Genomic DNA, 126081 nt, shown 5'->3' with positions numbered 1-126081 from the left:
ACATCATCATCATAAGGGACGTACCATCACTAGTTTTTTCCTACTGTGACCTTTTAGCCACATCTAACCTTTTGTTTTGCCTCGCCAGTACCTCCCTGCCCAGCCTCGCTCGACGCTTCCTCCACCTCTGGCTCCATTGGACCCAACCCTCGACACTCCATCTGCTCCTCGGCAAGTTGGCCATCCACTCGCTGCACAAACCACTTGCCCATGCCTTGATCATCCTGCTCACCACCTCAAATATACACACCTCAAACTTCCTCCAGACGCCATTTTGCTTTTGGGTCCTCTGTCATCATTTCCTCGTGTGAACCGCAACACAAGTGGGATGACGTGGAAAATGTATGGCTGCGATCACACTGGAAATTTTGCTAAAGGCAGTGTTCCCAAGTAATTTTACACATTCAACTTGCATTGTATCATTGTAAAATATTATTCCAATCAACCCATTAAAAAACAACAACACTTGTATACATTAATGTAGCTACTTTGTAGTCTGTGAGATGGCTCACACTGTAATTTCATGAAGACTCCCTCTAGCCGGAATTACTGCTCTCAAGCATTTATTTTTTTTCGCACAGTCTTTATTTTTCATGGTAAGAGAACAAGAAAATGGTCATAAATGTTCCATTGCCTTTTTGTGTTTTTGCGCCCTGTTAGACCCGCAGTATCATGTGAAGGTTACACCCCCCCCCCCCCCCTGTACCTGCCAGCCTGCCATTTAAAAGTAAAAAAGACAAGCATCAGCTGAGGGAATGACATAAACGCAGACAATCACTTATCTAAACCCTTTTTCAAAAACCTTTCGGACAAGAACACCCAATCCCCAAGTCTCCACTGTCCACCTCAGGGTCAAATTCTCCTGCCCTCCAGCTTCATTCAAGCAGGAAAATTGAGAATCACCACACATGCAGCTATAACCTAGCGTGCTTTACACACGAGGAGATTTAGAGACATGTTTTTCGTCCAGGCTCCATCACCATTCAGTTGTGCTGTCATGCGTCAGCGCAGGGATGACCTCTTAGCTCAACTGGGCCCGGGCCACATATCCCAAATGACGGGCACTTAAGCACTCAATGGTTGAGTTACTCTCCCCATATAAATATGTCCAGAAACAGATCTGTTACCAAAAAAGCCGACATCAGCTGTCAGCTGAAAATCAAAAAAGGCAACACATTGGAGAGGAGCTTGCCAGGAGGAGTAAAATGACTGTCAGACACAAATGTTTTGGCAGTGGATGATACCGATGAGTCACTCTTAGAGGTGACACCACCAGTGTTGAGGCTTTTACATAAGTGCAGATCGATGTAGGGCTGGGCGATTATGAAAAATAATAATAATCGTGATTATTTTTGAATGATATTGAAATCATGATTAATACACAAAATTATTCACTGATTTATTTTTTTACATTTATTCAATATTTATTCAACTACAACAATAACAACTATACTCAAGGATTTTTTTCTCTAGGGACTATAGAAATATTGAATACAAATAAAATAATTTATATATTTTTTTTTATCAAATAAAATGCTGGAGGATATTAACTGGGGCTACAAATTCCTCAATAGCCCTCATAACCCGGTGTTGCGCCATATCTGTCTAAACTTCATGCTAATTTTCTATTAGCATGTCAATGGGATTTTACATTGATTGCGAGCATTAGCAATGGCGATGATTCTTGTACAGCTTGTACATGTATTGTAAATATACAATATGTGTTATTCTTTTTTGTATGTTTAGTTTTACAGTAAACTCCAACTTGGGTGTCATTAAACAGCTTAAAGAGCGCTCAGAGAGGGAAGAATTGCATTCTTCACTTGCTGAGCAAGCAACGCGGTGCATTTAGGTTCAGGTAACGACCGTCACATGACCAAACCGCTGCCTTTCAGACCAATTAACATTTTGACCACTTTTCATTTTTTGGTGCATCCCTAACTAAAACAAACAATTTTGTATAGACATTTTTTTCTTCTCTCATCTGCCCATCTATCTAATTTAAAAATGAAATGTGGCCCTTGAGCGCAATATTTTGCCAACCTTTGTGCGAGATCTAGCAAATGGATTGTGTATTCACCAACAATATTGAAGGGGAATTTTAGAAAAGAAGGGTGTCGGTGATTTACTAAACCAATACTGCTCTAGATTAATCCTTCTTGGACAGTCTTAAAAGCATATCTGCATGACCTTTGGGGATCGCTATATTTTGCTGCAAGTGTTGCAGCTTTTAAGTGAAGCAAGATTAAACATGCATTGTCAAAAATGAAAAACGTGTTCTTGAGATTTATGTAAAAAATTGATCAATGGGTTACATTTAAAAAAAACAGTTAAATTGTGGAAATGAGTGAGTGTGTCACAATTTATGGGGGTTAGGGGTCACAGTCAAGGATGATAACATCGAATCGATTGGATCTGTGTCTCAATACTTTAACTCATTTACTGTCATTGATGACTATAGACGTCAAAAATTAATTTGAACTATTTTTATTAGTTTCAAATTTTTCCCACTTTTGTTAACAAGAGCATGAAAACCTAGAATTATTTTTATTGTATTTAGAACAGATATAATATATATTTTATTGTATTTAGAACAGATAGAAAATGTGTGATTAATAGTGAGTTAACTGGTGAAGTCATGTGATTAATTACAATTTTAAAAAAATATCGCCTGACGTCCCTAATTTTTAATAATCTTTTCTTTTTTCTTTTTTCTTTTTCTTTTTAAATTGTGTCAGGCGATTTACATTTTTTATAGTAATTAACTGCTTGACTTCAATAGTTAACTCACGATTAATCACAATTTTTATTTCTGTTGTAAATGTACAATAAAAACAATTCTAGGTTTTCATACTCTTGTTAACAAAAGTGGAAAAAAAATCATATGCCATAACCTACTCCCAAATGTGTGAGACTAAATTATGTCGTTTCAGAAAAAAAAATGCAGTAGTTTACTCTTATCTACTGTATTAAAAAAAGACTTTCAAAGTCCAGTAATGGAATGACAAATCCCCAAAGAAGATCAGTGCTGACTCACGCAGTCATCACAGATACTGTACCTGCTCTGTCTGGACTGCTGTGATTGTCACACAAATCATTGGCATGCAGCGCGCACGCACACATACACAAGCACACACACACATGCAGCCTGCAGCATCCATGTAGAAATTAGCCCTGCTTTTGAATTAGCTTTATGCAAGCTAATTCAAAAGTACTTAGCTCGTTATGACGCAGATTGTTTGAACGTACTGAAACCAACATAATTCAAGGCAAACATTTCACAGAAATGTTATGCGTTGTGATAAGGAAAGTGTTTCCTGATTGTGCCTTACAATGCCAACATACAAAATGTGTTTCCATTTTATTTAGTTAACGCGCTCTCGAGCTAGCTACCTATAGCTAGCTATGCATCTAGCCAGCTATCTAGCTAGCTAGCTGCCTAAACCTATAGGCCTATGACAAAATAAAGGTGAGAACATGGTGGACTGACCGTATCCAGGACCAAACCAAAACACAGCCACAACACACTCACATTGACCTCAATGGACAATTTTGAGTCTTCAAATCACCTAAAATGCATGTTTTTTGGAATGATAGCCCGGTAGAAAACACATGCAAGGACAGGGAGAACATGCAAACTCCACATAGACACACACACACACACACACACACACACACAAGACACATAAACTCCAACATGCTGACCACATTACTTATTTATCTGCCACTATACTAAAATTGGTTTGGTTCCAAAGCCCAAATAATTATGGATGAGTTACCGTTGGCCTTAAATATATGTATAAATAACAAATGTGTTTTTTCTTTACAAAGCGCACATCTATAGCTATGCAGATTTTTAAGGCTGGTGCATGGATTTCAGGGTTTACAGTGACTTGCAGTACAGTCACAATGACAATAATTTGTGCCAGTAAGTAATTAATGTCAGTAATAAAGAATTCCATTAGAAAAAAGGGTTTGGTTTTTAAAAAACACATTTAAAAGCATAGCATTACTTCTGATGGATTTCTTCTTGAAGCAATTATTTAAAAGCATGCTCTGATGGGCGGACTAAATGTATCCCTTAAAACAATGCATTTAAAATAAAAGTTCTGTTAAAAAGCTTTAAGTTTGGAGCTCTTTTCACTGGTATCCATATTATTACATTCAGAACCTTTCGTGCATCAGTAGAGAGGATGAAAAGTGCTTTAAATTGAATTTGCACTGTGGTGAAATTTAATATTATGACATGCAAGTATTTCATCCTCTTTTGTAAGCGTAGAAATTTAGAGGTTAATTTGGCCATGAGAGAAAACGTAAAGTGGGTAAAGGTGCTAAAATCAAGATGGCAGCATCCCTCTCCACTTTGGAGGACTCCATTAGTGGCCTGTCATCAGGCTGCCAGAGAAAGAGCAGGACAAGATGACTTCGCTGATTCGCTTGGCTGATTTCCCGCCGCCGTCACTGAAACAGGGATCACAGGGGAAGTGATGGTTCACAAACAAAGGTCATCAGTTGGCAAAAACGATGGGACTGATGGACATTTCAAAATGATATGTTTTCTTGTTTAGAAAAAAACGGGATTTGTTTACTGTAAACTCATAGATGGGATGGTGATACTTGTTTACACATCTTTTTTGTGTTATCCATAGCTCTTGCTCTCTCAATATAATGGAACCTCAATATACAAGCTTAATTGCATCCGTGAGCCTGTTTTGAACCTCAAACACTTGTAAGTTAAGGTAATGTTTCTAATTGAAATGAACGGGAATGGAATTAATCCGTTCCAGCCCCCAAACTAAGTTACCCTACTACGTGCTAAGTACCGTTTTAATTTTTTATCAAGTGTGTGGTTAGAAATAAACACAATACAATATAGAATTAAGTAAAAACACTATAAGACATTTGAATTAAACATAATAACTATTTATTGTTCATTAACTTTAACTAAGGAGCAGAAAAAGGTGATGAGGACAAACAGCTCTTCCAAATGAAAAATAGACTTGTTCTATAACAACGGTACCCTTGCCAGCAATCTGAATTCTTGGTACCCCTCCCACTGATATGTTTGCAACTGACCTTTTTTCAGTCGGAAAAATAAGGCGTTGTTTAGGGCGGGACAAAACCAAGAAGAGCCAATTGAGGTGGGGGGATGTTGGACAAACAAACCTAACAGACGAATAGACGGTGAAATTAATTCTCTTCTCGCAGAATTAACGGTACTCACCGTTTCTTTGGACCAGAAAAGAAGGAAAATAAATTAAAGCGAAGAGAGTGATAGAGAAAGTTTTCAGGTAAAAAAAAATACAGAAAAAACAAAAACAGCATGTAATAAATACAGCAAAAGTTTGTTTCCTTTAAATGTCCAATTTTGTTTGAACAAAGATCCTAGCTAGTGGGATTGCAACCTTGAGATGTCTACCCCTCGCCTGTCTGAAATTTTGCACCTGTTTTGATTCATCAGCAATCCATTTAATCAATTTGGTTGATTTTGTTCCTTTCTAGTGCTTTCTTCCTTACCCCCTCGCCCCGACTCCATTTTCCTCGCCGACCTTGAAATACTTGAAATCCTCACACTGCACCGCTGTCCCTAACACCACTCTGGCGCGCATGCTCGTGCACACTCACGAACACACGTACGGCATTTATTTATTTATTTAATATGCATTTGAGGAGAGCACATCCTGTTGAGGATCACGTGTGAGCTGGAGCGTGAGCTCAGCATGACCTCAGATTACACAATAGACGTTTTGCCGCCAAATGTCAAGATAATAAATGGTGCCCAATCAATAGCCCGTCTGCTGAAAACAAAACTGAGGAGAAGGCAATTTAGGGCAAAAAAAAAAATACTCTTATTGATCTTGCATAAAACATAAGACCAGGGTGAGAGATTTTACTATCGTCACACTGTACACAATGTGGGATTTTCTCAAATGTCAAATTATTGATTAAATAGCAGCCTAGAAGTCACTGCACAGCTGAAGGTGCTTGATAAAGACTTTAATCCTGACCATATATTGACATAATGTCTGCATGCTGAATGTCATATAGAAAGTATTATATTTGACTGATATTCAGTCTCAGATACTGCTGACACTTGCAAGTGTCAAGGTGATGCAATTTCAAAGCAATACTATTTCACTCCGCCTCTTTATGCGAGTGTGATTTTAATGTCTGAAATCAGACCTTATAGCGCACACTGTGACATACACACTTAATTATGGGATGGAACAAAATATCATTATTACTGTCAATACATTGACTTTGGATTGATATTGGTTCTGTCTGATGTCCAAATTTGTGGGCTAGTTTATGTGATGGCAACCTTGGTGTTTGACTTAATGTTCTGTTAACAATAAAATATTGCACTATGTATGCACTACTAAAACTCAGAAAGGAAGATGGTATTATGGGATATAAAATAAAATAAAATGAGAAAAGCAGGGGCAAACAGAAGAGAAGACAGAATAATATCAAGAAGAAGATTTGGACACACAGGACTGAACAGCACCTTGTTTGCACTCTTTAAGATAGGGAAGCATGAGAAGGGTAGCTGAAGCTGTGGGGAATTGAAAACCTGTGCATGTCTCTTTTGGGTGTGAAAGGTATGAGGCTGAAAATTGTGTTTATATCCTACAGTAAGTTATTGTTCTCTGTTCTCTTTGTACGTGTTTGTTTCTTCTTTTTTTTAAACACACACACAAGTCAACATATTGACACTCAGTTGCCTGGCAGGGTGCTTGTGATGGGCATGTGTATGTTTAAAAGAAACAATTTTTTATTATTATTATTATCATTATTATTATTCATTTATTTTTGCTATTCTCCCTGCACGATGAAATTAAATCTGGTTATTTCGTGAGGGGACAGCAGTTTCATAAAACGTTTAGCCATTTATGATAAGACTACCTATAATAAATAGTCAGCGACAACTTTACTTCATTAAATGTTATGGAATGTCAAATTTTTCAATTTGTCTGGGAGTGACTTTGTCCTTTGTTCAGCCATCCTGCCGCTAATTAATTGCCACAACATGTTAAAAGACCTCAGCCACAAAATGTCATTGTGAATATGAGCGCGAGTCCACATCGATCTAATCACATTTTCTGTGTCAGATGCTATTTGCTTCGAGTAATTATCTGAGGCTGGCGGGGCTGTATGTCCGCCTCCGTTTTTGAAAACCAGAAGAGCTGGTGACATTAGATAAATGTAATGATTTGAGCACAAGCAGGAATGAAATGATGTATCACAGTTTTAATGATAGAAGATCTTTTTTTATTCCCATATGTGAAAAACTGCTCTGATAATTTTTTTATGATTATGTATCATTGACTGAAATGAGTTGAATACTGTGTATACCAATGCCCACATCAGAAACATCCACCAATCTTATCATGCAGCGATGCATTTGCATTGGAACATTGTGTAGTTTCACAACTAATGGACTGTAAGTGCTGTAAAGGTGAAAACAAATCACCTTCTCTTTCAGTCGCGATTCCTTACAAAGGCATACTTATAACAAACAATAGTTCTCTTCTCTACTTTCTGTTTACATCTTCAACCTGCAAACCAAATTAGTAGAGAAGGAAAAGCTGGACTCTGATTGGCTGCTGTCGCACATATTTTCCACTGCGTCTGATTGCTCACAGCTCACAGTTGGTCACTGTAATGTCACAATTATTGATCATGTAATAACCAAACCCTATTTATAGCCTATTGGTAATCAACAGAGTAGGGGGGGGGTTCTTGGGATTGATGTACTTGCACTGCAAAAAAAGAAATGCGGTACCCTTCTGTCTCCCACTGTTTTAGAGTACGAATATGTGCCTGTTCCCACACAACTCTACAGGGTAAATCTGTGATCCTCTCAGCACAGCACGGAGACAAATAACTTGGGGGGAAAGATGCATATTTTATCTGAGTCTTGTTGATAGCTAGCAGCATGCGTCAAGATGACCTGATGAATGGATGGGAAAACTTAACAGCAGACATTTTAGCAAAGACAGCTCGAAGTTTCTCAATAACATTTCAACAAAGTCACCGGTGGAGCTGGAAGTACTTTTTGCCCACTAAAAGCCGGATTTATGAAGATTCAAAATGGTGAATGCTAAATTACAGTATATGAATTCACTGTATCAGGTTGCATGCAGTATTGGCAACAGGTGGAAAAAGTAGCTGAGATGGCCGTATTTAAAAGAGGGTTTTGCGCTTTTAGGTACCTGCATAAAAATAATGTTTTGTTTGAATTAACACATTGAACTGAAAAACTGCTGTTGGAGAAGCGGGCACCGGTTGTCACTGATATGTGTGATATGGCATGACTCCTTCTTGTGACCCTAAAATGACATTGCTGAACAGATGAAATGTTGTTCTAATTTTTGGTGGCACTTTGCATGTGCAAAGTTGAGCAAATCAGGCCTTTTGTGCATTGAGCCTGAGTCAGCTCGAAGGCGTGACAGAGTGTGGCGTACAGATATAGATCTGCCTAGTTGCTCAAATTGAGTTTGAATAGCAATCAAGCTCGGTGACACTTGCCATGCTAATTACTGTGTAAAAGGTAATTTCGCAGAATCTAAAGCTCATTCCGAAATGATGTGCAGGCAGGATGTTGTGAGATGAATCCCTAAATAGGTTACAAAATAAAACATGGCCAACAGCTCAAAGCCAGTTTGGTCAAGGGAAATAATAGCCATTGTAACCTTGGATTTGTAATGTTTGAGAAAGGGCGGTGAACGAAGCAACAGCAGTGTACATTACATAGAAAATCAATCCGTATAACATGATGTATCTGTTGGGCGAAACCGGTTTCCAAGAGTAAAGAAAAAAATAGTCTCTATAATCAGTGATATCACCCGTAGCATTTATTTTTCAGCACAGACAAGCAATTTCCTGCAAAAAGACATATTTTTCAGCTGAGCAGTATCTCTCTCCATTTTTTTTCTTCTGCAGTCTCATGACTTTGACAGTAAGAGGAATGTAATTCTTATTCCCCACACAGCAGTCACATATTCATACCAAGATGTGCTTAGAAATGATGCCAGGGCCATTTTGAATTTCATCCCCAATGGACAAATGGGATTCTTGACCTGATATGGCCACCTAAGTGATATTGTCCATTTTGTGCTTTGTTTGCTTTAGACTTACCGCAAACATCCTTTTGTATGAAGAAAGTAATTTAATTTTTTTGTTTGTTGTGATGCATTTTGGTATGACTGAATTTTTTGCCTTGTGAATACAAATCGAACCAGTGTTGGCCATTGTTGCTGTGGACAAAATGATTACAAAAAAAATATTGACCAGAGAAAGCAAACTATATGTGTAAAAGAACCCTAAGAATAAATGAACAATAATTAATTCCCAACAGTCTATTATATTCTCTTCATATCGTAGTGTGCTGCTCGGCTGTGGCCTTCACACGTTATTCCTTTTTTTTTTTAATTCATCCCATTTTTTGGCATCTATCTACTTCTACATAATTTATCTGATTCTCATCATTCCAATTTAAGCATATTCCAAATATTTAAGCCATTCTTGCTTCCATTTTTCTTGCTTCCAAATATTCACGCCTTACCCACAATTCTCGATTTTGTGCCCTCATTGTCCCCATTCATTCTTAAGGGCAGATTCAACATTACACATTGACATCATTTCAAAGTGATATTCAAATCATTTAACTCATTCATTTCACTTTAGGGATGATTATTGGTCCATTTCCTACTTGATTCTTAACATCTTACCCCTTTCTGGTTTTTCCACAACAATTTCTACATTTATTCACCGATTCAAACCATTCAAACTTTCAACTGTTCAGCTATTTACAGCTCATTGTATATCATTTCATGTCACTTATTATACTTCACATCATTACAGATCATTCTTGTTTTTCATTCAGCTTCACAGCCTTCACATGCAATTTCTTCAGAAATTGCACATTGTCTAGTTATTGTTAATATTTTGACCTTATGAAAAGGTGTTAAATAGGAAAATATAATTGCCAACCTTCTGCTTGACACTCTACTACACGTTTGACAATGTCGTCTGCGCTTGCAAATAAAGAAAAAGTAATTACTTTGCACGTTTTATCAGTATTAGAAAAAAAGTTTCCTCTCTCTCTCTTTCTCTCCCTCCCTCCCTCCCATTTTACTTCATTTTGCACTTCATTTTGCCTCAATTGTTCCAAGGCAATATTAAAATAAACTCAACACAATTTGCCAACTATTTAACGATCAATTGATGAGTTATTGTGTGCTACCAGATCAGTATCTTTCTTTTTATTTACTCTCTTTCTTTATTCGAATGTTTGTTGCGGTACCATAAAAAAAGTGTTTTGAGGATATCGATGTAAGTGCAACCCTTTTGTCAGTACTTGTGGCAGAGCTTTTAAATGATGTTGCTAGTTTCACAAAATTGTGTGACAGCCAGCAGCAGGCCCTCAAAAGCTGTAATCGCACATAATTGAGGGTGGATGAAGAATATGTGAACAAAATGGGGAAGCAGAGAAATAACAATAACGTTTTTATTTTTGTCAGCCTGTTATTGCTTGTTTCTTAAATTTAATTTATTATTTTTTTATGACTGAAGCCTTTTTTGTTATGTGTTTGTGTGAACGAGATAAAAGGAGAGTGTTCATGTGGTTGGTGGCTTCTCCAAAAATATGTGGGATAATAGCTGTCTTTTCTGTAACTCAATATGCGTGTTTCAATTTTTTATGGTGAAAACCATCAGAGCTACCTAAGGTGCCAAAACCCTTGGTTAAATACGGCGGTCACGTTAGCTCGCGTGAACACACAAGTTAGCGCTATGGCCTTGCATATGATGGAACGGCTTACTCGCCGTTGGGAGAAGTGAGGCCACTGGCGGCCATCTTACGGTGCCATTCACGCCATTTAAGGGAGGGACTTATTGTCTGGCAAAGCAAATTAAAATTTGAGTTTCTAGATGGCTTCCATTAAAAATGTTGAGCATCCTTCGACACAATCAGTCACTGACTTTCACCAAAAAAAAGGGTCACTTGGACAAAAACAGTTGTCGCATAGGAAAAAAACGTGTTTTTTTTCTCTCTCTAAGAAATAAGACAAAAACAAATTGTTGCAAACGTTTTTGGGTGAGTGCTTTTTTGTGATCGATTTTTTGTGTGCATGTGTCCGTGTGTGTCCGTGTGTGCGTGTGAGCTAAATGCTATTTTTAAGCTATACGGCGCCTCCTATAAACCTCCACCTCCCTTAGAGTGTTGTTCCCTCCAGATGAACAGAAGACCTTATTTCCCTGCCATCGACAAACTGGTTCCTAATGAGATTAGTGAACTTCAAACAATGTTCTGACTCAGCCTTGCTCCCACAAAGACCAAGGCTAATGCATAAAAGATGAAGGGAGCTGATCGTCCTTTACCTGTTATACCTCTGCACTTTCAGATGATTCAGCAGTGAACACCGACACGCACCTGACCCAGATATGCATTTGATTTATGGTGTGATTACATACAGACTATAAAATAACAACACCACAATGTTTAAACTTTAGTGTTCAGAGGTTAAAAGTTGACAAGTGTCATAGAACATATTGTAGAGAGCTTTCAAATTCCCACTATTTCATTAGTCGATACTTGAATTTGCCTTATTCCTGGTGCCTCTCTTTGTCTTTCATTTGCTATGTGTGGCAATGCAGCCCTTTGGAAAATAGCAAAGAAACAGCTGTCAATGTTTTATATGGCTTTGAGATATACAGTAATTCTGACTTGTGGCATTTTGTTGGGGAAATGTTGCACAACAGGAAAAAAAATCATCCAATTATGTTGACCTATGATAGCTAGCTTAAACAGCTAGCTAGGTAGCTAGCAGATATCATAGGCCTATGTCATTTATCAAGCTTTCCAATACTTCACTTGATTATTTGCTGTCTGTCTAGGTTAATAAAAGAGGAATTGGTAGTAACTGGATGTAAATCAGACAATGTATGATTCTACATTTCTCAGTAATGTGGTTGTAACGATGCTGTTTTCAACCAGGGCCCCATTTTGCCCCTAAAATTTGAGACAGCACAACTAAAATTTTCATCTAGTGAGTTTACAGATTAAAAAAATAAAATAATTGCTATTCTTCAATAATTTTTGTTGCTGTTATACATCTCCTTCACATCCGCCCACTTACCTGTAATATAGTAAAAATGAGTGGGATTAATATTTATTTTGCAAGTTAATTTATTGTGGGTGTTTCCAAAATGTTCTATGTATGCCCCTAAAATTTCAGGTAAGGGGCCACCGTAAAAAAAATTATTTTTTAGCCCTGCAACATCAAATAGCTAGTTATGCAGCAATTTAAAAAAATGCAACCACATCTGTTAGTGGAAGTGTAGTGTAGTGCATTTTGTGACATGGCAAACACATGATTTCCTGAGTTATTTCTTTTCATCACGCTTGGTAATGCGTATGTATAATCAAATTTCATTTTCAGTTACAACTTGGTCTGATCTAAAAGAGGAGGCATGTCTTTACTTTTCCATTTTATTGTTGCGATTCGTCTTTCTGTGTACCCACCTGTGTCACACTGAGAACCTAGTGGGATATAACAGAGTATCTGAGCCTGATAATGGAAGTCATGTATTTCACTGACAATGCTTTTTTGTCACAGTTTTCGCCTTAAATGTAGATTTCTGTACACAGTCCTCCACCTGACCTTTACCCACATTAAACCGAAGCTGGAAATCTGTCCCCGCGGTGAAGTGATGTTGACACAGACAGGATTGGATGGTATCTCTCTGTCACAGTCCTTTCACGCTCTTCTCTGGTTTCAACTCACCAAATGGCCGCATTTTCCACCCACGCGGGGGTCTCCGCATTGGGAATTGAAGCCAACGAATCCCCATCTCTCGTCGGCCTCACCGCTGTCATATCAAATTGCAGGCTGGTGTTCGTGGTGGCAGCATCATGCTTTGTTGGTGGAGGTTTGTATGGACAGTTTCTAAATATGAATCCGTGTTAGCACATTTTGTTGACATGATCTATCTTGGCATCATTTTTTGATACTACAAAATTTGCCATTTAAACAGGGGTGTGTAGACTTATTATATCTGCGGCATGTAACAAGACACCTGCTTGGCTGTGTGCCATCACTGAAGCACATGCAAGTAGCTACAGGGGTGGAAAAGAAATACAAAACATCCAAAAATATCTCATGTGAGAAGAGCAAACCAGTGGTGACAAACCTTTTAGGTGTCACACTGCGATGCGCTTAAGGACACAACACAAGTTTTAGTTTACACTTGTGACCTTTTGGCTCTCAGGCCATTTTTTTTTTTCACGTGATGTAATTATTACTGCAACAGAAAGACTGTAATTAACTAATGAAGTTCTATTTTAATTGTCATCTAAATCATGATCACCGTTTAACTTCTGTTTCAGGTCTATTTGTGTGATTTACTAACATTGTAGAATTGGACCATTGAGTGTGATTCAATGTTTATTCTCCCTGCCGTTGTAGGGCCACTTGGCATTTACCTTAGACCAGGTAAAATGGAACGGTGTGATCATTTTTGGAATATGCACGAATAATTTGCACTATTGATCTCCGATAATCACTCAAGGAAAGGCATTTGCAGTGTTGCTGTTTTTTTCCCCTCATTCTAGGCTTCCTGCGACTCAAATATTTGCATGCTGATCATCTGAAAACAGATTTGATTCCAAGCTTTTTAAGGAAAGAGAATCTGGGAATAATGCCAAGTGTAATGATGAATAATCACCCCACTGTGTGAATTTCTGTGAAATTTGAAATGAATGATAATGCAAATAAACAAGTTTTAAGATGAAAAATTACAATTAGAATCATCTTACGTTTCAAATATTGATGACGAGTTTCTCTTGAAAATCAAATCCCTCTATTTTTATGTACACATACGTACTTTGCATTGCAACAATTGAGATGTGCTGCATTTTGCATTCTCGCTAAATTAATTTGCACCACTGAATCCAAAATGACAAGTCAACAAATTTACACCTTTAGTCTCCCCTGTGGTGATGTGTGGTTATGCATAAAAAAATGTGTAATGAGTGAACAAGCCTGCAGACTTTTGCACAACTCCTGCAATATGCTCTGTGACGTGATACCAACAAAAGCAGAATGAAATGGAGATTGTGAATGCTGGTAGAATTACTTCAAATCTTTTGCTTTGTAGACATATTTTAAAAGCTGACAAAGTAAATAAACTGTCCAAAGCGTCTAAGTGTGCATTTTAATTTTAGAGTCGTGATGACAGTGATTTGCTCAGAGAATATTGACAGTCCAGTCAATCTGGAATTATCACATTCATTCATTGCAAATGTAGGGAAAATAATAAAATGAACGGATATTAATATTATAGTCAGTAGGTGTTAGAAATACTGTATTTTCATATGACATAGACATGTTGTCAATAAAGAATCGTCAATTCCTCAATTTGCATTCGATATTGAACATATGGGTTGCCGATATTTCGAAATTCTTTCAATGAACCTCTTTGCATTTTATTGCAAACCTGACTGCTAGTTACCGTCGTCCGACAGTGGATCTGTACCAAATTTCATCAGGGTCATTTTTTTCCATTTTAAATTATGCAAGTAATTAACAGATTAGAAAAAGAGGAGGATGAGCGTGTGCAGTGAATCAAAATATGTTGAAGACGTCCTCATAACATTAAATGTCAAAATAATTAACACATAATCGGTGCTCTTCAAATTAAAAAAAAATGTTGATAAAAAATATTTTTTTATTAAGCGATTTATCGTGATTAATCAAAATTCTAAGATGTGATTAATCTGATTTAAAAATGTAATCATTTGACAGCTCTAATATATATATATATGTATATATATATATATAATTCTGATTCAAATCAGCTTTTGTTACATCTCTACTTATAATGTCCAAAAACGGCATTCAATTTGCACCAAAATTTCAGTGGACTTCTCGACTTATGCCCACAACCTCTGAAAATATCGCGACAAGCCTCTCCAGGGCTCACTCGTAAGTGAGCTGCTTAACCTTCAGTTTCTCTCCTCATGACAGATCTGTTTTTCTTTGAAAACAATCATACATTTGATCTTTATAGAGTCTGTCAAGTTAATTACCCAAGGATTCTTAAGCAGACATCTATTGGCTGATTCACCACAATAACACGCCTGCTCAAGATGCCCTGAGCATCTTACACTTCCTGGCTGACAAGAACATGGCCATGCTGGCCTGTCTCCCGTGACCTTGCTCTGTGTGAATTTTTTTCCCCAAGCTCAAGGGGGTTGTCAAGGGGACCGTTTTAAAGAAGTTGATGACAGAAGATAGCGACTGCGGAGGATTTCTAAAGTCCTTCCTGAGTGTGCATGAAAGTGTGGCAGAAAAGAAAGCAGAAAACTTGCATTAGACTCCATTCGTGTACTTAGTAGTTTAGATTTGCTAACACACCTCAAACAGTAGAAAGTCGTCATATTCATATACATTGGGTATATGTTGGAAAAACTGACTGCACTTTCTATAGGCTTGTGTTCGTGCATTTCATTCAAAAATTCTGTCGCATACTTCGATGCTGCTTAATTACGTGTGGTATTCAAGAGGGATCTGCTATTTTGAATCAACCGGAGGGCACATGAAAATGAGGTCATGCGTAAATAACATCACAGCAGCAGGCTTACAACCTTTTGCCACGGTGGCCTTCCTCTGTGGAGAAAACGACACATCTGAAGAAAGGTCGTCTAAAATTACCGACATGTGACAAAGAGGTCCTTGCGGTGATCATTTAAAGCCTCGCCAATGTGAAACAGTGCCTCTGGAATGTGACTCTTTTTTTTTTTTTTTTGCATAGAACTCCCACACACTCAAACGGTTGATAAAATGCACAAGATCCTTTGGGTGTCACCTCTCGTATTAGTCAGCCGCTATTATGCAGGTTGCCATCTTGCAGCCTACCTGAAGATTTGCCACTGTATTGAAAATGTCTATATCGTAAGTCGCTCTTCCGTAAAGGCAGCGAGTTAATGTCGTGTGGGCGTGAAAATGGCCTGATGTAAAAGGAAACTCACACTCGCACATATATATATATATTATAGCCTACTATGTTACACATTACACCAAAATCGCAAACATCGCACCCGCTTTACCCAATAATGTCACAAAAAAATGCAGGAAGGGATGTGCACTAAATAGTCAATTGGCTTCAGTTTGTTAACACATTACATGAGGATTTATTCATGTATGTGAAAATGTTTTACCATCAAACAAACTTGCTTTCCATTCATCCATCCATTTTCTGTATATGGTTGAATGAATAATATCATCAGCAAAAGCACTCAAGCTGTACTTCAGTAAAAGTAGGCAACCAAAATATAGATCCTCAAATGTACTTAGGCCACAAAAGGAAATGTACTTAGGCCACAAAAGGAAATGTACCATTTCAGTGGGGGAGAAAAAACCTGCATACAAAATACTTTCCCTCTTTTATGAGCTTTCATTGTGCTTGTAATTAGATGGGAAACAAAAACGGCTTCATTTTCTAATGATGACTAATGAGGATTTCTCAATGCCAGAAATGTGCGATTTTCAGGTTGGAACCAGACACAACAAATTCGCCATAACATCAAACAGTTTTACATTAAGTCATGGATGAGGAATATTGTTTCTCCAACTCTGTTGCCTCATTATTGTTCCAACTCTCTATTGTTTATACTCCTTTTGTTTACATTCCTCCATGTTGGTGCTGTTGCTATTGTCTCCTTGTATGGTACGACCCGAAGATCTTAATCAATAAAAGGCCTCAACAGCGATTGACTCAATTTACGTCATCTGCAGAGGTTGAAAAAAATGAACTAAAAATAGAGACTTAGGCCTATAGTAACTGAAATATCAACACAAATACTGCATAGTTTTTTTAGTACCAGAAGTCATAAATGAACCTTTAATATCCTTAAAAAAGACAGAACGTTTAATACAACCGGTTTTATTGGATCTGCAAAAGTGTCCACAGATAAACAATCTTGAGTGAGAGATTTAAAAAGCATTTTCACTGTGGTCGGACGTGCAATATCACCAAAAGTGTGTCATGTGACAGTGGTACATTGACCCAGTTGCTGAGGAGGCGTGCCCACGTCTTGCGGGTTTGTTTGAATGAGCAGCCCGGCGCTGGGCTGTCATTGAGCGTCATGCGCCGGGCTGGACGCGCGCTCCAGCCGCACACCGAAGCCTCCACAATGCGCGAAACAACGCTTTCATCCCCGCAATGAATCCTTACAATGAAACAAGAGACGAGAAAAGCGCCGAACATTACCTGTTTGCTTTTGGCACCTACAAACTTCTCGCCGTCGCCATCGGAACCATCGGAGTGTTTGGCTTCTGCAACAACGTTCTTGTCATTCTACTTTACTGCAAATTCAAGAGACTTCGGACGCCGACCAATTTGTTACTCGTCAACATAAGTTTGAGTGACTTGCTGGTTTCCGTCGTCGGAATAAACTTTACGTTTGTTTCGTGCGTCAAAGGTGGGTGGATTTGGAGCCAAGCGACATGCGTGTGGGACGGCTTCAGTAACAGTTTGTTCGGTAAGAGACAGATCAATCGATCGAATGTATTATTTTTCAAAAAATCATTTTCTTCATAGTAGAGGTTGAAGCAATTGTATTTTTAATTAATAATTAATAAAAATAATAATAATGACAATAATAACGATGCTGACGATGACTATTATTATTATTATTATTATTATTATTATTATTGACAAAAACGATTTCCTGAACTATATTTCCTCTTTGGATTATTATTTCTCGAAACATTCTAGTCCAGTCATCTTAAAAAAATATAATAATAATAAAAAACATACAAACATAACTGCTGTATGATGCAAGTAGCATGTAATGAATAATCCATCCAAATGCACTAAATTAAAACCCTGGTTTTATGCTGTGTCCAGCAGTTCCGCACAATTGTGTTTTGTTTGATCAATAAAATAAAAAAGTCAGTTAATGGTGTGTCAAACTATTAACATGCTACTGTGTCTCAAAACTTGACATGTAATATTTATTGCTTATTTGTTTGTGCTGATCTGTAGGATCTCGTCCTTCACAAAATGTGTGTTGTGAATGGTGAGACTGAAAATGACCTTCAAGATCGTCTTAATAACTTATCATTAAAAACATGGAAGATTGGAGAAGATTCCATCTTAAGATTTCTCGACTAGAGAATGTTTTTTTCTGTGTTTGAATCAGACACTGTTATAATAAGTTATTATGCAGGAAATATTCATTCTATTGCTTCACGCATGCATGGGAATGCTTTTGACACATTCACCTTGCCCCGAGTGTGGCGGTGAAGTGTGAATGAATACACATGGGTAACCCTGACACATCCACCCAGACTCACTGAGAATTATAGTTCAAGAGGAGGACTGATGCGCGATGATTCACCCTTACCATGACTTATTTATTAGCAGAGTCATCATGCTACGCGCTGGTTGCTTCTTCCATACTTTAATTTACATTTTCTATTATCTACTGATGAGAAGGAAGCTGCGGTCCACTTGGCTTTCATAATTGGAAACACGGACTTGTGTGATTTGTATGATAAACACGGATACAGTTGAAAGTGGCGCTATAATTTACATTTGTCATCGAATGAATGGTCTTCAATGGAGTGGCATTTAAATGTCCTGTAGATGAGAGGACAAGTCTGTTTTTTAATAAGAGATTAGAGAGGGTAAACACACCTTTCCCAATTTCAGAGGTTTGCACTGGAAGAAGAAAAAAGATTGCCGCGTCCTTCTGAGTCCTCCAGAGCGAGGGGGGGAGTATTTTGTTGACTAATATGCCATATCCTTGCACGTCATCCGAAGTATTACTCAGTGGAGGTCAGGAGAGCTGCAAGCAATAATGGCTGTCATGTTCTGGCAAAACACATCCTGAAATTTGATATGGGAAGATGAACCCGGGCGACTCCCCGTGAAGCTTGTCTGTCCGTTTATTGACGTAGGTTCAGCGATTCATCCATTAACTCATTCACTGCCATTGACGGCAATAGACGTCAATAATTCATTTGAGCCATTTCCATTGACGGCTATGGACGTCAAAAATTAATTTGAACTATTTCCATTCGTTTCACATTTCCCCCCCACTTTTTTAGTGTAGAGTATGAAGACCTAGAATTTTTTTTTTTGTATATTTGGAACAGATTTAAAATTCGTGAGTGAAGTCACGTGATTGATTACAATAAAAAATTTGAGTCGCCCGATGCCCTTAATTAAAAAAAAAGAAAAGATTATTGAAAATTAGGGGCGTCAGACGATTAACATTTTTTATTGTAATTAATCGCATGACTTCAATAGTCACTCACGATTAATCACAAATTTGATATCTGTTCTAAATGTACAATAAAAAAAATCTAGGTTTTCATACTCTTGTTAACAAAAGTGGGGGGAAAAAGTGAAACTAATCAAAAGAGTTCAAATGAATTTTTGACGTCTATAGCCATCAATGGCAGTGAATGAGTTAATGAGCAGATTCATGAATCATGACAGCTTTGACAAGGGTATGAAGGCATGTAATTGGAGGGATGTATAGATTTTATATATATATATATATATATATATATACATGGTTGTGTGCGTGCGTGTAACCATGACAGACAGATAGATGATGATGATGGCACTCACTGAAAGTAGAAGCTGTACAAAGGAGATGTAGGTCTCAAATGTGCAAGGTTTCAATGATTTCCTAAGTTCTGCTCTGTCTCGCTCCCATCGCCAGGCATCGTATCCATCATGACCCTGTCAGCGTTGGCTTACGAGCGCTACATCCGGGTGGTCCACGCCCAGGTGGTGGACTTTCCCTGGGCGTGGCGGACCATTGGCCACATCTGGCTTTACTCCCTGGCTTGGACTGGGGCTCCTCTCCTGGGCTGGAACCGATACACGCTGGAGATCCATCAGCTGGGATGCTCCTTGGACTGGGCATCGAAGGACCCCAATGACGCTTCGTTCATTCTTCTCTTCCTCTTGGCTTGTTTCTTTGTACCTGTTGGCATCATGATCTACTGCTATGGAAACATTCTCTACGCAGTACAAATGGTGAGACATTCAAATATGTTTTGTTTTTTTAGAGATGGGCGAGTGCCAACATCAGGCATCAGTATCGGGCTGATACCAGGTATCTTATCGGTCCGATACTATGTCTTATTTGGAGTTATCGGTACTCATGGTTGTGATCAATACTAGTATCGGCCATTTTACGATCATTAAGTCGAAATTGTAAGAATAGAAAATTGACAATCAATTTTAAGGAAAAATGCTATCTTGTGATATATAGATTTTCCTTAAATTGAGCTATCATTGTTTTGGGGGGGAATGTTATGCATCAAAAGTACTAGTGGTATCGGTACTTGGTATCTGTAATATCTGAATCGATGACTACTCAAATGTTGAGTACTTGTGCTGGTATCGATCTGAAAAAAGTGGTATCGAACATTTGTTAAAGTCTGATTTGATACTATAACATGAATTATGAAGGAATCAGAATAATCAGTTCCAAAAAGTTGTGAATGGGAAGGACTCATTAAAATTCTTGTAAAGGGACCACAAAAATTAATTGTCTTTCTAAGGTGAAATGTAATTAGATGAAAGGAGCATCATAAGGACACGATTATATTTCTTATGAGTGGTCTATATTATCGTTAACGTGCCATATTTTTATGAATGCTTTCTTAAACATGTCCTACAAGGAGCTTTCACTACATTGCACTACATACTAGGGATGGGTGAGTAGTACTGATACAAGGTACCAGGCTTAATTTCAAGGTACCGGTACTCACAACGGAAGTTGATTGCATTCAATTTTAAGGGAAAATATTATACTGGGATATATAGGTAAGTCTTTCTTTAAAATGATCTTTAATACATTATTTTAAGTATTAAAAGTACTAGTAGTATTGATACTTGGTATCGGTCTAAAAAAAAGTGTTTATCGGACATCCCTACTACTTACCGTACTGCGTAAAAGTGCTATTCATGAAAAGTATACTAAACCCTGATTATGGAATTAGTGCCATAATTACCTACCTAATAATCTTGTGCAAACTTTACATGAAATGAAAAGGAGCTGCGACCGTCACTGCTGCCTTTAATTTCCAGCTCTATTATCATCATAAGAGCTTCTGGGTTTATTTCGTCTGTCGCCTGGTAATAAAAGGGACACATGCGTGGGCTGTGACGATTGCAACTGAATACAGTACTTGTGTTAAGCTCGATAACTTGGCAGATTTCTGATCGACTTGTCTGTTGTGTGGGTATCGAGCCAATCTGTGAATTCTGTCGGCTTGCGCAGCGCAAGCACGGAAACGGTGAAACATCGGTCACCTGCAGCGTAATGTAGGTGTAGGCTGATAACTAGCACAAAAAAAAATTGTGAGAGCTCCAACACCTCCCAGCCTGTCTGTTAAGTCCCCCGAAGCGCTCAGGCGCATGAGTGCATATCATTACACATCACAGCAATTGGGAGAAGCGTAGGAACATCTTCAAAAGCAAGTGCAAAGACTGTATTCTGAATCCAGAGTATTTTTGGTCTCACTACAGATGGGAAATATTTCAGTATCAACACACTGACACAGAGCATTCATTTAAAAAAAAATAATAATTAAAAAAAAAAACACAAAAAAAAAAACATAAAGAAGAAATCCAGCTTTTCGACATGGTGCTTTATTTATTTATTTATTTATTCCACCCTCAAAAACAGAACTACAAGTTGTCGCATTTGTACAAGAATGACGTTGACCTTATTATATATAAATATTATTGGTAATTTCATCAGCCCTTCAATAAAATATGTATTTATGTAATAATAAAATATAGTATGTATGTGCAAAAACAAAATTCCTTTAGAGAGAAGTGTTTTAATTCTTGATTAAATATAATTATCTCTTTAATGAGAACTTATTCAACTAAGCTAATTAGTTTTTGTGGTATATATATATATATATATGTATATATATATATATAGTAAATTTCAATGTAACATTTATTTTTTGTTTACTTTGACTCAAAAAGAAGACAATGCCTGGGAATCAAATGTTAAAATTAAGGAGGCAAAAGAAAAATGATTTTTTCATCATAACCAATTATGGTATTACAATACCTGGTACTGGTACAGATTTGTTTACAAGGGACTGATAGGGTTACTCCCTCCATACTTGAACGTTTATCTTCAGCGAAAGTCTGACGGACCTTACGCTCTCCGTTCTCAGAACATCTACTTACTTGACTGCCCCTACTGTCAGGACAGAGAAAGGAAAGATGGCTTTTCAGTATAGAGCACCAACAAGAATGGAATTCTTTACAAAAGACAATTCAACTTCCAGATCTCATAACTTTGTCTCAGTTTGATGACATTTTAAAGGAGCTGGAAATGAAGTCATTAACTTGTTGTTGTTTTTAATTTACTGTTTTAACTGTACGTAATGTTGTGTTGCGCCTCTTGGCCAGGACTCTCTTAAAGAAAGACATCTGCGGATCTCAATGGGATTTTCACGGTTAAATAATGTTGTTGTTGTTTTTTAAATGTTCTATTCTACTTTTGGAGACTCATCAACCCATATGAGTGGGAGGTTCTTATGGTATGACGAAAGGACTTGGGGGTACACAAGACAAAAAAAATAAACTGGGAGCCACTGCTTTAGAGGACTACAGTAATCCCCCAATTTATCGTAGTATAGTTGTTACTCATTTTTTCCTCAATATTTTTGTGTTATCTCGATATGTGTTTAAACGTGTTTTTATTTTTTTTCAAAGTGTGTTCAAAGCCCTTAAAATGAAATTTCTGTGTCAAAAATGCTATTTAAAAAAAACAAGCCTACGATGTATTATGTAGGCCTATTTCGCAACACGCAACACTTTTGTTTTTGCTCCATTTTTTTGTGAGATGAACTCAAACATCTAAAACTTGTTCCACATACACAATATCACCATTTCTCTGAAATATTGTTCATGAACCAGCCTAAATCTGTGATAGTGTGCACTTCTCCTTTGCCGAGATACTCCATCCCACCTCACGGGTGTGCCTGATTTTCTGAGTCAGTACTGACCCCAGAACCTCTACCCCCAAATAAAACAAAACTGCACCTTTCAGAGTGGCATTTTATTGTGGGCAGTCTAAGGCACACCTGTGCACTAATCATGGTATCTAATCTGCATCTTGATATGACACACCCGTGAGGTGGGATGGATTATCTCAGCAAAGGAGAAGTGCTCACTATCACAGATTTAGACTGGTTTGTAAACAATAGTTGAGAGAAATTGTGAAATTGTGTATGTGGTAGAAGTTTTAGATATTTGAGTTCATCTCATAAATGGGATCATCATAGTTCACCCATTAGGAGGGGAATTAGCCAATTCTACCCAGATATGAACTGACTCCTGCTTTTTGTTCCCTTTTCATTAGCTACGCTCCATCCAGGATCTTCAGACAGTCCAGATCATCAAGATCCTGAGATATGAGAAGAAGGTAGCTGCAATGTTTCTTCTCATGATCTCCTGCTTCCTGGTGTGCTGGACGCCCTACGCCGTGGTGTCGATGATGGTGGCGTTTGGCAGCAAGAGCATGATCTCACCCACTGTGGCTATCATCCCCTCCTTCTTTGCCAAGTCCAGCACAGCCTACAACCCCCTCATCTATGTATTCATGAGCATCAAGGTTGGTAATCATGTATCCATCCACTTTTGCAAATTGTCTCTGCATGTGGGAGCACATTTGTATTCTGGAAATAGAGTCGCCAAATGGTGAAGCCTCATCCGAATTTAAAACTTTTTTAGGCGTGTTTTGCATGAGATGTGCACTTCCTGATTATTTCCCCTTTCCAGCGACTTCTGAATTAAAAGTAGAACGAATCAGTGTCATTTCATCAAAAGGGGTATTTGTTCTGCACTTGTAAGTGAAGCAGAAAACAGAGCACACCAGATGTTTTAAGTAAACAGGCACAATGGAATGTGGGTGGGAAATTGTCACTTTCATTTGTTATCCGAAGAGACACGTCTGGTGTGCCTGGCATACAAATGAGGGGGTGAATGTCATTGTCACATTTAAGCACCAGACTCTCATCTCTTTCCTCCTACTTGCCTGACAGTTCCGCCGCTGTTTGCTGCAGCTGCTGTGCTCAAGATTGTCTTGGCTGCAGCACAGCTTCAAAGAGCGGCCCCTGGCTCCGGTCCAGCGCCCCATCAGGCCTATTGTCGTTTCAGGTTCATACGGCAGCAGGAAGAGACCCAAAAAGAGGGTGACCTTCAGCGCCTCCTCCATCGTCTTCATCATTACCAGTGACGATTTACGCCGCTTCGACGTGACGTCCCCTGCAGAGTCCTCTGCTAATGTCATTCAAGTGAGGCCACTGTGATTGCCCCAAGATGGGACTTCTCATCCTGTGCAGCAGAACGTCTTAGGACTTGGCATACAATTCCAAGCCAAAACTGACATGACCTCCAGTCGGGCTTTTTCAGCAACCTTCACCAGAGGTGGTCCAAAAAGTAAAAACCTTGCCATAGTTTGGCTTTAGTCCCTTAAAGCCAAACTCTGGCAGAGTTTTTACTTTCTGGACCTGGATTTGCCACCTCTGGTGCTAGCTCTGCTAGATAGCTCCCTAGCAGCTAGCTACCACCTGGGGCTAAAGCTAGCTAGCACCTGGGGCTAAAGCCAAACTGTGGCAGAGTTTTTACTTTCTGGACCTGGATTTGCCACCTCTGACCTTCACAATGTGAAAGTTCAGCATATCCCCATATCACATACTATACCTGGCAGGGATTAGAAATTAAAGTATAATATTATTTCTCTCCTCACATCTGATATATAGCTTATATGCTGTAAAAACATACATCTACATTTTCTTGCCATATTCATGTTAACTGTAGATCTTTGTCAAGTAGTGAGTTAATTAAATGATGGTTGGTATCCAAAAGCAGTTGGTTATAAATAAAATTGCTTTCAGCCATTCAGTAGCCGACAAAACTAAGACAACACTGTAGAACTGACACTTTGACACAATGAAAAGTAGTCATTGTAAATCTTATATATTTATGTACATTTATTGTTCCCTGAAAATAACTCAAAATACAGCCATTAATAGTTAAACCCTTGGCAACAAAAGTGAGTACACCCCTAAGTGGAAATGCTCAGTGTCAATATTTTTTTATGGCCGCCATTATTTTCCAGCAGCCTTAACTTTCTTCACTCCAAAAAGAGAATTGATAAACCAATTTAAGATTAAAAATTTAATTGTTGACCAACTTTGCTTCAAGTGTTGGTAACACACGATTGAATTTAATTAAGTCAGTCCAAAGTGAATATATTAAGTTTAAGTGATCATGAGTTGATTAAACTTGATATATTCACCTGAATTAAGTTCATCCAAATTGATTCTAAGTTTATTGAACTCATAATCACTTAAACTTATGAATATATTCACTTTGGACTAACTTAATTCAATCGTGTTTTACCACTTGAAGCGATTTTTTTTTTAAGTTAGTCAACAATTCAATTTGTAATCTTAAATTGGTTCAACAATTCTCTTTTTAGAGTGTTGGTCTCGGTGTTCACCAGAGCGTCACAGGAGGCCAATGGAATTCTTTGACTCTTCTATGATGACATCATGGAGCTGGCGGATATTCCAGATCTTACTTTCCTCAACCTTCATTTATCAAATTTTACACACCTGCTCATTATTCACACCTGAGACATTCTAACACTAACAAGTCACATGACCAACAAGTCCCTCCTCATGACACTTGTGAGGAAAAAGGACTAATTTGGACATTTTCACTTAGGGGTGTACTCACTTTTGTTGCCAGGGGTTTTAATGGATTAATGGCTGCATTTTTAGTTATTTTGAGGGAACAATAAATTACTTTTCTTTGTATCAAAGTGTCATTTCTTCACTTTTGTCCCATGAAAAGATATAATTAATCATATGCAGAAATGTGACAGGTGTACTCACTTTTGTGAGATACTGTACATGTTACATTGTGAAAATTTATTGAATAAAGAGATACTATTTTTGACTACCTGACTCCCATGCTTTCTGTATTTTCACACAAAATCTAAATTCAAACGCTTATGTGAGCTGAAGACATTAGTGGGGTTTCCATCCAATTGTTTAAGATTTTTTTAACGCATTTACTGAAAATGCGCAAAACGGACATGCGATTTATGCACGCTTCCATCTGTTCTTCTTTTAAGAATATTGAGAAGGATTCCGCTCCTGTAGGTGGCGATACACACCATGGAGATGTGATCCACCAGTAATTAAAAAAAAGAAGAACAACAGGAAGCGACTTTGCTGTGCAATGACATCGTATGAGTTTGCTTTTGTAATTCTTGATAAAACGTAGCGTTTCTTTGCTGTTTTCCATCTAAAATTGCATTAATGTTCGCTTCTTTAATTCATTCCAAAAAAAAATCTGTTTCGTCGTCCCCCCGAACATACCTTACTTTATCATCCGCCATTGCTTTGTGACTACAAACGTACATGTGACACAATATCTGGTCAAAACATGTGACGTGCATCCGGTCTTGTCAGCGTTTATTCGCAAAACGTGTTTCCATAGCCAAAATTCAAATTTTCCTTTTTTTTTTTGATACACTTCAAAATCCAACGGCAAGTGTAAAAACGTTTGTATGAATTTGGGCACCTTTTTTTGAATTTCTATCGTTTCTATTTAGTTTTATTTTTGCATTTCTTGAAAATGTGAATAAAAATGGGTGGATGGACACCCCACGATTGAGTCATTGCTCTAGCAGAAGAGTGCTCATATGTATGAATATTTGTATTTACCATTTACTTTTGTTTAACAATAATGACGGAATTTCAAATAAGTTGTACCAAATAACATCCTACAACTTGCACTGTTGCGTTTTAATCAATGCCATTTGCACATAATGAACCACAGTAATGACTTAAATTGAGCATGATTTATGACATTTTGTCTCCCTGAACGAGATTTAATTCAATTAATTTCATCCCTGCGAGAGTGGTTCTAATTGCTGCAGTTCGATGTGAGAAACGTTGCCAAGTATTTAGGAGGTCCCAATGCTGCCAGCGTGTTCCACATTTTCTCCGTGGGGATGCTGAGCTTGTTGATGGGTTGGGGGTTTTTAATGAGCAGGACAGAAACCCCCAAAATTGCTCCTGTGGCAGCAAATAACAGGCTACGATTTATCACCTGTGAAAGAAATACAATATTTATATTTTGAATCCCACTCTGTCAGTTAAATGAAAACGTGAACAGTGTGATACTCGAAGCTTCAGGCTAAGCTTTGTGCCTATAAGGCTGAATTTTTGATTCCAATACACACACATTCTTCCATAAGGGATGGAATAATACTGAATTTCCTGAAATAGTGCCAATGGGGAACACTACTGAAAACAAAAGCTTTGGCAGAGGGTGATGTTTGTTTTTCTTGTTTACAGACATCTCCACAGTCAACACACAACACTGCACTGTTTCGCAGTTTTGTGAATTCACTGGCGAGATGAATGCATTCATGCAGCTGCACATCCGAGAGAGGCAACATCTTTTAGTGTAACCACACACTTAAAGGGTGCAAGTTGAGCACGTATGAAATTTAGGAACTTACTTTGTCCTGCCAGTGCCAGTGATTCACAGCTTCATGGTATCGTATTCTTGTGAATGTCACCTGATTGGGGGTGGATACAAATAAAGAATATTGATTATTTGCTTTTGAAATGACTGTTGAATAATTAAATGATTAAAGTGCCACCTGATACTATTTTGTACTTGCCATCGTGTAAAGTGGGATTATTGTCTTTGGCATGAGAAGGTGGAGGATGTTATCAACATGCTTCCGGAAACGGAACCATTTGGTGTTAACATGCGCTCGCATCTGCAAAAGAAACAGGCGGTTGGATATTTAAATGAATGTACTACACTCTAAAAAGAGAAGAGTTGAACCAACTTAAGTCTAAAATGAGAATTGTTGACCAACTTAATTGAATGGCTTCAAATGGTAACACACAATTGAAATAAATGAATCCAACTTAATATATAAAGTTTATTAAATTATGAGGTCATTAAGTTTAATTGATTGAGTTCATTAAACTTAATATATTAATTTTAAATTAAATTTATTCAATTGTGTGTTAGAAGTTGAAGCAATTCGATTAAGTTGAGCAACAATTCACTTTTTAGAGTGTATAAGAAAAGTAATTAAATCTACTGATAACAGAAGCTGAGGCCTACGATTTATATTATGACTGCATAAACTCGACTGTATTATTGGAGTTGAGGCTATTTTGTCATGTATTATGTGCGCATCATTTTCACAATGTTCAAGTCTGTTGCTATTTACGTTCCTCATTTGAATATCACATCATTTCCACTCTGTCTACAAGATATGCATTGCATAAATTAGCATACAGAGTCATTTGATTCATTACAGTTAATCAGATCCACTTTGGCAACATCTGCCGTTTTTTCAGATGACAACAGTTTATTATATATAACGTATGTAATAAATTAAGTTACTTTGGATTCAATCTTTATCGTGGCTACTGTTTTCAATTTTGATACATACTGGAGTTGCACTCAAAGCGATGATCAAACATTTACAGCTTGAAAGTGCAATAAGCACAAGACAATAAGACTTGAATATGAAAAACTCAAATTGTAATTATTTTTCATGGCTTAATTAGTTCAGTTTTCATTTTAAGAAACCAGGGGGGGGGGCAATTTTGTATTTCAATGCAACACGCTGAGTTGTTGATTGCTATAATATTAAATAGTGCCAGCGGGGATATGCTCCACAGGCTGTCGGAGATCTTTCTCTGTATAAGTGTCTCAATATTCTCCCACCCGGGTCCACCCAGTCACGACCGCTGTTCACCATGTTTTACCATCTCTTTAGTTGCTTCTCTGTTGCATTCATCAAGTATGAGCTCATGGTGAACTCGTGAAATTAACATATCTTACTTCAACGTAGTTGTACATAGCCAGGTCTGCGATTGCATGGTTATCCGGAACCCGCACTCTGGTATACTCGGGCAGTACAGCACCTAAAATAGTAAAACTCTTGTTTGGAAGTGGTCACACGTCATTTGTCCATATCACACGCACTTACTGAAATCTTCATTGAACTGCTCCATTATTTCATCAAAGACAATGCAATCCTCAAACCCCTACAAAACATAAATGGATGAACAAATCGATATTTCTATTTGTTTATTAAAGTGAAAGTCAAACTTATTGACAATAATATGTTATATGTGACTTCAATAGTCTAAACATAACATTCTGATCAATATTACATTTGTGGAATAAGTTATGAAGCAAAATCCAGCCTTTTTTTTATCCATCTCAGGGGGCGGCCATTTTACCACATGCTGTCGACTGAAGATGACATCACAGTTGCGCCGGGCTCAGGCAACGACCAATCACAGCTCAACTGTTTTCTGAAGCTGAGCTGTGATTCGTTGCTACCTCAGACCCGAGCAACTGTGATGTCATCTTCAGTAGATAGCAAGTGGCAAAATGGCTGCCACCTGAGATGGATAAAAATGGCCAAATTTTGCTGCTTGGCTCATATTTTACAAACGTAATATTAACTAATTTACTGCCATTGACGGCTATAGACGTCAAAAATTAATTTTAAATTAAATTAAAATATTATTCCACTTTTGTTAACAAGAGTATGAAAACCTAGATTTTTTTTATTGTACATTTAGAACAGATATAAAATTTGTGATTAATCGTGAGTTAACTAGTGAAGTCATGCGATTCAATTACGATGACAAATTTTAATCGCCTGATGCCCCTAATTTTTAATCATATTTTCATTTTTTAAATCGCATCAGGCGAATACATTTTTTTATTGTAATTAATTGCATGACATAACTCACGATTAATCACAAATTTTATATCTGTTCTACATGTAGAATATTTTTTTCTAGGTTTTCATACTCTTGTTAAGAAAAGTGGGAAAAAATGTTAAACTAATAGAAATAGTTCAAATGAATTTTTGACGTCAATGGCAGTGAATGAGTTAACCAGAATGTCATATTTAGACCAGCGGGGCTGCATAGAACATATTATTGTAAAAAAATAAAAAAAATAAAATGTGGGTTGACTTGGCCCTTTAATTCCCTTGATGTTACTTACAGCATTCATTCCCTGCCCGTAGAAGGGCACCACTGCATGTGCCGCGTCGCCCATAAGGACACATTTGTCTCCAATGTGATATGGGGAGCACTTGATGGACACCATGGCCTGGGCAGGCAATCGAAAATAATCTCTTCTCAGAGCATCCCTGGGAGATATAAATGCAGGAGAAATATTATTGGACTCGTTTTGTTTGTTTGGAAAGCTACATTCTTGTAAACAGAGCACACATACTGCCGTCATCCAATCTGAGTAAGCCAACGCAACTGTTTGTGGAGCTAAAGAGCCAGAAAGAGGAACAAAATCACAGATTCAATTGTTTGCTCCAAATGAAGTCAGCGCTGAGAGAAAAAGCCTGCGGCGCTGGTATAGCTCAATGCTACGTGCGCTCTGTCCGTCAGCCACAACACACACTTCACCTTCAATTAAAAGCGGGTGGCTCACAGACATGTAAGAGTCAGACTTCAATTTTATTACACTTCACAGACTGAAGCTGATACTTGTCTGGATGGAGTTGATGAGACGGAAATATTCCGAAGATGGCGTGGCGTGGTTGGATGGGATAAATGGGATAGTCAGGGATGGAAGAGTGCGAGACAGGTGGAGGTGAGGAAGTGGCTTACACTCCTATCAATGGTATGGCGTCAGGAAAGTAGTTTTGGAAAAACGTAATGACTTCATCTCCTGTGGTGATCTTCTCAAACTCTTCAAAGGGCATGAAGAGAGTGCAGGTGAAAGTCTTGTCCTATAAAGAATAAAAGAGATTCACATGGATTTCACATCTTTTCATTCAGGGAGATGATTCTCTGTACTGACGGAACACTAAACTCTCTTTTATTCAGCATGGCTGCGTTTCGAAATGTCAAAAATCACGGAAAAATAACGGCCCAAGAGGCAACACATTGATATTTCGAAAGTAAACAATACAGATTAATTAGGGATGGGCGAGTACCGATACCCGGCCTTATTTCAAGGTATCGATACTTGTGATGGCAGCCGATGCTTGTGGCCGTTTTACGATCAGGAACTAGAAATTAGAAGAATAGAAAATTGTCTTTAATTGTATGCAATTTTAAAGAAAAATACTAAATTGGGATATATAAGTCTTGCTTGAAAGCTATGTCACTGATTTTTAGGGGGATTTTTTTAGGAATCAAAAGTACTAGTGGTATCGCTACTTGGTATCGGTATCAGCTACTACTCAAGAGTTGAGTACTTGTACTGGTATCTGTCTGAAAATAGATGGTATCGAACATCCCTAAGATAAATAATACAAATATTAGGTAGGGCTGGGTTAGAAAAAATCTAATAATCAATGGATGAAAAATGCTGACACAACTGCAGAAAACGCAACTGCAATCTTAAAAGACATATACATTCTGAAAATATTTTCACTTCACTTTGTTCAGAAAAAGAGAGTTACTTGCTTATAAATGTTTGTTCACTTTTGAATGATGGTTTTGGCATTACAAGAGGAACAGTCCGTTCTCCCTCTCCAACGTGGCTCCAATGAGTATTATTACGAAACAGGAGAACTTTTATATATCTGACTACTACTACTATTAACACTCAAGTTCATCTTCTGTCCTTTAGTTTAGGGGAAGGCATTTGCATAAATTCACACCACATCTCAAGTAGTTGTTTTTAAGGTTCAATACATGGCTTTGATCCATGCGTCGGCATCTGGCAAATGAATTAGTCATCTTGAATATGATAATCAATGGCTGCCATTATCATAGCATTGTTACAAAGTTCTCCCAGGAAGGACTCATTTTCACTGTCTCTCTCTAACCACAGCAGCACCACGTTTTTTTCTTACTCTAAAGACATTCGAGGTGCTAAGGACAGTGAGTGACAGCTGATGCACTTTTAAGCCTGCTGCTTTAACCTTGTCTTCCTTGAGACAAGGCGCAGTTGCTGACTCAGCCATGCTGAAAAATCATTTTGGGTTTAAGAAGGACAGGAGAGACAGAGAAAGGTTTTCATAGAAAAAAATAACACTTATGACATGAAGCATAACACTGTAGTGTAAAAAGTAGGTTAAACCCCAAGGTGCCAAGACATTTTGCAGTGTAATATTCCCTATTATTAAGTCTATAATGGTAAATAACGCTAAACCCGCCAAAGGCATCAGTGAGGGTAAATCATCACTTGAAAGTTACTGAACTGATTATGCTGATTATGCCAAGTGTATGCAAATAATGTCAGGCAATTACATTTTAAATCATACATCCACACCGAGGGAAAAAACATAAATCCCACTTACCAAGTTGGGAAGTGCAATCATCATGAACGTGTTCCGGGGCCAAATGTGGAGAAAATTGGGCTTCATGACAAACTGAGGATGGACACGCAGCTTTGCTGAAAACATTTGTGTCTACAAATGTGATTATTGCACTTGTCTCGAAGCAGAACTGACCTCTCCATTGACTGGCGGCATGGTGAGCTCCATGTAGCCGTGAGGGATATAAGTCTGACTGTAGTTAAAGCGGCTTTGACGAAGGAATTGCTTGCGAACCGCTGAAAAGGCACCATCACAACCCACGATGAGGTCTGCTTCGATCTGCTTTCTGGATCCATCCGGGCTGAAGAGCATGAGGAAACATGGAAGGCAAAAGGGGTTCTCAACATTTCTAAAATTACTGTGTATAAAATGTAAAATTTTATATTTAAAAATTTAAAAATTTAAAAATTTAAAAATTTAAAAATTTAAAAATTTAAAAATTTAAAAATTTAAAAATTTAAAAAATTTAAAAATTTAAAAATTTAAAAATTTAAAAATTTAAAAAAAAATTATTTTAAAGATTTTATAAATTTTTAATTTTAAAAATTTAAAAATTGAAAAATTGTAAAACTTTAAAACTTTAAAAATTGAAAAATTTTAAAATGTAAAAATTTAAAAATTTAAAAATTTAAAAATTTAAAAATTTAAAAATTTAAAAATTTAAAAATTTAAAAATTTAAAAATTTAAAAATTTACTAATTTACTAATTTTAACAATTTAAATATTGGAAAAAAATAAAACTTCAAAAATTAAAATAAATAAACTAATAATAATAATAATAATTTATTTCTAAATAAAGAGGATGAAGGTTAAGCCTATCAAAGTTGCCTTTGCTTTTCAACGATAAAACCAATTACAGTATATTGATCTTATGGTTGTATGTGTTCAGTCATTAAAGCCAAACGTATCATAATAAATACGAGACATTTTGAGCCCTCTATTCCATAAGTATAATATTTTCTTCCCCCATTAAAACCCTGACGTATATGATCTGACACATGCATTTCTCGGATGATCCTTCAGAGGGCAGTATCATCCAGCTGATGGCTTTTCCAGCGACCTTGCAAAATCGGTCCAATTGAGAAAGGAGAGACACCTATACTTATTAATAGTGGGAAATGTTCTTTCTGAGTAGGTTATTTTTTTCCCATGTTTACATCAACATAAAAAATCAGGTCATACAAAGTCCTCAATTTAGTTTCTGTGAAGTCAAATATTTTAGATGCAATATCTTTTTTTCTTTTCTTTTTTCAGTTTAAGCGGGGTTATAGTTTTTACAGTGTAAGGCATCACTCTTGCATATCCAAAAAGAAATCATATCTTGTTTCCTCTACTTCCATGATCCATTATCATATCCTATTATCCCATTATGGTGGGAAAGAGGCTCTTGTATGTGTAATTATACAAGGAGGCAACAAATTAGCCATTATTGGTGAGGATGCAAAAGTGAGCAAAAGTGTGGTCTGTGTCCTAGATGTGTGAGGTGAATGGTTTTATAGTGCATAGTGCATTTTACACATTCGCCTCAATGTAGAACCTGATGCAAATGCATTTGCGCTCGTGACTCATTCAACTGAGTAGATTATTGGCCACCAGACATTAAATTAACAAATGAAATAAATGAGCACACTACAGGATGTAAAAGGATGAATTAAATATGAAAAACTGTTTGATTCAATTAGATGTGTTGCCCTCGGTGTGCTGTGTTCCCTGCAATTCCCTTGAGTAAAATGACCTTGTTAGAGTGGTAATTAGGTTGGAAATGGTAAATGTTGCTTTTATCTCTAAAACAAGCAATTGGAAGGCTCACAAAAGTCACACGCTTCAAATGCCGCTGAATAATCACATACTATAGACACAGACAGCAAACATGTTCAAGGCCCATAAGCACTTGTATGCACTTATATGATCAATAAAACCAGTTAAAACAAATAATTCAAATAAGCAACACACTCTCCTATATTAGCCTCAATACTTGCTGCATTTGTTTATGCGCTAGCAGGATAGTGGCAGCAGGCGAAGGATTTTCATTGGAGAGCGGTGAAAAAAAATGTCATTCATCAGTTAGCATGCCATCGAAATTCACATCTCTTTTTGATTGATAGGACACAATGAGTCACATATGCAACACAATGCAGATCCCTAAGCACCAGGAAAGGAATGCTTTTTACAACAATCACAAAATTACACTACACTACTAGCCATTAATCCTGACTTCCTCATGTTGATTTAAAAAAAAAAACGTTTTGTAAAAAAAACAACATGTTTCGTTTTTACTTTGTAGGTTAAATTGTTTTAAATATTGTGGATTACTGTATATTTATTATTTATCGATTCTATGAATTTTTAATTTTCAGTATCGTATAGTTAAATTAGCCAGTCAAAAAATGTTTATAATTTAAATAGGGATTTAATATTTATTTAAATTTCAGGCAAATTGATGCACTTTACATCTTTTGTTACAGACTAAAAAACAATGTTATCTATATTTCTTTATTTTTTTTCTCATTTTCTTTAATGTTAATAAGGATACGATGCTATGCAAAGATGCACTTATAATAATGTTCTAGACAAATTATACTATATATAGTCTCGGTGGAAAAATGGGGGCGGGGCATGAAATTTTTTCTTCTTCCTGTACCCCACATGTGTTCACTGATATAGGCTATGTTCACGCTGCAGTTCTTAATGCTCAATTCCGATTTATTTGGGTAAAATCAGATTTTTTTGAGTAAGCGTTCACATTACCTATTAATTGCGACCTGATTCTGGTCTGCTGTGTGGACATAATGCGTCCCCAAAGTGACCCGCATGCGCAGAAGAAGATACAACGTCACTCACAACGCTGTGTTTCCGGAAGTGAATACAGCGTGTCAGGGCCACGGACTTTTATAAGTCTGTTGTCGGGGCTCATATTTTCCCCCATCTCATATCTACTGAGGATTGATGCAGGAGGAGGTAAAAATAATATTGTGTTCAAATGAGGTGAAACTGTTCGAGCGCCTTATCTCACGGATGACGTAACCATAAATATAATATTTACCTGATAAAGGTCATTAGCCCCGATTCAGCACTCCAGTCCTGTAGTTTGTGGTCAAAGTTCAACTTGTTGTTTGCATATGTCTCAGCCTCTGTTGGGAGTACAATTTTCTTTAAAAAAAATAATAATAATAATTTGCATAGCATAACAGAAGCAGTTGCACGTGACTATTATTTCCGTCCAACTATGGAAACATGTTCAATGCGAAGAAGAAGAAGAAAAAATAATTTCCCCCACACTGATTCATTTTAAGATTGTAAAAAAAAAAAAAAGCACACAGAAGCTTACTTCTAGTGTATCTAATGGCTTGGAAATGGTTTTATGCCTGTTTTTGTTGCAGGAGTCTTACTTGTCCTGATAAGATCAAGTTTAATTAAAATACAGCCCCATGCTGCCACACATTATTCTCGCAGTGGAAACTGAGCCACAACATTAATAACATGAATCTTCACTGATTAAAAAAATAATAATAAATAAAAAACATACACTTTAAAATTGAATTCAAAGAGCCATAAAATTAAGCGTTGAGTGCACTCAGGGATTTTGCTGTTATAGCCTGCATTGTAAACTTGCTAAAGTATACCTGTATATATTGGTAAACTATTTATCAATAAGTATTAGCAAACTAGCAAAACTAGCTAACCGCTGAAAAAGAGGTCATACCAAACCAAATCTCCTAAATGAAAAAGCTTCAATATTTTTAGGCACGATTCTGTACATTTTGTTGTATAGGTATGAATTGTTTTTCTGTAAAATATAGTATATTGAGCGGCACAGTGGACGACTGGCATGTTGGTCTCACATGAATGTTTGTCTACACTATATGTTCCCTGCGAAAGCTAGATAATGGTCTTACCTGTTAGCAGCTCTTTGTTCAGATTGGCTCGGTCTACTGACAGGATGTACTGAAGTGAAAACAATGTCTCATTATTGTGCAATTCTGCAGCTACAGCTCCACAAATAGACAGTATACTATTCACTGAAAATGAAAAACCAGATGCCTCCGGGCTTCACATGTTAATGAACATTTCAATTTCGGTGTCCTCTGCAACATACGATACAAACAATCCTTTTTCGACCGATAAATGTCATTTAATTATTTTCAATTATGAAAAAGAATAATTAGATAACTTTGACAAATCAGCTCTGTATGTGCATGTATGCAGTAATTTGGTTTTGAGGCGTCAATGTTTACCAATTAAACATGCGTATCTTGGTACGTGTCCAGTTGATTGAAAAGCAAAAATACATATTTAATCTTCAAACTGCCACAGTGCATAAGTTGTAATAATAAACAATGGATGCCAGCAAATGGTGTTTGTGTGATAACCCAGCAGTATTTGATTAATTGAATACACAAAATCCATATGCTAACATCAACATAATCAGTTTGATTATCATGTTGTTAATATAATAAATCATCGTTGTCTATGAAGCAGATCGCAAGATACAGCAATTTGAAAGAATAATTATTTGCCTCAATGCCCAGATCTTGTTGTGAAAAATGTAGATAGAGACACAAATGTGAAGGCTCACCTGGCCCTTTTTGCCATACGGAATTGGAGACTGCACACCATTTAGTGAATGAATCATTCTTGCATGCATGGGGATTCCCTGGGAGATGATCTAAAAGACCAAGCAACAAATTAGAGTAGAACGTCACATCAAATTGTACTCACCATATCACTATGCTATACATTTTTCTACACAATAATTAAGAAGCAAATACTGATTCCTTGCTTGATGGACTAGGGTTCTCCCATTTTTCCATACAACATGCATCTTAGCACAATAAACTTTCCATATAAGTATGAATGGTTGGTTGTCTACATGTTTAGTTAGTAACATTCATTTACGGTACTTATACAAATTATAATTTGTATAGCTGCTAACATGCCAATGTCCCTGCGTGTGAGATCGAGATGTCCTGTTACAGGAATCAATTATGTCAACAAACCTTCTCCTCTATTCCGATATGTTTGAGTGACTGGCGGCCCCTGTGAGATAAACTCAGGTTGATACTTCTCCCCTTCACGATTTTTGCTTGCCGGATATCTGGCCAGGAGGTTAGAAATGAATTTACTATCACAAATTTGTCACATTATCGGATAAAGTTTTGATCTATGTGTCAAGGGAGATTTGAATATCGATCATACCATCCCGAGATTCAAACAAATGCACATCAAAACCTCTTTTGGCGAAGAAGCAGGCATTCAGCGCACCAACCTAAAACAAAAGATGGGTGTGCTCGTCATTGCCAAAAATAAAACGACATGAACAATATTGAATTTTATACATATTATATAACTCTTATGTGCTTATTCAGCTCTCATTATACATTTGCGTCTCACACCAATAACGATCCTGGGTCATTTTAAACCAGGCCTTGTTTTTTAATTTACTTTATTTCATTGCAAACACATAAGATGAACAGTTGTCATTGCATAAGTTAATTACACTTAATCAGATGCTCCTACTACAGCACTTTTACTTAATAAAGTGGGTGAATTTGACCTACAATGCACCAAGTGAGTTAAATCACGTATGTGACTTTTAAAGGTTGCTCTGGTAATGTCAGTATGAAGCTCAAGAAAAACAACAAGTATTGACATCCACTTCGTCTTACCAGTCCACCTCCCACAACTGCCACAACTTGTTTCTTCTTTGAGCTGTCAGTTGATCTCTCCATTCCTGCTCAAGGTAGTCTCTCACTCAGTCAGGAGAGTTTGCGCACTGGCTGTTCGCTTCAGAGTGACAGAGGTCGGCTGAGGTAAAATTTTAAAAGAGGAGGAGCAAAGCAAATGGCAACAATATGAGTCTTTTCAACTTAAACACACAAGTTAACTCCGTTTGTTCTACATTATTTTGCTCTTTGTACTTTAAACTATCGGTATTTTAGGAAATGGTGCCAACGGGGAATGTGAGCATTTGATAAGAAGCCAAAAACAAAGAGTGCAGTTTGTGGGTTCAAAAAACAAGACTACACGTGTACTGTACCTGTATACTATCAGAATTAGTTTCTGGATTTGTTTCAGTAAAACAGTTTACAATTTGTCCGAGGGTGCCTCAGAGCAAGTATAGTTTCATTGAAGAAAAACTGATCTTGGCCTGTGCGAGTAAAGAAATGTGTCTCCATCTAGTGGTTGCGTGTGTTGACATCAAGTAAAATAACTGTTCTTAATCCATATAAAGACGTGCAGATCTTCAAATAAGCGTATACTGTAAAAAAAAAAAAATGTTTTATTTTATTGCGACAATTATATACTGTAGTTATTTTTTCATGAGGGGGAATTAAACATAAGAGATGCAATACAGCGTCGTTATGAACAGATATGCCTATACAGTACTTATTTTATTATGTTTCCTTTGTTGACTTTGTTTTTTACACCATGGTTTGGAGAGATTGGGAAGATTCATATTAAGATTTGCTAATTGTGCAAACCTGTTAGCAAAATGTAAAAAACAAAACAAAAAAACACGTTAAAAATATAGTGTTGTGCGCACCCTGCCTATTTAGATTCTGCTCTTTTTCATTCGATCCATGTCGCAACATAATACTTACGAAATTCATGACGACGTTATGTACAACATATTCAAGAAGTACGTGACTTTGTGTGCGCGCAGCTATTAAAATGCCAGTGAACGCGCAAGACAAGACAAAGCTTTGAAACCAGATCTGCCCATTACACTGTTCGTACATGCCTTGTAATCGATACACGCGTCAGTAACAATATTTTTTTTTGTCTCGTAATGTTTTGTGCATGTTAGGAACAAGTTTTAATGAGCTTCGGAGTTCTGCCTAATTGTTCACAAAATTAAACGTTGGGCGTTTTAACACGTTTCAGAAGTTCTCGTTTATGTCTGAGATCGACTGCTTTTGTCTGAATTAAGATGGCGTTGTGAAAGGCAAGGTTTGTTGTCCATGGGTGCTAAGTATGTTTAAGTGCATCAACCGAACGGCACAGTGCACGAGATATTTCCAAGCAGCTGGAAGCGTCCCCCATCTCAACAAAGGAATTAAGTAAGTGTTGACTGGCGACTTATGCAGTTAAAAGTAGTAAATGCGCTGTTATCGCATCAAGTCAAGATAGCTAGCCTTAGCTACTGAACTAATGGAAGGAACCGGTCGGGGCCGTTAAGCCGTGTTTTTGACCTCAGCTTTCCATAAAACCCTGCCATGTTGCTTCTTAAATTGTCGACCTTCTATCGAGTTTGGTGGAAAGACTCCAAATCATCAGTTAATTTTATATATTGTGTATTGTACATTTCGATTGCCATTTAGTCCAGTTTGATTCACACTTGCTGGCCCAACATTCATTGTTGATGAGTCAGGTACTCCACAGTGGGTGGCTCCCCACATCGCTGTATACAGTGCAGTTATGTCATGCAATGTGCTTTAATGATTAAATATACGCGTTAATTGCAGACGGATGCTATAGTGTCTATCAGAGTGACTAACTTGACTTGTGTTTTGTCTTCTTGTTGAGTTGGTGAGGATTTGCTCAGTAAGCTGTTTTATTCACGGTTCAGTTTGACAAAGGATGTACTCATTGTAATCTGAAAGTAGATGTCCATGAACCAGATTTGTGATACAAACTTTGAAGTATTAGGGGGTTTCTATCATAATCCTAATAATCACGCATCTTTTAATCTTTTTGTTTTGCATATTAACATATATTAGGAGGTGGCTACCTCCACCTAATTGCGTATTCGGGAATGAGCTGTATAATCCCTAGGAAAGTTAACACGATAAAAAAAAAAAACGTAACAGAGATATTGTAATTAACAGAACATTTATTGCGCCGTTCTCAACTGAAAATTAAAAGTCAAGCATAATAGAGCATAATAAACACAAATACCAATAATAATTTCCCATACATTTTCAAATGCGAGACAGATTTAGACTGCTGCCGGGCCAGTCTACTCACAGTCTTAGCTACACTGTTGTAACAATATGGCTCGGCTTTGTCTTGCTCAAATAAAGAGGGACATCCCTGAAAAAGACATTGCTTTGAAGGAAGAATGACTGGCACCAAGCCAAAACCTCATAACAAGTCAGTTTGGCAAATTTAATATTTTTTTCAAAAATCTCTGCTTTTGGTCAATCCACAGGTGTGGGTGTTATTTTTACAAATTATTGATCAATCTAAAGTGTTGAAAATGGCTTGCTTTTGTGTGATAATGCAATGTTAATTGGTTGAGCGGACGTGCCGTTTTGGGGGGGTCACCTGAAAAGTGAACATTTTGGAGGTTCAAGGTTTTGGCCTCACACCAGCAAGTTGTTGGTCCAACAAACAGCGTTAATGGTGCCTTGGCAAATGTGCAAGGTACACATGCCGTGGGCAATAATAACACAGCTGCATGTCATCACATTTGATGGCCTTTGAACCCTGTAGCCTGTGCCATTAATAATCCTGGCCTGTGGGACATGGCGTCCCTTATTTCCAAAACCAATTTGAAATGTGGACTTGTCAGACCACAGCACACTTTTCCACTTGTGTCAGTTCATCTCAGATGAGCTTGTGCTCAGAAAAGTCGGCGGCATTTCTGGGTGTTGTTGATATATGGCTTTCACTTTGCATGGAAGAGTTTTAATTAGCATTTGTAGATGTAGCAACCAACTAACAACAACAAATATAGGTTGAAAAGTATTTGCAATCATTGTATTCATACTGTACTTGTGATTATCCGTATTATAGGCTGGTGTCATCTTCTTCCCTCAGAATGATCGACCCAGCTCTGAAGAATGTGGTCACAGACATAATTCAGTCTCCCGAGGACAAGCGAGTTTACAGAGGCCTGGAGTTTAACAATGGCTTGAAGGCCATGCTCATCAGTGACCCAACGACAGACAAATCCTCCGCTGCTTTGGATGTCCACATCGGTAAGAAAATGAAGAATATTGCTATGCGGCATAACCACCAGTTTTATTGCTCATTTGACGGTAAAGGGTAAAGAGTCTTTCATCAGTATGTGGAATGGAAAGGGCCTATTTAAATTGCATTGTAGAGTGCTGCGATGTAGCGCATTAGTTGTGTGCATCACAAAAACACGAACAACTATTTCCATGTACAGCATATTCAAACTGAAAATGTATCCATGTCTCAGCGATCATTTTACCTTTTAAATTCCAGGTTCGTTGTCCGACCCGGCGAACATTGCGGGCCTGGCGCACTTTTGTGAACACATGCTGTTCCTGGGGACAAAGAAGTACCCAAAAGAGAACGAGTACAGCCAGTTCTTGAGTGAGCACGCTGGCAGCTCCAATGCCTTCACCAGTGGAGAGCACACCAACTATTACTTTGACGTGTCTCATGAGCACCTACAAGGAGCCTTGGACAGGTGATGGACTATTTATTCGATTACATTTCATCTTTCTATAACAATGGAGTCTCCACAAACTATACTTTGCAGCTCCACCTCTCGCTCTTGGCTGCCATTTAGCAGGATTACTCAGAACAAACCTTTGTTGCGAGGTGGTGCAAGGTAGAACCTGTATCCAGCCTCCAGAATCACAATGGCGTTGTTCATCTGTTTGTCATCCTCCACGAACCAGGAATTAGCCAAATAACTTGACAAACAAAAACAAATGTGGTGCTCCATGATTTGTTATATTGTTGTTGTTTTTATTAATTGTTGTCTTATTTTCCTAATTCACATGAATTTGGATCACCTGCAAGGCAGTATTTTGAAACCAATTCAGTTGTTGTTTGTGTTGATTTTTGCCACTTAACATCCAAGATGGAAGGCCATCTTTTTCTTTTTTCTTTTATAGTCACACTTCTCTAACCACAGATAGGGCTCACACTCTTGCTGAACATCAACCATTTTAGCTTTAGGGTGAAGCTGTTGTTCTTTGCTTTGCAGGGGGCTCTGCTCACATATCGGCTGCGGTGGTTTGGAAAAGGCACTCAGTCAAATGAGGGATATTGGATTACCTCTTTATAAATGAGGGGTGTTCTAGCTGGCACCTGTTTGTGGAATAGGCCAATTGTTGTCCACTGCTGGTGCACTGTGTGGCCCATCTGGTCCCACGAGAATATAATAGTGAAGCTAGAGTCGATGATGAAATATTAATGATTTACACTTTTAACACAAAGAAGGATTTGGCTTCTATTTAATAAAAAAAAAAAATCACTTCAGTGCTGTTGTCATTAAGTGTCTTCTATATAATGATTACATAAATTGTCTTGTTGTAATATTTAGGTTTGCCCAGTTCTTCTTGTGTCCACTTTTTGACGAGAGCTGTAAGGACCGCGAGGTGAACGCTGTTGACTCTGAGCATGACAAGAACCTGATGAATGATGCTTGGAGGCTCTTTCAACTAGAGAAGGCCACTGGCAACCCAAATCACCCCTTCAGTAAATTTGGAACAGGTAGGCCCTTCTTGAAGACTTCACACGACGACGCATCATCTATTGTTGCTTCAGAACTTTGCCGGGTCTAGCTGGTTGTCATAGAAACGCCACTTTTAAAGTGACAAGTGTAGCAGGTGAGGTTTTACGGAAGTAATTCTTATGTATTCCGCTAGCATACATTGGTTTAGTGGTTAAAAATGTTTGTATGCAGAACCATTGAATACATACATTAATTACGTTTTTGGAAGGAAAAAAAAGGTTACTTTTCAAATGTTAATGACTTGCCGACCAGGTAAGGCTACTACACTCGAGTTGTACTGCCATTTATATACCGTAGATGTTGACATTTATGTGTCGATATAAAAACTGGTCATTGTGGTTGTCTGTGGTCATTCATGGTTAAAACAGAAATGTTCACGGGGCAAAACCTCTTTAGCCAATAAATGTACAAATATATGTATAGTGTAAATATTGAAATTTTAATGGGCAATGTAGTTTTGTTTATCATGTAATTGAAATTACAGTAGGTAAACGTAAATGGTTACTACTAATGGTTAGTACTGTGACTTTGCTGGTTGTATGATAGCGCCATGTTTTCTGCCTCTGATAGCTGTATTTTAAGGGTGAAAAAAAGTTTGTGTTTGAGGAACTGTTACAGTAATAATAATGAAAAAAAACTAACATTACATTTGAATATGAACACCTGATGGCAGGCTTGTACCTTAAGATGAGAGCCCAATAAGTTAGTTAATACTGAACCCTCCTTTTGTGTTGTATAGATTTGGTCATTATCTTATATTTTACAGCAGAGATGTGCACCATGCACATTGATTATTATTATTTCAAAATTTCATTATGAAGATCGCATCCACGGTTTTTAGATGTGACACAACATGCATCTTGCTTTGTGTAACACGTTTGACAATCTTAAGAACAAAAAATATTCATGTTTAGAAGTTGCACTTATGTGGCATGTAAGGACATGCATATCATTTCTGCTCATTTACAACGACATCAGTGTATTCAAAAAAGAAATATGACGTATTCCTCTGTTCTAGGTAACAAGCTGACCCTAGAGACGAGACCATCTAATGACGGCATTGATGTCCGCCAGGAGCTCCTTAAGTTTCACTCTACATATTACTCCTCTAATCTAATGGGCCTCTGTGTATTAGGAAGAGGTAAGACAACACGGAGGAAGAATTACATTTTTGTTTTGTTTTTTGAAGAGGCAGGTCTGTTATGTGATTTACAGCGCAGCTGTGTTTGTTAAACAGCTATTGATTGACTTACTTTCTTAAGCTTCTCACTGTATCTTCATTGAATTTTAATTCCTGAAGTTTGAAGTTATGCTTATTCATTGGTTGTTTGGAGAGAGAGAAAAATAAGTGAATTAAAAAGGAAGAAGGGGTTTGGTGAATTAATTAATGTAGTCAAACGTTGTGTGTTTTTTCTTTTCAACAAACTTTGGTTACTCATAACTTAAGTGTTTAACCACGTTCTTACCCACAGAATCCCTAGATGAGCTAACCTCTATGGTGGTCAAGTTATTTGCAGAAGTCGAAAACAAGAACGTGCCTATCCCGGAGTTTCCTGAGCACCCATTTCACGATGAATATCTGAAAGTGAGCAACTGTTCTCCGCCCTTGCAGTTGATTCATTTTTCAGATGGCATTTAAAAACTGATTTATTTTTGTTTTGCCAGCAATTCTACAAAGTGGTGCCCATAAAAGACATAAGGAATCTGTATGTGACGTTCCCCATCCCAGACCTGCAGAAATACTATAAGTCAAACCCAGGACATTATCTGGGACATCTGATAGGCCATGAAGGACCTGGAAGTTTGTTATCTGAACTAAAATGTAAAGGTAGGGAACACAGAATGTTCACACATTTGAGGATGTCAACATTTTTTCCCATCAAAAGTACTGAAATTGTCATTCTGTTAAGGATGGGTCAACACGCTTGTTGGAGGTCAAAAAGAAGGCGCCAAAGGATTCATGTTCTTCATCATCAATGTAGACTTGACTGAAGAAGGCCTTTGTAAGTAGCGGTGGATATTTACTCATGGGTGTTTTCCAAACTAGTGCTTGTAATTAACCTCTCCATGGTGGGTGTCACCAACAGTGCATGTGGAGGACATTATCTTTCACATGTTCCAGTATATCCAGAAACTGCGCACAGAGGGACCTCAGGAGTGGGTGTTTCAGGAGTGCAAGGTGATTACAGTAGTGCACAAACGACCCCGTCATTGTCATTTCCTATTTTTGAATCTCACTGTAAATCTGAACTATCACTGTGCAGCACTCTAATTCTGTCTTTCTCTGCAGGATTTAAACAAGGTAGCCTTCCGCTTTAAAGACAAGGAGCGACCCCGCGGCTATACCTCCAAAGTGTCTGGTTTGCTCCACGTAGGTGTCCTTTCCACGTGCAAAACTTGAGTTGACGTTGGCGCTTGTCGCTCCTGTCCTGGCTGTTTCCAGGCCCCCCGATGCTGCACTTAAAGGCCATGTGACACAATTGTGTTATGTTAATATTTTTGTGCTTTTCAGTATTACCCGCTTGAAGAGGTTCTAGCCGCAGAGTACCTTTTAGAAGACTTCAGGCCAGACTTGATTGAGATGGTGCTGGACAAGCTGAGACCAGAATATGTCAGGTGAGTGCAAGAATATTTACAACAACATTAGAACAACTGGAGCCATCTCTTACACCACGTAGTTTCACCAATCACCCAGGAGGACAAATAATTGTGTCTGCACTCGCTAACATATTTTTGTGCACATATAACGAGTTGTATGCTTATAATGTCAATTGAGATCTCGATTTCCTAATGACAATTCTAAGTAGGGCTGGGTATCGATTCTAATTTCCTCATTCGATTCCATTTCAATTCGCAAGAGTTCAATTCGATTTTGATATATATATTTTTGACTTCGGTTCGATTCGCTTCAATTCACTTCAATCCGATATTGATTAATGATGAAACATCAAGTCTTCTTAAATATCAAGGACATGATAAAAACTCCACAAACATTAAGTTCCAAATTAAAATTTGCAGCGCAACTTGATTTAATGTCATAATCACTTAAGCATTGGCATCAGCATAGATGAGATTAAAAATATTTTCATAATTCTAATTCAATAATTGACCTTTATGAGGAATAAGCGGTTCAGAAAATGGATGGATAATTCAATAATTGTAAATATAAATTTAAAAGATTCTGAATTATTTTAAAAGTACAATAAGTCAGGTATTTCATACATGTAAGAAATTACTTTTAAATTCATGTGAACAGTAAATGTCAAGAAAACAGTAAAATACAAAAAACTTGGCCTTTCTTATAAATTTATTGCAGAAAGAGATATTAAAATAATCGATTCATGGTTTTATGAATTGATATAAGACTTGAAAAGGAAAATTGATTCAATATTGATTATTCAATTTAAAAAACAACAACAAAAACAGCCCTAATTCTAAGGGACATGACTGACAGGGGAAATAGGAAAGAATATTTTCAGTTTGTGGCAGATAGATGTGTTTTATGTTGTTGTTTTTTTTATGATGCAGACAATCTTTGAGTGGAGATAAAATTGTAACTTTTACAGTAGCTTGCATTTTCATTAATAGTGGAACTGAAATTCAGTATTTCAGTTGTCGCAAACAAAAAGACAAAACTATACACAGAACAGAATTTGAAATACACATCATTATTTTCTTTATGTTTAGTTTGACAGAGAACACAAACAGTGGCACACCAAATGCCAATTTAGCCGAACCACTTCTAACTGCACAAGTAAATTTGCTTGTATGTCATTTGGCACATCACTTATGAGAATATTCTCTTTCCAGGGTTGTTTTGGTGTCAAAGTCATTTGACGGTCAAACAGACAAGTCAGAAGAATGGTATGGTACGCAATACAAACAGGAGGCTATCTCTGAGGAGACCATGAAGGTGAATCACTGCAAATGCTGTGCCAATCAAATCTCTCTGCTGGCAGTCAGATTCTTCGTCTCGAGAGAAATGCTTTTGATGAAAGACATCAGGTTAAGTCATGCATGCGTTTTCAGACATGGGCCGGTGCGGACTTCAACGGCAAGTTCAAGTTACCAATGAAAAATGAGTTCATCCCAACCAGCTTTGAAATTTACCCCCTTGAGAAAGACTCTCCTGCCGTCCCTGCTTTAATCAAGGCAAGTGAAATTGTGTTTTGTTATTCACCAAAGTAATTTTGCTCAATTTTTTTGTTTTCAACTGAAACTGCATTCTCTCTTTTTCTGCATTTGCCTTCTTTTAGGACACAGCAATGAGTAAGGTGTGGTTCAAGCAGGATGACAAATTCTTTCTTCCAAAAGCGTGTCTGAACTTTGAGTTCTTCAGGTATGTAATTATTCAGTCGCCGATGGAAATGTTGCAAAAAGGAAACTACCCAGTAAAAAAATAAATAATAATAAGCACATGAAACATTTTAATAACAAATTAGTTGGTCATTAGGGATAGACGGATTATTGGCCGGGCCGATGATCAGTGCATTTTGACGAATATCGATATCGACCTTTAAAAAATGTGACTGCCCGATAAAAGATCTATTTAAAACTGTGTTAACTTCAAGGATCAAAATTTTCAGTTAACTTTATAAGAGATGCTGCTGACCCTGGAAACGCTCTGCACCTTTTGTCATTGTTTGAAATTATAACAAAGATGAGTAAAAATGTAACACTTCAGATATTTTGAAAGTTTAGAAAAAATTATTTACTGGAGAAAATAATATTTACTTGAGTTTTTAGTTAAGTTTTTAAAGACACACCGATGCGCCTGGGAACTCCCTGAACTATCTGTTGGTATTTTAAAACAAATATGTCTGTTGTCTAGTTAAAGAATAAAAAAGGTGAACATTTTGCAAATCTGAAAAGTTGTTCAATAAGTTCAAGTTAAGAACTGGAATTTGTACTTAAAAAAAAAATTCACACCAATATTTGTTTCCCTTTTACTGAAAATGAATATCGGCTATTGGCCTTCTTCACTACTAATAATCAATAACGGCCTTGGAGAAAAAAAAGGACGTAAGTCTGTCTCTATTGGTCATAGCACCCTTAGAGGAGCTGCTTTCATTCCTGTCTTCTGTTTCCGGAACATGATTAGGACAGAACATTATAAACCCATGGCAAACAACGCAGACCATTCCATCATGGGAAGTTTAGAAGAAAAAAACAAACAAGCGTTGGCTTCATTATGCAGCACTTTTTTTCTTCTTCTTTTTTTTTTTTTAATTGCATTTTCTTCCTTATGGTCTGATGTTTAGAACATCAGTTTTTAATAAATATTTCCAAATAACTTGAAGAAAACATAGGAAACATGCAAAATGTAGCATTTATATTAACAGCTGATGAGTTTAAAATTAAGTATTTTATTACTTTATAATTAGGTTTATAGCATGCAAAAGTTGAATATGGAACCAAATTCTCAATTCGGAAATTTATTTGCATAATCCTTTTTTTTGTTTGTTGCTGCTGTATTTTGTTTCTTAAGACAGAGAAGCAATTAATTGTAATTTGTACTCCGTGCACTTTCTTCCTTTGACCCCTGCTATTTTTCTACAGCCCGTTTGCTTATGTGGACCCATTACATTGTAACATGGCTTATTTATACCTGGAGCTCCTAAAGGACTCCCTCAACGAGTATGCATATGCAGCCGAGCTAGCTGGTTTGAACTATGACCTTCAAAATACCGTCTATGGGATGTATGTAAGTATTCTGATTCCCTCGCTGTAAGATTGATGTTGCATCCCAAACCTAAAGAATCCCCACCTAGTGAACTTCCCCCGACTGGGCTATAGTGGCTCATCCAGGCATTGGCATTAATTGTGAAAAATAACATGCATGTAAAAAAAAACAAAAAAACATATAGTAATAAAAATGCATAATTAATCTGCACAAACTAGACCTGGCTGGTGTCAGTATAGCTGTTGTTCTATCCACATCTTCTCATCCTTCATCAATCTTTTCTCCCCCCTCCCAAAACACTCATTCCTATAAATCCTTTTCTTTTTGCCTCACACAGTCAGGCGCGCAGCCATTTTGTTGTTGTGCCTGTTCTGTACAACTAACAAAGTTAGCGCGAGGCTTCTCCAGAGTTTCATGCGTGACACGGAGCCAGTCACGAGGCTGCATATACATACTCTTGCTGTCATTCTTCACATACTTGTATTGTCTCTCATTCCCATCAACTGTCTTTTTGTTGTTTTTGTTCTTTTTTTCCCCCCTTCCCCCTTCCTTCTGTAGTCGCTACTTATATGCAGATCCACTGCACTGCAATATGACCTACCTGTTGCTCAGGTTACTGAAGGATGATTTAAGAGAGTATACATATGCAGCCCGCCTGGCAGGGCTGGTGTATGGCATGTCCTCAGGAATGAATGCCATCCTAGTAAGTAAGCTGTGAGTCCTGCAGGGAAGTGGAGCAAGTGTTGTGCATTGTCCACTTTGAGGCATTTCAGGTTAGAAGTAAAATTGCTTGCTTCTCCCTGCTCACTTTGAGTTTTGGTGTTGTTTCCAAGTTGGAGGGTTTTGTGGGGTGTTTTTGCTTTGCCGTTGCTTTACAGCATATACTTTGAAAGCGGAAGTCAACCCAAACATTTCCTTTACAGTTGTATGTTCTATGCAGCCGCACTAGTCTAAACACAGTATTCTGACTACTATTGTTTTTGTGGGATATGAAAAAAGCAGCAAAATCCACCCTTTTTTTTTGGCCATCTTTGGGGGCGGCCATTTTGCTATTTGCTGTTGACTGAAAATAACATCACAGTTGCTCAGGCCTCAGCTAACGACCAATCGTGGCCCAGCTTGCGAATGTCACATGACCAAACTCAGAAAACAGGTGAGCCGTGATTGGTCGTTACCTGAGCCCTGGGCAACTGTGATGTCATTTTTAGTCAACAGAACAGCAGGTGACAAAATGGCTGCCCCCTGAGATGGATTCACACGGGTGGACTTTGCTGCTTAATTCATATTCCACAAGTGCAATATTAATCAGAATGCTGGGTTCAGACTAGGTGGGGCGCGTACTTCATTTTAATTTATCCTAAAGACAATTTTTGGGTTGATGGACTTCCCCTTTAAGATGGGTCTAACAGATTTCAGTAGCTCACAGCATTAAATGCAAATGTTGGTTATTTGATTTTAAAAGTCAACACATTAAAAGAAAGGCCTTTATAAATCTGTTCAAGTCACAAATTAGGATCAATTGCAGGTTCAAGGAACTCGGGCTAAAATCCAGTGGGGCATTCAGGATAATGTACGAACATTTAGATTCATATCACATTCAAGTGTTTTGCACTTAAGGCAGGTTGTTACATCCCCAAGGAAGAAGAAAATATTTCACGCCTCCTTCCAACTCTCCATTGCGACCATAAATAGTATAAAATATGTCTATATCTATAAAATTGATCTAAGTACACCTCTGCAGATGAGCCTATATTCTAACAATGAGAGCGCCACTGCCACCTACTGTAGTGGATGTGCAACTACACTATATTCTAGTACGGTTTAAAAAAAACAAAAAACATGTTCCCTGAGGTCACACGCACCCACCCCTGGCGTCGCACTGCAACACGCCCAAGGAGGGGCCCGCCCCCTATTTGAGAAGCACTGTTCTAGTATAACAAAAAAAAAAAACTCAAACATTGTAACATTTATTATGATAAAATTTTATTTAAATAAAAATAATTTTTGGATTGATTTGGAATTGAGAATCTCATACTCGTACCGTAATAATATTTGGAGTCTCAAATGCCTCCACAGCTGTCCTGTCCAATTTTGTTTGTTAAACATCAACTGTCGTACAATAAAAAGTAAACCACCAATGCACTGTAAAATGTTTAAACAATAAAGTGTTAATCTCAACACAAATTGCTAAATATAAATAATAAATGTTAGCATTCCACTTGACTGTCTCCATTTGCGTTCCAGGGGACGTCAACTCCCCTTTCATCACATCATCTTTTGCTGACATAAGCATTGAAATAGTTTTCCTGTTTTTGAATCCATATCCACTTATATACACTTTGCTTATAAATTACTGTGATTACCGGTATTATTATTTTTTGTGATCCATTCCAAATAAAAATAAAATATTTTGAGGTTTTACTATTAATAAATGTGATTTTATTTTTATTTTTTTTTAGCATTATTGTACTAATAACAAATGTGATTTTATTATTATTATATTAACGTGACTACTACTTCCCTCTCCACTCTATCACTAACATTCTGCATTGTTTGGAGCAACCCACTAATCTGTGTTTGCTGGTTTTTGATCAATAACAACATCTCATTGAAAATGATGGTGGTCTCTCCTGGGGGACATCACTTTGGTGAATCTGTGAGCTGTGCCTAATTGGTTGGAGTCAGAACTATCAGTGTGGCCAGCTGGCCAATTGTCAAGGTTAATGATATTAGGAAAGATGACTTTTAACAGGAGTCACCCAAGGGACTTTGTCACGTGGGTATGGTTTGGTGTGATTGCTGAATTATGAAGGGTGTATAGATGACACTCTAATGTGGCTTTCAATAACTGACTTGTATCTATCTCCCTTTTTTCTGTCCTTGGTTCATTTTTTAGATTGTGTATTTGCATTTTAACTCATTCACTGCCATTGATGGCTATAGACGTCAACAATTCATTTGAACTATTTCTATTAGTTTAACTTTTTTTCCCACTTTTGTTAAGAGTATGAAAACCTAGAAGAAAATTATTGTACATTTAGAACAGATATAAAATGTGTGATTAATCGTGAGTTAACTATTGAAGTCATGCGATTAATTACAATTACAAATTTTAATCGCCTGAAGCCCCTAATTTTGAATAATCTTTTCTTTTAAAAAAAGATTATTTAAAAAAAAAAAAGTCTATGTTTTCATACTCTTTGTTAACAAAAGTGGGGGAAAAAGTTAAACTAATAGAAATAATTCAAATTAATTTTTGACGTCTATAGCCGTCAATGGCAGTGAATGAGTTAAAAAAAAACAACCTCTTGTTCATCCCTTTTTCTCTATGCAGTACCACTACATTGAAAATTATCTACAGTATTTCACCATAAGATTACATATGACCAGGCCAGCTATCAGATCATGAGAAACAGACTGTGTACATCAACAGTTTAGAAAACATTTTGTTCATTTACTAAGCTGGTTGTATAAGACCTGGCTGCCTAGTCTCCAGACCAAATAGTCCCACATAGGCCAAGAGACAACCATCAAATTCATAAATGAATACAACTAGCATCATTTGACCTCCATTGTTAAACCATCTGCTCTTTGTCACTGCTCCAGTTCTCTGTTAAAGGTTACAATGACAAGCAGGACATCCTTTTGAAGAAGATCATAGAGAAGATGGCCACATTTGAGATCGATGAGAAGCGTTTTGACATCATCAAGGAAGCGGTAATCACTATTGTCGCGATCACCATTGCTGTGTTCTAGCCAGCTTACTTTTTTTTCCTCTGCAGTACATGAGGTCTTTGAATAACTTCAGAGCAGAGCAACCACACCAGCACGCCATGTACTACCTTCGTCTACTCATGACTGAAGTGGCTTGGACCAAAGATGAGCTCAGAGATGCTCTAGAGGGTGAGATGTTACTTAAAAAAAAAAAAAATTATAATAATAATAATAATTTTAAATAGTTTATTGAGTGGCAATACATGAGAAAAATAGTAAAATCCTTAAAACAATGCTCTTTTTTGTGTGAAAAAGTCCAAAACAAACACTTTGTGATGTTGCTGTGATCTAAAAAAAAAAAAAAAAAAATTAAATAGAGTTTATTGGGTGGCAATACATGAGAAAAATAGTAAAATCCTTAAAACAATGCTCTTTTTTGTGTGAAAAAGTCCAAAACAAACACTTTGTGATGTTGCTGTGATCTATATTCCAGATGTGACACTCCCGCGCCTCAAGGCTTTCATACCTCAGCTGTTGTCGAGGTTACATATTGAAGCCCTTCTCCATGGCAACATCACCAAGGAGGTTTGTTTGTGTTTTACCTCTTGGGAAAATGTATATTTACTTTCTGGTGTTTACATTCCAAGCAAAGCTACAAATGATAAAATGAGCATAATTGTAGCGTATCTAATGTTACTGCAGCCAAACTGTCGTAATGCTGGCGTTCTCATTTTGGTTGTCAGTGTTCAGTTTCATAGGCTGGGGTGTGCCAAAAAATCGATTCTCATATAATGCGATTCAGATTGATTTTAAATGTCCCGAAATTGATTTTATTTAAATTATTTTATACTGTCTTGCCCTTGTTTTTGTGTGCCTTTTATTGTTCATGTTATACACGATTTGGCCACTTAGGGGCAGTGTGGTTCCGTTCTGATTCACTGTTCAGTTGTAGCCACATTAGAGAGTAGAAGGAAAAAGTCCCGCTCAAGTTATTCCAATAAAAGTTGTTGTTGTTTTTTTAGGCGTAGGAAGAGCATATGCCAGTGAGTAATGTTAAGACGCTTCTCTGTATACATTCCTGAAGCGTTTTGTATGAATAGTCATTCTTTTGAGTGAGAAAAGTGCCGCGAGTAATGTGCTAATTAGCATTAGCGAGTCAGACTGGAGTAGATCATAATGATTCTTTCCACATCTATAAATTGAAGCAAAAATCATTGTCAATCAAATCATTTTCAATCAAAAATCGCTTCTGAATCGAATTGTGAGACAGTCAAAAATTCCCACTCCTACGCTTCAATAGAATCCTTATATTAAACCGAAATAATGGGACACTTGTAAACATATGCTGTATTTTGGCCAGGGGTTGAAATGTAAAAGTAGAACGGCACATGGCCAAGATCTACAACTGGAATATGAATGTAGATGCATTCATGTCTTATTTCAAGCAAATTAAAGTCAGGACACAAACACTTTCCTTATTCTTAAGGATTTTTCTTAGAATTATATTTAAAAAAACACACACACAAAATAGGTGCCCAGTTAAGGATCAACATGAAATGAGGTTATAATGTTTGTTGCTTGATGTTTGTATCCGGCAAATATTGATTTATATATATTCTTCCTGCTTTCGTCTGTCATGTTTTTAGTCTGCACTCGGCATGATACAAACGGTGGAGGACACTCTGATTGAGCACGCGCGCACAAAGCCTCTCCTCCCGAGCCAACTGATCCGCTACAGAGAGGTGCAGGTTCCAGACGGTAGGTCTTGGACTCCCTCACACTCCAGTAAAGCGCTTGTAATCAACACCCGGGGCCCTCACCCGTCCTGCATGCTCACGTCATCGATGACGCAGCCTTGCACCGGAAACGCATTCAATTCAATTGCTCGTTTCTAATTTCCACCCGGGGAGACTCGCGGTCACCGAGTGCAAATTGACGTCATTCGGCCAAAAGCAAAGCAAGTCACCTGTGCTGCCGCCCTGATTATGTTAAGCACGTCGAGTGGTTTGTAGGGGAAAAGCAGGTTTGCGTGGAGCCACCAGGAGACATCCTGTGTCCCACCGAGGGATGGAGAAAGGTTTCCGGGCTTGCTTCCAGGTAGCAGGAGTTACAGGATGTAAACACAAAGATGCTTTGCCAACTTACTGCCTGGCAATGTAAAAAAACAAAAACAAGAACACGTTGATATACACTCACTGGCCTCAACTTTGGGTACGTCTGCACAATTTCATGAGCTCAAAAACAAGTAATGCATCAAAATAACGTACAGTGAGCCAAGCCTCGCCATTTTCGCGAAGCACCATTTTCATACTCACAGGCAAATCATGTCAAATGCTTAGAATCCTAATGCAATCAAGTTGACAACAACAACAACAAAAAGTGACCATGGTCATTTCCCTTGCAGGCGGCTGGTATGTTTATCAGCAGAGGAACGAGGTGCATAACAACTGTGGCATCGAGATCTATTACCAGACCGACATGCAGACCACCCACGAGAACATGCTGCTGGAGCTCTTCTGTCAGATCATCTCGGAGCCGTGCTTCAACACGCTGAGGACCAAAGAGCAGCTGGGTCAGATGCCATCAGTTGATTGAATGGCCGCTTCACGTTTGAATTGATTTCAGTGCTGTCGAGTAGGCCTGGGCAATTAATTTGAAATTCAATTATTACACTCCACAATTGCAACATTAGCATAATCGTAAAAAAAGAAAGAAAAGATTAATACTAATTTTTTAGTTGGGCATCTTTTTTCTTTTCTTTTTCTAAATAACCAATTTAATCAATTTAGTTGCATCCAAAAATAACTTGCATAATTATAGTGATTCAAAGAATTTAATTTTTCTTAATATTTTTATTTTATTTATTACATTTTCTTGTTTTGTACCCCAAAATAAATGATCGTCCTACTGCACAGTGCACATGCTCCACGTTTTATAAATGAACATAAATGAATAAATAAATATATATTATAATAATATACATTCTGTTTGGTCCAAAAGTAACTTTTTTTTTTAAATTGGTCTTAATATTTTTAAATGCTTAAACATTTTTCTTGTTTTGTACCCCAAAAAATCATTTTTAATAATCGTGACTTCAATTATTGCCAAAATAATCGTGATCATTATTTTTTCCATAATCGAGCAGCCCTACTGTCGAGCTATAAAAGCTTTTAAAACTAATTAATTAATTGCACTGTTTTCTGTATTTAAGTGCATTTTTTTTACTTCTATTCTCTACAAAGCTTGTAACAGACATTTACAATATTTGGAATATACTGTACACTATTATTAAAATGTAATATATCAATATTACATATAATTATATAATATATATTATTGATATGTTATTATATTATAATTTGTAATAATTAAATAAATATATTTATTTTATTTGAAATTCAGCTTGTTGCCGCCCTGGGGACGGAACCAAAGTAAACTGAGGAGACTTTGTATTTATGATCGAAGGCCTCACTAGGCATGGGCCGATTGCCAGTTTGATGGTTTACTGCGGTTTTAAAACGTCAAGGTTTCAAGAACCACAAATACTGGCTATCACTGGAATCAGCTTTTCTTTTCTTTTTTTTTGAGGGGACGCATAAGCAGGGCACACTATGATTTACTCATTGCAGAGTTGACTAAACAAGCTGCGTCTTTAAAGTCAAATACCTCAAGTTAACTTTTGCTGCCTAACAGAGGAAGACGAGGAGGGATCGAGCAAGGCGAGATAATGCAAACCGATGCCTTTTTCGCTCAGATTAATGTCCATGTAAAAAAAAAAAAAGTTGCCAGCGGGTACTAGTTTGCCCCAAAGACAACATGAGTTCTTAAAAGCTCACCAGTGATCGGACTCTGTGACAATTGAAACAAAAGAACAGTGTTTATTTATTAAATTTTAACACGATACGCCTTTTTCTGTGCCATATACTCTTTTATGGTTAAAAAAAAAAATGCTAAAAATTAGAGCTGTAATTTTAGTACGGTGATATTTTTGCTCATGGTTATCATACCGTCTCCGAATATTGAATGGTCACCTCGCTTTACATTACGAGCTGTGACCAAATGTCTCCTTTTTGCGCCCCGAAGGCTACATCGTGTTCAGCGGGCCGAGGCGGGCCAACGGAGTCCAAGGCCTTCGCTTCATCATCCAGTCCGAAAAGGCGCCGCACTACCTGGAGAGCCGCATCGAGGCCTTCCTCTGCACCATGGAGAGATCCGTGGAGGAGATGACAGAGGAAGCCTTCCAGAAGCACATCCAGGCCTTGGCCATCCGCCGCCTGGACAAGCCCAAAAAGCTGTCCGCCGAGTGCGCCAAGTACTGGGGGGAGATCATCTCCCAGCAGTATAATTTTGATCGAGGTGAGCTGCTGCAAACGTCCTCGATACTCACCTTACCGCTACATCTGACTCTAAACTTAAAAAAAAAAAAAAAGCATTCTTATCTCTGATATGGTTGCTCATGATTCTGTTTCTGGACTGTCCCATCAAGGGAGAGCAGGATTGGCTTTTTTTTTTTACCTACAACCTGTCAGAAGAAGAGAAACATGCATCCAAAAATCAACAAGACCGAGATCCGATTGATTATGTGATCTAAAAGAGGGCTGTGGACAGGAGACGCCCTCGCAATCAGACAGATTTGGAGTGGTTTCGCAAAGAAGAGTGTTCAAATAGTGTGGCGAAAACTAAGACGGAGTGCTGCAATAAAAGCCAAAGGTGCTGCGCTAAAGTGCGGTATTAGTTTGAGGGTGTGCATATTTATGCAAACAGGTTAATTCACAGTTTTCTTTTTTTGTACAGTTTATAGGTTGAACACATTTTAAAAAAATGTGGTCTGTTTAAAAGAATAATAATTGGGGCTGCATTACAAATATGTGGTAACTCAATTCTGACCGTGAACATTGTGCTCGAATGACTCATCTTTGTGTTGCCTCACAGATAATAACGAGGTGGCCCACCTGAAGACGTTAACGAAAGAAGACATTATGCAATTCTACCGCGTAAGTAGATCGACTTCAAATGTATGCTTGTTCACGCCGGAACAGTTTTACTGAGTCTGAGCCCTGCGCAGCTGTGATGTCATTTTCAGGAGATAACAAGTGGAAAATTGGCCGCCATCTTGAGATGGATAAAAACGTTGCTGTTTAACCCTTTATGCGGTATTAGTCAGAATACCATGTTTAGACGTTAAAAAAAAAGAATAATCTTGACAATATGTTCAATGCAGCCCCACTAGTCTAAATACGGTATTCTGGTTAATATTGCATTAGTGGAATATGAGTTATGTAGCAACATTTTGATCAATATCAGAAGGCGGCCATTTTGCCACTTGCTGTTGAGTAAAAATGAAACCACAGTTGCTTAGGTAACAACCAATCACAGCTCAGCTTCAGAAAACAGGTGAGTTGCGATTGGTTGTTGCCTGAGCAACTGTGATGTCATCTTAAATCAACAGCAAGTGGCAAAATGGCCGCCCCCTGAGATTGATGAAAACTGCTGGATTATGCTGCATAACTCATATTCCACAAATATAATATTTATCAGAATGTCATGTTTAGACTAGTGAGGTCACATATGACATTAGTGTCAAGACATTTTTCAAGGTAGACTTCCCCTTTAACTCATTCACTGCCATAAATTCATAAAAAAAATAAAAAGATGATTTAAAAATTAGGGGCAAGAGAGGCGATTACATTTTTTTATTGTAATTAATCGCATGATTTCACTAGTTAAGTCACGATTAATCACAAATTTTACATCTGTTCTAAATGTACAATAAAAAAAACTCTAGGTTTTCATACTCTTGTTAACAAAAGTGGGGAAAAAATGTTAAACTAATAGAAATAGTTCAAATTAATTTTTGACGTTTGTAGCCGTGAATGGGTTAATAATGAAAAGGTCTCTTACATTCTTCTGTCAAGAGACACTGAGACACTGTCACATGACTGCTTTTGCAATTGTTTGAAATTGAAATTGAATTTGGAAAAAAAAAATCCCCATACAGCCGTCTAGGGGTAGTGACCGTTTTATTTTTGATCTTGCCCCACAGGAGCGCCTGACTGTGGAAGCCCCCAAAAGACACAAAATGTCTGTCCACGTGCTGTCCAGAGAGATGGACACCTGTAAGTATTTGCGGTCACGTGACCAACACGACCGGCGCTTGGCTCACCTCACATAACGTCTCTTAGGTCCCGTCGTTGGAGAATTTCCTGCTCAGAATGATGTCAACTTGGCACCTGCACCCTCTCTGCCCCAGGTGAACGTCACGGCAATTTGGACGACGACCCATTAACAATGTCACCCGGACATTTGAGTTGGACGTTCAACTCAATTTCTGTGAAAATGCCAACAGTGCGTTTAGGCTATAAATGGATCTTGATGTGTTTGTGCAGCCGTCGCTCGTCCGGGACATGACGGAGTTCAAGAGGAGTTTGCCTCTCTTCCCTCTGGTCAGACCTCACATCAACTTCATGGCGGCCAAACTGTGAGCGAGCCTGGCCGCGTCCTCACGCCCCGGGCCCATGCTGTCACGGAACGTCGGGAAGGCTGAACCTGCATGTGTGTGTGTGTTTGGTGGAGTACATATATGAATGTATGTGCAAGCAGGCTGGATCCACTAAAAGGAGATGCTTGGAAACAAAAACGCGTGTAATAAGAGATTCACAGGACATCATAGCTGTGATTAACGGTAGAGCCTCATGTTCAAGTTGAACAGGAGATGTAACACTTCAAAAATGATGTCACAGGCCTGTATAAGCTTTTTGTAGACATCACCCGACAATGAACTTTTTACTCATCGTCATGTTGGTCATCTGCCGCGTCCTCCGGCGGTTTTCTTTTTAACTTGTTTAAATGTTGGGACCCTTTTGAGCTATTTGTAATCAGCTTTCCATGAAGAACCTCGCCCATAGAAAAATTATTTATTATTATTTTTTATTTCAACTTAAAATATTTCAAAAGACATCTCAGGGGTACTCACATGCTGATTTTTTTTTTTAACCTTCAGTTTTAGATTTAAAAGTTTTATCAGTCTCATCTGCATTCATATTTTGTTCATTAAAATAATCAAATCCTTGTCATGGTATGTTTGTATTACATCACAGACGGTCAACATGGATGACAGATAGTTTGAACTGTGGATTGTTGTCAGCTTGACGCAGGTGAAACCTGTGGAAAACGGTCACAGCAATACCAAAGAGAGAATATGTGATAAGCTAACGCACACCCACTATTGGCAGCAATGCTCTCCAAATCCCTTCCTTACCACTTCCATGTCTGAGGTGACAGTATAGTTGACGTGAACTTCTTGATTTGAAGCAATTAGAAGTTGCAACTTTAAGGAAAACATTTTAAATTGTATTCTTCACTTTCGCTAGGCTTATTGGTCAATAACGTGAAAATGCCACAGAGAAATCAATATACTCCATATAAGGCGATCTTAGCGAGTAGCAACGTAAGATGGCCACCGTTGGCTTCGCGGCAGCCATTTTGCCAATTGCTGTCGACTGAAAATGACATCACGTTTACTCAGGTAATGATCAATCACGACTCGCCTGTTTTCTGAAGCTGAGCCGTGATTGGTCATTACCTGAGTAATGGTCATTGACAGTGAACAGCAAGTGACACAACGCCGTCCCCTGAGATGGATAAAAACTGGTGGATTAATTATAATACTGTGTTTAGACTATTTGGGGTGCATATACAGTCACCTTGTGGTAAGGAAGCTTTTTGGGTTGACGTCTCTTTTCTTTTTCTTTTTTACAATTCCAGGTCACAGAACAAATCTGTTTTGACTTTGAATTCAGCTAAACCTCATTTGACTTCACTTGATTTCATTTAGAAACTTAACCAGAGAGGATATAAATGTGTAAGCCTAGCATTAATCATAGACATTCTGGTCAGATTTTAATTTTTTTTACAATATCAACTTTTTCCATTATTTCAATCAGAAATGTGTAGTTACGAATGTTTCTGGATGCACCAAAATAATTGGGCTGGAAAAAGGAAGGTGAATTTGAGTAGAAATTCAACCAAGACATTTCCCCATTTTCACCAATTTTTGAAACTGGCTTCTCACCTCGCAACGAAACGGGAATCTAGCTAATGCTATTCATTAGTAAATCCATGCTACACATCAGCGTTTGTATTTGGAAAAATACATTTATTCACAGAACAGATAACAAAGGGCTGAAGTGAGACACTGAGAATGTGCAGGGAAAGCTCACACGTGCAGGTTAAATATTCCCAAGTGGTGTCTTTTCACAATGAAGTCACATGTTCTAACAAGTCTCCTTTGCGGAAAAAACAGCAACTTACAGCTTTTATTGTGAACACAGCTCCACTCTCGCACACACTTCAGTAAAAAATAATAATAAATCAAGCCGTGAATCCTATTTGTGGTGATTTCTTATTTACAGCTAACCGATTCACATTCTTAATTGTTGCTGCTGTTACATTTAAGTCAGTGGTATTGATGGAGACCGCATGGGAAATGATAAATCCTGAAGATGCGTGTTCCCATGACAACATTCACAGGCGTCTGTAAAGTGATGACCACCTTTATAAAAGGAGTGATCGCATAACAAAAACATACACAAAAAAAATCATTGAAATTTACTCCTCAGGTTTGTGTTCCCATGAGACCAGCATGTCCATGTTGGCCTCCCTCTAGGTAAAAAATATTTTAAGACGTGATTGTAATGTTTTTACAAACGTTCCAGAAAATGAAGTTGAAGGCTGCCAAAGGCCTTAAAACACAAAGCGTTAGTCCACATTGTTCTCTTGGAACGAGGAAATGCAGAAAAAAGGTTCCTGCCGTGTACCGGAAATGAATCCATGCTTCCTGGTTGTATTTGAACTCTTGAATTCTCAACCTTTTATTTATTTTTCGCACATTCCAAACACTGGCAAAGTGGACTTTTCCCATAACTGTTATAAAACATTTTTTTAATTTATTATTATAAAACCCTCACTGCTGTATATATATATATATATATGTGTGTGTGTACACATTCTCTAGCATTTTGTCCATATTTCAGCAGACAGAAGCATCCGAGGTTTAATAACAAATGTTGGCAGGATTCCGGTGGTATGTCGTCGTTGAGGTGTGAAGGTCATCTGTGGGAAGGTGAGACCGACTGACCTCCCCCAAACCTCACCGGCCCTCGGTCTTACATCTGCTCGGGTCTTCAGGCTTCCTCCTGCTCAGGAAAGTTGAGGATCTTGCGGTGGGCTTGCCGCATGTACTGCTGCTGTTTGAAGTACACTTTAAACGACCCCTTGATGGCAACAAAGGCGATTCCTCCCTGTGAACGGAATGATTGGAGCGCATTTTGACATTTTTGCAGACCTTTTCATAATGTTTGGATACATTTTTGTTGTTTTTATTTCTATTTATATGTATTTTTTTGTATTTAATTTTTGAATTATATTTTTTATATCCATTTTTATTTTCACTTTAACTATTCAATCATTTATTTATTCAGGCTTTTTTTTTTTTTAACCCAAAATGCAATATATAAATAAAAGTGACCACCAGAACTTGTGGCTTGAGTTGCTCGAAAACTTTACACATGCTCCTATAAACAAGATCCATTGTTTCTTTCGTGTGTGAATTCTCCCTTGCTGTGGAATGGGCAGAATCCGACATAAACTGACACGTCGACCAACCAGTAGGCAAATAGTTCAACCTAAGACACACTTAGGACCGCCCACCTCATTTGAATAACATTTCATGACGCATTTTCAGGCTGACAGTGTCTGCAGCATGAAATAAATGAGAGCAGATTTATATATTTTGTAATTGTTTTATTTCTACATTCATTTTTATTTTTTGAATCTTGTTTTTTATTTATTTTAACTTTTATTTATTCATGATATATATTTTTATTTCCATTTATATATTTTTTGTATTTAATTTTTGAGTAATATTTTTTTTATGCATAAACAACAGGGGAAATGACCTTTGTGTCTCTACGTACCAGGATGGTCCTCTGCAGGTTGGAGTTGACGCTGCTGAACATGAGCTTCCCCACGATGGTGGCAATGGTGGGGAAGACCAGCGCGCCGCACAGGATGCGGGTGGCCGAGACGTGGTCGGCCAAGGGGCTGGCCTCGGCCGGGATGCGGGGGACTGGGCAGCCGATCCCTGTGGAGACGCACGCAACCGACAACTTGGCTTGAATTGACTATATTAAGAGGAAGCTCCCTCAGCGTGATGATTCCCACTAAAGAGGAAAAAAGAAAAATGTGCATGCTGACCGGGAAAGATGCTGTTGAGGATTTGCAGTTTGTTGGAGTACTTCCTCCACAGGCGCAGGACGTAATCCTCCCAGCGGATCATCTTGCCGAGGATCAACATGACGGGGATGGTGGGCAGGCCGATGAGAAGGAAGAGGGGGTCGGCACGCTCCATAACATCAAGACCCTCCTTGTGGCCCACCACCTGCGGATCAGACAGAATGTCAACCACGTTATATCCCACCAGGCCTTTTTGCTCCACTTTTATTTGTCATGTGACTTGAATTTTTTTTTTTATTATTATCCTAATTTGATTTATTTATTTTTTACGGAAGAGGATTGGGGAAAGTGAAGAGAGAAAAAAAGTGGGTAGGATTCTGACTATTCTCAGCATTTTCACTTTAAAGTGAGAATTCTTATTTTATTCTCAAAATTCTGACTTTATTCTCAGCATTTTGACTACAACTCTTTAACGCCAAAAACAACAACTGCCTTGTCATTGGGGTTTTAAAATTCCAAAACACCCACTAACTATAGCCAGCAGATGGCAGCATTGTATCTCTTTTCGATGGGCTCCGGGTAGTATGGAATTACACTTACACATGACGAAAATGATGAAATAGAACGTTTCTAAGGATGACGTGAATGATCAAAAGCCTTTGTCACATTAAATCTAATTCACGGAGTGTCACTAAAGAATTTATTAGTGTCAAAGTCACTGTTTTGCAGAAAATTTATATTTTCCATTTTCGCTCAATGTCACTCAAATTACCTATTTTCAAAGGGTGATTACTAAAGAACGGAATAAGGTATAAATATACTTTTTTTCTAATGAATGAATGGAATGCGATCTTTCATTTGGTACCCACCATTTTTATGTTGTCAGAGAACACAATATTCTGTTTGCCTTGAAAGATTAGTTAAAATGCTCAAAATTGGGGTTGTTTTTGAGTAACGTGTGGCAGTAAAAGAGTTAAAGTTAGAATTCTGACTTTAAAGTCAGAATTCCGACTTTATTCTCAGAATTCTGACTTTCTGACTCCCCCCAATTCATAGCTCTACGTCACAAAGTCAGAATTCTCACATTAAAGTCAGAATTATGAGAATAAAGTCAGAATTATGAGAATAAAGTCAGAATTATGAGAATAAAGTCAGAATTATGAGAATAAAGTCAGAATTCTAACTTTTAAGTCAGAATTATGAGAATAGAGTGAGATTTTTTTTCCCTCTTCACTGGCCCCAATCGTCTTCCGTAATTTTTAAATGACAAATAAAAGCTATAAAATTCCAGCTAAAGTGCAGTAATAACCAGAAGTTGGTTTGATGGACTCTGTTGGTCAGACCTGCATGACGGTGACGGCGCCGTACGTGACGGCAGTCCAGTATATGGACCCCACCATGATGCCGGCGGCGGCGAAAGGTCCGGCCTTGGAGATGAGCCGGTCGGCCAGGTCCAGCACGTAGACCACGGGCCCTGACGAAAGACAAACGTCAAAACGCCATCAGATCACTTACACAACATAATTAAATCTGTGTTTAAATTTAGTACTGCATTTGTGCATTTATGTCTCTTATTTTGATGAGAGTAGGATTTCCTTCCGCTCTCCCCGCCTGAGCATTCCGCCTCCACGTCTGGAGGAAGATGGGTCGGCCCTTAATGACCCGCCAGCAGGATGGCGAGCCAAGCATTTCATTACATGCGTTGACAGCCGATTTTGTAATTAAGATCATTACAAACGGGGCAGGCGGTAAGCGCAGTGCTTCAGTTGTATGTGCATATTCGGCGAACTGTTCACTCGTTCTCTTGACGCCACGCGAGGACGGGCTGTCCACTGAGCCGTGTTGATGGGCTCGCTTTGGCTATGGAATACGACCGCTCATCGACCCGCCCCTATCGCTCCTCGCGCCGCACTTCTAGCACAACAAACAAAAGCTGGGTAAACAGAAACGCTGATATGAGGCTGTTGGGCTTCACAGCGGGGATCTGTGGAAATGAGATGAGCTCGGCAGATGAGACACCCTGAGAGGATGACGGCTCCCATTAGCTCCACCCCCCCCCCCCAAATTGAAAGCTGTCGTCAGTGTTAGCAAGCTGTGAGATCGCTATCATTCTGACGGTTAAGGCACAGCATGCGACGTCAAACAAGGACAATTTGATCATTTCAGCTATTACTGCTCGTTTTTGTTTTCTGAAATTCGATTTGAACTTGCGATGCGAGTGATGTGCAGGAATGGATGCTCATTCGGACATTTGTTCGAAAGGGCGTGGCAAATCAAAAATCGAACCAGGGTTTTTTTCTTCCCGGTTGTCAGTTCTTACGCAAATGATGTTTGTAACAAGCTAATCTGTGTAAAAAAACAAACAAACCAACTATTATTATGAAGTTGTTGGCGCCAAACACCTGGCTATTTGTTATATATCTCTGGTCTCTTCAGCAAGCTAGTGTAGCAAGTAGCACGCACGCAAACCCCTCCTGCATTCACGACTGTCTTGCCAACGAGGATTATTTACCCCTCTGGTCAATAAATATCTGAGGGATGAATACTTTAAATCCTTACTGCTGCTAAACAACATCTGAAACAGTTTTAGAGAACATTTGAGAGATGACATTTCATGAAAAATGTCACGTGATCCACAAGGTCAATTAAAACAAAAGGTCATATGGTTACTAAAATATGCAGTCCTTGTTGATTTCCCTTTCCAACAATACCTGTTTTGTGAAGATTTGACTGAGTCGTTGCTGAGATATAAGGGTTCAAAGAAGATGGCCACACGCCTATTACTGGAACATTTTCCAAATTTGGCATGCCACAGCTCTCAAACCCTTGCTCCTATTGACCTAAAATTTTAGATTTAGGCCCCGTCCAGACGTTCGTTCCTCAAACAAATCTCTCTTGTGAGGATACATTGTAACTGGCTTTCGTGTGGACGGGGCCTTATAGTTTCGCTATCACAATCAACAAGTCTAGCAAGTTTCACAAAAATCCAAATCTGCTTGGTTAAATGTGAATGCCCTTCATGAGACACATCCTGTCACAATTTATTAATTCACTCAAAGCAACATCAGACTCGTCTCTGCGCAGCCTTTGATGAGCGTCTTTATCAGCGCTTACTTGACCCAGTTTACCTCAAGACTCCCCACTCCCAAAATCATAAAGTAAAGCCCACGCTTCTGTCTGACAACCGACAGTAGGACTAGGAGGTTTTCTATTTAAAATCAACACATACATCAATTGTTATCCCACCATATAAATAATTAGGTGATTCCAAATGTAAACACAGTGGACGTTATGAACCATCTCCACAATTCCAATTCAAAGTTATTTTAATCGTAGAATAATGAAGCCAACGATTCCAAAGATAGTTCATCATTTCTAGAAGGGTCCAACTAACAATCTGAGGGACCCCTGCTTCAACGATCATGTTCCTTTGTTACTAATTCACTACCGTCCGTTTCTCAGAAGAAGAAAAACCCCATCACAAAACGCTGAAGGGAAAAGCGACAAACCGTGAATGCTCTACAGTGCAGTGATGGCTCAAGTGATATGCTGACGTCAAGTGTAATGATGTCCACGATTTGATGCGATACTTTGCAAATATTCATTATATATAAATGATACGATCAACCACGGGATTCCTGCTTGCACATCATTGCTCAGCTCAAATAGAAGCTTTAAGCGACTTTGTTTATCGGTGCTAAAATTGGTAGAGCAGTCATTATGAGTTCCTCAAGGATCTCAGCACCAATTAATCCTGATGATTAACACTTTCATTTTAAAATAGCCATCTTCCAGCCAAGTGCTAAATATCACATGCACCAGGTTATTCACTGGGGCGTAGGAAGCGATGAACCTTCTGCTTATAGCACCTGACTGAGTGACAGCACAGCCTTGGTCTCTATAAATATAAATGAACCTTTCAGGCTTCCTGCGGACAACATTGTCTTGAGGCCAGGTCTCAGCTCGCGTTGCAGCGTTTTGCTCTTTCAAGATGAAATTGGAGTGGCCCTGTTGTGTCTGATGGATAATTAAGTGACAAGTGTGCACAATTAGCTTTAAGTACGTTTTCATTATTGTAAATGCACCCTTGTACTAATAATGTTACATGTGATTGCATGATGTTTATGACCAGAAAAATTGATATCAAGCAGATTCTGGCAAGCTTAGCGGACTTGGGCCATATATGAAGTCATGGCTGGTGTTCAAAAATAGCTGACTCACGCTGACAAGTCAGGATAAATGGATGTCGGTTTGCCAAGACATCTATTGGACAAATAGCCAAATGCTAGCCACTACAATTCAACAGCCCACCGTTTCTCAAAAGGTTTTTAAAAAAATATATACAATCACACAGATAACTTTCGCAGTCCACGCCTTACATAAAAGTACAGCTAGTGCTTCTCCAATTTGTAATCCCGGAGCTACTTTCACCCCTTGGCTCATTTCCCAAGTGCCACTTACCCAGTTTGGGAAAGACAATGAGATACTCTGCATTACACTGTGGACAGGCCACTCGTGCTGTGCTGTTGCCGCGCTGCTTCTCGTCCACCCAGCGCTGTAGGCAGGCCTGGTGGACCCACTTGGTGGAACCCCGGCAGCGGCATGGACGCACCCACTCTGCTGTGCGGTCATCCTCGTCTGTTGCGAAGCATACCCAGCAACTCCTAAAACAGATACATGGTGAGAGGGCTGAGTGGGCCTGGCATGAGACAGAAACTACTCAGGGTGCCTTTTGAAGCTCTTAACAGAGAGATCCATTATTAAACGTTGGTATTTTTAAGTGAATTGCAATTGTTACAAAAAATATATTTAAAAAAATCATCTGCCCTGCTCAATTAAGCAAATTTAAGGTTGTAGGTGTCCCTATTGGTTTGTTTGGTTGTTTACTGCAGTGGTGTCCAGACTGTAGCCCCGGGGCCATTTTTGGCCCGCCATTCACATTTAAGCAGCCGTCAAGCATATTATAAAATGACATCTGCTACTAATTAATTTGTTTGTGAATCTATCCTGACAGAAACCTCAAATCTTGAGCCAAAACATCACCTTTCGTTGGGTTGTCTGTCAGCTACTTGACAAAGTAAAAGCTAACAGGCAGTAGTACATTGGTAAATTTAACTTGTGTATTTACAATGTAGAGTCTACTTGGACTAAGGTAGACAGACCTAAGGGGCAATCTGTCACCTAGTTTTGAGATTCCCAGAGGCAAGCCACTGTCACATGTATAAAAAATAATAATTTAAAAAGGGAAAGAAAAGATTTTTGCTCAATAATGAATGACAATATTATCATTATTTTTGTTTAAGTCCATTATTTTCAATGTCAGCATTGTAGATTGGGGTATGACTAAACATTTAATTAGGTTATTTTAATATTTTATTTAAAAATAAATCTGACTGATCTCAAAGCATAACTGTGACTGGCACGCTGAAAACCTCTCAAGAACGAGAAGAGTGAAGATGGGCACAGAGGGGGGTAACACAACACACGGCTCCCACACATTCATTAGCTCCTATTCAGGTAACCCAGCCTCGCAGTAGGACAGGATTTAATAAACCACCACCGAAATGCAATCCGACATGCGAAACTCAAAACTGGAGCTCACCTTTTGCTACTACAGGCTAAAAGAACAAAATACATTTATTTTGAGAAATGATTGAATTTAAATGATGCTGTCTTCAGTTTTATTCGTTGAAACTGGACAACAACATTATGCCACATTTAGACTTATTTATCCTCTTAATATGTGATGCAGACAATTTCCATTTTTGGATCATTTAACCGGAACATGTGTTTTGTCACCGCTCAGTAGTGTGCACACACAAAATGAGTTTGACACCCCTGCACTAGAATATGCTAGAAAAGCCGCAATACCCTGCAGGGTATAATAGCTGTGTTGCCCTTCATTTAGCTGAGTTCAGGAGAAATGAAACTGAAGACAAGAGACAGGAAGAGAAAGCACAAAGACACTGCAGCGAAACTTTAGAGGCATGAACATCACATGCTGTTAACCTCATTCTCTCTATCAAGTATCTCTTTCTTTGGTCTCTGCTATGCTTATACCACAGTGGTTTGGCCCCGACCACTGGGCCATGCCCTGGTGCAGTACCGGGGTACATTTGGTATCCGCCCACAGAGGCTGAGCAAAAAAAATACCCCATTGATCAGTCTGACTCTGAAAGGAGTTTATTTTGAAAATCTGGTGATTCCAATATAAGACCAAGATAAAGCATTTAAAACGTCTTCTTCTTGTGGCAATAATTGCCCACTCGTCACACCAGTTTGCACGTTGCAGTTTTTTTCCCTCAGGGTCTACTTATTGTGCAAAATGTTCTTTAATAAACTTTTGTGTCTGTACTAATTAACAAATATTGTCTGCAATTAATGACCCACATTTGTGGGAGTAGCTTGTAGTTTTGTAGAAAATATTGATTCTGAAAGTAAAGGTGTTCTTACAAACCTGTTGGGGTGTACTCATTTATGTTGAGCACTGTACTTGCTTGCTTGATGCACACTTTGTAAAGTCAAATTCAAATAGCATATTAGTTGTGTGTCTTTGGCGTATCACCTCAGAGCAAAATCAACTGCTCAAGTTACCTCCACGGGGCCCTCACAAACCAATGTTGCTGTAGTGTGGTGTTCACTAAACATGTAAGTGAGACGTTTTGAATATTGTTTTTGAGAAGAAATTGATTAGGATGCCTGTGAGTCTGTTTTGATCATTTTGTTCAACAGTTGTATTTTCCAGGAAAAAAAACTATGTTAAGGATCAAGAAAACTATTTAGAACCTAAATATGCTTTAAGGCTGCAATAAATTATATCTGAATGTTCCATGGTAATATATGAACAATTATGAAAGTTGGTTTCAATGTAAACATACACATGGTGAAAACCCTTATTATATTAACAATCATCACTTGTCAGCTGTCCGTGGCTAACAAACAACCGTTGCAATTTTCCACCATGGTACGTGGCTACCATTAGCATGCTAGACATACACTCACCTGTCGAGATTCTGCTGCAAGACCACCGCATCTTCGTCCGCCATCATAGAGGAGATAAACCTGTCGTTTAGACGCCGTATTGGTACAACCGATGACTTAATTTGAAGACGAACATAAAAACGAAAAGGCCGTTAAATGGCGGGCACCAGGAACTGTCGCTAGCTAAACTAGCTACGAAGGTCTTCGTGTTGACGGGAGTCGCCAGCTATTAACCTTAGCAAGAGTCTATTCATTCCTGGTCATTGCGCGCTATCTATCTCTTTGCTGTAGTTAGCGTACTACCGCAAATAACAAACATCTTTATTTTGGATAAGGCCTAGTAGTAGTCACTCATATTACCACATCGTTGTGACCGCTTGACTCCGATCGGATGACGGGCGGATGTGAGGCAACGCAAGGCAGCAGGACCATGCGTGATTACGTCATCAAAACAAGGAAAAAGGACGTGCCCCCACGTGACAATCCCCCCTTTTCCTCGACATGGGAACTGTAGTTTTACGACTACTTTGTCAAACTACTGTACTGCACATATATGACTAGGAGGGAATTATTGTATATCAGATAATTTGTCACATTGTTATAACCATACATCATAATGACAACATATCTACGCATACCATAGAAATATAAGACAATCACACAATTATTACCTTACAACACATTGGAATAATTCGTGTTGCTTTCTACATGTCTTGAAAACAGACAAGAAATGCATTTTTAATTGTAACTATTTTTGCATATTGTACTTTCAACATTGTTGCTCATTCAATCACAAAACATTGTAAACATTGAAATTGTAGTAAATGACAGCGCTGAAGTTCCATAAACTACAACTCCCAAAAGCCTCTGCGGCATCATCCATGCGCCGCAGTCAATCAGCTGTTGAGGCAACTGCTGACTACCTCGGAACAAGGGTTGCTCGTTTGTCATTTCTAAACCTAGGCGAGGCAAACAGAAATATATTTATCCTCCGATTCCCCAAAGGGTGAACAATCAAGGTAACTTGGCGATAGACTGACAAATGGCTGTGGTGCATGCTGCTTGTGTCGTTTTGTGTTGGGACACACATATGGATTAAAGGGGGGATTTCAAGGCAAAGCAGGTCCATGAAATGTACGCACTTCTGTAATAGTGTGCAAAGGGTTGTTTGTAAATTCATGCTGTGGCAATGCGTATAAAAAGGGTGAGGACAGTGGGTTGTTCTGATGACCTTGGAAGAGCACCTCTTGGGGGAGAAATCGCGGATTAACTGCCAGGGTGTGTGCAATGCAGGCTGTTGCGATTATGATCACACTACTGCTAAAATGTGTACATTTCTTTTGTAGTTGTTTTAAGTATATAATATAAGATATTGCCAAATTTGTAATGACTTTATTTTAAACCATTGAATGACATGACTTAACATTTAAGTCTTACTTTATTGCCTGCTGTGCCTTGTCATTTGTTGAGCCATAGTTGGATTATTTTGATCTGTTTATTGCTTTTGATCCTATAAATAAATGCAAATACGGGGTAGTCAGGTTGCACGAATTGAAATTGTTTCATGAAATGTGAAGTGTCACTGGCATTGAATGATATTTATTAAAACGCACCGTTTCTCCAGAGATCATCTGTCTCATTGCGTACTTATATGCGTGCGCTATAGCTGAATAAAAAGCCTTACTAATAAAAGGGCATCTTTGCACTGAGATTAGACTTTGTGTTGTGTCCATATTCAAAGCACACAACCGGATGCATGCGCATTAATAAAGCATTCCAGGCGCGTCTCTGTGCAGTATTTATCATGTACTAATAAGTGTGTCAATTCAAGGATAGCCTTATAACTGACCGCATGGGTCATGGAGCCTTTTAGTTTTCACCTTATGGGAGGACAGCTGTATTTACTGACGTATGCAAATGAGGACAGGGGAGGTCCTATATGCCCACACACAATCAGTTTCACGTTGCAGTTTAGAGTTTCCAGCGTCGAAGGGGAAAACGCAACGTGGCGAAATCGGGTGACTGTTTCCACGTATATGCTTCGTGGAATTCGTGGCATATATGAACCCCGCTGATAGTCTTGGGAAGTGTGCTTGCTTTCGGTTAAATGGGTGGTCGTCAAATGGGTTTTGCACTTGCACGGTCCTGCTAATGTCAAAACCTCGCCGGAGTTGCTACACTTGGACATGCGCGGCAGCCCGGCCAATGCTGTGCTGGCTGAAATATAACAATTACATGTTAAATACGTCTGTTTTGCAGCTCTTCAAAACATGCAGGATGATTTACTGATGGACAAAAACACAACCCAGGTTCACCATCAGCAAGACCCTCCTCCCTCCTCCAGCACCCCCCCGACATTGGAGCCCTCGTCCTCATCATCGGGGTCCGAGAGTCCGTCGACCGGCAGCAGCAGCGCGGACAAAGTGTCGATGGAGTCGCCGATCCTACCGGGGTTGAACTTCCACCAGCAGCCACAGGAGACCGAAGGTCTCATTTCCTCCCCGTCCTCGTCCTTCGGGAGCACTTGGTCCACGGGAAACACCAACGTCGTGGACGAAAGCTTTTTCCAGGGAATACCCTCCGTGAACGGGACAATGCTTTTCCAGAACTTCCCCCACCACGTCAACGCGGTCTTCGGGGGTAATTTCTCCCCGCAGATGGGACTCGCACCCCAGTCTCAACAGCATCAACAACCGGCGCAGCAACCCCAGCAGAGAAGATCCCCCCTCAGCCCCAACCAAGGCCTCTTACCCCCGAGAAACGCTTATCAGACTATCATGAACGCCGCTAAGGGGTCGTCTTCCTCCGTATCGTCACCGGCTTGGAATAATCACCAAAACGCCGGGTGGAGCAGCGGCTCCAACCACCCTTGGAGTGCTTTGCAGGCAGGCAGGGACCCACGCAGAGCGGTGGGGGTCGGTGTTGGAGTTCCCTCTCCCGTGAGCCCCATTTCCCCCATGAAGAAACCTTATGGCAGCAATGTTATTGCACCCCCAAAATTTCCAAGACCTGGTCCCCTGGTCCCCAAGGCCTGGAATGAGGACGTTGCCTTCAGGACTGACAGCAATATACTACCTTTCCAGGTAAACACACTCTTATTAATTGAACCCCCTTGGTTAATTTGATGTATAACAGATCATCAAAATATGCTGATTATTTTCAGATTTTGTCTAGTCCTCGAGGCTATTATTTTTATGACATTTGCCATTGCCAGAATAGCCGCATAGAAATATGTCTTTTTTTTTTGGTGCTGATTTCACAGTGTTTTAATAACAGCCATATATCACAATTTCGGTAATTCACGTTTTACATTAAGAGAGGCTAAAAAGTATAGCAGCACAGTCTTCAGTATTTAATGTTGCTTTTTATACAAGATTGCATGAATTGCATGCTGTAAATCCAATGTGTTATTTAGTCTATCAAAGGACCCAAGAACATTGAACAATTACTTGTCTAATAATTAATAGCACGACTATTGGTTCAGTATAACTCCTCTTGCAGTTTACTCCGTAGTGTTTAAATGGCATACGGTGTAATCAAAAGTATGCTGTGTATCTAGAGCAGGGGTCAGCAACCTTTCCTGTCAAAAGAGCCATTTTAGGCCAAATAAATAACCAAAAATCCGTCTGGAGCTGCAAAACATTTGAAGGCATTTTTTTCTGCCTTTTTTGCTATACATTTTCTGCCATTTGGGGCAATTTTGTGGACAGTTTATGGTAATTGTTAGGATTTCTTCTTATGTTTTTTTGGACATTTTATGGTTACTTTTTGAACATTTTCTTTTCTGTCTTTTTATTCAATTTTCTGCCATTTTTGGGCAATTTCTACAATTACGATTTTTTTTTTTTTTTTGAGATCCACAGGAGAGAGACAATAGAGCCACATGTGGCTCCAAAACCGCTGGTTGCATACCCCTGATCCAGAGTTAACAAACCAAAATAACAAGCTTCAATCATTCGCAATATTCAGTGTTATGCCAACTAGAGTGAGACGCTAAGTAAATTTCACCGAATGATGGCAACAATAGCAAGGAAAGAACAGAATTCATTTTGACTAACAACATATCAGTAATCTTGTGAGATTTTCATTTTGAAATAAAAATAAAACATCTGTTTTGAGCCCAGCTCATTTCAGGTTTCTAATAAACACTTTCTTGACATGCAAGAAGTTGTTCATTGGTAATGCATTGGCTCAAAGTGAGACGAAAGCAGGGTTTTATCCCAGACATAAAGGAAGGGCAGCACAAATCCAAGATGCAACGTTGGTTTACTGAAATAATTTTCAACCCAGTTTTTAAAGCGAAGATGCCTTATTCGGTCCTTGTGTACGTTTACAATTTACAACCACTGCATTTGTTAACTCCCAACAATTAGTGTGGAAATAAAAATCGCAAGAGGGAAAAGGGTGAGACCTTTCTGTTCAAATGACCCAAAAAAATCTCTGAAAGCTCCATAGTGATATTTAAGAGGAATGTACGCTGTTGACAACCTGTTTACATTAGATCTATGGAGATATACGCACTTTTCATAGGCTTCATCTGTTCGCTTGTATGATCAAATTCAAGACCGTTTCAGGGGCCACCTTTCTCAGCTCGGCATATCCAATTGCAAGCAGACTGTTGCCAATACTGACTTGCTTTTCACACATGGCCAGCCTTTTTCCCCTTCGTTTATTTATTCTGACCACAAAATAAATCACCATAAAAAGGAAGCCGAGTGCTCTTCCTTAAATCTAAAGATGACTTGGCACTTTGTGTGATTAAACATGGATGTGGAAAAAAATAGAGCATAAGTCGAACCTGTTAGTGATGTAATGATTACATATTGTGGGTACATAAAAACACAACGTGCAAATGGAGGTGTGAGATTAAACATTTACTCTTTTAGAGAAAATATTTATTTCAGTGTCACTACGAAGTTGTATATTATTGGTCGAATAAGAGTATTGTACATATTGTAAGTAACTGATGAATGACTTTGGTGTCACTGTTAAGTAAAATAGCTTCTCTTTGCCACAAACACTGGAGGGAAACCAAATCAAAATTACGTAGCAACTTTCCATTCACACTCAACTGACCTCTTGCCAATACCAAGATATGGTTTAGTTGTATACATTTCTTTGCGATTGGCTGGCAACCAGTCCTCTTGCTCGATGTCTGATGAGATAGGATTCAGCTCAACTGCCACCTTAACTCATTCACTGCCATAAATTCATAAAAAAAAAATAATAATAATAATTCTGGGTGACAGGCGATTAATTTTTTAAATTGTAATTAATCACATGACTTCACTAATTAACTCACGAATAATCAAACATTTTATACCTGTTCTAAATGTACAATATAAAAAAATCTAGGTTTTCATGCTCTTGACAAAAGTGGGCAAAAAAATGTTAAACTAAAAGAAATAGTTCAAATGATTATTTGACGTTTATAGCCGTCAATGGCAGTGATTATTACAAATTCAGGGAGTCATGCGATTACATTTTTTTTAATTGTAATTAATCGGTTTTCATACTCTTGTTAACAATGTCAATGGCAGTGAACGAGTTAATGAGGACAAAAGGTATAAAAATGGTGGTTTGGATTGCTCAATTGTAAATACTTTAACATTTCAATGTTCAATATGTCCTACCTATCCTTGAAAGGCATTGATTTGTGGTTGTGTCCGTGATGAGTGTATTACCTTTGTGTGTGAAAACAAGTCCCAAGTCCATCATTAGAAGATGCCATACAATATTTTACAGCTATGACCTAATTATCAGCATATATTTGCAATAACCCACTAGCAATAACTTTTACACAGTATATAGTATTTTCCTAGAGGGCCTGCGGGTGCCTCACTGATGTCATCTGAGCCAAAGCTCACACCTAACTGCTTAACAATTACAGCCATAATTGGACAGGAGTTATCACCATGATGCAAGGTCAGGGTGCCACATGTCAACTGGTTTGTTTACTGAAGTGAAACCCGGGCAAATTGCTGAGCCAAGCAGCAGGCGGGGCCACAGCCGTCGCACAATGTCACACGGAGAGCTCATGGTGACATGACAGGTGTGCCTGTTGAGGTTGAGAAGATTTCATGTTTTCCAGACTACGCTTTTTTTTTCTTTTCTTTTTTTACTGTTTACGAGAGAATTGGCCTATCCCACGACAAAAACCTAGTAATGTTTTTTTTTCACTCAGAAATACTAAGTACATTTTAGAAGGATTTTTTTTAGAGTGCATTTTACTTGTTTATTTTTATTTAGTTTAGTTTAAAAAAAGGGATACAAGGGTTGAGGAACAAACTCACGACCTTCAGTTTGGGAGACAGCCACTCTACCACCTGAGCTATGCCACTCCTACTGTTTGCTAATATTCAAAAGGAGACAAAAAACATAGTTTTTGCTCTCTTGGAGGTACGGAGATTCCAGCTGACTGGAGCGATATACTAACACACATTAGGAGCGGCATGGATCAAGGAGTAGATTGCGGATTAGATTGAGGAACAAACCCACAACCTGAAGTTGTGGGTTTGTTCCTCAACCCTTGAGTGACTTTATTAAAAAAAAAAAAAAAAAAAAATCTCTCCTTGTAAAATTTACTTAGAATTTCTGAGAAAAATCTTTAATATTTTTTTTTTCATGGGATTGGCAAATTCTCTCGTAAAATTTAGTCGAAATATTTTACTTTCTTCCAAGTGTAAATTTTACTCTGTTTCGAGTAGGACCAGAATAGACTCTTTGTAGAGTAAAATGTGTTCTACAAAATTTACTATGTAGTTGTTGTAATTAGTCGGAGCCCAGTGTTTGTCGCAGCGTTTTACGTAGAGCGAGTTTGGACTAGCAATAAACATTTTTATAAGCATTTTGACGCTCACAGGAAGATGTACCTGATTTGTAAAAAAAATAAGTCTTCTTTCAGACTGATACTCAACAAAATATTGAAATTAAAAGTACTGTTGGCAATAGGTGTAAAATTAGCGGAGACCACCGTATTTGAAAGAGGGTTTGTGCTTAAGTAACACTGATGGTTTTCACCTTTGGCAGAGCACTGCAAACACAAAATGAAGCTTGAAGGGAATTAGAAGTGAGTCGAAGAGGTAAACAAACATTACTGAGTTGCAGAAAATAAATTGCTCCACTAATTTAGTGAAAGCAGCAACTGCTTGAAAGGTATGACTTGTTTAATTTAACTGGTCTCGGGTGTGAGGCAATTGAATGCATGTGTCCATCCTTTGTATTATTTCGTTTAAAACTTGGACCAACCCACCTGGAAAAATTACTCTGGGAATGGCCAGCTCCAAATGTCACAAGGCGCTGAAATGATCCTGATGCAAGTAAAATTCAGCATCAAAAGGAGTTTTGCCATAGGTGGTATGGCAGGACTCCTTCTTGTGACTGCCTCCAAGTCAGCCCCTTAGCTCATTCAGTAGTTCCAAAATGGCTTTGCTGAATAGATCGTTTTTGTTTCCCGGTGTATCGAAAATGTTCACAGTAGCTGAAAATAGTCCTCGCAGAACGTGCAAAATTAAATTGCGCAGGAATTTTGCCTATTTGGCAGACACAATCCTCCTTGCGCCAGCTTCCACATTGACTTGCATGAGCAGTTATGCCAGTTATGCCCATGTATGCATACTTTTAGTAAATCAGGCCCTGAGTGATTTTCAAATGCTGCAGGTGGAATCTTACATCCCTTGTCCTCGAATGTGTACTGGTCGGCTCCACTTTAAAGGTGGGGAATGTGTGGAATTCTTCTTAGCAAATGGGTGTGAGGCTTAAGTCACAAAGTCACATGACCATCTCTGGGATACCCTGTTACGAATAGATGGTAGTTGTTATCTGATCTCATGTCAGCTTCAAACCAAGAGTCAAATGTTGTCTGGTGGTCATGCAAAGCAGAAGGAGTTTTAATGAATTTGAGGGTGTAGTCGAGGACATTTACACCAGAGAGTAAACATGGTGTAACTTGTTTTCCAGGATCTTATTTTGCATTATGTTGCTCCTGTAGAGTAGCTGCTCGTTTAACCTTGTCCTTCCACTTTGTTTGATTATAACACACTTAATCGTCACATCTACAAATTGTAAGTTCAAACTCGACCGTGCAAAGCGAAAGCCATATATCAACAACACCCAGGAACGCTCATCTGACATATACGCTGATGCACAGTGGAAAAGTGTGCTGCGGTCTGACGAGTCCACATTTCAAATTGCTTTTGAAAATCATAGACTTTGTTGTCTTCCAGGCCAAAGAGGAAAGGTTTCTGGGTTATCGGTGCAAAATTCAAAAGCGAGCATCTGTGATGATATGGGGGTGAGTCAGTTCCCATGGCATGGGTAACTTGCACATCTCTGAAGCAACATACTGTATGTTGCCATCCAAGCAATGTCTTTTTCAGGGACAATGCCACGCCACATTTTGCATGCGTTAAAACAGTGCAGCTTGTGCACGCACACACGCACATGTACATACACACCCACATACAAAATAAAAATTAATAAAAAAATATATATAATAATAATAATTAAAAAAAAGAGAGCAATGATGATGACATGTCAAATCGATACAAGTACTAGACTAGCCTGCCAGCAGTCCAGACCTGTCTCGCATAGAAAATGTTATAAAGCGCAATTATGATGTACAAACTATGACAGAAGAGACCCTTACGTGGAAAGAAAGGGGAAATAATTCCATTTACAAAGCTCAGTTCCCAAACGTTTGAGTGTTGTTCAAAGGAACAGTGATGTAACACAGTGGTAAGTATGCCCTTGTTCATTTCAAAATGTTCAGCAGTTTGAACATTAAATATCTTGTCTTTGTTGTGTATTCAGCTGAATATAGGTTGAACAATATTTGCGAATGGTTGTATTCTGCTTTTGTTAAATTACAAACAAAACAAAACAATGCTCTTGCTAATTATTATCTCCCATGTGCTTGTGTATCTTGTTATTGAGGGAAGACCAGCTGACCCTTCATTCCGACGTCTTGGATCCTTATGTTTTATTATGTAATATTTGTATATTATCTGTTTAGGTCACTGGACCAGATTGAGCTCCATGACCCCGCCGCCCCCCTACTGTGTGCATCCACACTGATCACTGAGGAGGGGAGGGCAAGGAAACTAAAAGCTCAGCGTTTTAAGTATTTAGCGTTTGTACCAAGTGGGCAGATTTTTATCTGCGTGGTGCTGTCGCGTCCAGGGTGCGAGTGAATAACGCTTTTGAATGCTCAGCCTAAAGCGTCACAATAGCGTTGGTGTGCAAACAATGCTGCTTGAGCTTGGGCTGCCCAGCCTGGAGCGAGACACTCTCAGGGCCTCACCTTTGGCACACATGTCACCCTAATGCATCCATTCACAGACAGTAGGCGTTTGATCAGCTGCGAGTGCTCGGTTTGACCTTGAGCCATTGGACATAGTATTGATTATTGTTCTGGTTTCCGAGGGGGTAGGGTCGATGTGCCTCACAAGATCAGAAAGCTGATTTGTAGATTTTTTTTTTCATCACAAGGACAGAATGTGCAGCACATGATTAGTCATCTGTGCTAACTAAAGACCAGAACGAATCCCTCCGTGATGCACGATAACTAGACCCCCCGCACCCCCCTCCCCTTCTCTATTACATAAAACCAGTCAGACCTTTCGATTGGTTTCAGCTTTAATTATCATGGCCAAGAGTAATGCCAACCACTCCTCTCAAACCACTTTGCCACCAAGATGGAACATCCTGGTTTATTTGATCCTCAACAACTTGCACTAAGTAGCGAGATTCAGTAGTGAAAAGTTTGTCTCTTTGATTAGATCAGAATGATGCGGAAACACATTGACAAATAATTCGTCCAGCCATCCACTTTTCATGCCAGGGTCGAGGTTCAGCTGAATTCGAGCAAGAGGTAGTAGGGTCAAGTAATTATTTATGAAACAACATTCGCTTTGTGTTATAGCAAAGTAAAGTAGGGTTTCCTGACCTTTTCTATGCCCCAGGACTAGTGATAGACAATAGATGATAGATGTTATTTTCAAGGCCGATACGGATAGCGATTATTAGTAGTCAAGGAGGCAGTTAACCGATATTTCAGGCCAATATTAATTTGCGGTTTAAGAGAAAATATTAGATGTCAAAATTGAAAAAATTGCAGGGCGCTTCCAGGGTCATCACCATGTGTAAAATAAATACCGGTAGTTCCCTAAAGTTTTCTACTCTTCTACTGTACTTATATTTAAAAAAAAATAAAAAGTGTAGGGAGTTCCCAATGTCAGCATAATTTTGTATAAAGTGAAGATTTAAATCAATGAAAAGTTCCCTGTATCTCACTGAGCGACAAACACATGCGAAAGTAGCTCTGTTGGGGTTTTCGCCAGGATTCGTAAAACTTTTTCAAAAGATCTTCGCAGATAGTGAAAAATTGTCTGAATATGTTCAAAATGTCTTTATGACAAGTAAAAACTGTATGTGAACATCTGACAAATCCTGATGAAAACCCTAAATTCACTACGTTCGCAAGCATTCACCGCTCAGTGAGATACCAGCTCGATCAACCTTTAGATTCTCAAAAAGGCCGATAATCGGCCTACCCCTACCCAGGACACTAAACGTTTATGGTAAAATAATTTAGCATTTTGTTGGTTTGCACCTTTTGACAATTGACTCTCACAATTCGAGAACATACCTGTGCCTTCTGGCCATGGAATAGGTACGAGCATTTACTTTGAAATCCAATTAGTACTCCATTGGGTGCATCAGTGTAGTTTGTACATTCAGGGACACCGTACCCCTATTTCTGACTGTAACCTTCATTTATTTATTTAAAAACACACAAGGAATTTGTCATCACGGTCACAAACTATCCTTGTAACACCAAAAATAATAATGACTAACAGGGTGACAGAGCAGGAAGTCTGGTGTTTTGCTAAATTAGCACCCTGGCTTTCAACAAGAAAACATGAGGAAGTGGAAAAAAAATAGGCCCAATCATGTCAATGGTCAGGTGGTCTGCAAGTATAATTTCACATTATTGCTGGTACTATGATATGTCCTATGTTCATTTTGTATTTTGAAATGTGCCACTAGAGATTATGACCACTGTTCTCTCTCTCTCTGTCTTTGTTTTATGTTGTAGGACCGGAATCGGCCCTTTGACGCATTTAATTTGCACTCTTTGGAGAATTCCTTAATGGATATGATAAGGACTGACCATGACAAAGGTAATACTCACCCTGCTGATGGCCCACCAATGACTATCGCTGATATTTTGTGGCGGAATCATTTTGCAGGTTAGGAATATTCATATGTCCGCGTTTATACTGTATGTATGGGTTGTGGGTTTTGTTTTGTCTCATTACACCCAGTTTCTTATCACTCCTGGATATGTATCTGCATTTTCTGATTGAAACTAATACAACTGATTAAATGTTTGACCTTCAAATGTCTGCATCATGATTAATGTTAATGAGCCAATTATTCTTCCCTTCCTTTTCATCCGTATTTACTTATGTTTACTTTGCATTTTTTTGATGGTGATTATGGCCAAGTGACGAGTATTTGTTAGCTAATTAAAGTAACAAGTAACAGTGTGGCGAAGGAATTAAGATGTTAGTAACTGTGATTGTGAGCCTAATGATGCATGCATTTGGCCCACTTTACGTCTTTTAGTGTGTACCTAATGTATCTCCAAAGATTTTCTTTTTTTTTTCCACTGAGAGAGCTCAGTATTTTTTTTGTATGTGCGTGTGTGTGTGCTCATTAATTTACCTAAAACCTATTTAAAAATCCCATACCGTTCACCTAACCTGAATACTTCAGAATCCAGGTAGTCTTGAAGTTGTCAGGAGACCCGAGGAAGGATCAAAGAAAAGAAAAGGAAGAACTCTGACTTTTGAACATTGTTACAATTCACTCTTTAAAGTCGGACATGAGATAGCTCTGTCTTTCGCCAGATTTCTGAAATGCAGCATACAGTTCAATTTCACTTGTGATCAGATCACTCATGAAGCCTACACAGAGAAAAACAAATGCAGCTAGCTAATATCTATATTTCCATATTTTGGTATCTGATGTCTGAGATATCACATCACAGTAACTCACACACTCCTGGTGTTAGTAGTTACCTACTTCCTCCATCATACTAAGAGCAGTTATCGAAAAATTACAATCACAATTACTATTGTGGTTGTCATGTAGAGTTCACAAAAGATTACAAAGAGAAGAAGTTTATGAGTTAATTACAGAGCAACTTTTTGTGTTTATACTACGGATTTTTTATTTTTTTAATGAGTGCCATTTAAAAAATAAAATAAAAATAAATAAACCCTTCTCATTAATTGATAGGCTATTTTTGGGCTTTGCCTGTGAATGATTGATTCCAGTCTTTGTTCTTGTTTATGCTATAGAATGGGCGTTGCTAGCAAGCACAAGTCATCAGAAGTAGAGGGCGAACAAATACTGCTGCTGTTTGACTTTGTACATTGTTGACAAAAGCATTGATCCGTAGATATGAGTTGACACGAGGTTTTTATCGGGAGCAAAACAAGCCTGGCAGGCACAACACAAGTCAAATGAATCGTAGCCACCAGTAGCCTGTTTACAAATTGTCAGACCGGGAATGTTGCGCCACTGTTACGCTTCGTTGCTCCATTTGGGTCACGTGTGAGTGGACTGTGTCAGATTAATTTTGCCATGCGGCCATTCTGTGCATAAAGTAATCTAAAAATGTTGGCAAATGGGGAAAGTAAGTCAATAGGGACTCTGCTTTACTTTGGGGAGGGGGGGGGGGGGGAGGGGGCGGGGGGTCATGCTAAATAAAATTGAGGTGAAAGGTCAATGTTAGCTTGCCTGACATGTTGGAATTGACCTCATAACCTTTTAGCACATTACTCTGAGATGAGGGAAGTCCCTGTACTTTAAACAACATTTAATGACTGCACACAGATAAGATGATGGGTTTGGCTGTGTTAAAGGTTAGATTGCAACCAATAAATCCTACTGCGTTATGATGGAAAATTGATGGCTTGTGCAATCACGACTGGGCTAATTCCACCCAGCAACAAAACAAGTTTGCTTAGCTTGTCTTCATAGTGAATAAAGTTTGCAGGTCCCGATCTCATTGAAAGCTCCATTTTCAATGAAAAACCGTGCCAACAGGCGCAACTGGATTCTCAAACTCCCAGATAACAACAGCTATAAAAGACATCCCATACTTTTATTTTTTAAATAATTTTGACTCAAATGGTTAATTAAAGTGTTGCTTCCATGGAAAGAAACTTTCTCTTTTCCATTGTGTAGCTAAATCAATTTCACTATGTTAATGTTCAAATTCTGGGTTGTTGGTTCAAGTGTACATGCGAGCAACTTGAAAGTAGGTCATGCTGACAAATGGGGAAAATAACTCTGTCTTTCCAGCCATGTCAGGTGCTTCTCACTAGGTATTGTTTTCTTTTTTCTTTTTTCTACAGTACAGTATTCCATTGATGCTGACTACCCTGGTCCTACTCAACATGATGCAGCTTAGGGGAGCAATGTGGCCACATTTTTCCATTACACATTGTGCTATTGTCATACCCAAGCTCGTTGGCGGTTTTGCTCCCATTTTCCATGAGGTGTACTAAAAAATGTATTGTACACAAAAAGCAGATTTGTTGCTGGCGTCGCTTGTTTAATAAGAACAGGAGAGGTTACAGATTATCCATTGCAGAAAATGGGTTGTGTGTGTAAGGGTCAATCGCCTGGTGTGAATCTATTTTTTTTTGTTTGTTTTTGTTTTTGCTATTCTCCAGTTCAGTTGCTTCAACGATTGGTGTGCCAATGGAGAGAACATGCACCCACTACACAGAGATTCATATAATTGGCTGTTATGCTTCAGAATCAACCATAGAAGGTCGTTATTTGACCTGAAAGGAGAGCTAAGCATAGAACGAGTTGTGTTATCCTCAGTAGTAACACTAACTGCCATCACGTTTAGCAATTGTGTAATTCGTCTGTGAGGGAGCCGAACTAGAGCTGCAGTCCCAACTTGGGGGCCCCTTTTGCCTTTCCTCTCAACTTCTTGGGGAAGCAGATGGCAGATGGCCAGAACTATTTTAAGGTGTCAGGAAAGCAACTGCCCCCCCCCCCCCCAAATTGCTCTTATGGAAGATGGATAGACAGGCACAGACAGCAGTGTTTGCTCTCCTATCAGGAAATGATTCAGTGACACATCCGAGTCATTCATGTGTGTAGTTTTTACTTTATGATCCTGTGTTCTCAACTTATTGGATTTACCTCAGGATTCTCTCACAATAATATGCATACCCATTTGTCCATCCGTTTTCTACACCATACGTCCTCATTAAGTGACTTTGGGCTGGTGGTGGTGGTGCACACACAAACCAAATACGATAGTGTAAGGTGGCTTTCGACTTGCAGTCCTCCCTCTATATTGCTATACTGATTTTCAACTCGGCCTAACTTCTTAGAAAACTTGCCTGCAAGCTAGGAAGAGGCCATCCTCTCTTTTCAACTATGTTAGGCCTGCAGCCAAACCCAGTAACTTTTAACACGCCGTCTTGTTTGCACAACACCAGCCTATAACATGCAGCTGGTCCGACTCACATTAGGGTTAATTCCACAACAGCATCTTATCAGCCCTCTGCAAAAAATGGGCTGACTAGATTCCTAAGGACTTATTGAATCATGATGTATATGGCATTATATTAATATTGATGTTTATGAATGTGCATATCAAAGATGTGACAACAAGTAAATGACCGTTTTCTAATATTCACACAGGATGTGTATTCATTTCATGGACAGTATTTTTTCGTTTGCTTTTCTCCTATAGTCAGTTGTAGCAAAAGAGGTGCAACAAATGCCTATCAAGCTGCTTTCCTTTTTTTGTTGACACTGTTTTTTTTGTTTTTACCTTTCCCAGGACGTATGGGCATTAACTTTCATCATCCCGGAGCTGAACACATAATGCCACTGAACAGTAAGTATCATTTCATTGCGATGTCCTCCTTTTGGAGAATTTTAGCTAAGAACAGGTGCTTTGTAATATATTAGCATTGCACTTATATTTTATTCCCTCATGCAGGCGTGGTTTTATTTACTCAGTTGCAAAGAGGACCAGGCATGTATTTGAGGGAAGGCATCCATTTGTGGTACGGAGGTGTAATTAGTACAAATGCTTTTGTATGGGTGGAGCAAGACACTAATGACCGTTGATTGGTCCACAGAGAATCGTTACTTCAGTGTTACAATGTGAATGGAATGTGTACCTGGTTCACATTATTCGTGTCTCTTTGCATGGCCTTTTGTTTCTGGTTCATGTAAAAAAATGTGGTCAGAGGCAGAATGAAGTATTTGTTGTGATTTGTGGTTATTCAAGTTTGCCACTTTTGCTTTCGAACTATGTTGATGTGCATTTCATTTTTTATTTAGTTTTGACCTTATACTCACGAGTTTGTTTGGCTAAAGAATAAAGGCTTGTTTTTATGTAATATCAAGACTTGGTGGCTTTGCGTCTCAGAAAGGAATGACACAGATTGGAAGGAAAACAAAAGTACTTAAAGGGAAAAAAAATGAATCCAGTGAGTGAGACTTTTGTGTTTCTTGTATACTCCACCACCCACTGTGGAAAATCTTACCAAATTACTGTAGTGTACCAAATTGAATGGTTCTGCTTGGTGGAAACATTGCTCTGGCAAACCCCTTAGAGTGGAGGCCACCGGTTGGGGATTTCTGAGGTTGTCAGAAAACCTCAAGGACTGATCGAGGACTGCTCACAAAAAATGTTTTCCCCTTCAAAATAATTTCCCTGGAGTCTTCTGCCTTGCCTTCTTGAACTCCTGCAAGGATTCTTCCGGGAACAAAACAAACATGATCTCTTTGTTGATGATCTGTAGTTTCTTGCGGTTTGAAATCTATCTTACCATGACGGCAGTTCCAGAACTTTTCTGACACGCCTCATGCGGTGGTCCCTAACCACAGTGATCCGTGCCACGAAACATTTGGTGCACCTGCTTACCCTTTATTTGGGCCTGGGTTCCCTGACACCATAAACCAAGGATGAACCATTTCGCACACATGACCTGTGAATAGCATTTCTATAAATAGCCCTACATGTAAGACTAGAATCTACTAGTGCTGGTGCTGGTCTACCAGCATGCAGATGACCAGCCAGATCAAGAAATCAGGTTTTCATCCCATTTGCTTTCCCCACTGCTGAGCCCATACAGGGCACGCCCTTCTAATAAATGCATTAATTAGGTTTGAGTCGAGTCTCCAAGCTGTGAGACGTCGTAACCGAAGAACCTTTACCAGATAGCCCTTGAAGTGCGGCATAAAGTGTCTAGTCTGTGATGTGGCATTGGTGAGTGCGGCTCATTTGACAGAGTAATAAACGTGTCAACTTGAAGCTGTGCAAATCAGGACACATCAAACTCGGCACGTCCAAAGAAAATCACCCAATTTAATTTCACACCAGATGAGATGTAGTCTCAACCCATTACTTATCTCCATCCCCCTTCATGAGATTGCACCCTGTGCTGTGGTTTCTGTCTGTTTCCCTGGTTGCTAGGCGACTTTGTTATAGCCGAGGCTAGGGGAGAAAGGGCAATACTGCAGACAGCCTGCCCAGGTTTTGGGGGATTGGAGAGTCAGATCTTTTTTTAATGAAAACGTTGTGAAGGAGAGGAGCCTCAGAGACAACATATTCCGTGAGAGTGATCCCACAATGGCCCCCTTGTAATGCAAAGGTCCGTATTTGTTTTGGAGGTAAGGAGCCAAAAAACCTCTTTCCTCTCCTGACGTTAGCATTTAGTGAAACTTTTATTGTTTGTTTTTGGTCAGACAAGATAAACTGAATTTTAGTCATCTCGTGAGGAAAATTCTACCACTGCCAGTGCCATGTTGTAAATCATTGTCCACTCACTCTCTGAAGTGAGCTTCAAGAATAACAAAGTAAAGTGAAGTGATAGTGGCCGAGGCCATATGTTATCTTCTAAGGTTGTGTTTTTGTCTTTATTTTTTTAGGTAATTGTGCATATGTTGTACTACACCCCCCCCCCCCCCCCTTCCACTCTCATGAGCTATTGTAACACATAAACAAGTATTCCCTGTGAACTTATCAACCCTCCAGCAAAACTGATTTGTACCATAATAGGTTGACTGGATTTTTAAAATAAAAAAAACAGACTACAATTTCGCTGGAAATCAAATATACAATGAATCACTAGGAATTATTTATAACAAATGTAATTGCTCGTCAATCTGGTTGTGTTATTACTTTAGCTAACGTTAAAGACTATCTTTCAACAGCTGTAAATAAAAGCAATGCATTCACCATTATCCAACCTTTTCTGCTTGGTTCCGACATCTATTGGTAGCTGGCTGTGCCGTTTACCTTGCACAGGTCCCGCATTGTAACATTGAAAATATGTTGCCAGAAAAGCTCCGCTTACGTTGGGTCTGACCCAAGACCGCAGCATTGGGAGAGTAGGACTACATTTTCCATTATTCTTAGACAACGGAAGCAGGAAGTAGCTCTAGTGCTGGTGTCACAAAAACCACTGATCTGAATATATGACTGGATAGCCGATGGGCCTAGACTTTTGAAGCTGAAATTTCGCCATATTGCTCATACCATCCTATACATTTACAGTATCGAAATTGGAGAACATTTAAGACAGTACTTAGTAGAAACAGCATGATTTATGATTTTTTTATGTAATAAATTTTACAGGAGGAAACTTGTATATTTTTTTTAATTGAAGAATTATAACTGTAATTCAACAAAAGATGCCTCTGCCAAATCTAATATTGGGGTCTAAAGAACAGAGTAATGAAAGAAAAAGAGGGTCTTCAAAGCAGCAAATACCATCTACTTGTTATTATTATTATATATATATTTTTTAACTTGTTAAAAAATAGTGACCATCCCGCCACAAACCCCCAAACCGCCCCCGGCCCTATACTAACCTACGAGCTGTGTATGTCTAATTTGTACGTATACCGTATAGTTTATACAGTAGTCTGCTCACGAGATGGGAGGAGCAAGATGGCCGCCCTGTCGCTTCAACGGCTTGCACGACGGGCGTGTATCAGCTATCCAGTCATATATTCAGAGCAGTGCACAAAAACACACCTGCTAGGAATTCAACATATAAATTCCTTTCGAATTGGTGTATCGTATGAATCGCTATGGCAACTCTGTGATTGACATTTGCATAACCCAAACAATTGGGTTGATAACTAAACTTTAAAAAAAAAAAGAAGAAGAAGAAGAAAAAGACGAGAAGCCAGGACGGGACCTGGGTAAAAGTGGGCTGGTCACCCTAACCATAACACATGCTGGAAAGTCAATGCGGGACAATTATACCAGAGACATTGTGAACTGTTCCAAAATAAATATCACGCTACTACTTGGGTGGTGTTGCTAAGCAGTCTTGTGTGTAGCACGTTAGTCGCATTATTATGTTCCCAGCATAAGAAGTAGATGTTATCGGGTGACTTATTTAGTAGACTCGAAATCTGGGGTGGGCAACAGGAAAACGACAGTAATAGCTGTCTAGGGACATGCTAACTTGAATTGTGTTTCATCTTGATTTAATGTCTTTGTACTGTATAATGTGTAAGATACTGCTACTTGTGTAAGGTACTGTTTTCTAGGTCTGCTCCAGATGTTATTCAAATTAAAAGCTGTAGCTTTGACTTTCCATTGATTTAAACTAGAGCCTTAATGTCCATCATGCTGCTCTCACTCACTGTGGGAAGTTTCCACTCATCTACAGGCTCCCATTCCTGACGAGAAAGCAAATTGTAATATTTCACCAAGGTCCTGATAATGACTAACTAGCTCTACATCAAGTCATGCGTGTACTCGGCTTTATTGTCCCATTTGTGAATAAACACAGAAGATTAGCATGAACGTCCGCCATTGCTGGTTCATTAAGCTTAGATGACAATGTCCGGTAATGCGTTACGCCGCTAAACATGTCGGCCATTTCCATGACAAAACCTTCACCTGCGTGCCTGTTGCTAGGGCAGATGCAGCAGTTTGCAACCAGCAGTATAAAAATCCTCCTCTTTCAGTTGAACAAGCTGAGGTGTGGCCATCTGTGTTTTTCTTGTTACCTTAGCGATGTTCCTGGATTGTTATTTCCACAAAATATCTCTGTATCTCTCCTCTACCTGTGTTAATGCCCCATACAATCCCCCCCCCCTCTCCTCTGTCTTTGTTTCCCTCACTCTCCTGACAAGCAGCCCGGAGCTTTGGCCGCAGAAGAGGTAATGTGGAGCTCTCTTCTGGGCTTCTGCTTGCTTTGCCCGCTACTGTATGTCTCTTGAAAGATGAAAGGCGCCTCTCATGAGTTGTGATTGATAAAAATGTATCCAAATAAATGCATTTTCATTGAATGAAAAAAAAAATCATGATGACAAACAAATTATTTACTTGGGGGTGATGCATCTCAGCAATTAGAAGCAAACTCTTGAGATACTGTTTGACTTTAGTTCTTCCAAAGTGAATTTTGGGGCTTTCGAGAAAGTCCACACTGACATGGAGATGATTAACTCATTCACTGCCATTGACGGCTATAGACGTCAAAAAATAATTTGAACTATTTCTATTAGTTAAACATTTTTTTAACAAGAGTATGAAAACCTATAAAAAAAAATGTATTGTACATTTAGAACAAATATCAAATTTGTGATTAATCGTGAGGTAACTAGTGAAGTCATGCAATTAATTACGATTAGAATTTTTCATTTTTAGGCGATTACAATTTTTCAATTGTTAACTCATGATTAATCATAAATGTTATATCTGTTCTAAATGTAAAATAAAATAAAAAAATCTAGTTTTTCATACTCTTGTTACCAAAAGTGGAAAACATTTTTTTTTACTAGAAATAGTTTAAATGAATTTTTGACACCTATAGCCGTCAATGGCAGTGAATGAGTTAATTTGATTACAAATGAGTAACTCTCTAGCAATGTAGAGCTCATTTTCTTCTCTATGCTTTTGAACTGCTGCAATTAATCTGTTAGCAGAAATATTAAGGGCTTCAATATGATTGGTTTCAATAGCCAGCAACCTCTGCACTGTTTAGTAACAGCTACATTTAGTTAGTTCTTCTAAACGTGCATATCACATCCACTCAAAAACTAGCATAGTCATTCAATACACTTTAGCAATGGTAAGATACTGCTTTTCCACTGCCTAGTGCCAATTCCTCAGTAATGAATCACTGACTGTCCTAAAAGTCATTTGAAGTCACGATATGTGCCACCCTATATAGCAAGCAATTTTCATAATAGGAAATTGGCACAGAGGTTCATCCTGATGGATATTATATGAGAACGTACTAAATGTTTTGACCTGCACTCCGATTGGCTGGCAACCAGTCCATGTACTCGGTCTCTTGCCCAAGGTCAGCTGGGATAGGCTCCAGCTCACCTGTCACCCTAATGAGGACATGCACTAAAGAAAATGGATGGACGTTTCAACCTGCCAGGCAGTGATTTATTTTTGGGTAACGGAGGAGAAACAATTCCATTTTCATCTCGCTCTTGATGCCAGTCTTGGCACATAAGAGTCAGAAACTTTATGGATAAGTATTTTAAAATCACACAAGGAAGTTGTTTCCGGTAGTTGTAGTCACTCTAGTAGTTTCACAAACAACAACTCATAGCTGTGGAGATTCAATGTGGTGAGGATCTGAAACAGAAATCGACTCGACCCATAATCGACCATTTTTACCTCACCTATTTTATGTTGTTTTGTCATGCTTGGAACCTCATCTGACCTTGTGCTGTACATTTAGTACCTGTTTTTTTTCCAGTGGAAAAGTGTTAACCGAGTTGAGTAACTACTGTGCAATGGAAATGAACCAGTAGTTTATGTTAATTCCCTTAAACTTGGACTGTAACACACCAACATTGTTATATTGTCCTTCCTTCATCATATTTTTTTGTATTAGTATTTTTTTTTTTTTGTGTTTAGTTTTTTTGTCAAGTCAAAAATGTTCTTTACGATAGTGTGTTCTATTTGCCCCCACTAGTCTAAACATGGTTTTCTGATTAGGGCCCGGCCGATACGCTTTTTTTTTTATGCCGATACCAATTTTTGGCAGAAAAAAATACTGATTACAGATTAATCTGCCGATTTATTTAAAAATATTGATTTAATGCATTAACCCCCCCCCACACACACACACACACACACACAATTCCTTTGAATGGGATTCTCCCTTCGCTTTTAGCATTAGCGCTAGGCTAGCGATGTTTTAAAAATTAAGTATTTAAATATACAGTGGATATAAATCTTATCGTTGTCTGTTTAGTTTTACAGTTAACTCTAACTGGGGTGTCATAAAACTTGTGATGCATAAAGGACGCTTAGGGACAACAGAATAACCAGAATAACATGCACTACACATTTGCTAGTTGCTAATGCTACGCAAGCAAAATGGTGCATTCAGGGTACTTTCACAGCATTTTTTTCCTTCGATGTTTGAAGGGCAATAATTGGTCGATTGTAATCTGCGGCCGATTACTCTGTTGGGCCCTAATTCTGATTAATATTCCATTTGTGAAATATGAATTAAATCTACCCATTGTTATCCATCACAGGGAGCGTCCATTTTGCCTTTTATAGGTACTTGCTGTCGACTGCAAATAACATCACAATGCGTAAGGACTCAGTTAACGACCGTTGCGGCTCAGCTGTTTTCTAGGTTTGGTCATGTGATGCTCGCAAATTGAGCCCTTAGGTACTGCGATGTCATTTTTAGCTGACAGCAAGTGACAAAATGGCCACCCCGTGTGATGGATAAAAACGGGGCGTTTTTTCTTCTTAATTCATATTCCACAAAGGCAAAATGAATCCCAATATCGTAAATGCAGTACACCCTGCCACTTTATTGGCCTTTCAGTTTGTCAATAGGCTTATGTGTTCATTTTAAAAGCAGTGTATTCTCATTGTGGATTTAAGGTTAGCCGTTACATTTACATCAACCTTTATTTACCATTCCTGCATTGTCTCTAATTTCTCTCTCAATTTCTTTTGTCTGCCCTTCTGCTGTTCACCTTGCCTTTCCTCTCCTCATACTGTAGGTCGTTCCTACCTTTTTCCCTTTGAAGATGGTTTCCTTGACGATGGCCACGGTGACCTCTCCTTGACCCCCGGCCTGAACTCTCCAACCCGTTGTCAGAACGGAGAGAGGATGGAGCGCTACTCGCGCAAGGTCTTTGTTGGAGGCCTACCCCCAGATATAGATGAAGGTAAATTGTTGACGTTGTGCTGTTTGACCTTTTCTTGTATGGATTTCGTCTTGCTGTCTTGAGCATCTGGAAAATCTGAAATGATCATACTTTTATCTTTTTTATTTTTTTATTTTGATTGTATGTTGCTTGTATTAGTCATTGCGAACGAGTGCACCAATGATGCAAAAATAATTCCCTCCACCCTTTTTCATTATTTTAACAGATGAGATCACCAACAGTTTCCGTCGCTATGGACACCTGGTTGTAGACTGGCCCCACAAAGCCGAGAGCAAATCCTACTTCCCGCCTAAAGGTAACATTAGTTTGTCCAAACAAAAGCTGAATTTTCCCATCAGACATCAAAGACTACACCAATAAATATCACCTTGGGTGTTTCCCACCATCATAGGGTGCCTACAACGTTCATGTTACCCAGAAATCATAGCTCCTACTGAGCGAGCATCGCGGTGTCTGTTGATCCACGTGGGCCAGCCGCAGTAATCACACACAAATGAGATTTGACCCTAGTGGCTGTTTATTGGAATGGTTACCTGAGGCTGGTCAATGTTTTCCTCAACAACCTTTTGGAGGAGGGGCTGATCAGAGTAGCAACAGCTTCTTCATCACGCCCTCTGGCTCAGATGTTGCTGTGTGTCATATTAAGGAAGCTATTAAGATGCTCTGGAAATAACTGGAATTCCACATACGCGTGGTAATACACTACATCTGGAGGACCTCTCTCACACACTCATTTCTCAATATTATTATTTTCCTGAATTGGGAGGATTCCTTGGGAGTGGGCTTGACTCTACTAATGCCACACCCAGCAGCAACAATATGACAACCTTAGGAGAATGAGCTTCCAGCAGCTGGAGGAGGCTGCCATTGTGAAAGGGAGGAGTCTACTGATGTGTCATGTATCTTAAAGTGGAAGTCAACCTTAAACATTTCTTGACAATAATATGTGATATGTGACCTCACTAGTCTAAACATGACATTCTGAGTATTATTACATTTGCGCAATATGAGTTATGAGGCACAATCCAACCGTTTTTATCCATTTCGGGGGCGGACATTTTGTCAACGACCAATCACAGCTAACCTGTTTTCTGGAGCTGAGCTGTGATTGGTTGTTACCTGAGACCTGAGCAACGTTGATGTTATGAAAATGGCCGCCCCCCTGAGATGAATAAAAACTGCGGGATTGTGCTGCCTAACTCATATTCCATTAACACAATATCAACGAGAATACCATATTTAGACTCGTGGGGCTTCATAGAACATATTATTTTCACACGAAAAAGGGGGGGGGGGACTTCCCCTTTAAGTAATAAAAACATAAATACAATTTTAATTTTTTTTTATATTCTTGCGGAAACCACAAAATATGATATCTGGTCACATGCTTGACTTGAACTCATTCACTGCCATTGACGGCTATAGACGTTAAAAATTTATTTTAAATATGTCTATTAATGTTCCACTTTTTCCACTTTTGTTAAGAGTATGAAAACCTAAAATATATATATATATATTGTACATTTAGAACAGATATACAATTTGTGGTTAATCGTGAGTTAATTATTGAATTAATGGGATTAATTACAGTTGAAATTTTTAATTGCCTGACGCAATTTAAAAAAAATACAAAAAATCTTTAAAAATTAGGGGCGATCATTTTTTTAAATTGTAATTAATCGCATGACTTCACTAGTTAACTCACGACTAATCACAAAACTTATATCTGTTCTAAATGTACAATAAAAAAATTATAGGTTTTCACACTGATGTTAACGAAAGTGGGGGAAATATTTTTAACTAATAGAAATAGTACAAATGATTTTTTGACGTCTATAGCCGTCAATGGCAGTGAATGAGTTAACTGGCAAGTGGTGAGCTTGAGATTGAAATGGTTCCTTGAACATTTGTATTTTTTGAAAATCACACAAGAAATTAGTTATTTTTGACCCAACCGTTTTTAGAGTGCAGTTTTTTATTTTATTTTATTTTATTTTCGCTTTACATTTACGCATTAATACAGCAAAATAACATGACATATTATCCTGTCACATTGAATGTTTTTAACATTTATATATTTATTATTCATTCAACTTTGAAATTATATGTTGCTCTATACATCAATAAACACACCATAGCTTTTAAAAAGAAAAAAAATCCACCATGTGTAATATGCTTCCGACACTCCATATTTTTGGCTGAAGATACTGCTGTCTTTTTTTATTTCAATTTTTATTTCTGGTATGCAGTACTTTCTTGTAACAGTGGACACAGAACAAACTGAAAGACTCTAATAATAACTTGATTGTCACTTTCACTCATTGCTCATCAGTGTTTATGTATATTCTTTTTGTTTTGAACTTGCAACCCACTTTGGTTGTTGATCTTGCCAACTGTGTGTGCACTTACTGCAGAAACCTGTTATCAGCCAGAAAAGCAAATATAGGAGGAAGTATTTTTAGTGGAGGCCAATTGCAAATTGGCTGTCGCTGTGTGCCCGTTGATTATGCGAAACAGGTATTGTTGCTCAAACATTAGATCATTAGAACGATTCTAATATCCCATTAATGATTTCTTGGTATAAAAACCAATCATGACTCAAATGCAGGCCAGCCTTCGGTTCTCAAATGTCTGTGATGTCATGGCAACCACAATGAAGTCTGGTCACTATGGTGATGTCAGGTACATCCGCCCCATATATCACCCGGCACCGTCATCACAGTTGGTGCTGCAAATGTTAAGGAGCTATTTTGAGGTGAGTGAGGTGGCAAAATTCTCTGAACACTGCAAATTGCTACCAGGGTGTAAGATGACATTATACTTATATAAAATAGGCTGGCTGCATAAATTAATGTAAACCAACATATGGGTCATTCCAGAATTTGACTCATTCACTGCCATTGACGGCTATAGACGTCAAAAATTCATTTGAACTATTTATATTAATCTAACTTTTTTTCCCCCACTTTTCTAAACAAAAGTATGGAAACCTAGAAAAAAATATTGTACATTTAGAACAGATGTAAAATTTGTGATTAACCTGGAGTTAACTATTGAAGTCATGCAATTAATTACAATTAAAAAATGTAATCGCCTGATGTGATTTAAAAAAAAGGAAAGATTATTAAAAATTAGGGGCATCAGGCGATTACAATTTTTAATCTGAATTGAATCGAATGACTTCACTAGTTAACTCCATGATTAATCACAAATTGTATATCTGTTCTAGGTTTTCATACTCTTGTTAATAAAAGTGGGGGGGGAAATTCAACTAATAGCAATAGTTCAAATTAATTTTTGACATCTATAGCCGTCAATGGCAGTGAATGAGTTAAGGACAATTAGGCACCATCATTTCTGTTTTCAAGAAATCAAATGATGCAGGAAGTTGTTATTAGAAAGGTGCGGTAAAAAATTAAGTCCATTTTACCTTTCACTCTTTAGAAATTCCACTCTTCTATAGGTTCTTTCTCTGTATTTAATTATTTGCAGTACCTCCAACTTGACTAACCAACCATCAGGCTTCTCTGAGTGTTAAGCCGTTCTTTCCTGTTTTGTCCGAGTGGCGCGGCCCTTATTTCGGGAAGGTTATTGTTTGAGCTACAATAAGGCACAAGGGACTCTGACTGTAAACAATAATCTGTAGGGTGGAAAATTATGCTGCGGCCTGACCACCCCCACCCCTCCACCCCCGCCTTTCTGGTCATATAAATCTGCAGCACAAGCCACTGCGGATGTCCTCTTCTGACTTCAGGCTCTGTACTTTGCACAGAACAAGAGATCTTTGTTCAAGCAAACGGCAACATAAATATCAAACCATGTAGGTGGCGCAGAGAACTAATTATGGTAATAAACCGGCCGATTGAATGTGACATTATATTGTAGGTACTATTAATAGTGTATCATCTTCAAAATGTATATGAATGTCTTGAGTCAAGGCCGTGCAGAGACCTTTGGAGGGGCAAGTGGAAAAGGGAGAATATGGAATCTGACTGATGTAAATGTAAAAATGAATGTGCAGAACTTTAGCGATTCCACTGGAAACATTTTGGAACTTCAATTTGCATTGCATCAGGCTTGCGCTTTCTCTACCTTCTCTCACTCGCCCACCACCCTCCAGTCCCTCACTCATCCACCCTCTCCGTTCTTGGCTCTTTTGCCCAGGGTCACGGAACACTTTGTTCCCGCTTGCGGAGGGAAGATTGTGAGCTGCTGGCCAGCTCTGCCATTTCATGCCCTGCTTTTTTCTTTTTTTTTCTTTTCTTTTCAAACGGAGCTAGACTGCAGTTCTTTTGTTTTGCTAAAAGATGGGATGTCCAGCAGCTCTCATTACGGCAACCCCTCTTTATTTAAACCTCCCGATACTGATGAAAGATGACGCAAATCTCAAATCATCTTTAAGTCCAAATCTTATGTTCATCTAAACGTGGCGACAACAGTCGTTGACCTAGAACTTGCGAGCTATGTGGATAAGAACCGGGATTTTGCGAGTTAAAGAAAATTCGAAGGCTGGGAAAGGACACTGGAATATCTATGATGGAGGATAGGCTTAGTTTTGACAATTATACACGAGATGCTTTTACTCCTTTCCAGGTTACGCCTTCCTGCTGTTCCAAGAAGAGAGCTCTGTTCAGGCCTTGATTGATGCCTGTATCGAGGAGGACGGCAAGCTCTACCTGTGTGTGTCTAGTCCCACCATCAAGGACAAGCCGGTGAGCTTACTATTTATACAACAGTACTCACAGGCAACAACAACAAAAACAATAATATTATTGCAGCTTCATTGTTACCGTCTTCTCCGTGTGTTTGTACTTTCCCCTTGGTGGCCAAGGCGCACACAGAGGAAGGAAGCCTGTTGAATTAAATCATAAAATCATGTTTAAAAATAATAATTAAAAAAAAAAAAAAAAAAAAAAAAAAAACATAAAATCATGTTACACTTAATAATTAAATTATTTACGTTACATTTTATTGTGCTTTAGTATAATACTTCAGAATAGTAATATTTGTATTAAATGTCTCATATTATTCAACTTTTCCACATGCTAAAATATTTCTCAAATGTGTAAAATACATGTCTGTGACGTCTCCGTTAGCCATATGCTAATAATGTTGTGAATGGAAACGACTTGGCCATAGCGAGCGGACTTACCAATTTGAGCCTTTTACACATTTGAAAACTATTTTAATATGTGGAAAAGTGGCATAATGTTTTACCGTAAAGAAAAAAATCTCATAACGTTACTACAGAGACTATGTTAGCTTGCGATTGTGGTTATTTTGCCGTAGCTGGCAACTCTCCTGCGAGCGTTATTTTGCCGTGAATGTCTCTGATTTGCCGTGAATGCTTGTAGACATTTAGAAAGCGGTTATGAAGCCGTCTCGTCAAGACCACTTAGCGGCTGGTTACCATCACAAAGTCACTTCAACTAGGTGGCGAGTTGCCAGTCATGGCAAAATAACCACCACGGATTATTATCCAACCACCGTCTGATTTATCATAGCTGACCACTTGTAACCAAACAACCTCCACAGGGAAAATGTAGCTCCCACTTTAGGCACTAAAAAACCCCCACCGGTAATATGGTAGAAGGTATGATATGGCACATCTCTAATTGAAAGGATAGGAAAGAAGGCAAAATCTAAATAAAATGTCACACTCACATCTTTGCAGTCGTGTCACACAACGCTGGAACCCACCGATCCATTATGTTTGCAAACGCAGCTCTGAACAGGCTTTTCAATAACAAAACAGTCCTCTGGGAAATGCTGACGGTACACATCCTTCACAAATCAAATTAATCCACTGTCTTCTCAAAGACTCGGACGAAGGAAGCAACCATTAATACCTGATCGTTGTTTCCCCATTATTCTCCACGGAGGTATGCGAGTAGGAGAAAAAAAAGAGCAGCCGGCTTCTTGAATTTCTGTGGGTGTGACAAATGTTTCTTTTAATCCTGATACTACAGATTAGAGTGCACTGCATGATTTCTGGACTAATGAATGCTTGGTTGGCTCACAACTGAAGCATGAATCGTGTATGACATCAAGTTGAAGATTTTCCCAAACAAGTAACACCATTGGCCAGATTATCCACATCAATTTACCTTTTTCCCCTCCACAGGTCCAAATCCGTCCGTGGAACCTGAGTGACAGTGACTTTGTCATGGATGGCTCCCAGCCTTTGGACCCCCGCAAGACCATCTTTGTCGGGGGAGTGCCCCGGCCTCTGCGTGCAGGTAGCTCATATAACTACGATAATAGCACTAGCATCTATCGAAATCCAAACACAATCTGCTTCTTCCTCTGGTCGTTGAATCGGTGGAGGCTGGAGGTTCACTCTGCTTCATCTATCCTTCCTTCCTTTCCTCAATCTCTCCTTTGATCTCTTGAGGTCTCCCTAATTTGTTGGAATTTAGATGTTTCTGGGGTTGGCGAAAGATTCTGGTTGGTAGTAGGTGATGTCTGGTCGGTGCTGGATTTCACTTTCCTTTCCTTTCTTTGATCCTTCCTCGGGTCTCCTGACAACCTCGCGACTCTAGCTGGATTCTGGAGTATTTGGTTTAGGTGAACGGTATGGGATTTTTTAATAGGTTTTAGGTGAATTAATGAGTACACGCTCACGCGCACGCACACATGCACGCACACACCCGCACATGCACACACTCGCGCGCATACAAAAAAGAAAAAGAGAAAAAAGAGAGAGCAATGATGATTACTGAATGAACAATACTGCGCTCTCTTAAGAAAAAAAAGAGAGAGAAAAAAGATAATAGTGATATGTTACGTGTTTGTAAAATGGATTTCTAATACATACCAATATTTGTGTATGAAGGTTTGTAATCGCCATAAATATCTTCTGCATAAAGTATTAAGTATTCCAAGAGGGATGGATAACTGTTATAGATCTGAAACCTGCGGCGTACTCTTACATGGATCTAAACTCATTCTCTGCCATTGACGGCTATAGACGTCAAAGATCCATTTTTACTGGGCCGGCAGTCTATCTGTTAAATGATCAAATGGCTTTCGATCCACAGGCGAACATTAATCATCTGTCTCTGTTTCCCGCTCCAGTGGAGCTGGCTATGATCATGGATCGGCTATACGGAGGCGTTTGCTACGCCGGCATCGACACCGACCCGGAGCTGAAATATCCGAAAGGGGCCGGCCGCGTAGCCTTCTCTAATCAGCAGAGCTACATCGCCGCCATCAGCGCTCGCTTCGTTCAGCTGCAGCACAATGACATCGACAAAAGGGTAAGTTCACCCCCCCCCCCCGTCTCTTAACTCTCGAAGGAAGCGCGTTGAGCACAACCGAGGTTTTCGATCATTGAGAGCAATAACTGACAGACAGTTAGTTGTGGGGATTGTCATGGCTGTATAAACCAACAAAAAACATTCACACTCACAAAAAAAAAGTCACGTATGAAGAAAAAAAACACTCATGCTCAACAGAAAACCTCCCAAAATAAATAACATTTCAAAGTAAATCATCAAGTCGGGGTGAATAATTGAATTAGGACTCGTGATCACCAAATCCCAAATTACCATTCACCGCCTGTTGATGCGTCATTCGAGCAGGTTTATTTATTCATGGTGCTTTCCATTGTGGCGCGACGGCCATGAATAAATGAATACAAACACTTGAAATCAATTATTTCATTCGTAATTATTGGCATGTTTCGTCCATTCCACTTTCAACTGATTAATTCCCATTTCATAGACTTTATAGGAGTTTCAAACTGAAGGCTTGTCTATAACTTTCCTTTGACTTTGGATGAATTGAGGAGAGCGACGCACACACGCTTTAAATGAAATGAAAAGGATTTTGTGGCCACGCTCCCACAAGGTTTGAATCCTCCTTCCTGCTTGAGCATGCGAGACGGCGTCACCATGGCGACCGCGCTCTCATTTCTTTCCCTGATCAATGGTCAAGTGCTAAGATGGATGAAAAAAAAAACATTAAAAAAAAGCATTAAAAAAAAGCATAAAAAATATCTAAATCATCAAATGTGAGTTGTAGTGTACCTATCTAAAATACTGTTTTGATGGAGGATTATGTCTCCTGTCCGTCCTCTCAGGTGGAGGTGAAGCCATATGTCCTTGACGATCAGATGTGCGACGAGTGCCAGGGGGCGCGCTGCGGGGGGAAGTTCGCCCCCTTCTTCTGTGCCAACGTCACATGTCTGCAGTACTACTGCGAGTACTGCTGGGCCAGCATTCACTCGCGGGCAGGCCGGGAGTTCCACAAGCCACTCGTGAAGGAGGGGGGCGACCGCCCTCGACATGTGTCCTTCCGCTGGAGCTGAGTGCTGACCATCCCATCCTCATACATACAAAAAAATTATAATAGCCCCTCAATCTAAAAGAAATCATGATGGCCAAAACCCTCTGATAAAGCATTGTGAGCAGTGAAAGCTTAGAATTTGCACTTTTGGCACACCACCTTACTCAAACAAACACACACACACACATAGAACGCTACTTCAGACACTTGACTACTTTCAGGTTACTCTTCTTTGACTAGGTGGCAAGGTCCTGCTGTCCCCTCCCTCCCCTCAAACCCACCCAGCCCTCCATATACACAATGTGGTGGGACCATATGAATATTTAAAAAAAATATATCTATTTTTAGTTTTGTACCTATCTATACATATATGGATTATTTTAATTTATTGTAAAAAAAAAAGCGCATGCACTTATTTTCAAATAGTGTTTATTTATATATATATATATATATATATATATATATATATATATATATATATATATATATATATATATATATATATATATATATATATATATATATATATATATATATATATATATATATATATATATATATATATATATGCGCGCATACACATATATGTATACCTGTACAGTATATATAGGCCCCTAGAGAAAAAGCATCACCAAAGGCAGTTAAGCAGGCGCACTCAGAAACTGGGTGGAATAAGAAACGCAACAAAGTAAGGGCCCTGTAGCGCCATGAAATGATAAAAAATAACACATCTTATAATCAATCGCTCTATAATGCTAAATGTGATTACCTCATACATGCAAACCAGATGAGTTCACTGTTGATTTCTACGTGTTTATATTTTTTTAGAACATTATTTTGTTTTCTAGAGTTCTCTAAATGTAATGCTGCAATGGCTTTGCTGCTAAATTGATGGTATTGATCGGATACCACGGGGGCGCTCTCCACACAAAGATGGCCGCCGTTGAAGTGCATGTTTCTTTCAGGTGGCTGCATGCAATCGACTTTTTAATACTGCCCATGTTTGCACAACACGCGACAGATTCATTGGGTGGCTTGATGCATCCTTAGGTGTCACAAATCCAATTACTGTAGGTGTAAAATAACCATGACAAACTGTCTCTGATAGGTGAAGTACTTTTTTGCAGTGATTGTTGTTCTAATTGTGCAATTTTTCTACCATATATAGTTAGGTCAGATTTTGCCTAGAACTGTGATTCGCTTTAGCTGTCGTTCATGTCCGACATAATGATATACTGTATAAAGTACACATACATATTATACAGTATATATATTCAAATATATATACTATACACACCCACATTACACAAGCTAAATTGTTGGTACTTTTGCATTAAAGAAAAAAACAAAACAATAGTCGCTGATTATGGCTAATGTAATGTAAGAACTAATTTTACAGAAATGGTCCAACAGAATAAAACTGGCCTGGCAACAAAAATGATGGTACCCTTAATGCAGTATTTTGTTGAAAATACTTGTGACAAGGAAGTTACCCTTCAAACCTGAGCCTATGAAAAGCTGTTTGAGTATTTATTCAATATTCTTCACATCCATCTGAAAGTTGAAAAATCTTTTTTGTCACGATAAGGCAATTGGGCGCACTAGCGCAACGACTACCTAAGGCGTGCTAGCTCAAATGGCTATTTATATGAGCTAGCTAGAGCTTTTTGCTCATTTAGAGTGCACCATATGCCTTTTGACAGGTTCAATAAAAAAAAAAAAAAAGCGAACTCCAACTGTCAAATATTGAGCTAAGGGTACCATCATTTTTGTCCAGGACTATAAATCTTTAATACATTTGTATTAATTCTCAACTGTTGGAAGAGTACCAACAATTCAGCCTTTTTGTCTTGTATGGATACACACTTTCCAATGCACACAAACTGATCTAAAGAGAAGGACAACTTTAGACAAAAAGGAAAATAAGTGTTGGATCATTTGTAAACGTCCCAGAAGTCAACCAAAGAACTTGTGACCATTAGCAAGTAGCCTAGCATGCGGAGTTGATGGCCTCCCTCCCACAAGGAGGCGCTGCTGTTTATGTAGTGATGAGAAAGAACACAAATGAAGCTACTAGAGGTTGACAAATGGCACATGTTCTCTACACATTGGTAGAAGTATATAACGGTGTGCAAATTAGGAGGGAACCCTTTTAACCTCTGTTTATTTTGTCCTGCAAAGCTTGAAGTAACCGACCTGCTAACAATCTCTTGTGTTTTGTATGAAAAGCTTATGATGTGATGGCAAATGACACTGGTTTTTAGCAGTTTTGTGGACAATCCGTAGCCTCTAAGGTTTTTGCAAGGTCACACGTGTTCACTTTTTTTTTTTTTTTTTTTGGGGGTTGATTCTGCCATGCCCCAAAACCAATCTCCTCTTTTAGTCACAAACTGTTGTTGTTTTGTGTTGTCCATTTTGAAAGAAAAACAAAGTATATTTTTTACTGATGGAAAGAAGACTAAAAAAAAAAGAAACCTAGAGGTTAATCATGTGTATCCCTATGAAAGTGAATTTGGGGTGTTTTTGTGTTTCTTCTCTCCAGGATAGTAGTTTGTAATGCACTACTCTTTGTATAATTTTCGAGAGTCTGCAGTTGTTTTGTTAAAAGGCAACAAAAAAAGACGATAAAGCTTGCTTTCTGACTGACAAGATCTTTTGCAATACCTCAATTTTGAAACATAATAGGAGAGAAACTGCTATTTTCTAAGTTTATTCAGATGAATAATTATATATAATAATTTAATTCAAGAGAAATTATTTAACGGATGGCTGATTTTTTTATTTGGTTATTTACTTTTATTTTAAAAACATGTTTTTTGGAACGTGACAGTTGAAGGAGATATAATTTTATAACTAATATAATGTTGGGATGTTTGTGTGAGAATACAGACTAGTTTGTTATTGGTCACGTTGGAAATATCAAGAAAATTATTTTGTTCCCACTTTTTGTATCTTTATAATCACTTATTTACTATGTTATCCGTGGTTATAATTGGTTTTCTGTTTGTTGTTTTTTAGACATTTATTTTTAAATTTTTCTAAGAAAAAAAAAAGCTCCAATTGTTTTTGTTTTGAATTACATAAACATATGTTAGTTTGGCGTCATTACAAGAGTGAGTGGAGGTTGTAAGAAAGGAATGTTCCATAAGCCCCCAAGGTGCATCAAGACTGGTGGCCTTTTGCTCAAGCAACACTTGAATTTGTCCCATTTCTTCTTTCGTTTTTTTCCTTCTAAAGCTAAGAACCTCTTTGTTGTTACGTGCAATACTGTTTGTACTATTTGTAAAAAAAAAAAAAAAAAAAAATTAAAATAAAAGATAAAAAGCAGAAAAAAGTGGCATAAATCTTTACTGCAGAATTATTTTCATTGTGATTCACAAAAATAATTTTCTACTGTGCATTTACGACTACCTGCTAGTACCTTCCAGTAGTATGTAGCCTTTGTATTGAGAACGTTTTCATATTTTAATTTTTCATCATTTTTGCAAGAGGAAAAAAAAGATATAGATATTTCTACATTTTTTTTTGTTTTGTATTTCCCTTTATTGATTTTTCCCCTCTACACTTAAGATTTATTTCGGAAGACTCATGGTCAATGTCATTCATATTATTTTATGTTGTATTTCTACTTGGAATAAATGAATGTTGTGTTGGTAATTCTTTCAAATTTGATTTGATTTTCACTTTTTTATTTTTGTAGCTGGAATTTTTTTTCAAATGTCTCTTGTGTCTGGACTCTTTAAAATGCTTAGCTTTTTGTGTCAATGTGAAAATTATCTACAGGCATAACAAGATTGGGGGTCGATGGGAAAAAAAAGTGATCTGTAATGTAAAACAAATTGGCAATAAAAAAAACTGCATTGAGCATAAACACTACTTGTGTCTTGTAGCAGCATGGCCCACTTAACACAAGAACTTAAGCTGACTTGGTGTAGTAAGTGCTAGTGATGGAGAAACCGAAGCTTTCTGAAGCAATGTGTGGAAATGGTTCAGTGCTTCAAGGCATTTGACACGATTCAATGTGGTGACATCTGCTGGACAAAAATATATTTCATTTACATTCAGCAAAAGGTCAATAAATAAGACGCTCTTGTGTCAGTTTTAAATGAAAAAGTGTACTAATATAACTTTACCTACACTGTAAAAAAAAGAAAGAAAAAGAATTACTTGGAAAAAAGAGTTAAAAAAATTTAATTATACATTTTACAAGGCAAGTTTGGGGTAAAAGTTCCCAGGTTTAAGGTTACTAAACTGTTGAGGAGCTAACTCATAATCTTAAACTTGGTAGACAGACACTTTATCATGTGAGCCATATTAGTCTTGTTTGCCATTATAGGTTAATGTATTTCTGGTGTGACTAAACGCAGCAAAAAAATGGCTTGAAGGTATGAGTATTCCACCTGACACCAGCAACAAGCAGGAGTGGCGTGGCTCAGCTCCTAGCGTGGTTGTCACCCAATCTGAAGGCTGTGGGTTCGTGCCTCAAACCTCGTGGTTTTTTTTGTATTGTATTGAAAAAGAAACAAAAAACTCGTAAAATGTACTCGGAACACTTCTTTTAAAATGTACTTAATTATGGAGTGAAAACACTTTCCTAGTGTCTGCTTCGAGCGTGACGTCACTAGTAAGTGGCCTAAGATGACCGGTCGATCATGTCTCCTTTGTCTAGTCAGTGTGACTGTATTTACCGCGGCCTGAAAGATCATTATAGGATATTATCCAATTTCATTTCATCTGTCCCCCAAATTATTAATTAAAATGTTCTATTAGATGGCAAGGCATACAAATTAATAAAGCTGTGCATCCTCCTGTTGCAACTGAATGGTTTTTAGCATTGTGTTAAACAAGCCCAGATTTCACACTAGAAAATTGAGATCAGTTCATACTTTGTGTGACATTTGTTCAGTGTGCTGCATGATTTTTCTAATGTAAAATGGTTGCCTTGACTCTATAATAAAGGTGAGGAGACACTGATCGACAGGATGCTTTGTCTCAATAATGTAACAATAAACAGGAAAGGTTTATTTTTACGCTGTCCTTGCAAATTTAACTGAAGTAGCATAAGATGTTGAGTCTTCTTCTGACATGAACAAATGTTCTGTTATTGGTCCAGTATAGTTCAGAACCAAGGGTTAGTTTCACCTTGAATTTGCACAGGTTTTGATAGCTGAATTATGGAACTGGTCTGACTTAAACACACACAGTGAGTTTTATGTTCTAATTTTCAATGCAAACTAAATCTGGAAGAAGACCCCCCCCCCCCCCTCCTCCTCCCAATTTCTAAACACCAATCACACTGGTTATCTATTTAATAAATTGTATTTTCTCAATGTATAGACCTGAATTTGCTCCCCCCCCCTCTCAATATATTACAAATGTGCTTTGTATGTTTCCAATGTTCTCTGTGCTAATGTACAAATGTCATTAAATGTACCCTAAGACACAGCGGAACATCATTAAGTTTTGTATACAAGCCGGCCACTAGTAAAAGTTTTCAAAGGTGTGCGAGTAATACAAGGATGATTTCTGCTCAGTTTTTGTTTGCTTGTTATTTTTCGGTAGTACAAAACAGTCAGTTGCATGATGTAGCTCAAATGGTTTGTAGAATTTATTCCAATTCCACTATCATAAACAAAAAGCAGCTTTTACAGATATATGTACATGTCCATTCTTTTAAAATACTTGCCATTTCAGAAACCATTTTCAGCTTGGCCTCTGAAAAAGTTTTTTTCTGTGTGACGAGCTTTTCCACACCTCATTTTAAACAACAATTGGAGGATCAGTCTTTTCGCTGGTTCTGAGAGTTCTGAATAACAAAAAAAAAAATAGCGCTATCTGGTGGATGGGAGGAGGCGCTCAGACCATCTGATGACAAAGTGTAGTGCGACATCAAGCTGGTTGGTCACTTGTGTGGATTGGTGAAGTTTAACATGAGTGGTTGACTGGATTCTGAAGTGCTTCTATGCTGCTGAGATGACACGTCCAAACCTATTACGTTCGCAGCTTTGTAAATTATGGAGACATCTGAGAATAACAGTTTGCAAATCAACTTTGGAGCACGATTATTGACACTTGGATTGAAGAGGTTCCTGCAGGTATTTGTCAGATTCTGACCAGGTCCTGCTTGGTCAGTCGATGTGATGTCAGGAAAGTATGTGAGGTGATGCGGCGCTATTGCAGGGAGTGCATGAAGCTGTCCAGGTTGTACTCGCTGTCATATTGTTGCTGGTCCCAGAGCTCTCCCAGACCGTCCAGCACCGACTTCATGGAGGTCTTTCCTGAGGTCGATGTGGACTGTTCAGCCCTCTCACTTCTGTCGCCCTACAAGACAACAAATACAAACATGTTCATTCAGCTCTCTGCTCTACGGTTAATAAATAGAAACCATTCGAAGCTACTTCGTCAAGTGTGAAGAGGTTGAGGAGCTGGTCCGTTCCCATGCTTTGCAGGCTGGCATTCTCCTGACTGATGATGGTGTTTGCTATATTCATCTTGAACTTCTGCAGGCCCATGATCTTCTCCTCGAGGGTGCCTCGAGTGATGAGCCTGTACACGTTCACGACCCGTTTCTGCACGACACAAAACAACAGGCGTGTTTTAGATGAGGACCTCGGCACCACCCCTGCCACTTCGGTTACACTTTTGCCATTGGTCACCAGTGCTGATCACCATAGTCAGAGTTGCCACAGCTACCTTGAGAGCAAGGCAGTAACATATCTAAGTTACTTTACTGATCACTTTCTTTAGAGTAAATAAATTACTGATTCCTTGCTTAAAAAAAAAAAAAAAACTAAATTACCTTACTGATTCCTTGATCTAAGTAACTAAGCTACTTTACCGATTACTTTTTTTTATAGTAAATACATTAGTGTTTCCTTGCTTTAAAAAGTAACTTAGTTACTTTAATAATGACTTTTTCTAAAGGGTAATAAATTAAAGATTACTTGCTTTAAAAAGTAACAGTTACCATACTGATACTGGTTGCTTGCTTTAAAGAGTGAATAAATTATAGCTTTAAAAAGTTACTTAATTACCTTAACGAGTCCTTGTTTTAAAAAGTAAATTAGTTACTTTATTGATTGCTTTCTTTAAAGAGTAGCTAAATTACTGATGAATTTTTTAAGAATTACTGATTACTTTTTATTAAAGTAACTTTACCATACTGATTAATTACTTTAAAGTGTAACTACTGATTACTTGCTTTAAAAAATAACTAAATTACCTTATTGATTCCTGACGTTAAAAACTGTTACTTTACTTATTACTTGCTTTAAAGAGCAAATAGATTGCTGATTACTTGTTTAAAAAGTAACTTGGTTACTTTACTGATGAATTGCTTTATAGAGTAACTAATCACTAATTAATTACTCTAAAAGGTAAGTTGCTTTACTCATTACTTGCTTTAAAGAGTAACTTCATTATTGATGACTTGCTTTAAAAAGTAAATTACCTTACCAATTACTTGCTTTAAAAAGTAAATTAGTTACTTTGCTGATTACTTTCTTTAATGGCGAAAGGTATCACAAGTTTCTCTCTTGCTCTTTCTCAGTTGTTACTTGAATGTAGGAGCAAATATGTTCCACAAATTAACTTTTAGCGTTTACGAGAACTGCAGTAACTGTAGTGAGATTACTCAAATGGCGATAGTAATGCGTTTTACTCAAAAATTTGCTTTTTTTACCCTTCTTTTTCTTTTTTAGAGTAACACACTACTTAGTAACTTGTTACTGGCATCACTGATTATATCCCACGGCAGCATGGCCTCAAGTGTGTACCTGGCCTATCCTATGAGCACGGTCCATGGCCTGCAGGTCCCTCATTGGGTTCCAGTCATGTTCCACAAACACCACCGTGTCAGCACCAGTCAGGTTCAGACCAAGACCACCAACATGTGTGGTCAGTAAAAGCACATCAATGGACGGGTCATTGTTAAACCTGGAGCAGAAAAGTCCAGATTTAGAAGGGCGGTTGAATGGCAGAGTAACTGTGTGAAGCAGCACTGAAGACCCACCGTGAGACGATGGCATGGCGCAGGCCGGCCTGCACACTACCATCCAGCCTCAGGTATGTGACTGAGGGCATTTTGGGTTTCAGGAGGTCATGCTCAACAATATCCAGCATACTCTTTAGCTGACAGAAAATGAGCACCCGATGCTGAGCCACCACTGCCTCAGTGCTCCCTTCGGAACCCCCACCACCGAGTCCGCAGTCGAGGAGCAACTGGACACAGAAATTCATTGATTAAACAGAACCCGAAACACCAAACATAAAAAAATATATATATATATATAGCGATTAAAAATGTGTGATGTATGCTTATTTGCTGCATTGAAGAGTACCAAATAAAAGTGAATCACCTGTTTTAGTGCAGAAAGTTTAGGAGCGTGCTGAATGTCCCGCAGGTTAGAGTTTTGGCCTGCTAGCTGCTCAGTGACGCGTTTGTACTCTGGATGCTGTGCGGTCAACACCAACCTTGGGTGATTGCACAGTTTCCGTAGGTACTGCAGGGCCTGAAAGTTGGAGCAAGTCAAGTTTATTTATATAGCCGTTAATCACTTTCAAATAACAGCAACAAAGTCCTACAGATCATCAAGTGGTTCTCATCTGTTGTCGCACTTTCAGAAAATACGTACAGGGTTTCCACCAGTGCTTTATAGGCCTGGCGGTCTCGCAGCGCCGCAAAACTGTCCAAATGCTAGGAATTTGAGCTTCTCAACAGTAAATATCTAATACTTGTCCATTTAAATGGACTGATTCGCTTTGTGTTGAATCAAAATAAACACTTTGGAAAACAACGATCAACATTTTTGCCTATTTTTAACATGTTAAAGATCAACACAGTAACTGAATCATAATGACCATAATTGTCTATATTTTCTGCATTGTCAATTTGTAATGTCCTGATTTTGAATAAAGGCACGGAAATGTGCACTTTTTTTTGTTTTGTTTTTTACACGATTCATCAATTGCTCGACAAAAGAATCAAGAGAATAATTATTAAAATAATCATGAGTTGCAGCCCTAATTGTAGTTTTTTTTTTTTTTTACTACCTGTACGCAATCCTCTTTTGGGACCCGATCCCCCAGTTGAGAATCAGTGCCATAGTTGTCAGTGGTGTTGAGGAAATGTACCTGGAAGACGTGACCTGTGGCCTTCAGTTTGGGCTTTTCCTCTTGCTCTGCAGCGGTAACCGAGATGCTGTCGTCTACGCTCGCCTTGGCTCGAGACTTGGCAAAGTCTTCATAGAGCTGAACCTGAAAGTTTGTATGGAAAGTTTGTATGAAAAATATAAGCCTGTACACACTGTGTATCTGATACTTTGATAGAATGAAAAGTGACAACTAATGTGACAGACCTGCAGAGGACTCAAGTTACAATAGTAGTCCTGAATTATTTTGGGAGGAAGGTCCTGCAGTACATCCTCTTTCATCCTTCTCAAAAGGAAGGGTAACACTTGCCGATGAAGCGCCTCCATGGCCAGAACGCCTGCAGGGAGAGAGAAAAAGAACGTTCGAATCACATTGGCATCATACAAGCATTTGGAGGAAGGAGAAGGGAGCCGCCATACCGGCCTCTTGTTCCCGTGAGGAACTTTTGGCGTCACGACTGGCCAGGATCGGTTTGCCGTAACGCGCGGCAAACTGGCGCTCCGTCCCCAGGAAGCCCGGCATGAGGAAGTCGAAGAGGGACCAGAGCTCCAGAACGTTATTCTGGGGGATGAGATGAGGACAGAAAGTCTTAAGTACTTGATCAGTAAATAAAAACATGGCAAGAAGGACCTCACCTGAATGGGCGTTCCTGACAAGATGACTCGGAAATTGGCAGCCAATTGTTTTATGGCTTTGGAAAGTTTGGTTTTGCCGTTTTTGATGATATGACCTTCATCAAGAATACAGTAATTGAATTTTACATTTCTGCAAAAGTGGAAATCAAACCCATGTTATGATGTTAAGATGCTCTTTGAAATAATAAAAACGAGGAATCTGGAGGGTACTCACTTAAAAAAGTCAATATCATTTCGCACAACATCATAGGATGCAACGACAAGATTGTGTTTCTTCACCTGGTGTTGTAACCTGAAAGCAAAACAAATGCTCATTCAAATTTTGTGTTGCGTGTTTCTAGGAATAAGACATTCCACACACTCATACGAGCTCACAGCATTCTCTCTGTAGGTGGACCAGTGTAGTGCAGCGGATTGAGGTACTCTTTGGCGCAAAACTTTCCGACCTCATCCACCCAGTGACCAGTCAGTGTGGGCGGGCACACCACGAGCGAGGGCAGTGGGCTGCAGTCTGCCGCCTTTGTCTTGGCATATTCCTGAGCCCTGAAAAGCCATCAACCAATCAGAAGGCTGACTCCAGCTCATTTCAAATTCAGGTTGCATTTCCACCAAGTGATGCGTTGACATTTGGGCTGTGTGCAGTACCTGAGGTAGTGATCTCCTGCTAGAATGCAGATGGACTGCAGAGTCTTGCCGAGGCCCATGTCATCGCAGAGGATGCCGTGTAGCTTGTACTTGTTGAGGAAGGACAACCAGTTCACACCATCCTAAAAGACACAATGATGGTGTTTTCACTCATGAATCTTGTGTGCTTGAGTGATTATATTATATATATATATATATATATATATATATATATATATATATATATATATATATATATATATATATATATCAATTTAAAACCACCAGCACTGTTTTCTTAAGATGGAACCCAGGAGCAGTAGATACAATAAAAAAAGAGCAGATGCCCAACAACCAACCCTGTGGAACACCATACATTCTGTTATAGATGTGAATTAGTGTTAATTTCGTTTCTGAAAATGAAATAAAAATATTTTCGTCAACACACATTTTTTCTACAGTACGAAAACTAGACTAGAATAAAACCCACTAAATTCAGTATGCATTTTCGTCAACTAATAAAGACGAGACGAAAATGTAGCTCACTCAATAAAAAATAGACTAAAATATATGGACATTTTAGTTCAAGAACAAAGACAAGATTAAAATTAGGATTTTGTAACATCCTGTCCGTGCTAATCTGTCACTAACACTGAGTGACAAGAGGGGGTGCCCTTTCAAATCAGCAGCTAGCAAGTGCCACGTGGAAAATCACATGGAACAGACAGGAGGTGGATTCACGTTGAAAGATTATAATAAATAAATAAGCCATGCTTTGCTTAGCCTGGAAGAAAGAGAAGACATGATCTATGGACACATAAACCTGAAAAGACACGTCGCAGTTCACCACAAAAGGCGCGATTAACAGGTTAAAGGTTTGGTGGTGGTTGTTTATAACGCAACATTAATCCAAGAGCTATAACGTTCCAACAATAACATTAAACCGACCGCTAAGCAATGCAACTAACTTACTAGCTTGTAGCATGAGTCATAATAGCCACTTGATATATTGTAATTATGTGTGAAGTTGTTTTTCATCAAAAAGATGAGAATTTTTATGTGACGCAGTTTTAGATTAGATGGAAATATCTGCTGACCAAAAAACGTAAAAGGGTAAAATGATTGTCCTGACTAAAACTAGACTACAATGTTGACAGTTTTTGACTAAAACTAAACAAAATGATGTTCTCTTGGACTAAGATAAAGACTAAAATGCTAGACTTATAGTCGGCTAAAAGGTGACAAAAAAACTGGATGAGGTTGACTATGAAAAACTAAAGTGTGATTAAAACTGGACTAAAACCAAGACTAAATTTGAAAATGGCTGATAAAATTAACACTAATAATTCATATTGCACATATTGGTCCGGCCACTTTCTTTTTTTACTGGACATAGTATGAAGGGATCGGAATAATGAAATCACATGACGTGCCCTCACAAATCATTTAAAGGCAAATATGTCTGAACAGTGAGTTTGTAAGGGAAGTTAAAAAAAATAAAAAAATAAAAAAATGTATCAGCAGACCCTGAAAAAGATTCATACCTGCTGGTACTTCCTGAGCTCTGCTTTAATGGGCACAGGGATGTTGTAATTCTCGAGCTTTCTACCATCAAGCAGTTGTTCCAAGAAGTGTCGCTCTCTGGCCTTCTGTCGGATCAGGTCGGCAGACATGGCAGGAGGGTCCGGTATACCTGCCTGGGAAACAAGTAGACCACCTCAGAATGGGGGGGGAAAGTGCTCAACAGTCCCTTAAAATACATCAGTGTGAGAAACACCGCATGTAGGGTTCTTATTCGTGTGTTCCTACCTCAAGCGGCAATAGACGAATGAGCGTAGCAAAGCACTGCGTAGCCATGAAACGAATGCTGTCACTCGGATCGCTCATACGCCCTAACACGGGTACGACCAGCAGTACAATGTAGGGCACAATATCCACATCCAACTGCTCCATCACACCTGAAAGTACGTCAGTCAAGGACAATCTCAACGCCTTCCTTCAAATGCACCATTTCTTGAATGGAAATCAAAGAGAGTCATGTGACAGCGTGTGAAGGATACAAGCCAAAGCCTCGATGGCCCCCTCCTGTTTGGTGCAGTCATGAATAGCAGCTAACCAGGGTAGGACACACTCAAGAAATACATCCATGGTCTCCAGCATGGATATTTTACTAAGGACACCCACACATCGTGCTGCCATGTGACGCACCGCTGTGTAAGGATGCTGTAGGCAGGTAAACAGGTGAGGAAGGTGTTCCAGCAGCTAAAATTGAGCAGAAAACAAAACGTGAACATTTAGAGAAATAACTTTTGAGTAATCCCTCTGCAACTAAATATTGTGAGCCTAGAAGTGGGTGGCCCAAGGAATTACTTCAACACATTTATTGGAACAGAATTTGCGATCATGTCATTGAAACACCAAGAACGGCCATGGTGGTTAAATCATACCAGAGGTTTGAGCTCATGGGACATTGCTCCAGTCATGACTTCAAGCACTTGTAGCGAGTTCACCAGTTCCTGAGCTGCAGCGTCGCCTCTTTCCAACTGAATATGCCTATCTGGAACACAAAAAAAAAGTCCCTTAAACCACATAAAATTAGGGATGTAACTATAATGGCAAAATCGTGATATCGATATTAAAACTGTCACAATATATCGTGGTCATCATGGCACGATATTAAAAGCAGTAATCTGTTAAAAAAGTCGGGTTGATTTCCATTTGTGCAGTTCTAGCACCCTTTGGCTATTTTTTTTTTTTAATGCGGTTTCATTTTCACAGGGCATGTTTTGGCCCTTCTATGTTTAAAATCCACGCTAATGGTCAGATGAAGGGGAACGTAATATGCTTGTGAACAGAGCCAATATGTGTAGGAAATCAATGTGTGCTTGCATTAGCAAGTGCCTCAATATATATATTATATTTTATTTATAGATTTTCATTGTTGTAATGTACAAAAGCACAATATTGTGTATTTTTTGTATGAGCTTTTTTTATTTTTACAATATTGTGACCTTTTTTGTATCGCCAACCTCCCCCACAATATCGTGATAATTATCGTATTGTGACTTTCATATTGTTATATATATATATCGCGCATTGTGATGTTTGGATTTGGTTACATCCCTACATATCACACAATATGTCCCCCATGAGTCATACATGACTTAAGTTGAACATATGTTAATACTAGTCTCATTATTTATTACATATAAATCTATACTAGAGATGTTTGATCACTTTTTTTCAGACTGATACCAGAGCAAATACTAGTACTGTAGTCACCAATACCACTAGTATTTTGATTAATCAAATTTCCCCCCAAAAATAATGACATATTATTTGAAAGAATGACGTATGTATCCCAATACAGCTTTTTTCCTTAAAATTGCATAAAATTAATGGCAATTTTCTAGTCGTCTTATTTCAAATTCCTGATCGTAAAACGGCCACAAGAGGCTGCCATTGCGAATACAAGATACCTTGAAATAAGGCCCGGTATCGGCGCTGCCCTTTCATAGTGTATACCATAACCTTGTATCCTTAAATACATATACAGTAATGAAATATGTGTCACACAATGCATTATGGGAACTGAAAAGGGATGTTTTTCTATTTATTTACAGATAACCTCCACTAATTACGACAGGCCTGCAATAGTGAAAATCTCAGTATAATTGACGGTCATTGAAGAAAGAAATTACTTTAAACATTATATATGTTTTTAAATTAATCAGCCAATTTGCATTTTTTGGGTCAAAAATCGGTATCGGTCGGGCCTTAGCATTTTTTATGCATTATACACAACAGTGACACTTACAAAAGCATGAAGCTCATCAATGTTATAATTCAACATACCGATAGCATGATTTTCATTAACTGCGATCCTTAAAGGCCCCACTGTGTTTTCCCAAAGGTACGGCAGGGACTTGGTCAGGTCAACACCGAAGTGCCTTGCAATGGTTGTTAGGGAGAACTCCGCCCCTCTCCTTTGAATAAGACATGGCTTCCTCTAAAAGAAGAAAAATATAGTATGGGCAAAACCAGTCCGGCATCTTAATATTACATCAACTCATCCCTCCATACCTCCTCATTGTCAACGCCAATGGTGCTGCCTGGAGGAAGGTCAGAGGCGGGAGTCTTGGCCGATTTTGGAACCGGGCCCCTTTTACTGGTGATTGCAAATGCTGCCCTTTGGTGACGGTACAGAGTCATGATGCCTCGAGTTTTGTTAACCATGTGATGCAGGCAGTCTTTGTCCAAACCACTGCCTGATGTCAAACATGGAAAATAAATCAGTTAGTAGTAATCAGGATAACCACACAACAACTTCAACTGACAGATTCATGCAGTGCGACCTCATTTAACATCGCATCAACGTTTTTAGCTTTCAAGTGCTGTTACCTTTAGAATTTTCCTGTGTGGGTGGTACAGGACAAGCAGATGAAGGGGTAACTGAGGAGTCTGCACAGACGGATGCGCAGAGGTTTTTGAGTATCTTTGGGTTGGGACATGGTGAGCGTCCACAACACTGCTGCAGTAGCTTGGCAATGAAAGACGCGGCGTAGCCCTGAATAAGCGTGTTCTCCTCCCGCTTGATGGACTCCATCAGAGGCCGGACCAGCGGGTTGAGTTTGTCAGGAAGCACTTGCAGGTTGATCACTGCACAAGCGGTGAACATGTGCACTCTGAGATGAAGCTGCTGCCATTCATTGCTGGTTTCCATGACCGTGGCTTGAGCCTGCTGCCGTTTACAGTCCAATACCTGCCACGGTTTTGCCTTCATATTCAAACCGGCTGTTGAGTCCGTGAAGATGGTGGTTAACTAGGGAATAAGCAGAAGGGTGGAGTTGTGACAATTATTAAAAAAAAAAAAAATGTTTTGTTTATATTTTAATGTCAGTGCTGTAAAAAAACAAAAAACAAGAACTCCCTTGTATATGAATGTAATATACATGATACTGTCCAGCACAACCCAGCTTCAGGGCTACCATCGCATCAGGCTGTGGGAAGCTTTTTAAAAATATATTATAAATACACAAGTGTGTAGATATTGGGAGTGAGGCTCGAACAACAATATGCAAGATTTATAAGCCAAAGACCACATACAAGATACAATTGCCTCCTTCAGATGCCTGCCATCCACCCACTGACAAGGCAGACGGGAACATGAGTCATGTATTACAAAATATACAGCTCAATCCTCATGCATTGTAGCTATCAAATAAAAATACATTTTCATGTGCAGAAAATACACGTGTGATCATGTATTGCAATGTGTGTTGGTGATCATACCAGCTCATTGGCTTGATCAATAGTGAAAACACTACAATTGAGGCGGTCTTGGACGTCTATGTTAGCCTCAGATAGCAAGGCGATGAGCTGCTTGCACTCATTCTGCATGCGTGTGAACGGGATGGCAATCTCATCGTAATACAACTGCTCTGACAGGATGGCGAGAAGACGAGGCTGCACCGTGCTTGACACCATCTGGCAATCCTGATTGGGAAAGATCGAAAGACTGAATCAATATTTGATTTTAAAATATATGACTAGTGGCCTCATGCACAAAAAGAGAAAACAAAAGTCAGTGTTTCACCTTTTGCAGACCAGCCCACTCGCATAGTACAAGAGCTACAGCTATTCGCTGCAGAGCAGACTTTGAATTCAGGTGAAAGAGCAACAACTGGCCCAGAGACTCAGCTGGACGGATCTCCTGAGATGCAGCATTGAGGTGAGGCTCACAAATACACCTACACAGAGCCCCCAGCAATCTGGAGGAAAGAGATCAGAGAAACTCTTCAAAATAAGAAAATTAAAATACTAGGGGTGTACCAAAAAACGATTTGAAACGAAAATCCGGTTTAGAGTTTAACGATGCGAGTGCATCGGCACACTGACTAATGAATCTGTCCGTTCCATTTTAAAATCGAACCGTCCTTGTATTGGATCAAACCCCACGTATCGAATGGTCTTGATTAGAGATTTACACCCCCAAAAAATACACATGCTGAAATTCATGAAAAAGGGGCACACTGGTCAGGAGAAAAAAAAGCATGCAAGCAGTAAAATCATGCCGACTTACTTGGCAGCCATGAGGCGAGCACGCATCACCACATAGTCTCTTGATACTGGGTCATCGGTCACTGTCTCTGCCCCTGCCATATACTCCTGGACCGTTTCTTTTACAGCGTTGGTCCCTTGGCGTGCCTTTGAACCAGCTTTATCCTGTTACATAAACACAAATGTACTCAACGAAATGTCTAAGGAGCTCTACATATTAATTGCTGATCAGGTAAATATAAAGAAAGAATAACCTTGGAGCGGGCCTTGACTTCAAGCAACATGTTGAGGTCTATGGGAAGGTGCGAGGCCTGCATCATAAGACAAAGCCAGGCACCCATCCATGGACAGCTTGCTGCTACCACAAACTGTTGCGGGGCCTGAGAGAGTAGCTCGGTCCACACCTGGAAGCAAGTACAACATTAAACATAGTTAGGGGCTGGTAACTAAAATAGTTATAAAAAATATTAAAAAAACATAAAATTGTCATGTGTACTCAGGCACAATGCAACAAACCTTTTGGATCAGTTCCAGAATTTCCTCATTGCTTTCTAATATACAGGACTGGAAAATGTGGCGAAGCATATCTTGTAGGATGGGGTTGATCCACAATGCACATTTCTGATGAAGACAAAGCATATCAGCTCTGGATAATATTATTAGCAAGCATCCATACAAACAACATTTTAGTAATGAATAATAATTAAAAAAAAACATTCAATCTTTGAAACATTTATTACACCTCACTAGACATTTAATTCCCAATTATCCTTATCCAAACTTTACCTGGTCAGATTTTGACAGCAGTGTGAAAAGTGTTTCCAGTGCTGCTCGTCTAACTGATGAGATTGTGTGTCTCAAGAAGGGCCAAACCCGGGGGACCAGCACTGTTAATGACTGCTGCATACTAGAAAGATCAAGAAGGTTTATCAACACAATTCCAATACGTATTCAGAATTAATTTGCATAACGAAATTTTAAAAAACATTATCTAACAGTGAGTGTTTCAAATTCAAAAGAAAACAATGGAATCTTGTGATAAGGTGTCTTGTAACGTACCGGTAAGTAACAAAATGTGTCTCACAGTGATCACCGCCATTTTATATGAAGAACTAATTCAGTGGTTCTTAACCTGGTTTCGGTCAAACCCAAAGGGATTTGGTGAGTCAGTCTCAGGGGTTCGACAGAGGTGAAGACACACACACCCGATTTAAGTAATTCATTACTTGCTGCAGGTAACCACGCTACACTGCTTGGCCTAACAGTGCTGCAAGAAATTTGGTGAGCTCAGCTTAAGTTCAATCTTAAGGAAACAGCAGTGGTTCTTATAAAGTGCTCCATAAATATAAAGTTGAGGTGAGTGATGGAGTCGGCGTCCCAACTGCATGATTTGCGATGCAAAGTTAAGCACTTCTAGTCCAGCACAACTAGCTATCTAACAAATCTAAACAAATACTCACTTATGCTGCATGGAGATGGGGAATACAAGAAAAAGCTTTCTGAGAGCCAGATTCTGTTCATCACTAAACCCTATACCCATGTCTTAAAATTTAACAAAAAAAAAGGGTTTGGTGAATGTGCATAGGAAACTGGTGGCCTCCAACAAGGTTGAGAAACACTGAACTAATTGTTACCATCAGCTTTTACTCTGTGAACCTCAATTAGACCAACCTGCACTGTCGAACCTGCGGGTAGGTGAGCAAAGACGATAACAACGTCATGATACTGTTGGTGGAAGCAGTGAGGTCGTCCAGATCCAAAAGAGCATCCCACAATGTGTTTATGATGAACGGTACCTGTAGTGAACATAAAATTCCATTATTAACATTGAAACCTTGATGATGATAAGAATGTAGGAAAACAATAACTTAAAGCACTTTACATGTTTTTCCAAAGCAACAGTACTGCGCCTGACTAAAACTAACCTTACTGGGCAGTAGCTGTACCAATCCTTCCACCACAGGGATGAGTGCTGCAGCAGCCACAGCCCTGACATCATCATCAAGGTCTTGAAGTCCCACAGTGATGGCAGGGAGCAGCCGTGGGAGTAAAACGGAGATCAGGTCCTAAGACGCAAGACAAAAAAGACAAATGGTTCGAGCAGATCCGTCACAAGAGAATACTGTATTTATTCAAATTAAATACCAATGCAACCATGATGTGGGGAAAATGCATTCTGTTCATCTTCACCTAACACTACCACCGTCACAAAGCACATTCATGAACATAAGGTGATCTAATCGCGCATTTCTCAGTCTACTACAGCCAAACTGAACAGGTGGTACCTGTCGGACTGCAAGAGCATATTTGATTCCGAGCAGGCCTCCATGACGGACCTCCCACTGGTCTTCTTTGAGCAGCTTCAGCAGGACATCGACCGTCATGGACACACCAGTCTCATTCATGTGGCGAAGAGCCACACCAAGCGTCTGAGCACATGTCTCCCGGACAGGCGCCACTACCTGTTTCAGAGGTTGACAAGGTTCAAGTAGAATGCCTACAACAAATCTGTCAAACATGAGTGTTATGTTGTGACTTTACTTTAGCAAAGTCTGGGTACTTTTTTCCAACTAAGCAACAATGTTAACATTCTTATAACGTTGCTAAGAATTGTGACGATGTGTTGCTGTTGGTCAGATTCTTTGTCTTTTTTGTGTCTTAATGAAGAAAAAAAAGAGAGAAATTGGGACTTTTTTATGTGGTTGCGGGTTTAATGTAGCTTATACATTGTTATTTTAATTTGTGGTTAAATAGGAATTGTCATTAAGAATGGAACAACTTTTTTGTAATGTATGAAAAAGTTGTTGACCCAATACAAAAATAAATTGTGACTGTTTTTGATAAACCAGATATATGCGTGATGCAGACCAACCTCATCAGATACAAAATCTCCAAAGCGGTCCAGAGCGAAGACACACAACAAACGGATGACGAGGTCTTGTATCCACTCCTCATGCTGCCGCAGTATCTTTGCCAACAAAAGAGTTCCACAGTTAGTGCTGAAATCCCCTGCTAGACATTATCAACTCATATGCATAATTTTCATAAACCTGCTCTGCAGTGCTTCCTGCAAGCTTGCCACCTCCAGCACCTTGGGACTTGAGGATTTCTCGAAGACCAGTGCCTGCACCATGACGGATCTGTAAACAACAGGATCGAGACAACTCATCTTTTTGGCTCTTAACACCACAATGGATTTGAAATGAAACAAGATCTGCTTTAAATGCTGACGTCCGGCTTTAATCTGAAAGCATTTGCATCCAAATCAGGTGAATGGTTTATGAATTACAACATGCCTCCCCCTTTTTCCTCCCTGGCTTTTTGGTCAGAGTGGAGAATCTGTGTACTATTTTATGGCGGAGCATTTTTTTATTTTCATTTTTTAATGCAACGGGAGTTTGCTATACTCCCACGGTAGTTATTTATAGTGATAGATATTCATTGGCAAATGCAGTTGGACAGAACAAGGTTTGAGAGGAGACATACAGCACGGCATATGACTAGAAGAATGAGTTCTGCATTGATGCCTGTTTTGCATTCACCCACTCACATTTGTGAATGTTACAGCTTCAAAGTACAGCTCCCGTCACGGTAAAACAGCACAAGCGTAGGACGATATTTTGCAGATGCACTGGTTTCATTCAAAACTCCAATGTGGATTAATTTCGGTTTCACTATTGAATGCAAGGGAATAATTTTTAAGGTAATTGAACAATATGACCGTGCTCCTCCTGCGTTGATATCCAAAATTTAACGCTTGCTGGATACGCTGGAACTCAAAACTGTGTTGTTGCAGCTACTAGGCACAAAGAACTGCGAGAGTTGCCTTTTGAGAGCAGCATTATTTTTAAAGCCAAAATTGTACAATACTAGGGCCACTGGCGCACCCGGCAGGCCCTCAAGAGAAGGATTCAAGGAACCTAGCTAGCGCTGTCCCTTCAGTCAACGACCTCACTCAACTATTTTAGCATGTATGTGCTATCCCTTACACTATTTAAGACCCTCCACTTTAACTAGTGAAACGCTGCTCTAGTGCTTTAAGGACTTAAATAACATCTATTTTTTTTTACCTCCCATGAAGGATTAAAGAGGTCATTGCAGAGCTCTTCACTGAAGCTTTCCAAAGGCCACTCTTGTGTCTAAAAATATTTGAAAGAGATTAGTAATAATTAGTACAATTCACACGATAATGATACATTTATCAATAAATTCCCTGTTTCCTTACCTCATCTGACAGACTGACATTATCTGGAACTTTGTTTAGTAGGACCTTATGCTCCGTTGCTGACTGGTCAATAACTATGTTGGTGGTTTTCCTTCGTTTCTCTTCAGGCTCACCTTCAAAACTGTCATTACTGGGTGAAAAAAGAAAGTAAAAGGTCATCATGGTATCAAAAATATAGACAATCAACTGTGTACAACCCACCTTACAATACTTCATACGTTAACATTTGTATGCCCTTCATGCCAAATATTAAAAATACTGTTGAAAACAGTGCATTTCTTCCTAATTTGTTTGTATACATCCCCCCCAAAAAAAAAAACAGGGATGTACTTTCAGCAGCCTGCCACATTAGCAGCTGACAGTTCTATACAGCATGACTGAACTAGTTCCGCGATCATTATCACGGTTTGGTGCTGCCACAAAGAAACACAAAACTTAACCGCAATAGATAGCGTCGAATAAATACTTATTAAAAATGTATCCTATATATTAAACTTTTTTGATATGTAAAGTGGAGTGACGCCAACGACCGTCTACAACAGGCTTCCCCAATCCTGGTCCTCGAGGGCCGGAGGAGGTTTTAGATGTTTCCGTAATCCAACACACTTGATTCATATCATCAGCAAGCTCTGCAGAAACCTGTTAACGATCTGTAGAATCAGGTGCGTTGGAGGACGGAAACATCTCAAACCTGCAACCTCTGAAGGACTCTGGCCCTCAAGCACCAGGATTGGGGAAGTCTGGTCATCATACAAGGTACAAGATTAGATTTAAACAAATTTAAACAAAAAATAAATGCAAAACTATGCGCTGTGCAGTTTCCCCATCTAGCTTTGTCTCACCTTTTTTCATTCGGATCCAAGTCTCTGGATTTTTGTTTTGCAACTAGCTTTGCCAGCCTCTTTGCCTTATTCTTCTGGCGATTGCTCATGCCCGGCCGGAATTCGGAGTCTATGAATTCTGCAGCTTGAATAGGCTGAAAAGATTACATTATTTCATGAGATAATACACACAGTTTTAAAGAGCACCAAAATGAATGGTGCATCGATACAGTTACAAGTGTCTGATCTACTGAAACGGCTTTTTAAAATCCTATATAAAAAATACTAACAACAAGGATTTTCAAAGTTATAGGAGTGCTGTAAGACAGTATTAAAACTTGGCACGCTAATTACAGGTTAACAGTCAATCAAATTATCCAACAGTGACTGTTTGGACTGGAACTTTTTAACCATGAAGCCATCTAAACTACATTTGATTTTAGCATTTCCTTCTTTGCCTTGCAAAGCAACATCTAAGGACATAATATTGAGCTCTGAGTATCATTTGCATTATTTGCCTGACTCCTCACCGACCAACCAAATAGAACAGACAAGAACAACTAATGCAGCAGAAGCCTACACATGCTGAAATGAAGACCTACAACATGATTACGGGAGCTGGATCCTGCAGTGATCTTGCTTCCGTGAGGCCTTGGACAGGTATCATCGAGGTCCTCGTCATTAAACAGCTCCTCCGTGTCCATGCCAATCGCAGCACCTATGTCAAGTCCCAACTTCTTCTGAAGAAGTTTTCTTTGGCAGGCCAGACGTTCCTTGGGGTCCATCTCACCTGAAAATATAGGACAGTTGGTAGTGGTGGACTAGCACAAAAAAAAAAGAAAAAGAAAAAAAAAGTGCCCTGGCATTTTGATTTAGCCACCCCAGCCCGGACTGACTCTTGACCACCCCTGGCTAACACATAGTACTGCCAACAACATATTAATGAACTGCTTCCTCTAAATGGGCCGGTCTCTTAGGGCAAAGCGGAGAGAAGTAATAATTAAATAGCACTGAATCTGCGACTCCAGCCTTGATGGTTGGGAACCTATTAACCAATTAGGTAACATGACTGGTTCACCAGGAACAAACGGCGTATTAAACAAACACAAAAATGTGTGTCATGGCTATGTCATGTTCAAGTCACATTCTATTATGAAAAGTAGAACAAAGGGCTATTGTGTGGCTCTCAAGAAAATAAGCTTGATAACACTTCTCTACTTAAGTGTGTTCTAAGAGTAGTCAATCAGAAAAATGCTTATAAATTAAACCACCAGGAAAAGCAGTTTGTGCGTACATGGTTACAAATGGGATGCAAATGACAAATGCTTTCAGGCTTTTTTCAGTTCTGTGTAAATAGGCAAAACACTTCAAAAACAAAAACAACAACATGGCGTCTTCATGTCATCGTTCTTGTGTAAAGATGGCCTGACTTACACATTTTGTCATCCTGCAATTCAAACTCCTCCCCAGCAGATCCCAGAAGAGATGCACCATGCTTGAGTAGGCGGGAAATGTCAAAATGGTAGAAACTCAGCCTGTCACAAGCTGGATCCTCTGGCAATGACTCTGTAAGAAAACAAATATAACTTTTGTTATAGTGAATTGATACAAACCTTTGGTATACCCATATTAACTTTATTTCTCTATAAATAAATAAAAACTAAAACAAAGGGCACTCTGTGAGCATGGACTATTATTCTTGAAACAAAACACAACTTTGCAAGCATGGCTACTCTTCATTTTCTATCAGTAGTGACCAAATATTTTTGTTAGATGTCATGGCTACCATAAAGTGAATAACAAAAATAAAATAAATGATGCTCTCCAATTAAAAATACCAAGCATAGTTTTTATTAAACAAAAGCAAAGAGTATTCACCAAAAATTAAAAGTTTTACAGATTGGTTTGAAATTCATCCAGATTTTTGTTATATTGTCCATAACTAAACCAAACAAACATGCAGTGCTTATATGGCCAGCCTTGGCAATCACCTTCTTTAGGCTTCGGTGCAGGGTTCCACTCTGGAATATTTTTCACAATAGCTTCTACAGCTTGGCCTGCAGCTATACGAGTGTCCCAGTTGGGACTCCTTAGAAAGGTTAAGACCTTAGAATAGACAAAGCCAATTTATTGCATTGATGATGTCAGATGAGCAGAACAATTACAACTGAAAACACACCGGCAAACAAGCTAGTTGAATAACTTTTTTAAGTTGATGCAAGACAATCAAGCATACCTTAGATACTAGGTTATTGAGCTCATGCGGGTGGAGTTTCACCACTTCTCCTAGCTGCTGGGCTGCTGCTTTCCTAGTTACTGGTGTTGTTCCAGTGTCAAGGAGGATGAACAAACGATCAAGTCTAGAAATAAATGCATATAAGATCACCACCAACTACACAAACAGAATAAGCAACACAGCAGTGGCGGCATAAACCAGTATTAATTAATCTACAATTACAGGAACCTGGGATGTAAACCTGGAAGTAGCAGTAATTCAAGAATAGACTTTGTGATCACCAATCAATTAATTCACATTTTATTGTTGCTTAGGAATGCATGGGAGAGCAGACATGTCCAATGATCAGGGGGGTTACAGTGCTTTACTTAAGCAGTCTATAAATACAGTGTAGTGGATTAGAGGTGTGCAGGTTTTGCCCCCCCAGGTAAAACTAATACTTGAAGTTCAACTACAACATAGTGGTAGATCCACTGTCACACCAAGACGACTTAGCACAAAGAACATTTAAAACATTCTACGTGTGCACAGCCAGGGAAAAATTGACAAAATATTCTGATAAAATTCAAAAGTATATTGATGCTGATCAAAATTACTCCTCTACATCTACACTTAGAGTTTAATAGTGCTGTTCAGGTTTAGGGTGTTAGCTGATCCAAACAGTCATCATGTTGTTGTTATCCCGCATCTATCGAGCAACTTCAGCACAACACATCAAGCTGTGGTGTATGTAGACAACGCTGCACCATGACATGAAGTAATATGGAACCAGCGTTAACATGATCGCGAATGTGTGCAACGGCGAGTGACTCAAGTTTTGCCCTGGCGTTTCACTGTATTTGCAAAGCGGCGGTTAGGATAGCATAGCTGTCGCAACGCCGTTGCTTTGGTAAATCGAACGCCACACTAAGTATGCTAGCTAGCCAATTGTTTTAAGTGAAGTCCGACACATGAAAACTATCATGCGTTAGCATAACGTAGGCCGGTTTTACCTTGTAACAGCCATGTTCAGGAGTCCTTTCGGTCTTCCCGTCCCACATTCAAATCGAAACTAGGAACTCAACAGGATTGCAGCAAAAACGATCCAAAGTGGCGAATAATAGCAGGGGGAGTCATTAGCTAGTTAGCAGCTAGCAGTAGCGAGTCGAGGCCCGTCCGTCTGCGGATGTGCTACTGGCCGCCCCAAGTGTGTCTAACCAAGACGCCGAGTTCACAAGCAATTCATGGCTTCAAAGTTGTCTCGCTTGCATCCCCGGTATCTTCTGGCACCAAATATTACCAAGTACCATACGCATATCAATCTATAGCTTACGTCACCCTTCAGAACTCTTCGCAGATAAATATTTCAACCTAATTAAGTATAAAGAGTTATTTTGTGGCGCTGCGAGGGCGACCCAGTAGACTGTTTTTATATGAGGGGCCATCTTGCATTTATTCCTTCTTCAGTGGTAGGCGATCGCTGATTGGCTACACACATTACAGCGAGCCAATCAAAGCACATGTTTAAAGGAGAATACGAATAAAGAAAAAAAAACGTGAATGGACGTTTTTTTTTAACCTTTGACACGAATGCATTATTTTATTTCGCGTGGCTGTGGGTAAGCTTTAAAAACACGACATTTAGCTAATACATCAATTTATGCGTTGGTGCAATACCCCACAAGAACGTACTTGTGAATCATATTTTGACAAGGCTTTGTTTTTCAAAGCTGTCATAATTTTTTTTTATTCACGATTGTTGTACTATTTGTTTGTTTGTTGTTTGTGTTTGATATGTTTTTTGTGTTTATTTTTATTTTAATTCTTTAGCTTCAATTAAATCTGGGTTTGGGGGCAATACATAGAGCTGGCCGTGGTGCTGAACACGTATTCTTCTTGACAAGAAAGAAAGAAAGAAAGAAAGAAAGAAAGAAAGAAAGTAAAATTAATTCTGACTATAGTTACAGGTAGTAATTTACTAGTTTCCCTATCAATTCAAAATGATTCTCTGACATAATGAGCATCCAGTTTGTTTAGTATTTTCATTATGAAGCATGGTAATGCAATCTCTTACTGCAGAGTAATTTGAAGAAGCCCACTATGAACAATTCTGAGTTTAGGTCACAATTAAGTCACAAGTCAAAATGGCAGTCTTACTCGGTGAAAACAAAGCTCTCCGCTCATTTAAAAGCATTGGACTTTGGATCGTTGTTATTTGATTGGTGAGGATAATTTCGATTTCAATGTGATGAAATGATGAATATATGCACTTGTACATTATAAAAAAATGAATGAATCAAAACCGTGTATGTACACAATATAGTTCTTAGGTCATCTGAATAAATGTAC

The 126081-nt window shown here is 38.7% G+C and overlaps 6 protein-coding genes across 12 annotated transcripts; 3 read left to right on the top strand and 3 right to left on the bottom strand.

Annotated features, from left to right (window-relative positions):
• Positions 1–12803: 12803 nt before the first annotated feature.
• Positions 12804–26032, top strand: opn3 (opsin 3). Of its 3 annotated transcripts, none has more exons than XM_086093014.1 (4): positions 12804–12936; positions 19745–20064; positions 23426–23677; positions 24108–26032. In XM_086093014.1, the coding sequence occupies exons 2-4, from the start codon at positions 19759–19761 to the stop codon at positions 24372–24374; spliced, it is 825 nt and encodes a 274-aa protein (XP_085949140.1). In that variant the 5' UTR covers positions 12804–12936; positions 19745–19758; the 3' UTR covers positions 24375–26032. The 3 variants fall into 3 exon arrangements, with proteins under 3 accessions (XP_085949140.1, XP_085949139.1, XP_085949138.1); XM_086093013.1 differs by lacking the exon at positions 12804–12936 and adding an exon at positions 17118–17548 and having other exon boundaries at positions 24223–26032; XM_086093012.1 differs by lacking the exon at positions 12804–12936 and adding an exon at positions 17118–17548.
• Positions 26033–26856: 824 nt separating this feature from the next.
• kmo (kynurenine 3-monooxygenase) lies at positions 26857–38257 on the bottom strand. Its single transcript, XM_086093010.1, has 15 exons — positions 38095–38257; positions 37625–37694; positions 37426–37523; positions 37005–37094; positions 36325–36373; positions 35472–35559; positions 32564–32729; positions 32411–32482; positions 30768–30889; positions 30145–30292; positions 29108–29165; positions 28960–29042; positions 27773–27874; positions 27608–27667; positions 26857–27192 (listed from the first exon to the last, which is right to left on the bottom strand). Exons 1-15 carry the CDS (start codon positions 38155–38157, stop codon positions 27007–27009), a joined length of 1455 nt encoding a protein of 484 aa, XP_085949136.1. The 5' UTR covers positions 38158–38257; the 3' UTR covers positions 26857–27006.
• An 877-nt stretch (positions 38258–39134) lies between these two features.
• On the top strand, positions 39135–59331 carry ide (insulin-degrading enzyme). Of its 2 annotated transcripts, none has more exons than XM_086092486.1 (25): positions 39135–39489; positions 41168–41352; positions 41603–41810; positions 42675–42844; positions 43885–44007; positions 44339–44451; positions 44532–44694; positions 44777–44869; positions 44954–45045; positions 45157–45237; positions 45379–45482; positions 46677–46779; positions 46896–47018; positions 47123–47205; positions 48426–48570; positions 52156–52266; positions 52332–52452; positions 52757–52848; positions 53910–54021; positions 54668–54835; positions 56347–56619; positions 57196–57257; positions 58307–58379; positions 58446–58513; positions 58650–59331. In XM_086092486.1, exons 1-25 carry the CDS (start codon positions 39404–39406, stop codon positions 58743–58745), a joined length of 3048 nt encoding a protein of 1015 aa, XP_085948612.1. In that variant the 5' UTR covers positions 39135–39403; the 3' UTR covers positions 58746–59331. The 2 variants fall into 2 exon arrangements, with proteins under 2 accessions (XP_085948612.1, XP_085948613.1); XM_086092487.1 differs by having other exon boundaries at positions 39136–39489; positions 41192–41352.
• Positions 59332–60391: 1060 nt separating this feature from the next.
• Positions 60392–69913, bottom strand: marchf5 (membrane-associated ring finger (C3HC4) 5). 2 transcript variants are annotated; one of them, XM_086092489.1, is made up of 7 exons: positions 69838–69913; positions 69499–69558; positions 66958–67160; positions 63840–63970; positions 62518–62701; positions 62238–62404; positions 60392–61562 (listed from the first exon to the last, which is right to left on the bottom strand). In XM_086092489.1, exons 1-7 carry the CDS (start codon positions 69840–69842, stop codon positions 61446–61448), a joined length of 867 nt encoding a protein of 288 aa, XP_085948615.1. In that variant the 5' UTR covers positions 69843–69913; the 3' UTR covers positions 60392–61445. The 2 variants fall into 2 exon arrangements, with proteins under 2 accessions (XP_085948615.1, XP_085948614.1); XM_086092488.1 differs by having other exon boundaries at positions 69499–69593; positions 69838–69909.
• A 443-nt stretch (positions 69914–70356) lies between these two features.
• Positions 70357–100406, top strand: cpeb3 (cytoplasmic polyadenylation element binding protein 3). Of its 3 annotated transcripts, XM_086093723.1 has the most exons (11): positions 70357–70496; positions 71737–72560; positions 80576–80660; positions 84362–84418; positions 88693–88716; positions 91546–91713; positions 91919–92008; positions 96307–96425; positions 97838–97952; positions 98791–98972; positions 99797–100406. In XM_086093723.1, exons 2-11 carry the CDS (start codon positions 71748–71750, stop codon positions 100022–100024), a joined length of 1881 nt encoding a protein of 626 aa, XP_085949849.1. In that variant the 5' UTR covers positions 70357–70496; positions 71737–71747; the 3' UTR covers positions 100025–100406. The 3 variants fall into 3 exon arrangements, with proteins under 3 accessions (XP_085949849.1, XP_085949851.1, XP_085949850.1); XM_086093725.1 differs by lacking the exon at positions 88693–88716; XM_086093724.1 differs by lacking the exon at positions 70357–70496 and having other exon boundaries at positions 71467–72560.
• A 5182-nt stretch (positions 100407–105588) lies between these two features.
• On the bottom strand, positions 105589–125176 carry btaf1 (BTAF1 RNA polymerase II, B-TFIID transcription factor-associated). Its single transcript, XM_086093636.1, has 38 exons — positions 124746–125176; positions 123754–123877; positions 123509–123623; positions 122952–123083; positions 122120–122307; positions 121539–121672; positions 120697–120826; positions 120542–120610; positions 119522–119611; positions 119344–119439; positions 118757–118933; positions 118397–118537; positions 118143–118267; positions 117258–117378; positions 116988–117092; positions 116726–116875; positions 116494–116636; positions 116008–116182; positions 115704–115907; positions 114813–115233; positions 114495–114679; positions 114267–114420; positions 112859–112968; positions 112472–112673; positions 112221–112369; positions 111956–112108; positions 110433–110554; positions 110163–110330; positions 110002–110079; positions 109788–109917; positions 109572–109713; positions 109359–109489; positions 109135–109257; positions 108360–108512; positions 108014–108222; positions 107778–107937; positions 106401–106571; positions 105589–106323 (listed from the first exon to the last, which is right to left on the bottom strand). The coding sequence occupies exons 1-38, from the start codon at positions 124757–124759 to the stop codon at positions 106174–106176; spliced, it is 5544 nt and encodes a 1847-aa protein (XP_085949762.1). The 5' UTR covers positions 124760–125176; the 3' UTR covers positions 105589–106173.
• Positions 125177–126081: the final 905 nt, after the last annotated feature.

Source organism: Leptonotus elevatus, chromosome 13 (assembly GCF_054856555.1).
Source record: "Leptonotus elevatus isolate MCC_2025b chromosome 13, RoL_Lele_1.0, whole genome shotgun sequence".
NCBI classification, from domain to species: domain Eukaryota; kingdom Metazoa; phylum Chordata; class Actinopteri; order Syngnathiformes; family Syngnathidae; genus Leptonotus; species Leptonotus elevatus.
The sequence above is the reverse complement of the archived record's forward strand: the minus strand, read 5'-3'. Positions and strand labels throughout refer to the sequence as shown.

Coding starts and splice junctions, on each gene's coding strand:
- btaf1 (XM_086093636.1), bottom strand. Junction 122,308..122,951: donor ATTGCAGGATGACAAAATGT/GTAAGTCAGGCC, acceptor CTATATTTTCAG/GTGAGATGGACCCCAAGGAA. Junction 107,938..108,013: donor CGCCATGCCATCGTCTCACG/GTGGGTCTTCAG, acceptor TTTCTGCTCCAG/GTTTAACAATGACCCGTCCA.
- kmo (XM_086093010.1), bottom strand. CDS start 38,157: ATGGAGAGATCAACTGACAGCTCAAAGAAGAAACAAGTTGTGGCAGTT. Junction 29,043..29,107: donor GCAGTTCAATGAAGATTTCA/GTAAGTGCGTGT, acceptor TTACTATTTTAG/GTGCTGTACTGCCCGAGTAT. Junction 27,668..27,772: donor TAATCCCACTTTACACGATG/GCAAGTACAAAA, acceptor ACCCCCAATCAG/GTGACATTCACAAGAATACG.
- cpeb3 (XM_086093723.1), top strand. CDS start 71,748: ATGCAGGATGATTTACTGATGGACAAAAACACAACCCAGGTTCACCAT. Junction 80,661..84,361: donor AAGGACTGACCATGACAAAG/GTAATACTCACC, acceptor TACCTTTCCCAG/GACGTATGGGCATTAACTTT. Junction 97,953..98,790: donor GCCCCGGCCTCTGCGTGCAG/GTAGCTCATATA, acceptor TTCCCGCTCCAG/TGGAGCTGGCTATGATCATG.
- ide (XM_086092486.1), top strand. CDS start 39,404: ATGTTTAAGTGCATCAACCGAACGGCACAGTGCACGAGATATTTCCAA. Junction 45,483..46,676: donor CTGAGACCAGAATATGTCAG/GTGAGTGCAAGA, acceptor TTCTCTTTCCAG/GGTTGTTTTGGTGTCAAAGT. Junction 46,780..46,895: donor TCTCTGAGGAGACCATGAAG/GTGAATCACTGC, acceptor ATGCGTTTTCAG/ACATGGGCCGGTGCGGACTT.
- opn3 (XM_086093012.1), top strand. CDS start 17,230: ATGAATCCTTACAATGAAACAAGAGACGAGAAAAGCGCCGAACATTAC. Junction 20,065..23,425: donor TTCTCTACGCAGTACAAATG/GTGAGACATTCA, acceptor CCTTTTCATTAG/CTACGCTCCATCCAGGATCT. Junction 23,678..24,107: donor ATGTATTCATGAGCATCAAG/GTTGGTAATCAT, acceptor CTTGCCTGACAG/TTCCGCCGCTGTTTGCTGCA.
- marchf5 (XM_086092488.1), bottom strand. CDS start 69,909: ATGGTCCTGCTGCCTTGCGTTGCCTCACATCCGCCCGTCATCCGATCG. Junction 62,702..63,839: donor GCGCCGTCACCGTCATGCAG/GTCTGACCAACA, acceptor TCTGATCCGCAG/GTGGTGGGCCACAAGGAGGG. Junction 62,405..62,517: donor CCTCAACAGCATCTTTCCCG/GTCAGCATGCAC, acceptor GCGTCTCCACAG/GGATCGGCTGCCCAGTCCCC.